The 123,938-nt window shown below is 38.0% G+C and overlaps 6 protein-coding genes across 7 annotated transcripts; 3 read left to right on the plus strand and 3 right to left on the minus strand.

Moving 5' to 3' along the window:
• Positions 1-3,458: 3,458 nt before the first annotated feature.
• LOC127617639 (protein kinase C eta type-like) lies at positions 3,459-29,779 on the minus strand. Of its 2 annotated transcripts, XM_052089650.1 has the most exons (14): positions 29,109-29,777; positions 16,082-16,145; positions 15,318-15,471; positions 14,390-14,424; positions 14,208-14,290; positions 13,741-13,870; positions 13,511-13,644; positions 12,986-13,126; positions 12,418-12,591; positions 10,529-10,683; positions 9,070-9,208; positions 8,525-8,713; positions 5,631-5,777; positions 3,459-4,440 (listed from the first exon to the last, which is right to left on the minus strand). In XM_052089650.1, exons 1-14 carry the CDS (start codon positions 29,457-29,459, stop codon positions 4,231-4,233), a joined length of 2,106 nt encoding a protein of 701 aa, XP_051945610.1. In that variant the 5' UTR covers positions 29,460-29,777; the 3' UTR covers positions 3,459-4,230. The 2 variants fall into 2 exon arrangements, with proteins under 2 accessions (XP_051945610.1, XP_051945609.1); XM_052089649.1 differs by having other exon boundaries at positions 13,511-13,870; positions 29,109-29,779.
• Positions 29,780-36,881: 7,102 nt separating this feature from the next.
• Positions 36,882-49,977, minus strand: LOC127617438 (probable sodium-coupled neutral amino acid transporter 6). Its single transcript, XM_052089404.1, has 16 exons — positions 49,733-49,977; positions 48,730-48,851; positions 48,567-48,640; positions 48,266-48,318; positions 48,028-48,067; positions 47,074-47,152; positions 43,765-43,847; positions 43,588-43,646; positions 43,453-43,512; positions 41,845-41,895; positions 41,609-41,688; positions 41,353-41,453; positions 39,251-39,375; positions 39,010-39,154; positions 37,971-38,065; positions 36,882-37,741 (listed from the first exon to the last, which is right to left on the minus strand). The coding sequence occupies exons 1-16, from the start codon at positions 49,817-49,819 to the stop codon at positions 37,658-37,660; spliced, it is 1,338 nt and encodes a 445-aa protein (XP_051945364.1). The 5' UTR covers positions 49,820-49,977; the 3' UTR covers positions 36,882-37,657.
• Positions 49,978-50,081: 104 nt separating this feature from the next.
• LOC127617448 (tRNA (guanine(37)-N1)-methyltransferase-like) lies at positions 50,082-54,232 on the plus strand. The gene is made up of 5 exons (XM_052089419.1): positions 50,082-50,109; positions 50,688-51,340; positions 52,352-52,476; positions 52,593-53,244; positions 54,131-54,232. The coding sequence occupies exons 1-4, from the start codon at positions 50,090-50,092 to the stop codon at positions 52,809-52,811; spliced, it is 1,017 nt and encodes a 338-aa protein (XP_051945379.1). The 5' UTR covers positions 50,082-50,089; the 3' UTR covers positions 52,812-53,244; positions 54,131-54,232.
• Positions 54,170-84,635, minus strand: LOC127617449 (CDK-activating kinase assembly factor MAT1-like). Its single transcript, XM_052089420.1, has 8 exons — positions 84,423-84,635; positions 79,383-79,535; positions 79,212-79,285; positions 78,980-79,083; positions 78,601-78,741; positions 76,713-76,844; positions 66,464-66,585; positions 54,170-54,733 (listed from the first exon to the last, which is right to left on the minus strand). The coding sequence occupies exons 1-8, from the start codon at positions 84,509-84,511 to the stop codon at positions 54,619-54,621; spliced, it is 930 nt and encodes a 309-aa protein (XP_051945380.1). The 5' UTR covers positions 84,512-84,635; the 3' UTR covers positions 54,170-54,618.
• Positions 84,636-85,285: 650 nt separating this feature from the next.
• Positions 85,286-96,141, plus strand: LOC127617870 (homeobox protein SIX4-like). The gene is made up of 3 exons (XM_052089988.1): positions 85,286-86,198; positions 92,361-93,001; positions 94,123-96,141. The coding sequence occupies exons 1-3, from the start codon at positions 85,408-85,410 to the stop codon at positions 94,659-94,661; spliced, it is 1,971 nt and encodes a 656-aa protein (XP_051945948.1). The 5' UTR covers positions 85,286-85,407; the 3' UTR covers positions 94,662-96,141.
• Positions 96,142-100,570: 4,429 nt separating this feature from the next.
• On the plus strand, positions 100,571-104,794 carry LOC127617953 (homeobox protein six1a-like). Its single transcript, XM_052090138.1, has 3 exons — positions 100,571-100,700; positions 102,468-103,386; positions 104,136-104,794. Exons 2-3 carry the CDS (start codon positions 102,827-102,829, stop codon positions 104,425-104,427), a joined length of 852 nt encoding a protein of 283 aa, XP_051946098.1. The 5' UTR covers positions 100,571-100,700; positions 102,468-102,826; the 3' UTR covers positions 104,428-104,794.
• Positions 104,795-123,938: the final 19,144 nt, after the last annotated feature.

Genomic DNA, 123,938 nt, shown 5'->3' on the forward strand with positions numbered 1-123,938 from the left:
CAAGGCCATTTAAGAGGCGTATTACACAGAGGTAATTTTATAACAGCTGGAATGAGCTGGGAGGACAGCAGTCTGTCGCCAGTGCACAAACTAACAATTAAATCTGGACCACACACTTCCATATCAGCAGGGTTGGGAGGGTTACTTTTTAAATGTATTCCACTACAGATTACAGAATACATGCTGTAAAATGTCATTTGTAACATATTTCGTTAGATTACTCAAGGTCAGTAACATATTCTAAATACTTTGGATTACTTCTTCAGCACTGGTAGATTTGTCACTTGTTTTGACTATAAAAACTCTGCCAGTAAGACAAAATACACATGTTAAAAATACATTCTCTGAAAAATCTAAATATCTTACGCAGTGTTGTTTCTAAAACAAGATCAATCAAATTGATCTTGTTTTAAAGATTATTTTATATTTTTACTGGAAAACAATGCAAAAATTATTAACAAGAATATGATTTTTGCCCTAATATCAAAGGTCTTATTAGAATTTTTTTTATTATGATCCAATGACAATTTTCTTGATAAAAATATGATCATGCCTGATAACATGTGCATGTAAGATGGCTAGAAATAGCATTTTAGCTTAGCATAAAGCTGACAATTTACACAAGGTTTATTTATATTTCTTCTGCTCCAAACTTACTTCAAAAATATTCTCTGTCTGCTTGTATGAATGTAACACATCATAAGAAAATGTTTCACCGCTGTTCAAAAGGTCGTATCATTTATATTTATGAATGTTTTCCATCTGAAAGGACTAAATATTAAATTAAACAAATGACAATAAAATGAAAAGTAATCTCTTCGGTAATCAAAATACTTTTTGAATGTAACTTTATTCTAATTACCAATTATTTAAATTGTAACTGTAGTGGAATACAGTTACTTATATTTTGTATTTTAAATACGTAATCCCGTTACATGTATTCCATTACTCCCCAACCCTGCATATCAGCTTGTTCAGTAAGTTTCTATTGACATGTATTCTAAACAGACACATCAGACACACCTAGTGTTGGGTGTAATCTGAATACCAAATAATTCAATTAATCAATGTCTTCTGAAGTGATCCAATTGTTTTTTTTTTTTTTTTTGGTAAGAACAGACCAAAATGTAATTCCAATCAAAATGTGATTTCAAGCTCAATTACACTTCCTATAGCGCCATCTACAGCTTTGCACATGCATCTAGCTCTAGGAAGTGTAATCAAGCTTGAAATCGTAATCGATTTTTTTTAAATAAAAAATATACGTAATCCTGTAATAATGTAAAGAAATGCAAGTGTTCTTTATTTTGAGGAACATGCAAGTAAATATTTTGCAGATTCTAACCCAAATCTCATAAAAATGACGTGACTGTGGCAATATTTTTGCAAAATGAAATTACGTAGTTTATGACACATCTTGCTGCAGTTTTGAGTTGAAATTTCCACTGAGGGGAGCTTAAAGCATGCCATGACACGCTATCGGAACATACGGGACGCATTTTGTTCGACACAGATTGGACACATGCTAAAATTGGCACTGTAAATTGATACCCCCAAAGAGATGCCGCCCATGGCATTCGCCTATGTTGCCTAATGGATTGACAGGGCCTGATTGTAACCACAAACTCAAAATCAACATTTTAAGCTTCACAACTAAGAAAAATAATCTGTCAAAATAAATGCAAAAAGAAAACCCCACCTCTGTTGCATTTCATATTCCATTTTACGATTAGTATCCTGCTGAACAAACTTCAAATTGGTTTCAGAGTTTAGTTTTATCTAATTATGGGTGAAATACGCTTAATGTAATTAATTAAATACATGTAATGTGTTTAATGCGTATAATTAATGGTAATATTAAAACATTTAATAATGCCCATAAAATTAAAACAGAAAAGATCAGATACCATTAGAAATGTATTTTATTCTACTACAATTCACACTTTTCAGTCCTCCTGCTGTGTCCAGGTGTAGCCTACTTCCCTAAAGTTAGATAAAAAAAATTGTAGGCCCCTAAGACAAACTCTCCTTGAGCTGACGTGTTGTTCTTTTCACATTATGTTTAGTATGGATAATTGGTGAATAGAGACTTCTCACCTCACTTGTGTTCTTTATTGTATTTTCTATTGTATATTGAGTTGTACAATTTCCATGGTCTAATTCATCCATCGTATTAGTTTAAATGTCCCTAATACATAGCATATTTGATTTTGTCTCGATATAATCAAAGTTTTCAGTTAGAAATGTATTTGTGTAGTAACGCAAGTCTTATAAAACTTTTACTTGTGTGTACTTACGTTATTGATGTTTCTGGATGAGAGTGGCAGAGCATGTGTGGCGATCTCTTTCGTAGGAGGAGTATTGAAGGAGTTCCCATCAATACTGGGCACTTATTAGCTGCTTTTCTTAATTATTCGGTCCTCCATTTAAGTCATCCATTTAAAAAATGTTTTTAATGAAATATATTAATATGTTGTCACAGTTATATTTTTGCCTACAAAACTAATTTCAAACATTTAAGCATTCACCTTCAAATCAAAAGGTTTTTAAGATCATGATAAACATTTCAGTCAAGTGACCCCAAACTTTTTGAATGGCATATACGTGAAAACTGATGTGCAGTATCAAATACACAGAATGTATTCTAGTACTAACTGTAGAGAGCACATTATTATGAAGACAAAGACAAATCCCAGACATTTAGAGGCAATTTTGAAATCCCGGCTGGACACCTTTTTCAGGTCTTAAAAAGAGAACATGTCTGGGAAGAAAGGATGTATGTTCACCCTATGTTACATTATTTGTTTGCTTGTTTGTTTGTCATTGCATCACAAATGTCATGGACTCAGCTGGACTCCTAATGTCTTGAGTCCTAAAGGCTCGAGTCAGAGTCAAATCTGAATAAAAATGCATCCATTACAAGTGCATGTCCATTAAAAATGTACTTGTGACTCGGACACGAATTCAAATTTCTCGAATTCTTAGTCTCTTACATACTCATTACTATTTTCATTAGTATATTTATTTTCTACAAACCTCCTTGGGGGACTTTGATCGTTTTTCATCACCCCTCAGTCCCAAAGTCATTTCTATGGTTTCTTTTGGTCAACCGTTGCGGGCCCCCTCTCACCCTGGGTTCTAGGGCAGCTGCCCACCCTCCCCTCCCTCTAGTTATGCTCCTGGCAGTATTGTACATTGAAAGGTTTGATAGGGGCTGCACACAATGTCTCTCTTGCTCTCTTTCCAATTTGGCCCTTATAGACATTGTGAAAATACTGCGCAAAAAGTAATTACTGGAAATCGGTGACCAGTATGTACTGACATGGAAACAAACACCAACAGATATTTTGCCCTGCCTGGACTGAGAAATTCCAAATAAGCGAATGTAAAGAATTATGAGGATGAGACGAAAGAATTGCTGGCCTTATTTAAAAAAATTCAACGGGTCAGAGTCTCATCTGAGCGTATTAGCCTTTAACCCCTCAGCTCAGGAGAGAGGGCTTTTAATGAAGGCACAGTCACAGAAGGTCTTAATGCAGAGTCTGCAAATACTGCAACCTTAATCAACAATAAAACATCTACAGATACTTGGGGCAAAATCATGAATGAAATTATGGCCTGAAATATAATACCAAACAAACAGAGACAAAACAATAAATGTCCCAGAGTAACACAAATATGTGTACATAATTAAACATAACTAGAGTTTCCGTTCATACATTCTTAATTTTCCATGTTCAAGGACAGCAGAACAATGCTAATTGAAAAAGTGACACTGTTGCTCCAACTTTGGCTGTGTTAAACACAACAAGTGCAGAGAGATCAAATCAAGTCTTCTAAACCTTTGAAAATGAACATTTGGGGCAAACCAACAAGATCAGTGAGATTTAGAACAGAGCCGTTTATGATCAGCTCTCCAATGCTGCTGTACAAAGCACTACTGTTTAAGGACATAATTGTAAACTGGTGTATTCTGGGGTAGAGTGCATGTAAAGTCTTCCATGGAGATCTCACTGCATCCTTCATGATGCTCCTGATCCAAAGATAAATTAACCTACAATTACACTGTCATGTTAAAGCAGTACCATTGGCCTTAACAGTCTTACAGTTTAGGCACAGACCAAAAAGCTAGGTGAAAAAATATAGTTTTCTCTGACAAGACCACTGAAGGGGACTTCAAGTCTATTGCCAGTGCCTACATGTTCTTTTAGAACATCCAAATGTTTCCAATCACAATTCGTTTGGTTCCATGATATTGCAAGTTTCTTCACCTCTACCCTCTGTCTCAGAAACCACTTTCAAAAGTTCAGTAGAGGTGAAAGAGAAGTCACGGAACTCGTCCTGACTGATGGAGGGGATGAGGCAGTCATCAATGGGCGTAAGAGTGGGATCCTCTTGGGTGAAGTCTGGATCAAAGTTATTCACATCTTCTGCAGTTTTCTGTGAGAGAAACAAATACATACTTTTAGGTGCATTAAACCCTTAAACTTTGTGGGCAGCACCAGGAGTGTGTAATAAGCTAAGGCTTAAAATATAAAAGTTCCTATATGTGAACTTTTTACAGTGCTCTATCAGTTTTACCTTTGTTACATACAATTAAAAGATAAGGCTTGAGGACAACCCTGTGGTAATGATGCAGAAATATTAAAATTGGGGACTGAATCACAGGCTTTCAAAGAAAGGAAAAAACTAATGTACACTCACCGGCCACTTTATTAGGTACACCTGTACATCTTATTCATGCGATTATCTAATCAGCCAATCATGTGGCAGAAGTGTAATATATAAAATAATGCAGATATGTGTAAGGAGCTTCAGTTAATTTTGACATCAACCATCAGAATGGAGAAAATCTGTAATTTAGACAGTGGCATGATTGTTGGTGCCAGACAGACTGGTTTGAGTATCTCTGTTGATCTTCTGGGATTTTCAAGTGCAACAGACCCTAGAGTGTATAGAGAATGGTGAGAAAACCTAAAATCATGTGAAAAATGTTTGGTTCTGTGGAAGAAAACACCTTTTGAAGATAGAGGTCAATGGAGAATGACCAGACTGGTTCAAGCTGAAAGAAAGGCTACAGTAACTTAAATAACCCCTCTGTACTATTGTAGTGAGCAGAATAGCATCTCAGAATGCACAACATGTCGAACCTTGAGACGGATGGGCTACAACAGCAGAGGACCACGTTGGGTTCCATTTCTGTCAGCCAAGAACAGAAAACCAAGGCTGTAGTCCAAATAATGGACTATAAGTAGATATAATCATGCGATTATATCTACTTATAATCGCATGAATAAGTAGATGTACAGGTATACCAAATAAAGTTGACGTGAGTGTATGTTCATCAAAAGATTGTAAACATATTCAGTATTATTTATTAATTAATTTATTTATTTTTAATGTGAGGAGTTTTCTGTAAAATGAGACCAATATTTTGCTATTAGTCCAAGTGAGCTTTTAAATTTGGGTGTGAAAAACTGCAGGCAGCAGTTATATTTCATATTTCAAACTCTTATATGAAAAAATATAATTTTTTCAGGGATTAAAATGTGAATGTGAGGTTTAATGTAATGATTATTCACTTTAAAAGATGTTACTCACAATTCTAGGCTTTAAAAGATTTTACTCACAATTCTGGGCTTGAAAGGTGGATCCAGCTCCCGACGGTTAAGTTTGTCCCAGTCAATGCCAGTGAAAAATGGGTGACAAGTAATAGCACTCTCTCCGCCATCTGCAGCCACACAACCCAGACGCCGAGATGGATTCTTCATCAGAAACTGAGAAAAATAATAAAAAATGTGAGATCTCTTCCTACTGAGACAAATATGTCTGTACACGTCTGACAAACATGCATCTCCTATACCCCTATTTAAATAATAACATACAGTATAAGGGCATCACTGCAGCATGTTTATTATGTTTATTTTGAGTCCCACAGACACCCTACGCTAACTCCTACCCCTAAAGCTTACCTTCCCTTACAAAAATTAACCACTGTTTTATTACAGTAACCATAGTACCACCATGGTATTTTATAGTAAAATCAAAGTGACCACAAAAAAACTCTCTCAGATCCCCGACCTTCACTGTGACCAAATCACCATTATATTCATTTGTATGTATTCTTATTAGCAGGGGCGTACTGGGAAGACAAATCGGCCCTGGATTTTATATAAATACCGGCCCAAAAGTAGCGGATCCTGGCATAGGCGATATAGGCAGCTGCCTAGGGTGGCAACACTCTCTGGGGTGGCACGACAGGGTACCTGATAGATGTGGGTGAGATACTAAGTTTTCAATAAGAGATCAATATGTAAGTCCCTTTTTACTCTAAATCTACACTTACACATTCATACGTGAAAGTGAAACTACACAGTCACCAAATGTGACTTTCAGATTTAGAGTATAAAAAGGACTTAAATATTGACCTGTTTCTCATGTTGTTGTTGTTGATATTAAGGGGGGCTCCACGTCGGATCTCGCCTATGGCACCAAGTAAGCCAGAACCACCACTGGTGGGGGGGTGGGGGTTGTAGTTGCCCAAAAGTTGGCATATCACGGCTCCATTTTGCACCCCGTTCAGCCCTGTTTGACCCCGTTTCACGGCCAGCCCATCAGGAAAAGTCCCGGTTATCCCTATGGCCAGCCTGTCCCTGATTATAAGTATAAATTTTACTATTAAAGGTAATATTAAGAGAAACAGGATAGGAAAAAGTGGGACAAAAATGTGGAATTGAACCAGGGTCATCCGCACGAAAAAAGCGCATATCGTCATTACACCCCACACCACTTCCGCAGCAGTATGGGGTGCAGTTTGCCTTCAATTTCTGTGTTTCCACCAGATTATTAGTGTGCAAATAAATAAATGATTTAGTGGAAATGTATAATATTATACTTTGTATTATATTACACTGGAATTAGTTTAAAAAAATAGTTACCACAGATGCAATAAGGTTTCTAATACAGCTGCTGAGAGTGTGACAGTAAATTTGCCATCTTCTCTCTTCTGACTGTCTTATTCCAATGCTCTCTATTTTTATTTCTCCTTCATTTGGAAAGTTGTGGAAACGTAATAGAAGTAAAAAAGACAAATTTTCTTCTGATGTTGGAGCAAATGGGTAAGCAAAAAACATTGCTGTGCTCTCCCATTCACTCCCATTCACCGCTATCGAATTTCCGTGTTTTACTTCCGTGTTTACTTCTCATAGAAGTGCGAAAAGGGTCCATGGCTTTGTGTAGCTTAACTTGTATTTCAAAGCACTGGTAATGCTAAGGTCACTGGTTTGATTTCCAGCTAAAGCCGGTGCCACATCAGCCAATTTTTGCAGTGATTTTCAGGTTTGAGATTCATTAACATAATCGCTGGCCAGGCAGAGAGAGACGAAGCGTCCATCAGCGGGAGGTGTTAATCACGTGACCATTGGGACACCCTTCTGGCTTCAAAAACTGAAAAAACACATCCAGCTTGCTTGAAAGAATCATTCTGTCGCTGTGACCAATGAGCTTTTTCTTTTACTGAAGAAATGATATAACTGTTATACCTCTGACTGAAGAGAGCAACATCTCAGCAAAACAATCTGTATGGGTGACACCCTTGGCCAAAATCGGGTTTTTGGAGTCTGCTAGTGTGGCACCAGCTTAATGCATGTACTGATAAAAATGTAAAGTTGGAATAAACTAAGTCGGATATGATAGAAGTACAGTATCTACCAAATGCGTAAATGTAAACACTTACACAATACATAACATTTTTGCTATATGTTTATTGATTAAATTATTTACAAAAACCATTGATGGAAAATTCTGATGACCTTTTCATTTATTCACAAGTGTAAACTTCAGGTCACTCTCTGTAGCTATATGCAGACCTGAACCATGCTTAGAAGGTCCATTCCTCTACTGAAATCTGTTTATTACTGGTGTATCTACATCAGATACACAGCACTGCAATAGGACTGAGGTCTGCCACTCTATAAATAGAACTGTTTCAGCAACTCTATTGATCGACTCTTCGTTTGGTCAATGTCATGTTGGTTGGCCCAAATTTGAGATTTCAACACAGGCAGCCATCCTGACATTCAGCAGTAGAATTTCCTCGATACTATTGGGAATTTACTGGACCTTTAATAATTGCAAGTTGCTCTTAAGGGGGAAAAATCATCCCCAGCATTATTACAGCTCCTCCACCATGCCTCACAGTCAAACAAACACTATAGAGGAAGAACAGGGGTCTGTGTGCATGTGTACATTTGATGTGAAGGCTCATTATTTTTAGCTACAGTCATGTGAGAGATGTGGATTGTGGATCAAGGCTAAATATAGTGATGTAAGAGAGAGTGCAAAAGGGACAGAGAGAGAAAAGATGGTAGGTATTTACTGTTTGCTGATATTCTTTGTTGAATGCAAAGAACTAACATGTGCTTTCCTTCAATCATGAGGTATAAACAATCACTGTCTTATTCAAGACATTCTACTGTGTGCCTGTATAAAGCCAGGGCCCTTAAACGAATAATGAACAGCTCACCGCTTTGAGAATGTCAATAGCATTGATGCTGAGCCAGGATGCGTAGATGATCTCTTCGTTCAAGATGGACTCAAAAAGGTCATCCTCATTTTCTGCCTCAAAGGGGGCGTGGCCAGATAGCATCTCATACAGAAGCACACCGAGAGCCCACCAATCAACCGAAGGCCCATACAGCATCTCCTGAAGGATCTATACGTGCATATTAAATACACAAAATTACATTTACAACTCTGTCATACAAGATCTATACATGCATACACAAAATTACATTTAAAACATACACACAAAACAGCTACACACATTCTCACGCATATTTTACATATAGTTTTGTGTTCTAAAATACACATTTCAAGTCAAGTCATTTTTAGCGGTATAATAATGAATTTTTTTGAAAAATGCAATGCGAGTGTGTGTTCTAGATTTCTCATTTGTTTCATGTGTTCTAGAATTCTTTGATATGTGTTCTAATGTTTAAGCATATGTGGCGAGTTCGGTTATGTGACTGTTCTAGAATTCTATGATAAATGTCTGTATTTTGAAATCACCTCAGGAGCAATGTAATCTGGGGTTCCACAGAAGGTTCCCGTGACAACACCCTCAAACATTCCCTCCTTACACATGCCAAAGTCAGCCAGTTTACAATGACCATCCTTATCCAGCAGAACGTTATCCAACTTCAGATCCCTGTGACACAAACACGCATTGCTATATCCAGATTCAGATTACAACAGCATACATACACACAGGTCAATGACGTGATGCTCAGTTTTGGTCCTGATCTATTAAATTATTCAAAAGTACATTAAAAATGCAGCTCACACAAAATATTTATGTGAATAGAAAGTTTAAATTAATTTTGATATTTTTTACGAGGCTTAAAGTAAAAAATGTCTAAGTGGCATAACCGTCCAGAGACAGAAACTCGATAAAAAATTGTTTAGCAAAAAAAATGTGGTATAAGCATTTACTGAATAATCTTTTATTATTATTGCTTAAAACAATAAGCAGAGAAATACTTAAAAAAAATATATATATATATATATATATATATATATATTTGAATGCTGATAGGAATTCTGTTGTCATGTGACATAGAAACACCCATTTAGACCATCTTTGTGTGAAGTTTTTTTTTATGAAAAGACAATTTGCTCAGGTCAAATGACAATTTCTATGAAAATCTCTTATAGTTTGTGACTCAAACACACTTTCAAAAATATTTTTTACCTTGAAATATTTTTACACATATATAAATATATATATATATATATATTGATGGTGTGTACACTCATATATTCAATGGAAGTATTTTAATACCTTTTACCTGATAATTACACAATTTGAAATTTCAAATTGAAATTGTGAAAAGACATTAAATTATTTTATATATTTTATTATTATAATTATTATTTTTTTTTAGATATATTTTCTAGAAAATTCTGTAAATGTTTCATAAAAATCTATGAAACCATCATGGACACAAAGATAACATTTCCACAAACCTGAAACATGCATTTTAAAGTACATTTTTATACATTTATATTTGACTTAATGTCACACTTAATGTCACAAATTTAAATGCAAAGTCTGTTTACAGTAATTGCATGATCACTGTTATAAAATAATTTGTCAATTTACTGAATACATGAAAGCCAACTCTAGCATATTTTGCACTTGAGAAACATGAGATCATGATGACACAGGTGTCCCAGTTTAATAAAGGATTGTTTGAGCTTCGAGTGACTGTGTGGCTTGCAGATCAGCTCTGTGCTTCAGCATCGGCGCTGTTTGAAGCTGTTTGAGCATTTTTAGATTGCAGCTTTAAAAGGCTATAGAGTAAAGGGTTTGTATCAATGGAAATGCTGAGGTAAGGATCAGAGTCTGGTAGTTTTAATGAATCCCAGAGGACAGAAGCAGTGGTTCAAAAAGGCAAGTAAAAACACACATCAGCAAATTCAGAGACATTGAGAGAAAACTATTATGTTGGGTGTGTTTGTGTCTAACCTGTAGACAATTCCCTTGCTGTGGAGGAATATTAGCGCAGATGAAATTTCTGCAGTGTAAAATCTTGCTCTGTTTTCCTCAAACTTCCTGGACTTCTGAATATGAAACATCAGATCACCTCCATTCACAAACTCCATCACAAAAAACAGACGCTCCTGTGAAAGAGCACAGAAGAAAATATATAAAGGTTGGTATACATCCATTTCAGATGTATTCCAGATTACTTTGCCCTAAATTGCTAATTAAAACAAAGCAATCTGTGGCTACTTGTTTTACATGTTAGTCAGATGTTTTTTCCTATTCAAGTGGTTGATTCTTGGCTGGAATATAGAAAGTGTACCAGATTTTATGCTGGCTTTGTGAAAATGCATTAAATCACATGTTTCTTTGATTATTTATTTTATCAGAAACCCATGGCACATTCACTAATGACCATACCATCACATTAACACACATGGACAGACACATACACACTGCAACAATCCCAAACACTGAAAGCCCTCTGAGATCATCGATTTGTACAGCCACTCTGCGGCCCTATCAGAAGTAATCTGGCCCCTAGAGGGTCACGAGTGCCCTTTGTATGTCGCTCAAGTGTGGATGGTTTATGAGATTGATTGTGTGTGTCAGGGCTGTGAAAGACCTACGACAAACTGGTTCATAAATTCTTCTTCTCATTACATACACACAAATGCACATGCATTTACACGGCAGCGAGACCTTGAGGGAGTTCCTGCATATACATTTTCACATGGATTTGCAGTAATAAATCTAGAGAGGTCATCATGTCAGATCTATTCTGCTTGACTGAACATGAAATCTAAGTCTTCAAATCCTTTTGAAACCTGTGTGAGTGAGTCAGGGTTTGCCTACATTGTGGGGGCCAAATATCTCCACAAGCATAGCAAAACAGTCATCATTAGAAAGACGGTTTAATAAACATACTATATAAATGAAAATATAAAAATGTCTAAAAATGAAAATATAAAAATGCAAAAAGATCTCTGTGAGAAATAGGGTTAAGGGACAGAAAGTATATTTAACCCTGTATAAAAACAAAAGAAGTCATTGAAATGTCCACACTATGATAGAAAAACAAACGTGTGTTGTTTAGTTCTCAGTACAAGTACTCTACATTTGTAGTTTTACATCACATTCAACACTAAAACCACTGATCTTAAAATAAGATTACAGATGCTACAGTGTATGTGTGCATCAATTGAGTGTCTATGATTGTAAAAGCTTTAAAGACTATTTTAGACAAGCAATTCTACAGGCTTTAAGTGAAACTCACGCAAGCAGATTACAGATAACCAATAACCTCTCATGACAGAGAGAGAGAGACAGTACTCATACATGGAAATTGCAGTGTAAACATTTCCCCAATTAACATGTATTGATGTAGCTCAACCTGTGCTTGATTCTCTAGTGCCCTCTACTGAAGGTTCTGCAAACCCCTGGTTTTGCTTCAAGATTCAGATTTTTCATTAAACATCGAGTGGTAACCCCACATCAAAACTATTATCTAACAAAAGTAATAAAAATGTCCTTAAAATTTAAATATCATTGTGGCATATTTGTGGAGAAAGTCAGGCAAACCATACTCAGATAGATAAGCATTTTATTCTCCATTTTAAAAGTTGGTAAGCCTGTTTGTTTTGTACTACTGTTCTTATATGGTTAGCAGCATTTCAACAGTTGTATTTAGCATTGTTTTTCCCTGCTGTCCGTGACCCTAATGAACAATCCTGTGATACATTTTTGACCCACCAGTTGAGTCCTACTACTCTAAACCAAAGTACATGTTTACATTCAGTGAACAGTTTGAGACTGGCCTCTCAAACAACAGTGCAGGTGTGTGTTTGTGTGTGCGTGTGTGTGTGTCTCACCGGTGTCTGGAAGCAGCAGTAGAGCTGAGTGAGGTAAGGATGAGAAGATGCAAGGGATAACACTCGTTTTTCTGTCATAGTGCACTCCACATCATCATCCTGAAGAATGATGTCTTTCTTCAATACCTTCACTGCAAACACCCGATCAGAACAGTTTAACCGGACCAGCATCACCTAGAAACACACAATAGAAACAGTGTGAAGGAGCATGCAGCATCGTTCCTTTATTTTGCACACTACTGGCTTGCTTATACCAAGGCAAAATTACGTCAGGATAAGATTTTATAATGAAACACGGTTTAAACTTTAAAATGTCCAAAAGCTTAAACATTTGCACTGCAATAAACTTTGTTTTTATTTTTATTTTACAGAGAGTAGGTCAATTTTCTGCCCACAAGAATATACTTAACGACCACTAAGATATTACATATTGGGTCACTTTGCATAACAGCAAGTCAATCTTGATTGTCAGAAAGTTGGTAAAAAATATATATATTTATATACCAACTTTTGTGTTATTTATTCACATTGGACCTGGTGAGAACAAGAATAATTCTCAAACACAGACCTTGCCGAAACTGCCTTTCCCCAACACCTGCAGGAGTGTGAAGTTAGAGATTCCCAGCATTCGACTCTGCTCTTGTTTAGATTCACCTTGATCTCCTCTCACACTCAATGTTCGGGAATGAAAGTCCAGACCTGCAGGACACTAAGAAGAGAGAAAGTCACCATTCACTTTCATTGAATGCGAAAAATGATAGAATAGTGACTAAGACTAACATACTGCCTAACATCTCCTTTTGTGTTCCATGGAAGAGAGGAAGCCATTCAAGTTTGCAAAAACATGAGTAAATGATGAAAGAATTTTAATTTTTGGGTGAACTAACCCTTTAATGTTTGTATTGAGTTTTGTACCATTTTCATTGTATGAAGCCAAGCTACATATAAATTTTTGCAATACAACTATACAGTGATTTGTGATGCCAATGAAGCACATTAAACTTAAACTGTAGCCTGAGAGTTACACCCTCACAAACAGAACATATTTTTTACTTTCTGAAACAGTATGTACAAATGAGAGCATATAATGTACCAGTGAGTTGCGTTTGGCCATTCCTCCTGGTTCGAGGCCCATTTCTGCCAGTTTATTGGCCAGTTCTACGTTGTTGACTCCACAGTTCGGTGCAACATTTCCCTTACAGCGTATATGGACATTCATCTTACAAACTACAAGCATAAAACCACAACACACAAAATGAGCATCACAAAACACTATCAATAAGAAGGATGGGTGGAAGGGGAGACAGAACGAGAGAAGTGTACTTTTGCAGTGTAGTCCCTGCCGTACGAGGCCCCACAGCAAAGAGCCACAGTGGTCACAGAAGGTAGGAACCTTATAATTGTGGATGTTGAACTTATGTGGAATGTTTATGCTGAAACCCTGATTTGTAGTCTGCAAAGGAATGGAACAAAACAGTGGGGGGGAGTGAAAAAGCAGTGAATAAAATTTTAGCAGTTCCGTTCCTGGCCAGCAGGAGGAGAAAGAGCATGCGTTCATCAGACGTAATTTCAACAATATAGCACAGGACTGAGACAGGCCTGACTTTGTTTAGCAATAGTTGCGGGGGCAAAATTGCTAAAAATGGCAATAAATAAACCTTTTCAGAAAATCCCCACACGGAAAAAATGTAACTTGTCTTGGACTACTTAAATATTATTTTAGGGTTAGGTGTATGTGTGTGTGTGTGTGTGTGTGTGTGTGTGTGTGTGTGTGTGTGTGTGTGTGTTACCTGTTCCTTTGCCGGTTTCTTCATGCGTGGACACACTGTAACCACAAACTGATGACATCGCTTGTGTACCACACAGGTGCACACTGTAATGCACACACAAAAACAGAGTTGTTTAGAATCTAGATCACAACCAGTTTAAATACAGATGATGAATTTTTAATTTAGAGATAGTGTCTTCTTACCTTGACATTGGTATCCTTGTTTCCCAAATACACCCCTAAACACATACACACACACACACACACAAAACATCATGTACAAGTTTACAGCCAGTCAATTACTCACTCACTCACCCACAACGAGCCATGAAACATGAGCAGAACAAATTTGTGTGTAATTGCATTTTTAAGTAAATTTGTTCAATTGAAATGAACGGGACCATTTAAGACTTAAATTTAAAACAATGTATATACATGTGTTCTGCTCCTGTTTTTATGAATAATGCCCATTGTGTTTGTGCACATAATTCCAAAAGAACTTTGTAAATACCGTTTTAAAAATGGGAAGTTGTAATATAATATGTACTTCAAATTAAAAGTTAATTGTAATTACTAAATGTTATATTATGTATTTCTACAAAAATTATCTAAAAACGTGTGAGATGTAGTTCATTTGTTGTCACATGGACAGCATTTTACATTAATTCCAGCTACCCTGGATTCGACTCTACAGTGCCTGACATTCTACATTGTTTTGGGTATTACCAATTACTAATTTGTCATTTAGCTAATGCTAATGTTAAAGCAACTTACAGTACACTTAGAGTTACTGGGAAAGTCCCCCAGTAGAAACCTGAGGTGAATTGTGGATAGCTAATGGATCAACCCACATTGGCTTTGAACCTATAAGCTTTCAGCTACTAGCCTAAGTTACCAGACCACTACACCACACCATTTCCATTGAGTGTTTGACAAACTTCACAGAGTAAACATGAAATAGCGATCATAGGAAATCAGCGATCGTGATTCTTTCAAATATCTCATTTTGTGTTCTGCAGAAGAAAGATCATATGGGTTTGGAACGACATGATAGTGAGTAATGACTGATGAATTGTATTTTTGGGTGAACTATATGTTTAAAAAGATGCATGTATGCAATAAAACACACTACCATATGAACTCTTTGCAATGGAAACAGAACGTCGGCTGTTTTAGGAAAGTCGACATGAACTTGTGTCCATTGACTTGGTGGATTTTCCTTCGTACTGCCTGCTGCCGCTTTCGATTGAATTCCTTATAGGGGCGTGTGCTTCCAGCAGAATCATCTAAACAAAAGAGGGGGAAGAGCACAATCTTTTTATATTATGATCATCTTACAATTTAGAGGAACAAGACAACATGCATATGTACACATGTCTATTCTCTGCAAGCCTAACCACAGGCCTTGAAAGGAAGCTTGTCTCACTCCCCCCTGCACAGTGGGTGTGCGATTCATACATAGCACAAAGATTCACAGATATGACACAAGGACAGATGTAAAAAAAAAAAATGACCAAAAGTGGCTTTGTGTGTGTTGGTGTAATATGAATATGCTGACAATTCCGATAACAGTTCAAAATTTATTAAAAATACACAAATGCACAGATATTTCAAAAGCAAAAGTGGATAAATTAGGATTACCAGTACTTCTTTTCACACCGTGAAAATGTAAATGTTGCAGATGTAAAAGTCAGAGATGGCATTTTTCATTCAGAGAACTTACATCTTTGGGGAGCAATTCTTTTAAAGTGTGTCAGCAGAATAAAATTTCTCAGAAAAAAAACTAATAATCAGAGGACTAGAAATACTGCATTCCAATACATTATGTTTGTTAAATGAAAGAGATACAGAGAAAGAAAGGGAGAGAGTTAGAGAGAGAATGTGATAGGGACTTACCATCTGTAAATGAACCTGTGAGAGTAACGAGGATGTAAACCTTACCCTCAGGTTCAAGGTCAACCTAAAACACACACAAAAACAGTAATAAATTGAGGAGAACAACTTTGGATTTCCATTCATTTGATACTGAGGACTAATTATCATAAAGTGATGAGTTCAAAGTTTAGACACCCCTACTCATTCATCAACACTATGAAATAATACAAATAGAAGTATGGGAAATACAAATTAAATCAATTTTATATTTTGCTTCTTCAAGGTAGCCAACCTAGCCTGGATTACAGTTCTTCACACTCTGGGGCATTTTCCCAAACAACTTCATAAAATAATCCTGGGAGGCTTTTTAAACAGTATTAATGGAATTCAGTACACTGTGCATATATAGGAATGTAATTCATGCTGGGCACTTGCTGGCTGTTTTTCCTTCATGATCCAGTACAACTTACCTATTTCATTTGTTTTTATAATAATAATAAAACTAATATCTTGCATTTAAGTACCAGCATTTTGATCAAATGGTTTTTAGGATTATGAGAAAGAAATTCAGTCAAGTGTGTCTAAACATTTGACTGGTACTGTATAACAAGACAAACAATGCGCACACACAATGAGGCCAATATCTTTGACAAATGCAAGTTGCAACCAATCATGCATCCACTTCTTTTGCTCACTAAACACTTTTACACTAATGAAAACATACTGTAACATACTGTAACAGCTTGACAGTAGAGCAAAAAGGAGAAAAGAGAGAATGGAAAAAAAGACCCAGAGATGGAAAGAGAGAGCGAGGGGTAACAGGGGGCGTTTATGAGACTGTGGTAAACTCTAGTTTATAGAAAACCATCTTTGTGGGCATGTGTAGGCCTGCATGTCATACTTAACTAAACCCTATTTGTATGTGTATGTGTGTGCGTGTCTGAGTGAATGAGTGTGAGAGAGTAAGAGAGGTGTGAGATATATATATATGAGAGAGAGAGAGAGAGAGAGAGAGCGCGAGAGAGAGCGAGAGAGAGCACGCGCGCGAGAGAGAGAGAGAGAGAGAGCGCGAGAGAGAAAGAGTTTTTGACTGGTTCATGGGCCAAAGTTATGTTGTGGAAAAATAAACAATTCATAGCATCTAGACAATACCTCACAAAAGGTTTGTTAAATGAACAAGTGAGAAGCAAGTCTATAGGAGGAATCCATCTGCAGGTATGCAGAAAAGCATCTAGCATGATCAGCCCCTGGTCCCCACACTTTTAGCCCAACCTCAACTGAACTTTGGCTGACATGAAAACACATGTGTTTCTGGCACATGCATTACGAGTAGTATAGCATCGATGTTGACTGGATAGATATGAATAGCACCAATGAGTCATTAATATCATACCAATTATAGCCAATAATAATGTAAAGGGGTTTAGACGGGCAAGGAGGAGGCGAGAACCGGCTTGACAATATAAATAATAGTTTAATGAAGAAATAATCCAAAAGACACAAACACACACATAGGATGGACTGCTGCCCTGTAAACATTTTCTCTCTGTCACACCACAGTCCGTAGTCAGCCTTTATCCCTCTCGGAGGCTTGATTAGCCTGATAAGGAACCGCATGTGTAAAATCAGGACCCGGCCCCGTCACATGCCCTGTCACATTCCTCCATTGTTCTCTCAGGCCTGAGAGCCCCCAGCATGACTGTACAGTACCCCCCAACAAAAAAAACTGTAAAATTTTAAAGAGAGGGTAAAGGCCAATGTGGAGCAGCAGTGGGAGAGAGAGAGAGAGAGAGAGAGAGAGAGAGAGAGAGAGTCAAAAGAAAAAAAAACACTTACTCGCCGGTTCACCGATACGTTGTAGCTTGGTCCTCGGCCACTCCTCCACCCTCTAATGGACGACAGCCGTGCCTCCCTGGGTGGATCGGAGGCAGTCCTCCAGCCCCTGTTGGACGGAATGCCCCGCCATGTTCTCGGGGAACAGAAGGGGTCTCCCTCGCCCCTGGCAGCGTTTATCCCGCTCCAGGTGTTCGGCAGTGAGCCCCTCCCCTCTCACGGTCTGCGGTCTCAGACCCCGCTGCGTTTCAGCGGCTGGTAGGGGACTCCTCCGCCCCTGGCAGCAGCCCTGACCACTCCAGGCAGTCGGTTAGGAGCCCCTTCTCCCCTCATGGTCGGCGGCCATTCCTCCATTTCCAGACGGCCGGGCTCCTCCGTCCTCCGGAAGATGGCCACGGCTGCTCCGTTGGGGTGGATGGTAGCGGCGAGAACTCTATTACGGCGTAACCCTCCTTCCAGGGTTTTCGGCACCAGTGTAAAAGGGTTTAAATGGGCAAGGAGGAGGCGAGAACCGGCTTGACAATATAAATAATAGTTTAATGAAGAAATAAAACAAAAGACACAAACACACACATAGGACGGACAGCTGCCCGTAAACCATCTCTCTCTGTCGCACCACAGTCCACAGTCGGCCTATATCCCTCTCTGAGGCTTGATTAGCCTGATAAGGGACCGGGCGCTTAAAATCACGACCCGGCCTCGCCCTCCACCCTGTCACAAATGATCACTTTGATGACTTGCACTAGCATTAAACAGATCAATCTTCAGCTGTATCAAACAGGATCACATCTAACTCAAAGGAACACTAATCTGAACCAGGGTAGGGATGCACCGATTCGATACCTGGATCAGTATCGACTTCAATACTGATGTTTTTAGACTGATTGGGTATCGGTCCGAAGAGCCCGATATAAATTCGATACATTGTGTTAGTCAGGGTCATTACTGTCAAGTTCAAAAAATGACATCAAAGACCATTAAAGTAGTCCATATGACTCATGCATTTTATTCAAAGCCCCTTGAAGACATGAGATAGCTTTGTAAACAGCAAAAGGCTGTGTAGTAAATATAAATATATTAGCACCAGCGTGTTAATGAATGTTGCAACTCTGTTGACATACATACATAACAAGTGCATGCTGGTGATAAGCTCGCTGCTATTTTCAGCTCTCAGAACAACGAGCAATATGTGAGTGCTACACACAAACAAAATCTCAGATGTAGTGTAGATACTCAATAGTTCACTTCGCTTATAACATGCACTGAGAATGGAAATGGAGGAGCATTTCACCAGCTTTTGAATTAGAAGCAAATTAAACTATTGTGATACAGCCCACAAACAAGACACTTACAGAACTTCCTGGAGTGTTTCGACCTTCAAAATAAAAGCCAGAGGGTTTTAAAGTTAACAATGAATGACTGAAATATATTATTATTGTATTATAAAATTCTATAAGTCAATAATAAAAAAAATATTAATAATAATAACAATAATATTAATAATAATAATAATAATGTATTATTATTATTATTATTATTATTATTTGTTTACAAATTATAATCATATTTATTATCGAGTTGACTGGTTAACAATAAAGTTTTTCTTAATAGTCTTCACATTTACAGTATATTTAAATAAAGTGTAGTTTAAGGTTTGTTTCTTTGCATATAAAAGAGTTACCCCAATTAGTATCAGAGAATGAAGCATAGATATTCTAAACCAGAGGTGGGCAGAGTAGCCCCTTTTACTCAAGTAAAAGTACAATTATTTAAAAAATAATAATTACTCCAGTAAGTAAAAGCAATAATGTAAAAAATTACTTGAGTAAGAGTTTTCAGATACACAGGACATGATAAATTCCAAAGTGCCTCTCCTATATTTATTTTCTCTCGATGGTGGAGGAAGGACTGGCATACTCCTTTCCTCCTGATGGTGTTGGGAGGACTGACCTACACTATTCCGATGTTGTGAAGGTGATGAAGGCTGGGCGGACACTTCATTGGGGTTGTCTAGTAGGCTCCTACTTTCATCACCATTTCACAGACTGGGCCCACAGTGTCTCCAGTAGGTTCAGCAGTGTGTTCTGGCATCCTAGAACCACTCCCTCAGCATCTGCCTAGCCTACTCACTTGGGAGACAAATTGGGGTCCATCTCTTGAGCCAGAGCCATTGATTACTCCACTCTGCCACACCCAATGATGTCTTTATGGTCTGGCATAGGGCTGGTCCACTGATCCCCATGTCCCTCAACAGCCTTACAATGGATGTTGCCTCAATACCCTGACACCCTACCTCCACTGGGCAGATCTTTGCTCTCAAGCCACACTGTTCTGCCTCTGCTGCCAGCTCGGTGTATCGCAACTTCTTCCTCTCAAATGCTTCTTGCACGGCATCCTCCTAAGGGACTGTGAGCTCCACAAAGTAGACTGTGTGCAAAGAGTTGGACCACAGCACCAGATCTGGCCTCAAGTTAGCAATGGCTATTTCTGATGGGACCATTAGCCCACATCCATTAGCATTTGCCAGTCCAGGGATGCCTTGAGCTGTCCAACGCTGTCCTTGGTGGGATCTTCCACAGTGGCGGCTGCTGGTCTTTCAAAGAGGGGAAGCTCATTTTCGGCCTACATTATAAACTTATTTACCCTATTTTTTGCACTAAATCAGTCTTAGGTGTTGATCTGCCCTGCTGTTTAATTCTAATTTTTTCCTCGTAAGGAAGACTTTCAAATGGCTTCGCCAAAATCAGGTCGACAATATTAGCACCGTCTGCCATCGTGCGCAGTTTCACCCGTACGACGCTAGCCTAGCCTACTGTATGAATGAATGAACGAACGAACGAACGAACGAACGAACGAACGAACGCTCTAAAACAAAATATATTAAACTTGGTAAAACTGAAACAAGGAATGTGGTGTATAATTGTGTGAAATGTATTATGCAAATTGACTAGCAATTTCGCCAAACAAATATAAAGAAATAGGTTGCAGCAGTTTGTCTTTCGACTACACTTGAGAAATCCGCGATGGGACTGAGCGCGAAATAGCTTCAGTGACTTCTTATAGTACAGATTCGCTGTCAATCAAAAGGAGATGCAGTCTTTCGACAGATCCTCCAATCATCACGCGGAAGCCCGGAGTCCGGGCCAGCCCATTCCTCATTCACCCCCAGAGACGCTGAGTGTCCGTGGGTGGGACATAATCGCAGCATTTATCCAATGACCGTCTATTTTCGGAGCACTGAAAAAAACTGTTCAGAGCAGCCCCACTGAAGTCAATGGATGCTCGGCTTCAACAGGGAAATGCACTGACGCTACGGCAATGTATGAGAAGTAAATCGAGTCAGTCGACCTGCTATATGTAATGTAGCTGATTCTGAACGAACTCGTCTTCGAGATGAACGTGTTCTAACGCATTTTTAGTCAATACATTGTTTACACAATAGTACATATTTGACCATTATTTTTTTGACATTATAGGGGAAGCTGAGCTTCCCTTGCAGTCTTAAAGAAATCCCCACTGATCTTCCACTGTTTTTGTTCCCCTTCCTGGACAAATGTTACTGGTTGAGCTGGATTGGTTCTCCTGGTTGTCAATGCATTGATGGCTGTTCTCTTGGTTACCAGAGTCGCAGCCAAGCACTTGATTGTGTCTCCAGGTGTACCGTCCTTGAGAGAGGCTCAATTTGCACCCAGTAAAAATTCGCTTTATTGTTACTGGTGATGAACAAAGGGGGCATAATGGATCTTCGTCCAAACATTGGTTGAGATTTTTGAGGGGTAGGCATCGTTGGTTGCACAAATGAGCAAACATATCCTGCTTGTCTCCATCTCCCACAAGTCCTTCCAGCTGATCTTCTGTTTTTCCACACTCTCCTATTTCATCCACTGGCCCTGTTTGGCTTGCGACACAGATTTGGCACACCTTACTGGCTCCTCCTGTTGGTGGACTTCAGCCACGACCAACTTCCTCCACTCTAATGTGGATGCCTTGTTCCAGTAAGGTCGTCTTTCACCAAGCCCAAAGCCTCCTCTTCCCTGTTGGACCTGGCCCACAATGTCACCATGGTGGAAAGCAGATATTGCCTGCTGTGCCGCCTTCTTGGCAGTCCACCTCCCTCCTCTTGTTAGACAGAATGCTAGCCTTAATCATCATATACTTTCACTGCATGTTTTCCCCCTCCATATTCTGAAAGGAAATGGTGGCTGAGACTGTCACTCCCTAACAATCTGTCTAACATATTTTGGGTTCCACAGAAAACAGAAAGCTTCACGGGGTTGGAAGAACAACTTCAAAACTTGTTCTGCCAACTGTGTTGTGGACAGATTAAAGAACAGTATATTTATGGAGTCTGTTACTGATTCTTTATGGTGGGGTGTCTGACAGACAACGGACTTCATTAATATTCTGTTGCAGAAGATAAAAACAGTTGGATGCAGTGAACTCTGTGCAGGGATGGGGAGTAACAGAATATGTGTAACAGGATTACGTAATTAAAATAAAACATTTAAATAACTGTATTCCACTACAGTTACAATTTAAATAATTGATAATAAAAATACAGTTACATTCAAAATGTATTTTGATTACTGAAGTAATTACATTGCATTTTATTGTCATTTGTTTCATTTAATATTTAGTCCTTTCAGATGGAATACATTCATACATCTAAATGATGCATTCCAAAGTGCAATTGAACAGTGGTGAAACATTTTCTTATGATGTTACATTCATATGAGCAGACAGAGAAGTAAGTTTGAAGTAAGTTTGGAGTGGAAGAATTAGAAATAAACCTTGAATTTGTAATGTAAATTGTCAAATATAAATGCTTTTTCAAGCCATTTTACATGCACGTAACCAGGCACGATCATATTTCTTTATCAAGAAAATTTACGTTGGATCATAATTTCTTTTTTCTACAACCTTTGATATTAGGGCAACAATCATATTCTTTATAATACATTTTTGTTTTCCTGTAAAAATATACAGAACTAGATCAATTTGATTGACACTGCATAAGATATTTAGGTTTTTCAGAGAATGTATTTTTAACATGTGTATTTTGTCTTACTGTACTTGCAGAGTTTTATAATCAAAACAATTATTTGTATTTATCAGTTCACCTATTGTATGGCTGGACTTAAGAGTCCATATATCCCTAAGAAACATATCCACTAATATGTTTAGTTGTGATATTCTATAAATTTTTGCCTCGGTTCTTGCAGAATAACAAAATGTGCAAATAATCGTAAAATCAGTTAAACACAATTTGTTTCTCAGACAGTACTCTAAATGTCAAAAACTCACACCACGGCATCCCTTGCCTTTGCCTTAAATACTTTTGTATGCTAGTTTCATTGACTGAGAAAGTAAAACATAACAGAAACTGTTGGATTCCTAGAAGCAGTTCCCAAATACAGTAAGTAACAAGCTTAAACAGACAGACACACACACACACACACACACACACACACACACACACACACACACACACACACACACACACACACACACACACAGAGGAACTCAGTATTGTTTTGAACTACAACTTTCACTACATACCATCTGTCCCAAAAGCCTCAGGCTCTACACACATTTAGGAGACTGAAACTTGGCACAAAACACCCAGAGCTCAAACAGAATAAAGGCAGTATCAGTAATTAGCAGTTATGTGATCTGTAGCTGCAGAAACAATGAAATTGTGACCACGTATATCCACAGTATATCTCCACTTAAAATCATATAAAACTTGTGAGATTAAATGAAATGTTACACTTTTTTATGTTTACACATTAATTGTCCATGTCAATGTTTGGCCTTTAATGTTACAGTAAAAGAGATGCTATTGTGCAATGATTTTTTAAATTTAAATCAGCACAAATGACTGACATGGCCAAGTTAGTGTGACTATGATGTAAATATGGGGGGGTTGAACGTGTGTCACAATATAAAAAATGGCCCTTTAAAAAATAGGCTTTAGGAGCCTATTTTATCGGACCAGCATGTTTTCTTGACAGGTTGCATGAGAATCACCAACCAGTTTTATCCCAGATAGTTCTGTTTTTATGTTGGAGTTTACCCCGGTGGATGAGAGGGTCGCCTCCCTACACCTACGGGTTGTGCACCAAACAGCAGTTCAGAGTATTCGGCCTTCTTGGAGACCCTGAATGGAGTCCTGAATAGGGCCCCAGTAGGGGACTCCATAGTGATGCTGGGTGACTTCAACGCACACGTGGGAAATGACAGGGACACCTGGAAAGGTGTGATTGGGAGGAACGGCCTCCCCGATCTGAACTCAAGTGGATGTTTGTTATTAGACTTCTGTGCTAGATATGGATTATCTATAGCAAACACCATGTTCGAACATAAGGATGCTCATAAGTGTACATGGTACCAGAGCACCCTAGGCCGAAGGTCGATGATCGATTTTGTAATCGTGTCGTCGGATCTGAGGCCATATGTTTTGGACACTCAGGTGAAGAGAGGGGCAGAGCTGTCAACCGATCACCATCTGGCGGAGCTTTTCAGGCATCCCTGCGGAGGTAGGGGACATTGAACCATAGTGGCCAATGTTCAAAGCTTCCATTGCCGAAGCCGCGGTGGAGAGCTGCAGCCTCAAGGTTTTAGGTGCCGCAAGGGGTGGTAACCCTCGAACACCGTGGTGGACACTGGTGGTCAGGGAAGCCGTCCGACTGAAGAAAGAGGCCTTCCGGGATTTCTTGTCCCGGAGGTTTCCGGAGGCAGTTCCAAGGTACTGACAGGCCCGAAGGGCTGCGGCCTCGGCCGTGAGGGAGGCAAAGCAGTGGGTGTGGGAATAGTTCAGAGAAGCCATGGAGAAGGACTTTCGGTCCGCACCAAAGTGCTTCTGGAAAACCGTCCGCCACCTTAGGAGGGGGAAACGGGGAACCATCCAAGCTGTATACAGCAAAGATGGGATGCTGTTGACCTCAACCGAGGACGTTATTGGGCGGTGGAAGGAACACTTTGAAGAACTCCTAAATCCCAACACACCCTCTATGCTAGAGGCAGAGCCGGAGGCTGATGGGGGAACAGATTCTATTTCCCTGGGGGAGGTCACTGGGGTAGTCAAACAACTCCGCAGTGGCAAAGCCCCGGGGATTGATGAGATCTGACCAGAAATGCTGAAAGCTTTGGATGTGGAGGGGGTGTCATGGATGACACGCCTCTTCAACATTGCGTGGAAATCTGGGACAGTGCCTAAGGAGTGGCAGAACGGGATGGTGGTTACCCTCTTCAAAAAGGGGATCAGAGAGTGTGTGCCAACTACAGGGGTATCACACTTCTCAGCCTCCCTGGTAAAGTTTGCTCCAAGGTGCTGGAGAGGAGGGTTCGACCGATTGTCGAACCTCGGATTGAAGAGGAACAATGCGGTTTTCGTCCTGGCCGTGGAACGACGGACCAGATCTTTACACTCGAAAGGATTCTGGAGGGGGCCTGGGAGTATGCCCATCCGGTCTACATGTGTTTTGTGGATCTGGAGAAGGCATATGACCGGATCCCCCGGGAGAGACTGTGGGAGGTGCTGCGGGAGTACGGGGTGGGGGGGTCCCTTCTTAGGGCGATCCAATCCCTGTACGTCCAAAGCGAGAGCTGTGTCCGGGTCCTCGGCATGAAGTCAAGTTCATTCCATGTGGGGGTTGGTCTCCGCCGAGGCATAGTCGGGGTGGGGAAGGTGTGCAGTTCGGTGGGCTGGGGATCTCATCGCTGCTTTTTGCAGATGATGTTGTCTTCATGTCATCATCGGTCCGTGACCTTCAGCTCTCACTGGATCGCTTTGTAGTTGAGTGTGAAGCAGCTTGGATGAGGATTAGCACCTCTAAATCTGAGGCTATGGTTCTCAGCAGGAAACCGATGGAGTGCGTACTCCAGGTAGGGAAGGAGGTATTGCCCCAAGTGAAGGAGTTCAAGTACCTCGGGGTCTTGTTCACGAGTGAGGGGACAATGGAGCGGGAGGTTGGCCGGAGAATCGGGGCAGCGGGGGCGGTATTGCACTCGCTCTTTCGCACCGTTGTCACGAAAAGAGAGCTGAGCCGAAAGGGAAAGCTCTCGATCTACAGGTCAATTTTTGTTCCTACCCTCACCTATGTTCATGAAGGCTGGGTCATGACCGAAAGAACTAGGTCGCGAGTACATGCGGCCGAAATGGGCTTCCTCAGAAGGGTGGTGGGCTTCTCCCTTAGAGATAGGGTGAGGAGCTCAGTCATCCGTTAGGAGCTCGGAGTGGAGCCGCTGCTCCTTTGCGTTGAAAGGAGTCAGTTGAGGTGGTTTGGGCATCTGGTAAGGATGCCCCCTGGCCGCCTCCCTAGGGAGGTGTTTCAGGCACGTCCAGCTGGGAGGAGGCCTCGGGGAAGACCCAGGATTAGGTGGAGAGATTACATCTCCACACTGGCCTGGGAACGTCTCGGGGTCCCCCAGTCAGAGCTGGTTAATGTGGCTAGGGAAGTTTGGGGCCCCCTGCTGGACCAGCTGCCCCCACGACCCGACTTCAGATAAGCGGTTGAAGATGGATGGAGTTCTGTTTTTGAAACTCCTTTCTCGCATGCCCTGACTTATCGTCATTATAAATAATGACTTATTTAAATACATCAACAACATTTGAATTTAAAATGCAATTGATGTGACATTTCAAGCATTGTGACATGCTACACTGTCTCTACATCTATTTTTAACAAAATCTTTCTGTGTATTGTGTAATTAATAAACATGCAGCTTCTATGAATGTATATTAATATTTGTATTTTTTCAAACTGCATTTGTCATACAGCAAGACTATTTAAGTAAGCTTGAAGATTATTAAAAATGGTGAAAAACAGACGTCATAAACGGTTACCAATTACAGGATCTAAAATATAAACTTTCCCTTATATGCATATACACCTATAATTTTTAACAAGAAATCTTGATATTTTTTGACAACTACACAGTTGTTCAATGGATGGACAAATGTTTATCTGTATCAGGATGACTGGCCACCCTGAAACTAAATGTTTTGGGGAAAGGAGAACTAATGCACTAATGCAAAACACGAAGGTTACGAGAAGACGTTCACTACTTCTGCTGAAGACAAGCTCATTGCCAAATGAGAACGTATGCTTGTTTGGCCTGTTTACTAAGCTGCTGGCCCGAGTGCTCCAATGCTGCACAGCTGTCCTAGTCACTGTGTCTCTGCAGCAATGTACAGTTAGCTTGCTGACACTAGCTAAAAGGGCAGTGAGCTTCTCTGTGTAGACATGGAAAATGTGTTCAGACCACAGAAGATGCTGAAGCCACCGAGCAAGATGTTTCAGCCAGTCTTAGCTGCCACCAACCTACAAACAAACCCTGAGAAGTGATAATTCAAACTCACTGTCCAAGCAGTCTTGACTGATTTGCATTAAGCCCTAACTTCCTGTGTTTAACCACTGATTGTGCATCAGCTTTGTTATGTATAGCGCTGCAGTCAAAGGCCTGAACAGTAAGCAATGCACAACGGACCTGTGAGTGCATGTGTGAAACCACATGGTTAAGATGATCACACTCATAATCTCACTGCAGTTCTTCTGGTCACACAGGGGAAAGACACAACAGCACAAAACAGAATAGAAAAAGGAGACAAAATATACAACAGAACACAATACAACAGAATAAAAACAGAAGAACACAATACAACAGGTTAAAATGAACCTAAGGAAACCAACACAATGCACGGTACAGTAAGAGAAAAGAAAATAGGCTGCAACAGAACAGGACACAATACAGGGAACACAGCAAGAACTCTATCTGCAAAAGAACTCTCTTTAATCTTGAATAATTGGGTACATAACAATAGCATCAAACAGGCAATCCCTATTCTGCCAACTCCTTGGTCACAAACACCATTTTAAGAAGTGTTTGCAATGAGTTTAGTTTACTGACAGTTTATGGCCATGCACTATGAAAGTTAGGTGAGTTGTCTTCCATATGAACCTTAGTGTATATCAGTTATGCACAAACATAAAACAATAGAGAAGTGTGTATGGTAGTTTAAAGGGATAGTTCACCCAAAAAAATTATCTTATTTACTCATCCTCTTGCCATTCCAGACGTGTATGACTTTCTTTCCTCTGCAGAACACAACGATTTTTAGAAGAATATTTCAGCTCTGTAGGTCAATGCAAGTGAATCAGAGCCGAAATTCTGACACTCCAAAAAGCACATATAGGCATCAATAAAGTAATCCATATGACTCCAGTGTTTATCTTCAGAAGGGAAATGATAGGTGTGGTTAGACAAATACTTTTTTGCAAGAAATTCCTCTCCCTGTCCAGTAGGGCGTGATATTCATGAAGAATGTGAATCGCCAAAAACACAAGAAGATTGTGAAATGTAAAGTGGAGATTGATTGCCCAGTGAGGAGAATTTATAGTAAAAAGGGACTTAAATATTGATTTGTTTTTCACCCATATCATATCAGTTTTGAAGACATTGATTTAACCACTGGAGTCTTATGGATTACTTTTATTCTGACGTATGGGATTTTTGGAGATTCAAAATTTTGGCACCCATTCACTTGCATTGAATGGACCAAAACAGCTGAGACATTCTAAAAATCTTAATTTGAGTTCTGCAGAAGAAAGAAAGTCATACACATCTGGGATGGCATACGGGTGAGTAAATGATGAGAGAATTTTCATTTTGGGGTCAATTATTTTTTAAGAATCATTAGAAAAATTATATTCTGGTTCATACTGCACATACACATATATCAACATATATGGCCGTATCCACCATAGCCATTGAGGTGTAAATGTCTCGTCCAATGTTCGGTCTAACACTCAATCAATATGCGTTTTCAATTACAGATTCTTAAACTTTTAAATGTGGTCTCCCCAGTCCTGGATATATTGAGATCATTGAGTATCCTGCACAGTACAACAAACACAGAGCCCTTGATAGCCAACAGATGCTAAATAACATCCTATTTAACATAGTAAGTCCACAGCTCCCTTCTGCTTCTAAAAAGGACCATAATTCCATCTACAACTGTGCACTGTCTGCCATCCCTGCTTAAAAATGAGAAAGCTTAAATCAGCCTAAGCTGGTTGGTGGACTTAGCTCAATGGTTTGCAACCTTTTTGACTCCAAGACACTAGGTTTCCACAGCCTTAAGAGAAAACATGCCACTTCTGATATGTGATCAAGTGTGTGAGAGATAAAGAAAAGGGGCAACATTTCTCACCCATCCTTCAAAGGACTCCTCTGTGTTTGTACTTTTCATCAGATCATCAAACTGGATGGTGCAGTTGGCCACGAAGTCGTCGTACCCGATCGGTGCGTCATGAAAAACAGCTAACTCTACGAGCTTTCCGTCGTTCACATTAACGGAGAACTCCTCGTTATAAGTGGGCATGTTAGTTTTCTGCTTAGTGTTTGTCTGTCCGATCTTATACTCGTCCACTTTCACTACGATGTACGGGTCCAGAGTCTGGCTCGCCTTGTTGAACATCACGGCGAGGCGCATCGAGGTGGTCGTGGGCTTCAGGTCCACCGCCTCGCCGATGCGCAACTTCAGATAACCGTTAAACTTCATCGTATCTTTAAAGTCGAGCCAAACAAAACTAAGCCTGACTAACTTAATTAGTATAGGACATTGTAACGGAGAAAAACCAAATGCGCAAATTCACACCAGCTACAAAGCGTCTGCATCTATGCATTAAACCCACTGAATAAACAAAATGTGTTACTAGAAAAACGAGTGTTGCGCTTCGCTGCCGTTCGCAGGTGCTCTCTCTCTCTCTCTCTTCACACACACACGGATGTCTGGACAACTGAGCCGCACTGGTTTGCCTTTCAGCACTCCTCTCTGTGCAAAAATAAAAATAATATAGCAGAAGTTATAGGCAGTCGTGATGGACGGGTCTTTAAAAGTGCCGTTTTTAAACACCTGCTTTGAGGAACAACTGAAGCGAGTGCACAGAAAGGGGAAGTGAAGGTGTTTGCGCCTGATTACACGTCTGTCTCCCTTAAGGGATTCAATTATAATAATAAAGGGCCATTTTGCTCTTTGAAAAGCTTCCTGGTTTGTCAGTAAAGTCAGATAAGAGATTGGCTCTGCCAAGTTCACCTTATTCACGTATTTATGATCCGTTCTTTGTTGAAGTTTGGACTTTAGCATGGTTAAGAGTAGGTTTCAGCATTTCTGATTCTGCCAGAATACTTAAGTCTGATTAATTCCCAGGGGGTTACAGAAATTACATTTGAGTTTATCCAGCTATTCTTTTCTTCTAACTAAATCACATGTGCACCATCTGGAAAGTAAATATGAGTATACTGAGTTGAATGAAAAGCACACCTGTTGTAGTGTAAATATGGGGAAACACCGCCACCTTCCGGCAGACGTTATTTATTATATTTCTTCTCACGTTTGCAAATACAGTTAAACTACGTATCTATTATTAATATTATGTATACAACTTTTATTTTTTATAATAACGATATGTATTAAAGTTGTACATGAATATATATTATGCATATTGGCAGGGTTGGGGAGTAATGGAATATATGTAATGGGATTACAAAATATAAATAAATGTATTCCACAGATACAATTTAAATAATTAGTATTTAGAATACAGTTACATTCAAAAAGTATTTTGATTACTGAAGAGATTACTTTTCATTTTATTGTCATTTCTTTAATTGAATATTTAGTCCATTCAGATGGAAACATTCATACAAATAAATGATGCAATCCAAAGTGCATTTGAACAGTGGTGAAACATTTTCTTATGATGTTACATTCATACGAGCAGACAGAGAAGTATGTTTCAAGTAAGTTTGGAGCAGAAGAATTAGAAATAAACCTTGTGTAAATTGTCAACATAACGCTAAGCTAAAATGCTATTTCTAGCCATTTTTCAAGCACATGTTACCAGACACAATCATATATTTTTATCAAGAACATTCATGTTGGATAATAATTTCTATTTTTCTAGTAAGACTTTTTAATATTAGGGCAAAAATCGTATTCTTGATAATAATTTTTGCATTGTTTTCCTGTAAAAATATACAAAAATCTCTAAAACTAGATCAATTTGATTGATCTTGTTTTAGAAACAACACTGCATAAGATATTTAGGTTTTTCAGAGAATGTATTTTTAACATGTGTATTTCGTCTTACTGTACTGGCAAAGTTTTATAGTCAAAACAATTGAAAAATCTACCAGTGCTGAAGAAGTAATCCAAGTATTTAGAATACGTTACTGACTTTGAGTCTAACAGAATATTTTACAGATGAATTTTTACAGCATGTATTCTGTAATCTGTAGTGGAATACATTTCAATAGCAACCCTCCCAACCCTGCTTATGGGCAATATCAGTAAAATGTTTGTGGACACACTTAACTGAATTTACTTCATTTCTCATGATCTTAAACATGTTTTAATCATTTAACGCTTAAAATGAATTTTGTAGATATTTTAATAGAATTAATTAACAAAATGTTATTGATCCCTTAAACGCATACCTCAGGTTTTTAGTGACCCTGGACCTCTTTCCACCCCCTGTACCATTTTTTGTTGTGCAACACCTCTTTTGTATTCCTCAATATTTTTCTTATAAATATTGTAACACAAAAAAAAAATTTGTTTTGCAAAATTTGAGTTTTTTTTTTTTTTTTTGCACTTCCATAAGTAATATGTTTATGATAATTTCATATCTATATAAGTTTACTATCACGTGGTATGGATTTATATGTTTATTACAAGAGAAATGAGTATTATATTCATACAAATAAATACAATATCACATTGATATTTTGTGGAACCATGGGGAATTATCAGTATCCCATATGCATGTACTCATAATGTATAAGTGCCTTATGTGTATCTTATGTGTAGCTGATGCATTATGTGTAGCTCAATATGTGTTTGACAGCCAGTTGCATCTCATGAAATTTCAGTGTGAAAGTAATGAATCCTGTTCTGAATTTGTGTTGATTTGTTACATTATTTCTTTAATATATGAAAAAAAGCACAAAGACACATATTATATACTATATACACCGATCAGCCACAACATTAAAACCACCTGCCTAATATTGTGAAGGTCCCCCCGTGCCACCAAAACAGTGCCAACCAGCTTCTCAGAATAGCATTCTGAGATATTCTTCTCACCACAATTGTACAGAGCAGTTATATGAGTTACTGTAGACTTTGTCAGTTCAAACCAGTCTGGCCATTCTCTGTTGATCTCTCTCATCAACCAGGCATTTCTGTCCACATAACTGCTGCTCACTGGATGTTTTTTGTTTTTGGCTCCATTCTGAGTAAATTGACTTGTGTGTGAAAAATCCAGGAGATCAGCAGTTATGTGACATGATTGTTGGCACCAACAATCATGCCACACTCCAAATCACTGAGATCACATTTTCTCCTCATACCGATGGTTGATGTGAACATTAACTGAAGCACCTGACAGAAATGCCTTGTTGATGAGAGAGGTAAACAGAGAATGTCCAGACTGGATCGAACTTACAAAGTCAACGGTAACTCAGATAACAACTCTGTACAATTGAATGCAATTCTGAGATGCGGATTGGCACTAATTTGGCTGCACGAGGGGGGCCTACACAATATTAGGAAGGTTGTTTTAATGTTGCGGCTGATCAGTGTATACTACATATACACTCACCTAAAGGATTATTAGGAACACCTGTTCAATTTCTCATTAATGCAATTATCTAATCAACCAATCACATGGCAGTTGCTTCAATGCATTTAGGGGTGTGGTCCTGGTCAAGACAATCTCCTGAACTCCAAACTGAATGTCAGAATGGGAAAGAAAGGTGATTTAAGCAATTTTGAGCGTGGCATGGTTGTTGGTGCCAGACGGGCCGGTCTGAGTATTTCACAATCTGCTCAGTTACTGGGATTTTCACGCAAAACCATTTATAGGGTTTACAAAGAATGGTGTGAAAAGGGAAAAACATCCAGTATGCGGCAGTCCTGTGGGCGAAATTGCCTTGTTGATGCTAGAGGTCAGAGGAGAATGGGCCGACTGATTCAAGCTGATAGAAGAGCAACTTTGCCTGAAATAACCACTCGTTACAACCGAGGTATGCAGCAAAAGCATTTGTGAAGCCACAACACGCACAACCTTGAGGCGGATGGGCTACAACAGCAGAAGACCCCACCGGGTACCACTCATCTCCACTACAAATAGGAAAAAGAGGCTACAATTTGCAAGAGCTCACCAAAATTGGACAGTTGAAGACTGGAAAAATGTTGCCTGGTCTGATGAGTCTCGATTTCTGAATTAGAATTTGGCGTAAACAGAATGAGAACATGGATCCATCATGCCTTGTTACCACTGTGCAGGCTGGTGGTGGTGGTGTAATGGTGTGGGGGATGTTTTCTTGGCACACTTTAGGCCCCTTAGTGCCAATTGGGCATCGTTTAAATGCCACGGCCTACCTGAGCATTGTTTCTGACCATTTCCATCCCTTTATGGCCACCATGTACCCATCCTCTGATGGCTACTTCCAGCAGGATAATGCACCATGTCACAAAGCTCGAATCATTTCAAATTGGTTTCTTGAACATGACAATGAGTTCACTGTACTAAAATGGCCCCCACAGTCACCAGATCTCAACCCAATAGAGCATCTTTGGGATGTGGTGGAACGGGAGCTTCGTGCCCTGGATGTGCATCCCACAAATCTCCATCAACTGCAAGATGCTATCCTATCAATATGGGCCAACATTTCTAAAGAATGCTTTCAGCACCTTGTTGAATCAATTCCACGTAGAATTAAGGCAGTTTTGAAGGTGAAAGGGGGTCAAACACAGTATTAGTATGGTGTTCCTAATAATCCTTTAGGTGAGTGTATAGGCCTATATATAAAATGGTGGATAGGCCTACATCTTAAAATAGTTTAACATTTTAGGTCACTACATAATTTACATACTTTTATTTGTCTAATTTTATAGTTTTGATGACTTGACTATGATTCTAAAATATTGAAAATAATCGTGAAGAATAGGTGTGTCTGAGCTTTTGAGTGGTAGACTGGAATGGTCTAAGTATTTGTGGAGCTGATGCACAAAGCTAGAGTTGTAGGCAAGGTCCTGGGCTCTGACTGAGTCTGCCCAGTCAGTCTATAAAGCCATTGGATGAAAGGCTCATTGGTGTCAGAAATGACCTTAGACCTCTCTCTATCTCTTTCCCAGCTGGTGTAAATTAAAAGGGGAGACTCCATACACGCTTGTCTGTCTGGTGTCAGTATTCTGTGAGCAAGGAAGTTAGGGATCAATCAAAGATAACTTTTATGGTGATGTGGTGATGAAGTGGTGAGATTTCACCTTTCCTCACTGTTAATACTGATGTAAATCCATAAATAGCCAGCAGGGGTGCACTCATGCTCAGTTTTATTGCAGTTGGTACAATCATGCATAATCCAACATGATTATTCTCACAAAACACCAAATATGGAATGTGGAAAAGGCTATCACAGGATAGCCATTTTTAATGTCAGAAGTAGACACCCTATGCAATGTGTATAAATAAAAAGAAACATTTCAAAATTATAGGCCTGTACCTTACATAAATAAAACATAAATTTTCTTGGACAGCTTTGCAGTGTTACCCATTAGTAGTAGCAGCTGAGCTCCCCCTCATCTGTCTCTCTATAGAGTTTTTGAGCTATGAAAATGTATTAAAATCTTTATTTTAGCACAAAATCACCTGTAATAGTTTTCATGATTTATACCCCTCATGAGTATTCATTAACAAACTGTGTTTTTCACCAGCTGCACCGTGTGGGAGAGTTTAAGTTCAGGCCACTATACATACAGGGCTTGCTTCCTTTAATAGGAAGTAAAACTGTTCAGTCAAGAGTTTTTATTGAAATCTGGCAGTTCATGAGTACGCATTCATAACAGAGCAAATGTATAACTGCATACTCTGCAATGCGTGCGTGTAGTGAGTCTCTGGTGCTTTTGTGCCTACTACAGTTGAACTATACCAGAACACATGCAAAAACCCTGCAAAGTATAAAAAAAGCCTCAAAATCGCAGTTTTGTTCAGCTCTTTCCCCCAGCTCTCATATACTGAGTTTCATACATACACTGTAGCAGGGAGTCAAACACACACATACTTAGTGAACTCTTGCTATGCCATGTCAGGGTGTGTGCCCTGTCGGGATGGGGGTGAGGTATTTATGGGTGAAAGGCCATTAGTGTGTGTGTGTGTGTGTGTGTGTGTGTGTGTGTGTGTGTGTGTGTACTGGCTGGTATAACTCAAGTGTTTGGGAATTGCAACAGCTGCAGCAGGAGGGTGAAAAGAAGAAAAACAAAATTCAGAGAGAGAGAGTGAATGATGGAGTAAATGTCTGAGGAGACGAGCAACAAAAAAGTGACAGGGAGAGAGAGCAGAGAGGACAGAACAGAAGTGTTTGCGAGCAGAGGGGAAAGTGTGTGACATGGGGCACGGTAAGTGTGTGTGTTACTGTAAAATTAACTCCAGATGTGATGTGGTCTCCGCTCTGACCAAGCAGAATTAAATGTTTTAGAGGGCACATAGAGAGAGGCAGGAATCTGAGAGAACAATCATGTGTCACTTCAGAACTGAGGGAGAGTGTGTGCTTGTGAAAGTGTGTGTGTTGCAGCAGTTACTCTTAACAGAGTCTTCAGAATGATTTATTGAATGCCTATGACACAGGAGCACTGTTACTGATAGACCATGAAAATCAATTCTGGAGGAAAGTTCAGGAAAAAGCCAGATGCTAGCTTAAAAGGACCAATCAGCATGAATTGAAATCAGATAGACATACAACATAATCGCTTCCTGGAGGGAGAGCTAACATTCAGCAAAGATTTCTGCAAGTAAAAGAGTGTATGAATATGAACTGTGGTCTAAAAGTAAAGCAATAAATGCAGGGCTGAAAGCAGGCCAGAGAGAGCATAAATGTTGTTTTAAAAAGCTGTTCCGTCATTCAATTTCATCCAAGTTTTCCCAATTTGCCAAAATCCAAAAAATTGTATCTTCATTACCATATAGCAAATTAATAAATGTGTTATTTAGATATTCGTATTTTTGTCCTGTTTTTACAGTAAAATATTTCTATACTACAGTAACGAGAATCCTTGGGAAATAAAAACAAAGTCCAGATATATTAAGGTTATGCAAATTTTGGGGAAAACAAGTTTAATTGTTATGAAAAAAAAATGGGGGAAAAATTAAAAGGCCTAAAATAGTCTTCATTTTCTATCATTTTGGGGTACAAATTTGACCTAAATTTGATGTTTGTGAGATTCATCGGAAAACAGTACTGTGTGCTACTGTACATCAACCACTAGATGCCAGTATACAATGGTTTCACCATGTATTTGGTGACGTCACTTATTGTACTTATGTTTCCGCTTTATGTAAAAGCAAGTAGGTGCCTGCTTCATGATCTCACACAAAGCATGCATTTGCCAGGTCAGTCCTGCGGGAAAAAAATATCTGGAAACTTGTCTCAAATGCTGAGGAAATTCTTAAAGAAATGTTGCTTTAAAAACAAGTGCATATACCCAACTACCACATCTCACCATATATGTGAGTATGTTATGTACTGCCTTACTTTGGGCGGTCTCTCAAGCTAATGCAGCATATTAGAAACAGCATGAGAGAGCAAAGGCCAAAGACTACACACACACACACACACACACACACACACACACACACACACACACACACACACACACACACACACACACACACACACACACCCCATTTGTTTTCCATTATCAGACTTACAGAGAAACCTCTGTCTAAATCAATGAAGAAAAATCATCCCAACCATCAATCTTACTTGAACACACACAGCCACACAAACCAGCAAAAACACACACTAAAGCTCAGATCTGTTAGACTGGACAAGAACTGCAGACTCTTCTATTCCGATGCCACAATACATTATGTATTACATGAGTCAATCAGAAACCAGTTTTAATTGTTACTTCCATTTATTTATTTCAACATAATATCAAATATATATCAAATTCCCTTTATTCTCCTCTTGGACAGATAAGATAAATCATTGTAGCAATGTAAAAAAATTACTGTTCTATATGTTTCAATGAGGAATTAAACTTGCATTCAATGTGTAAATCACAGAAAACCTTTGGGATGTTACAGATAAATCCTAAAAGCTTTGAAAGATCTTCATCAATGGAATCCACATCAACACATTCTGATTTGACTTTTAAAGGCAGTGGCATAATCATTAAACCAGAGTTTGTCATTAAGGCAAACGGATGTTCCAATACATTAACAAACATCTGTGTAAATTGAAGGGAGCTTAATTTACCCCAAACCACATATTTAGCTATTGAAATAAATCAGCAGCACAACTCCTTAATTAATTGGTCTCAATGGTTTTTTTCCAAGCCACACAGCAGCTTTCTTGTCTGATTGAGAGCTTGACCAAGAGTTCGTCAGTCATTCATTTTTGATTATTATGAATTTCAGTGCTGTACTGGATATCTACACATCATGCATTTGATTGGGCCTGTCTATTGCATTGTTTGTTATTCAAGTGTTATAACAGAGTTATAAGTGCTTTATAAGCATGTCATAACTGCACGGTTGTCTCATCTCAAAACTATTTCCATTTTAAATAATATTTGGTATAGTAAATAAGAGTCTGACTGGTGTATAACCTGTAAAATAAGGTTTCTCTTCAAGGCAGGAGGTATTGAGCTTACAACTCATGCAACTGGTCCCACAATAATGAAGTTAAAGGTCAGGGACCTTGAACCCAGGAGACAATGATGACACATAGACTCAGCACACCAACAATTAGACCGATCACCAACAGAGACACAGCCTAGAGATAAAGAGTGTGTGTTAAGAGTATGATTATAGAATTAAAAACTGAAGCAAGCAACAAAATAATCAACATATGTGTAAAAGACTTTGTTATTAAATACAAAAACCATAAAAGTCCTAGGACATATAAGAATTCACTGCAATTCCATAAACCTAGTGTAAAGTAAGCTGTGTATGTAGTATTCAGTGTGTGTGGTATGGAATGGATTAGAATAGAGTTTAGATACCCCAACTGAGTTCAGTGATCTGATTGGCTCAGAGCTGATTTTCAAAAAGAACATTCCCGGATACACAAACAACAAACATGTGGATGTCGTAGCACCTGAAAATAGAGAACAGTTATGTTTTCTGAGCCATTTTTGCCCTGACTTAACCAACTAATTTCAAGGTGATCTTTGGTGGATGTATTAAGTTAGTTCCCCTTAAAGTTCACTTAGGTGCCCTAGCAGAATAATCACATATGTAGTTCATCACATTAAGTATGGACATTTTCTTCTTACGTCTGACAACCAGCATGTCAATCAGAAAATCTATTGGGTCATCATTTAATACTCAACAAAACTTTGTTTTTAGTTTTGCTTTAATATTGTGCTTTTGCATTATCTTTCAAATAAATGCCACTTGGCATTATATTTTGTTATATAATGTAAAGACATTCACACATATTTAATTGTGACTTAAGTGTCCAAACATTTTTAGAGGCCACTGTATCTTAAAAGAATATTCCAGGTTCAATACAAGTTATGCTCAATCGACAGCATGTGTCATAATACTGATTGCCACAAAAATGAATTTCATTTGTCCCTCCTTTTCTTAAAAAAAAGAAAGAATGTGTTACAGTGAGGGACTAACAAGATACTCACTTTTGAAAAGTTTATCAACAAGACAAATCAATGTGTGTAAACATGATTTTAGTATGATTAAAATCACTTACTAGCACTAGTTATTAAAAAAAAAATTGTAACAACTTTACAGCTCAAATAATACAGGAGTTTAAATTAATTTAAGAATTAATGTGTGCTTCTATAAAATTCTCAGCTTCACATTTCTGTCTTTGGCCCCCATTTTAAGTGCCTCAATGTAACCTTGATTTTTGCTTTCTTTTAAGAAAAGGAGGGATGACTCAAAATGCATTTTTGTGGTAATCAATATTATGCCACAAATGCTGTCGATTGATCTTAACTTGTACTGAACTTCAAATTTTTCTTTAACTGCTGCACAATTAAAGAATAAAACGCATACAAGTACATGCGCGCACACACTCACCAACAACACCGAAGACGTTCCTAATGTCAGGGACGAAAATGGCGAGCAGCAGCACAAGAGTGAGGATGAAAAGACAGGAAAGAGAATGAGAGAGCCAGGAGAACTCCCTCTCTCCCCTGCATAACATCAACAATGCCTTACGTGCCTGAGAAAGACAGAGAATAATTTGAGCTGGGCGCTGGCACATGTATATTTTCTGAATGTCTTATTTGAATCGTTCAAATCCTGGTGTTTGACTCACAGGGAAGTGAATGAGCGGCACAGTGAGCAGGACAGCTAATAAGATCGCAAGACGCACTGACATCACCAAAACATCACGTGGTAGGTAGGTATCATATCCTAGCAGCAGTTCAGAATCTACATGTGCTGTGGAAAAAGGATGTTTGATCAGATCTATCCACTGATCATAGCCTTTTACAGATTAAAGTAGCTCTAAGAGTAGAGAATCTATTCCAGGGGTGCTCACTCAACCTCCTGGAGTTCTATCTTTCTGCTGAGTTTAGATCAAACTCTAATCAAACACACCTGAAGCAACTAATCAAGGTCTTGTTCAGAATGAAATGTAGGTCATCCAATTATTTTTGCATAATTTGCATAAATAATGCATTCCTCAGAAACAGTAGGATGGTAAGTACAGTTGAAGTCAGACGTTTACATAAACCTTAGCCAAATACATTTAAACTCAGTTTTTCACAACTCCTGACATTTAATCATAGAAATCATTCCCTGTCTTAGGTCATTTAGGATCACTACTTTATTTTAAGAATGTGCAATGTCAGAATAATAGTAGGGGGAATAATTTATTTCAGCTTTTATTTATTTCATCACATTCCCAGTGGGTCAGAAGTTTACATACACCTTTGTTAGTATTTGTTAGCATTGCCTTGAAATTGTTTAACTTCGGTCAAACGTTTTGGGTAGCCTTCCACAAGCTTCTCACAATAAGCTGTAGGAACTTTGGCCCATTCTTCCAGACAGAACTGGTGTAACTGAGCCAGGTTTGTAGGCACATGGTTTTTCAGTTCTGCCCCCAAATTTTCTATCGCATTGAGGTCAGAGCTTTGTGAAGACCACTCCAATTTGACTTTGCTATCCTTAAGCCATTTTGTCACAACTTTGGAGGTATGCTTGGGTCATTATTCATTTGGAAGACCCATTTATGACCTAGCTTTAACTTTCTGGCTGATCTCTTGAATGGTTGCTTCAATATATCCACATACTTTTCTTTCCTCATGATGCCATCTATTTTGTGAAGTGCACTAGTCACTCCTGCAGCAAAGCACCCCCACAATATGATGCTGCCACCCCCATGCGTCACGGTTGAGATGGTGTTCTTCGGCTTGCAAGCCTCACTCTTTTTCCTCCAAACATAATGATGGTCATTATAGCCAAACAGGTCAATCTTTGTTTCATCAGACCACAGGACATTTCTCCAAAAAGTAAGATCTTTGTCCCCATGTGCACTTGCAAACTGTAGTCTGGCTTTTATGGTTCTTTGGAGCAGTGGCTTCTTCCTTGCTGAGCAGACTTTCAGGTTATGTCGATATAGGAATCGTCTACCTGTTTCCTCCAGCGTCTTTACAAGGTCCTTTGTTGTTGTTCTGGGATTGATTAGCACTTTTCACACCAAACTACGTTCATCTCTAGGAGACAGAATGCGTCTCCTTCTTGAGCGATGATGGCTGCGTGGTCCCATGGTGTTTACTATTGTTATGCATACTATTGTTTATACAGATGAACGTGGTGCCTTCAGGCATTTGGAAATTGCTCCCAAGGATGAACCAGATTGTGGAGGTCTGAGGACTTTTTCTGAGGACTTCTTTTGATTTCCCCATGATGTCAAGCAAAGAGGCACTGAGTTTGAAGATAGGCCTTAAAATACATCCACAGCAACACCTCCAATTGCCTACAGGCTTGACATTATTTCCTCAAATTTTTCAAGCTGCTTAAAGGCACAGTTAACTTGGTGTATGTAAACATCTGACCCACTGGAATTGTGATATTGTCAATTAAAAGTGAAGCAATCTGTCTGTAAACAATTGTTGGAAAAAATTACTCATGTCATGCACAAAGTAGATGTCCTAAATGACTTGCCAAAACTATAGTTTGCTAATATGAAATGGAGTGGTTAAAAATTTAGTTTTGATGACTTCAAAGAAAGTGTATGTAAACTTCTGAATTCAACTGTATAATGTGCATGCTATTCTGAACATAAGAGTTTTGGGATTCACTTAAAATTACAAGCAGGTGTTTTGGAGAAACGGCAGAAACTAAACTGAAGCAAGCAGGATTGAGCAGCCCTAATATATGATTTGGGGTAAGATTTCTGTGAAACGTTCCTACCATAGAATGTGAGATAGCCAAAAATTGCAGAGATCAAGTAAACCACGAAACTAAGAAAGATGCTGACATTTGTCACATTCTGCATTCTCTGCTTAGTGGGTCTGAAATACACACACACACACATACACACACACACACACACACACACACACACACACACACACACACACACACACACACACACACAGAGTAAGGTAGCAAAAAACTATATTTAATGTGGCAGATGTACAGAAACGATAGTGTTGATTGAACTGACCTGTGTAACTCACAATAAATGGGTAAAACTGCAGTATGGCAGAGGAAGGAGAAAGCCATTGTAGGGATGGCATAAGCACTCTGTAATGCACACATACACAGTCATTTCTCACTCTCCAGGGGTGTGTACCGTTATGCTATAAAATTACAACTAATATTTGTGTTTCTAATAGTCCTGCAAGGTGGTCTTGAAAGCAAAACATATTTCTTCTTTCTCAGTAAAACCCACACACTCACCTTATTAGAGATCACAAACAGCTGTGGGGTGCACTCAGAGGTATTTAAGATCTGGGGATAGACAAATAAAATGCCTAAATTAATTGATGTAAAGGTGAATTGGCAAAAAATCAGGATGGAAAAGAATGAAAAGTCGCTCTCCAATTCCGATATTTAGATCACTATAACTACAAGATGAACATTGGCACACTTTCGCCACACATTTTAAGAAAATAAAGGCAATACATTTTAAAATGGGTCAAAGGTCACTTCCAGCATTAAGACGGAGCTATTTCCTGTCTATGGAGGGCTGGATCACATCTACCTTGACAGAGTAGCTAAGTGTGCCTGTATTTGTCAAAGATTAATGGCTATATTGGCCACTAACATGTAGTTTGTTGTGATGAAGAAATTATGTCAGAGTTCCTTTCAAAGCAAGTCACTGAGAAGTGCAGCTCCTATCTTGTTGAAATGGGAAAGACTGAAATCTCCTAAATGGTCAGCATTACCATCAAATAACGTATTTCAAATCAGCAGTAAAATGTGACAACATTGCAATAAACTGTGCTTCTTTAGCTCAGATCACGCAGAAAATGCACAATCTCGAGCTAACTGACATGCAATTTGTCTATCAAAAAGGACGATTGGCTGTTATACCTGTAAGACAAGAATTCCTTTTTTTACACCCAACCTTTTGGCCATTCAATTCCAAAAACCCTCCTGTGAGTAGCAGGAAATGTCTTGATGAGAAAGGTCAATGGAGAATGGCCAGACTGGTTCGAGCCAACAGAAAAGCTACGGTAACTCAGATAACCACTCTGTACAATTGTAGTGAGCCGAATAGCATCTCAGAATCGACAACATGTCAAAACTTGAGGTGGATGGACTACAACAGCAGAAGACCACACCAAGTTCCACTTCTGTCAGTCAAGACCAGAAAGCGGAGGCTGCAAACAGCACAGGCTCACCAAAACTGGACAGTTGAAGAATGGAAAAATGCTGCATGGTCTGATGAATCTTGATTTCTGCTGAGGCACATAGCTGGAGGTGTCAGAATTTGGCACCAACAGCATGAATCCATGGACCCAACCAGCCTTGTGTCAACATTCTTTGGGCCCGTTAATACCAATCGATCATTGCTTGAATGCTATAGCCTATTTGAGTATTGTTGCAGACCATGTGCATCCCTTCACGGCCACAATTTACCCATCTAATCATGGCTACTTCCCGCATGATAATGCACCATGTCACAAAGCAAAAGTCATCTCAAACTAGTCTCATGAACATGACAATTAATTCACTGTTCTTCAGTTGCCTTCCCAATCACAGGATCTGAATCCAATAGAACACCTTTGGGATGCGGTAGGACAGAAGATTTGGAGCATGAATATGCAGCTGACAAATCTGCAGAAATGGCATGATGCAATCATGTCAACATGGACCAGAATCTCAAAGCAATGTTTCCAATTTCTTGTGCAATCCCAGCCACGAAGAATTTGGGCAAAGGGAGGCCCTACACAGCATAAGTATAGTGTTCCTATTAAAGTTCTCAGTGTGTTTAGATCTGGGTTGTTTAGCCATGTGTTCTGGTGTTTGGGGCTCTGTGAGGGTGTGTGTGTGGGCATTTACCAGGTTCATGGTGGAGTTAATTGGAAGAGGGCAAGGAATAGACCATTTTTTCATCACCACCTGTGAGACAGAACAGAACATCGGCATGGGTGTGGGATAAAGAAAAAAGACAGAAAGAAAGGCAGAACAACTTACCACTATGGTAAAGAATAACATGAAGAAGAAAGCGAGAGTGCTGGTGTATCCCAGGAAACCTGAAACAAAGATAGAAAACAATGTTCACAAATATCACACAGATACTCACTTTCTCAAACTCTGAGAATAACACAGTTGCTAACACATTAAAAAAAAAAAACATCTGAAAATAGTCACCTATCTTTGGAAGTAGAGCCAATGGCAACACCACAAATACAGTGACTAAAATTAGTAGTGTAGCCCCATCCTCATACCACTTTCTACAGAGAAAGAAGAGAGAAAGACATTGGAAGATGTAGATTGACAAAATGACAAGTAGAGGTGTACTCCTTTTTATACAGAACAGATTTCCTAATCTGTTCATGTATTTGCATTTCCAAGAACCTGGAATCAAATTTGACATTTTTTGGCTTTTAGCCCATGTCTAGAGAGCAACATTGCCCACAAAGATTCTTGGTTCTGAAGTATTTGTCCCATTCATTTTATCAAAAGGGATTTTAAAAAAACTTTCATAAAAGCCATGAACCAAAACAATCAGCTACAAGGTGAAACACAAAAGCATAAACGTTAGTGTTGAGCGGAGGAGGGCGGGGCCGGAACAACACACGCCGGTCCCCAATCAGCCAGATGGGGGAGCATGAGGGATAAAGGTGCGACAGTTCGGTGATGACAGTTCAAGAGAGAGAGAGAGAGAGAGAGAGAGAGAGAGAGAATGACAGGCAGCTGCTCTGTGCGTTCATGTTTGTGTGTTTTTCGTTCAGTTTATTATTAAAACTATTATTTATATTTTCAAGCCGGTTCTCGCCTCCACCTTTCCCTTAACCCTCTTTACAGTTAGTTTGAAGCAACAACAAAAATAAAATATCTTTGAAAGTCAGATGAAAAGACAAAAGGTTCTTAAAGAACAAAAATATTTTGATGGAGATATGAGTTTTTTTGTCCATAAAATACATGTCAGTGTAGTCCAACACTTTCAAGTTCCAAAAGGAAATAAAGGCAGCATAAAGGTAATCCACTCAGCTCTTCAACTCTTACGAAATATGATTGGTTTTGGGTGAGAAAAGATTTCTTTCACTATAAATCTTGACATCTGCAATCTCCTTGACACAATCATGATTTGACCTCACACTGAACACATCCACAGATTGCCGCCACTCTTTGATTGGTGGATTCTTTGCTGGATCATGTGTAGTTCTTCACCAGGAATTACAATATTTAACCTAAGAGCTCACAAGAAATCTTTCTTTCGAGGTTTATAAGTTATTGTTAAGTCAATTTGCCTATGGAGAACATTATTTTTGTTTAGATTCCTTCCGATCTGCTCTTTAAGACTTCAATTTGGCCATAAATGTGTGTACACCTAAAAATTTAATTGTTTTAGCAAAAATACACATTTATTTTACATCTTACTTTTCCAGGAAAACAGCCTAATGAGCTTATCCATTTTTTGTTTAAGAAAATCCTCTCTAGCATGAGAATGTGTCAGTCCCTGCTACAGATATTCCTCCCTGATTCACTCTCAATTTCTAAGTCAATTTGAATCACCACCTCCTTTCCTCTTTTAATAATAACAGAGAGAGCAATAGAGAAAGAACTAGGTGACTGGATCTTTAACAGGTTTGTGTGTGTGTGTGTGTGTGTGTACTGTAATCTAGAGTTGGTCCCCTGTCGTTCTCTTTCATAAACAGGGAGGTACTAGACAGCCTGGCTGGACCACTAGTAAAAATGAAGATAAATTACTCTACTGAAAGAAAAATGTTTTTTTACAGTAAATGTCTAAACTTTCAAGCGTTTATACTGTGGTAGGGCTCTGTTTTTTCCTCCTCCCAGAGAGGCAGAGTTGTGAGGTTTGTGTGTGTCTGGTCACAGTAATTGTGCTGCTGAAGGGGATCTTGGGCAGACACGACTCTCATTGGGCAGAACGTGTGTGAGATTTACACGAGTGGACCTGTAATGCAAACCAGCTGTGAGAGGATTGGGCACAGTTGAACCACAGCTCAGCACAGCAGCTAATAAAATAATGACCGTTACATTCTTTAGACTAGAATAGTTTCTCTTTTCTCTCTTTAGGAAAGTGGCTTTAAGTCAGAGAAGTGAGAAAAAGGGTGTCTTTCTGCCAGTAAGTGAATGACTCTCTCTCTTACTGACTACTTGCTGGCAAATTTAACACATACTGCATTAATATGTAATGCCTTTCTCCTCCATGTTTGCTGTACGAGAGTGACTTGGGTCTTAAAAGGAAAAGTCATCAAGATTTTCAATGAAACATTACCTTACCCCCCCCTCAACAAAACCTAAAATATGTCTTCAGAAGACTTGGAATATGATGCCCAAGCCACATGAACTACTTTTATGGTACTTTTGGGTCCTTTTTTAAGTTTTAAAGAGAGCCATTATTCACTACCACGGTCTTAAAAAGGCATAAAAAAAAAGCACCTCCTCATTCTGAAGATTTCCTCATAAGAAAGAAAATCATACAGGTTTGGAATAGCATGAGAGTAGTAAATTATAATTTTCATTTCCGGTGAACTATTCATTTAAATGAATATTCTGGATTCAATACAAGTTAAGCTCACTCGACAGGATTTGTGGCATACTTTTGATTACCACAAAATTTTATTTTGACTTAATTTTGAGCCAATTTTTGAACATTAAAATACTCACTTTTTCAAAGGTATAGCCACAAGATGTAACAATATGTGTATAAACATGATTTTGGTGTGATAAAATCACTTGCTAACCTTTTCTTTGTAAAGTTATAGACAATTTTACAACTTTGTTGCCATGACCCTAATGTGATGTAAAAATTACAATTCAAACAACTTTAAAGCTCAAATAATATGCAAGTTTTAAAAGTTGGAATTAATGTGAGTGCTTTTATAGAAGCTTACAATTTCTGCCTTGGCCGAAATTGGCCCCATTTACTTCCAATTTATGTGCCTCACTGTAAGCTCGATTTTTGCTTTTTTTAAAGAAAAGGAGGGATGAGTTTAAATGAATTTTTGTGGTAATCATCATAACACAAATGCTGTCAGTTGAGCTTAACTTGTATTGAACCCAGAATATTCCTTTAAGATCTATACTACTTAAGAAAGACTTAACCAGTTCTGAAAAGTTAGACATTCTTGCACTACATAAAGACACATCACATATTTTCCATTTTGCAGTTTTTGTCTTAACCAACTACAAACATCACTAGTAATGTGCATGAGCACATATTGCTGGTTGCACGATTTCTATTTTTGTTATGCTGCGATGGGAAGCCCCTTGAAGAAAAATCTTATAGTAATTTAATCCTGCTTAGCAAAGTTATGTATTAAACATGAAACGTGTTCTGATCGACTGTGATTTTGTTGCGTCATACAGAATATCGCTTTTAAGTGATGACAGAAACGTTGGATCGCACCTAGTAAGGACAAAATGTTTTGTCACAAAATGTTAGGACAAAATGTTAGGATGTGGTAAGGCCAACATGTATTATTTTACCCAGATGCCTCTGTGTTCATGAAGCCGGTGATGGCGGCAGGCAGTTCCGACTTAAAGATAAACATGTAGGTGGACATGGCTAAAGAAACAGAGAAAAATAGTTAGGTGTTGTGTCAGACTATAAACCTAATGACAAAAAAACACACACAAATCCACTCCGAAAAAACAAGAGACAAAATGCCATAGCAAATTTGAACCCAGAGCAGTGCTGAGGTTACTGTACGTACTCTGAACCAATACTAATATGCTAACAGCCATGAGATAATGACACAACCAATATAATCACACAACCACATAAGTACATAGATAATTAAAACATAGCTGATGCCATGATTACATTGCAATCTGATAGCAGCCAATAACCACACATAGTTGCACACTACATAACTGACATACTTACACAAGATATAGAGTCTAAAAGTATGATGGATTTATTGTTAAGTCAGAAGTGGATTAATGTCAAAACTTTGAAACTGCTACTGAACACACAACATAACACAAAATACTCACTACTGTTCACACAGCCATCAGTGTGTAGAGTAAGACAGACAGCAAAAGAAGAGAGATTTTATTTGTAACAAATTTTTACTATAGCCATTGTTTGCAGCTTATGCTTTGGCAATAAAACAGTTATATACCTTACTAATAAAGCACACTCAAACTGAGAGAGAGATGAGACTGCATAAGGCCGTGTAATAAGAGTGGGTAACTGTACTGAACTTTCATTTATCACTCCTAAATGAGCCTGTGTGTCTCTCCTACATACTGTATGTGCATTTACTGTATAATCAGACGATAGAAAGAATTAACAGAACAGAAGATAACAAAATTAATAATGTTTTATTAATATCAATGGTGAAATCAAGAGCAGAGTTTAAAGGTGATCTAATATGGTTTTCACTATATCAATAACTACATGTGAAAGTTGAAAACATGCACATGTGAAAACCTCACCTCCAATATTCTGAATCAGAATAGTACAGGCCACCATAATCTGCACAAAACAAATAAATGAAAAATGTATTCTCCTTCAACTGTGAATTTTAAGAGTTTTCTTTTTATCAAAATGACAAATTCCATTTTATAATTCTAACTAAATGTAATCCTCAGATACAGACATAATCTGATATATAAACTGTTGATATGCATTTTCCTTTAACACTGGGCACAATAGATTTGTGCGATAACTGACCTTGCCAGGTCTCCTGAAGGCTATCTCTCCAAGAGCTTCATATGAGCTGATGCCTAACACACACACACACACACACACACACACACACACACACACACACACACACACACACACAATGATCAGAGTTTGCAAATATTCTGCATTTCTTATGTAAATTAGCCACATTTCCACAGTCAGTCAGCAGAGATTCTTCAACAAATGTACAATTGGGCAAAGATTTAAGAAAGAGTATCCAAAGTAAACAGAAATGACTAGGGTAAGGAAGAGGCCAAAAAACAAACAAAAAACGGGTTGATGTTACCTGTTTTGTCACAGAGGAGCAGCAGGAGATGAACAGAATAAGCAGCCAAACTGGAGACCACCAGTAACAGAATACTGTGGAAAAACACCCGCAGGGATCAGGAAACACAATCTGTGTGAAATATTTGCTACAGGCTTAAGTGTGCATGTGTGTTTGTGTATACCTGAACCCAATGATGCCAGTATTTGCCATGGCATATGAAAGTCCCAGGATGCCACTGCCCATGATGGCATTCATCAGATTAAAGGCAGACGAGGCAAAGGACGCGCCTCTAACTTGAACATCCTGTGGGGCAGATAAACGTTCAGTCTAGAAATGAATCAGATATTAGACATGACAGCACAGCTTGTTGAGCACATTGGACCATACTGACTGCATGTTTATACCAATGGTATACGTGTGAGAAATGTAGGCTCAGAGGTGCAAAAAACATATATGCAATGTATGCAATGCATAGGGGTGCCATTTAAAGGGGGGCACTGGTGGCACACAAGGGGGAAGGCAAAAATGCTTAATGGGGGATGCCCTCCCACCTCCTAAGGCAAAAGGGGCTGCCCAAAGTAGGTATCGCACACATGAAAATGGGTAGTTGCACTCCTGAGTAGGCGATATAATAATAAATATGCGTCTAATCGACTCTGATTTCAACACGTGTGGGGTGGAACACGACTATTAATTTTAAGTAATATAAAGTTGCCAATTCAATATTTATTCTGTTTAATTTAGGCTAAACATATCCTGTACTAGACTACGCAAAAGATAAAGCATGCCAAACAATTGCCCCTGTTGACTGTTCACACACTGAGTCTGAAAGCACAGAGGAAAGCAAAACCTTTGCAAAGACACAATAAAATGACCTAAGATCAGCATCATGTGATGGATGATGTGGAAGTGACAAGAAATGCCTGAGGCAGCAGATCACACATACAGATACATACATTATATATATGCATGTATGTATGCATGTTTGTGCATGTAAATACGCTTGATCTCAATAAAGTACTTTGTAAACATTGTTTTTAAAAGTTTATTATGGTGATCGTGATTTTGTTGATGACTGGCTGCCATGTCTCTGCTCTAATTTATTTCATTTATATCGGTACAATTTTATTTTTCCGTGTATAGTTTTGTATACACGCTGGCAATAAATAAATAAAAAAGTGTACCTGCGCTAACAGCGGTGTGCTCTCTTCTCCGATGGGCTCATACTCGCTCTCAACCTGCACGGTACGGTTTGCGCCTTTTTTCCCCATTTTCCACCTTTTACTGTCTCTTAACTCAACTCAGTGAAAAACGGCCCGCCTCTGGCTCTTAAACTCTACCGGACCGTCAGTAAATGTGTCCGGTATCGTCCCACTCTCATATTCACCGGCTTCAGTGAATCTCCACAAACACAAACGCAAACATCTCCATTCACGTGATTAAACACATATGGTCATGTGTCATAGATGCGTCACAGATCGCGCCAATCACATCTCACAATCCAACGTCCGCTAGTGGTGATGACGTAAAAGCGCGAACGTATGGCAGCGGGCTGGAGAAAGTGAGCAGTCAAATTAAATTTTATTTACTCACAGTTAATGTGTTTATAATATGAAACTGACATATATGTTTTAAGTTGTGCTGCATAATAAATTTTTAAAACCATATAATGCTTAGGCGTCCATAGCCTGTCGTTTATTATGATGTGTCTTCTGCTAAATGTTATGAAATTGTGTTTTCGTCTAAATAGTTTTGAGTGTGTCTGGTGTGGTTCATGTTTTGCCTGCCCTGTGGGGATCAAATGACTTTACAAGGATGGTAAATCCCGAAACACCTACATTGTCGGGAACTGCTTCCTCACGAGGAAAGCTGCTTAATAAAATTACTAAATGTCCTGAATGAACATCTCTAATGCAAAAAGGTTTTCTGTGAGGATTATGTAGGGATAGGTGTAGGGTTCAGTAAAATACACTAAAAGTCAAAGGAATGCCCTCACCATGATAGAACAACAAATGTGCATTTAAAAAAAATAAAGAAAATCCGTGCAAAGCCAACCAAAATAAATTTTCTGTTGTTCTCGTGTCATAACACACTGTACTGTACTGTAAAGGGCTTGACTCATTTCTCTTTCTTATTCAGAGCTTGCAGACTTCTGTTCCTGCTGCAGAAAAATCAAAGATGTATCTCTCTCGGTTTAATTTGTGGTATTCAGAATTTCAACAAGATTGTGAAAAATTCCTTCCAGTTCTCTACTGTGGTCCAATGTCAAAAAGGTGGCATGAGTGATCAACTCCAGATATCAACTGATCTGGGGCTCTTCAAGCCCCCTTTTACAGTCCGTGGGATGACCAAACTGGACCGAAACGCTTTCAGCCAGACAGTCAGTGTTCCTGCCATATGGATACCAACCAGTGTTCTCAACAAAGTGGTGAAGAGTTTGAAGAAAGTGGCACTACAGAGGCCAGGACTCAAGCGGGTTGTGGAAGAAGATGGCAATAAAGATGGAAAAGATTGCAGTAATGGGGAACATCGACTGCTGTTATTGGATCCAAACAGCATAACATCATCCGATTCGTTTGGCAGTGAGGAGGCAAAAGCTTTGAAAGCATTTGGGGTTCCTCAAGAGATCCAGAGATACAAACTGAAACTCACCTATGAGAACCTTAAGAGTGAAGAGATTCTGCGAGCCGTACTTCCTGAGGGACAGGACGTGACATCAGGATTTAGCAGAGTGGGCCACATTGCCCACATGAACCTTAGAGACCACCAACTTCCCTACAGAAAATTGATTGGTGGGAGAGATATATAATAAATGGGTGAATAAATCACTATTGGTTTAGTTCCCCCAAAAATGAAAATTCTCTCATCATTTACTCACCCTCATGCAATCCCAGATGCGTGACTTTCTTTATTCTGCAGAACACAAAACAAAGATTTTATGAAGAATATCTCAGCTCTGTAGTTCCAAATAATGCAAGTGAATGGTGGCCAGAACTTTGAAGCCCCAAAAAACAAATTAAGGCAGCATAAATGTAATCCATGTGACTACAGTGGTTAAATCTATGTCTTCAGAAGCAATATAATATGTCTGTGTGAGAAAAGATATTTAAATACTTTTTTACTATAATGTCCACCTTCACGTCCACCTTCTTTTTCTTTTTAGTTTTTTGGCAATTCACATTCTTTGTGCATATCGCCACCTACTGTTCGTGGCTGGTCCAAGGTGGAGATTTAGAATAAAAAAGGGACTTAAATGTTGATCTGTTTCTCACCCAAAATGATTGGATCACTTTGGAATACATGGATCAAACATAGTGTTTATGTTTCCTTTATGTGGTTTTTGAGCTTCAAATTTCTGGCCACCATTCACTTGCATAGTAAGGACCTACAGAGCTGAAATATTCTTCTAAAACTCGTTGTTCTGCAGAAGAAAGTCATACACATCTGGGATGGCACGAGGGTGAGTTAATGAGAAGAGAATAAAACATTTTGGGTGAATTATCTGTTAAATGTCCGATAACCGATATGCAGAACAGTTTTATATATATATATATATATATATATATATATATATATATATATATATATTATAATCATTATTGTTTAATTTCAGCTTTTGAAATGTTGTGTGCAGTTCTTCATAGATCCAACATGTCATTTATTGGAAGACTCAATATTTAAGAATGGATTAAATAGAAAGTGTTCATACATATATATATATATATATATACACACACACACACATACACATACATTCACACATCTCAAACTGATTATCTCTAGTTTATGATATTCTGTTTTAGGTCAGGTAATCATAGATAAGAACCCTGGCATTTCCTGCGTGGTAAACAAGACCAACACCATTGACTACACTTACAGGAACTTCCAGATGGAGGTTTTGGCAGGAGAGAGTAACATGGTAGCAAAGGTGAGCTCACCTGACATATGGAGTCCGCATAAACATCCGTGATCAATAATTCTGTACCGGTACACTTCAATCTGTAATCTTAATTTATAATTAGACATACCTTGCCTTTCTTTCAGGTACGTGAGAACGGCATGTTTTACGAGTTTAATTTCTCGCGAGTGTACTGGAACCCTCGACTCAGCACAGAACACAAGCGCATTGTTACTCTCCTTCAACACGCCGATACAGTAGTCGACGTTTTTGCCGGGGTCGGTCCATTTGCAATCCCAGCAGCGCGTCGAGGTTGTGAGGTCCTGGCTAATGACTTGAACCCTGAGTCCTTCCGCTGGCTCTAGCACAATACTAAGCTCAACAAGGTCCAGCAAATGGTAACATGCTTTAACATGGATGGACGGGACTTCATCCGGGGTCCAGTGCGAGAGTGTCTGCCCACTCTAATGAAGAGATCACAAAAAATTCATATGGTAATGAATCTCCCTGCACTTGCTCTAGAGTTCCTCGATGCTTTCAAGGGTCTATTGGACCCAAAGCCAGATCAGGGACACTCCTTCCAGGACAAGCTGCCTTGGGTGCATTGCTATGGGTTCTCAAAGGAGGATGATCCCCAGAAGGATGTAGTGGAGCGGGCAGAGGCGAGTTTAAAGGTTTCCCTGCACGGACAGTGTTCTGTGCACATGGTGAGAAATGTGGCACCTAATAAGGAGATGATGTGTGTGAGTTTTATTCTGCCAAGAAGAGTCCTGTACAGCAAGTTCACCCATGATAGAGGTAAGAGACATACCTTGAATTGCCATTTTACAATAGTAAATGGGATAGAAAGTTCTGTCATGATTTACCCTGCATGGTTGTTACAAACAAGTTTGACTTTCCTTCATGGAGCACAAAAATTAGATGTTAGACAGAATGTTGGCCTCAGTCATTATTTACTTTCACATGGAAAAACAAAAGTGCAGTGAAAGTGAATGGTGACCACGGCAGTAACTAGTGGGGTGAAAGGTGGTAACGACTCCTCCCACTTAAACTTCCCATGCCCCGTTTCTTGCACTCTCATTGGCTGTATGTCAACGCTGCTGTTGTATTCAGTCAAAACATATTTCACACTGCACGATTTGGAATCGCAGACAGGTCCAGATATTTAACATTCTAGATATCTCGCTGACATCGCGACAAGTCAGCGTTTCTCTTAACTCACGTCTTTGATAATTCATACATTGCGATCATCGTTCACGGGAGCGAGCTCCGATTTGCCTACGATTTCAGGCTTTTGTCGACGATCTCCACAAAACTGTCGGCGAATGAAAATCGGGCTTAAAACGTTGTAGTGTAAGCTCGGCATTAGGGGGCCCAGATTACCTTGCTACGGCCCTGATGGTGACCGAGGCTCACATCCTGCCTAACATCTTGTTTTATACAGGTTTGGAAAAACATGTGTAAAGGATGACAGGATTACAAAATGTTTGGGTGAATTGTTCCTTTAAGAAACATACTGAGCATACACACTCAAACATGTCACACATTGAACAAATGTAATACATTGAGAAGACTACACATCATGAACAAGGTGAAAGCCACATGGCAAGTAATTTCTTTGAAGGCATAACTGGGAACAACTCTATTTTTGCTTTATTGTTGTTTTTTCTCTCTCCCTCCATAGACTGCTCAGAGGAACTGTGTCCAAAGAAACAGAAGTGTGAAGATCTAACAGACTAAAGAATCTTAAACTATCAGTGTTAAATTCACTGTTGAATAAGTTCCGTAATATTGAAGTCTGTTTAATTTTTTTTCTAATAAATTATAATTCCATCAGGATTGCTGTTGTGTTGCTATATTTTTGTGAATCACAAATGATCACCCCACCAACACTGACAAAAAGAAAAAGCTTTTCCTCATTTAACCGAAACATTACAAAAATAACCAAAATATCTGTACATATTTTTCTTTAACATATTAAAACTTGTTTATATCACACTTCAACATAAACCCCAGTGGTCGGTATATTCTGAACTCAGCCTGCTGAATGAGTCTTCAAAAGGAATCTTTCCCATGATCCTTGTGCAGGCAAACATTTTCAGCCTCTCTCTTTTCTTATGTGTGAGAGCCTTTTGCTGGACATGGATAGGAGTAGAACTCCCTGTTGTTTTGTCATGAGGGAAACAGGCCACTAAAAGCATCCTGGATGGCACGATGGCAAGCCAGTCCTGATGTATAACCACCAGCCTGGTCCTGTGCAGATGCTGTACGCACATGATTCAGATACCTGCACAGAGAGAAAAGACAATACAGAATAGTTTTAACAGCTTTTCACTGGTTTCTTGGTTATTCGTACAGAGCAAGGGTGTCGAACTAATTTTGGGTAGCAGGTCTGATTGGACAAAGCGACATTGCTTGGGGGCCAAGTTTACATTTATAAATTATATATACTGTGTATATATATATATATATATATATATATATATATATATATATATATATATATATATATATATATTCAATTCAGACTGCAATCTCATAACTTAGGTAAAATATAAATTCTTTAGTGATGCTGGTAGTTCAGTGGTGGAGCAAAAGAAAACTGGAGCAGGAAAATATGCTGAAAAGATGCTGTTTTCATAGCTAACACTGGGGTAACAAGATAAAAAAAAAAAAAATGTATCCACCAGCCACAGTGGCTGTGAATGCCCAATTTCACCAGCCACTTTGATTATTTTTTTTTTACCAGCTCCTTTGGTTATTCACAAAGGTATAGAATACTACCACTTCTGAAGCTGTAGTGAATTATATCATCACACATGACAATTCATTAATTTCGCTGCATGTCATTTGCTATGTATGGTTATGTATCCAGCTACAAATGTTTATTAAGCAATTTTTCATTCACAATGCATGTAAACGTGGTGTCCTCCGTGGAAATCAAGCAAACTAAACTAAGAGCACCTCCTGAGATGTCTGAAATCATTTACAGCATTATCATGGACGACATTGTTCTTGCAGTTGCAAACAATTTTCAGATGACAAACAGCAGAAACAGTGAGCACTCTGCATGCACATGTTCCATGAGAAGCGCTGCGCTTATAGGCCTCTGAATACACAACGAATCAGATACTTGCATCAACGGCTTTATTCTTCTGTCTGTTCTTCAAAACATAATCAAGTGGATATGACTACTTGGCGGGCCGGATCCGGCCCCTGGGCCATTTGTTTGACACCCCTGCTCTAGAGTAAGCAGCTCTGTTTTACTGCATTAATCAGTCCGTGGATTTTAAAGTGGCAAATAAATATATACAGTACTGTGAAAAAGGTTTAGGCACTTGTGAAAACTGTTGCATAGTGTGGATGTCTTCAAAATAAATGCCATAAATAGTTTTCATATATCAATTAACATCATACAAGGTGCAGTAAACATAAAACAAGCTAAATCAATATTTGATGTGACTTTGCCTTCAAAAGAGCACCGATTCTCCTATACACCTGGATACAGTTTTTCTTGGTTGTTGGCAGATAGTATACTCCAAGCATCTTGGAGAATTTCCCACAGTTCTCCTATCTATTTAGGCTGTCTCCATTTCTTCCATCTCCTTCATGTAATCCCAGACTCGATGTTCAGTGGGGGGCTCTATTGGGTCATGCCATTTGTTGCAGGGTTCCCTGTTCTACATTTCTGTTCTATTATATTTGCAAAAAGACTGTTTGGGATCTATCTATATCTATCTATACAAACACACACATAAATATGTATGTGTGTATATACACTGGCCCCAAACCAGTTTGAAGTTTGGGCTCTTTGCATTTAATAATTCATATATCAATGTTTTTAGATACAAATATATAATTTCTTAATCCATGTTTTATTCAAAGCTGACAACTGTCAAGTTAACCACAATCCACAAGGAGAAGCATTACTTAATATCAATGCCTAGCACTCCCGAAGTGTTAAAATAAAATTCTCAAGCAGAAGGGTCCAAAGTGGCCATTCATTAAGTGAGAACTGAGAATTATATGTAAACTACTGCCATGGAGAGAGGAGGGATAAGATGGAAAGATAGAGAGAAGACTGGAAAGAGGGTCAGGTATCATCGGAAACACTTAAACTCTTCTCAGCTGCACACACTTTCTAAACAAACATAGATTACCGAAGCGCTCGACATGAGCTAATGCACACAGAATGCTGCTTCAGTTCTGAATCATTAATACACAAACCACACACACACACACAATATTCCATAGTTGACTCACTGTAATATACAGTATATTCTTTTCTGTTCTTTCCATTTTAGTTTTGCCTAAAGTACTTTAGACTTCATATATTCTTTCATTCAAATAAATGAATGAATAAATAATAAATATATAGATTTGGAGGTTTGCTTTTTTTCTGGTCACAAAGTGTATGAAGATTCAATAAATAAATGTATTTTTATTGAATATAGATGGAGAAACATCATTTATGTAAAATAAATAACAACAGAAGGTTGTTTTAAATAAAATGTTTTTTTTTTCTGAAAAAGGTGGCAAGGGAACACACACCCCACACCTGGTTTCTAGTGATATTGTGTAGATTACGGGGCAATAGTTATAGAGCACAAATTGTCAACGTATGCAAATACTTTTGTGACCGCAAGATGCTTCCTCAGAATAACTATTTCAGAAAATGTCAACCATTTCCTGTTAATTTCAAACAAATTTGGAATTTTATTACATCTCAATTCTTAAAATAAACTAATCTCTATTATGACTGGATCAGTCAAGGTCAGCCCACTTTTCTCATTGAACATTTCTCTTTACAAATCTATCCAAAACAATGTGTTTTATAGGGGCCTATAGGGGGGATTTTTACCCCAAATAATATCCTTTCACTTACTGTACAGTTATTGAAAATGTATTGATTTGATCATGATCAAAATTGAAAATGATAAGTTACTATTTTGTTTCAAAATACATTTGATAATTTCCAGTTTATTCATTAGCTACATAAATTTAAAACAGTAAAAAATGTATCAGATATTAGATCAAATGAACTTAAAATCAAACTTTACACACAATGAGCTCATGGATCAGGACAATTTTGCAGTGCATCGTGATAAACTTGTGTTTAGGAAAGTACTGTGGTAAGATTTGATGCTATTTAGTGTTTTGGGAGAAAGTAAAAATCAAAGAAGCCTTTTACCCCACGGGTATTTTATCCAAGCCTCATTGTATATTTATTGTATAAAAAAAGTAATGGGATGCCAAATTGTGCCATATCAGGAATGTTCCTCATAGCAAAGTGGAAGGATAAAGCATTAAAAAGAAAGAAAAGATTTGGAAGGTAATTTGAAGGTAATTGATGTGAGGGTCTGAACTATAAATTGTTTCTGCTGATGGTCTAGCTCTATTTATATAATTCTGGAGATGGACATTTTGTTGATACTGCTCAAATGGATGATCTTGGAGTTGAAATTGTGGCATGAACTGAACTGTGCTTAACGTTAAAATGTGTCATTCTGTCATTGCTGACACACATTAGTGATGATTGTGTGTGCGCTCTCTGCATCTGCTCTGTCAGTGTGGATCTTTTATACCAGCCTTTACAGTCTAAGTGTCCATGGGCATTCGAGAGAGTATAAGAAAGACTTTCCAAGAGTGCAAGATTCAGCTCATAATGTTCCCTTGGTAAGCAGTAGACATGTGTACACATGGACAGCTGCTAAACAATCTGTCATTTTAACAGGGTCAGTGTCTAGCTGTCAGTCTCTCTCTCTCTCTCTCTCTCTCTCTCTCTCTCTCTCTCTCTCTCTCTCTCTCTCTCTCTCTCTCTCTCTCTCTCTCTCTCTCTCTACACACACACACACACACACACACACACACACACACACACACACACACACATTACAAAAGCAGATCAGGTTGCCTGCTCTGCCATGTCAAAAACATAGAGTGCTGTGAAAAATTATCCTGATTTCTTCTATTTTCGTGTATGTTTTATACTAAATTGTTTTAGATCTTCAAACAAGATATAGCATAAAAACAAAGGCAACCTGAATAAACACAAATAGATTTTTCAAATATAGATATGTTTTTTTTATCGAGGCAAAAAGTTATCCACATCTATATCACCCATGTGAAAAACGAATTGCCACTTTAAAATTAATAGCTGGTTGTGCCACCTTTAGCAGCAACCAAATGCTTCAATAACTGGAGGTCAGTTCTTTCACAACACTGTGGTGGGATTTTGGTCCACACTTCTTTGCGGAACTGCTTCAGTTCAGCCACACTGGAGGGTTTTCGAGCATGAACTGACCGTTTAAGGTCCTGTAACAGCATCTCAATCGGGTTCAAGTCGGGACTTTGACTAGGCCACTCCAAAATTTTAATTTATTTTTTTTTTTTTTGCCATTCAGAGGTGGACTTACTCCACCTATAATTGGGTCACTGTCTTGCTTTGGATCATTGTCTTGCTGCATAATCCAGTTGTGCTTTTGCTTCAACTCACAGACTTATGACAGGACATTCTCCTTCAGGATTTTCTGGTAGAGAGCTGAATTCATGTTTCCATCAATTATTGCAAGTCATCCTGGCCCTGAAGCAGCAAAGCATCCCCACCCCATCACACTACCACCACCATGCTTGACCGTATACGTATGATGTTCTTTTTGTGCAATTCTGCGTTTGATTTACGCCAGATGTAACGGGACCCTTGTCTTCCAAACAGCTCCACTTTTGACACATCTATCAACAAAACATTCTTCCAAACGGTTTGAGGATCATCAAGGAGTGTTTCAGATAAATTCAGACAAGCCTTAATGTTCTTCTGGGTATGCAGTGGTCTCGCCACTCTTCTATGGATGCCATTTTTGGCCAGTGTCTTTCTGAAAGTGGAGTCATGAACAGTGACCTTTATTGATGCGAGAGAGCCTGCAGTTCCTTGGATGTTGTCCTTGGCTTTTTTGTGATTTCCTGGATGAGTAGTTGCTGTGCTCTTGGAGAGTTTTGAAAGATTTGCCACTTCTGGGAATGTTCACTACTGTGCCAAGTGTTCTCCATTTGGACATAATGGCTCTCACTGTGGTTCTTTGGAGCCCCAGAGCCTTAGAAATAGCTTTGTAACCCTTCCCAGACGGATGTATTTCAATCACCTTTTTCCTCATTATTTCTGGAATTTTTTTCGACCTTGGCATAGTGTGCTACTGGTTGAGACCTTTTAGCCCTACTTCATGCTGCTGAAAAAAATCATTTTAGGTGTTGATTTGATTTACAAGGGATGGCAATAATCAGATCTGGGTGTGTCTAGTCCAGCTGAAATCCATTATGAATGCAGTTTCGTAGATTTGGGGATTTAGTAACTAAGGATACAAAAAAAAATCCACACATACAAAGCTGGGAGTGCATGCGTTTATGTGTGAACATTATTTGCTCAAAGTGAAAGCCACACAGTCTGAAATGCAAAATTCACACAAATCTGTGGACTGAGAGAGAGAGAAGATGAACAAGTTCAGTCTGTCTTATCCATTTCCATCATGCACCCTGAGGGTACATTTTAAAAGTTCAATTCTCTCTTCCTACCAATTCCACATACAGAAATGGGGACTATTTGCAAGCCAAATTTACTTTTGATGGCCAGGCCAGAATCTTTGGTTTAAGCTTGTTTGCATATGAAAATTTCCAATCAGACACCTCAAAATTAAGTTTAAAAAAAAATTATTATGTCTCTTAAATACAGATAGAGAGAAGGAGAAAAAGAGTGGACCAACAATACATTACTGATTAATTTCAACAGTGCTTGACCTCTTTCAGATGCATTATGTGTGTACGTGCGCGTGTGCGTGTGTATATCCATTTCAGTCTGCACTAAACATCATCTCGTTTGAAATAATAATCTCTCTCTGTGTGTGTGTGGTATGAATTCTTTGCACACACAGTAGACATATCACAAATTATAAAATAGATACAGTAGTTCCGGTCTTGGATGCCTAATGGTCAAAACAGCATTAATTACTAAAATACAGTAAATAGTAACAGCTTTGTGTAGGTTGTAGATATTCCACTGCACCTTGTAGCTATCAAAACTATTTAGCCCTGACTATATTCACAATATAGCACTACCTTTTGCCTTTTACAATAATTTACCAGATTTATGTCAAAAAACACGAAGTTACCGACCCTTTCCACACAAACACACTCTCTTCTGACCGGATAATGCATTACTTCCTGCCTGGCACATGATGACTTCCTTTAAGGCAAAGTGCATTTGTCTAGAAATCATAGCCTAAACATTTCAATAGATGAAAGACAAGCCCTCAGCAACCACTCCAACATACCAAGCCCCCCTTATTATGTCCTTATGACAAAAGTTAAAAAAAAAAAAACAACTTAGAAAGAACGGACACTTAAAAGAGAAGAAATCTGAGGTGAAACAAAGAAATAAATGTCATCACTGTCATGATGATATTATAAGAGTGATCAAGCTTTTGTAGAATACACATGAAGTAAAAGCTGCTAATTCCTGTGTTCACTTTATCAGCTCCATTTTTGCTCTCTCAAATGTTTTATTTTTAATCTGAATAATTAATTTAAACCATTAGAATTGTGTTGTTTAAAAATGAATTATTCGAGATTTGAAAACACTGCATCTTTTTTGTTATTTTGACCAGTTGTTGTTTTCTGGAAATAAATGCTCTAAATTAAAAAAAAATCTTTAGAATTTGGGAGAAATGTAGTCAGTAATTTATACAATAAAACAAAACTGTTCAACACATACCTATAAATAGTAAATCCAGAGAAACTGATCATTTTGCAGTGGCCTCTTATATTTTTCCTGAGCTGTATAAAATAACATGTTTTCAATAAATGTATTTTTAACATTAAATGTATCCCCCAAAATATTTCAAATCATTCAAAAATACATCTGGCCATCAAAAATCAATTAATAGCCAAAGTCTTTCTCTCCTGCTGGCATACACACACTGTTTGGGCATGTTTGGACTAAACCTCAATATTTTTTCTTGTTTCTGGATTAACCATGCATGCATACTAGCAATTATATATTGTCGTCTAAAAGGTCTTCAGTGTGTCACATAAGGCTTCATCCACAACGTGCATTAGAGCTAAGAAATGTTTAATGCTGCAACTAAAAAGCTTTTGAGCAACAGATGTCATTCTGAAAATGTACTGTGATAAACCATTTAGACATTTGTTTCATGAAAAACAATTATCGGAATGAAGTTAACCAGTTATAAACTGGTTACAAACCTTTAAAATAAAATTCTCACTCCGGAACAACTGAAAAGGGATTCCTGTTTTCGGTTACGCTCTGCAATTTTTTTTGTTCTTTTTCATTTTTGTTCCTTAGAACAATTTCAGTCCCTGCTGACAAATAATGTTTGCCTTACCAAAATAGTTGTAGGTTAGACTATACATACATTGGGATCCAATAGTTTAGAATTTAGGATTTTGAAATACTTAAAACAAAATATTCAGATCTGCATTATTTCTTTGTCACTAATCAACTGTAAGCAAATTTGTGACAGTGAACATGTTAACTCCTTTGTAACTTTGTAAGAAAGGTCAGATTTCTTTGCTTCCACTGCAGCCCACAAAATGCTCTTTGATGCTCTTTTTGCTCTTTCTCAGATCATGAATCATTATGTTTTGCACAAAACTTGTGAAGTCCATGCCAACTACCAACCAGGTCTCATGAAAAGTCATAATTTACGAGTTGGCTGTTTCGTATGGTCATGCACGATGTTGTTTGCATAAACTCGTACGACTTCATCACGTTCAAATCCCCGGATGTGAAATGCGGAAGTGCGAGATCCACGCACGAGGCTTTAAGGAAATACTTATTCATATTATGCCCTAACGCAGTGTTTCCCAATCACTGTGCCAAGGCACGCTAGTGTGTTGTAAAAGATTGTCAGGTGTGCCATGGAAAATGATCAAATTCCACAAAATAAATAAATGTATGAAAAAAAATTAGAATTTCAGGGATCCAAACTCCTCACCTTTCAGAGAAATTCGCAGTTTTGAAACGATAATGGGTCACTTTTGTGATTGTGAAGCGCAATGATTAATGTGCAAAAGTGAGTGATATTTATACGCGTTAAGAGTCTTTCACATGACTCACGTCAGCGCTGCAGAATACATTAACGCCACTTTACACCAAAGTGTTTTTCACACACATGTTTTTGCTTCACCAATAATGTCTTTGAGAGTACTAAGCAACAAGAAATATTTAAAAACTGTCCAAATTTGTGAAGAGACATTGAATGTCTCATAATTTCTTTTAATTTAATATTACCTTATCGTTTCTGAATATCAGAGACATTGGTTATTGAACTAATTTAAATTCACCAAGAAAATGCTTAGACCTAAATATAAACTAGTTATTTTATTATTTTCTGCTATTAAAGTTTTTTTTTCTCTCTTCCGAATACATGTTTTCAATGTTTATTGTGCACACCTTCTGCTTTTTTACGTTGCACTCTCATAAAATCGCCCCTCTGTGACGCTTTCGGCAACTCGTCATGTGGAGGGCAAAGCGGCATTTGGCGCTGTTTTTAGCCTCCAGAACCAAATTAAAACTGCCACGAGAAGTTGTCTGTCCGAGGCAAAGACGCAAAATCTAATGACAATTACCTCAGCTTCAGTCTCCCTTGATGCATTTGATTACGCACAGGCGAGCACCCAGTTTAAGTCGATGCGGACAAGGAGGAAGGTTTGAGTTGTCAATTGAGTTCTGTTCAGTTCCTTTTTTACATCTTTTGTTCATATTTTGATCATATTTGTTTTTTGTAATATTGTTCAGTTCCTTTTTTACATCTTTTGTTCATATTTTGATCATATTTGTTTTTTGTAATATTGTTCATTGTACCATTGTTCATATGTCGTGTTTTAGTAGCCTCTGCGGTCACTGCGGGGAAAAAAACATTCATCTGCTTCATGTGGTGTATCTGTTGTTCATCGGTTTTCTTCATAAATAAATGCATAATCGGTTATATGCTTGGCCTGTAAATTCATGATTAAAAAAGTAAATTTGAACAAAAATAAAAGCTATTAAATGTCTTATTTTCATTAAAATATGAAAATTAAAATGACTGGTAATAATAGATTACGACTGAATTTTTACGGCCCTGTCCATCAAAATGCCGGACGATGAGAAAGTCTAATGCAAGCACTGTATGTGACACGCTAAACACGCTACTAACATGGACAGAAAACATGGACAAGTTCCTGAAAAGAAATATATTGACGATGGTTCGCCTATGTGGGATAGTGGTGTGCCGTAGAATTATTCAGTCATAAAAAGTGTGACAAGACAAAAAAGTATGGGAAACTCTGCCGAAACACCTCTTCTAAACTTAACCAATCAGTACAGTGTGTAAATATGATAGGAAGTTGTTGTGTGTGACAGAAGCAAGTAATTGTAGCGTATTAGATGGAAACAATGTCCAGCTACATCATTGGCTGTAGTGAAAGTCGTAGGAATTCAAATGAGTGCAGTCGCACAATAGCATACGAATAAGTTGTAATACTCCTGATGATTTCACTGTGAGAGTGTGTTGGACATGCCAAAAACAAAAAAAATCCAAAATCATGTTAATTTTTCAATTACAATTTTCACTGAAGTTATGTTGTAATTTGTAATGAAAACATACCCAAGAGGTGTCTTGTCCAAAGCAAATGCCTCTAACTAATTTCCATATCCATTGCACTGTAGACACATCTCTAAACTCACCAGACATCACTCAACACTAACTGAATATGTATGTGCACTAAAAATGTTTGATGGTAAGAATAATGTGCTTAATTGTTCGAAAGTGTTTGATGGTATTAGGCTCAGTACAGCCTTACAGACACTGAAGGGTGAAGGAACAGAGGGGTCACAAGTGATAGTTCACCCAAAAATGAAAATTCGGTCTTCCTTAACTCAACCTCATGTTGAAACCTGTATGACATTGTAATTCTGTGGCACACAAAAGAAGCTGTTAGTCAGCCTCCCAGTCACCATATCACTATTGTATAGACAGAAAACAAATGTAAGAAAACTGAATGGTGACTGAGGCTGCCATGCCTTAGTATTCTGCCATACATCTCATTTGTGTTCCACAGAAAAAGGAAAGTCATACAGGTTAGAGAGGAAAGTTGAACTCAATCGCCTCCTTTCAAGACATACACAGCTGTCTTTAATAAAAACGCGATCTGTATTTATACAGGTAGAGAACAAGGACAGAGAGAGAAAGAGAGAGAAAGAGAGAGGGGGGGGGGGGCTTCACCCCAGGGGTGAGGAAGTGAATACATACATGACCCTGCAAAAACACAAACCATTCCAACATAAATCTCCACTAACTCACTGTCAAAACATACCAAGACAAAAAGAGAAAATAAGATCAGTCTCTCTGTCAACCTCACACAAACACACACACAAACACTAATCCACATTTTGCTCCTGAGTTCAAAAGACTGAAGCTGGTCAAATTCTTTGATCAAAAAACAGAGGAAAGAAAAAAACGAATTCAGAATGAAGGAGAAAAAGAAACAAAGAGAGAGTGATCCACCCTGTCCTCTCTTTTCATAACCTCATTCTTTTTCTTCTCCTGTCCACTGCTTTTCAACTCAAAACCACATCACAAGATCCTCTGCTGGGACAAGACTGTGTGTGTGTGTGTCTTGTAACTATGAAGAACCTCAAGCTGAAGAAGTAACTAAAGGCATTGCAAAAATGTCAGCAGACTTCCTGTTTACCCTGGGAGCAATGCACCATGGGAGATGTGGTTTATTTGTCTGAATAGGAGGTAATTTATCTCTGTCAGACACACATACTCTCACTGACAGAAAGAGAGAGCGGTTAAAAAAAACCTAAGCAATACCCAAAAACTATATGCAATTCCTCCAAAACTGAATTTTAGTACATGTAGTATTTTCACAAATGCTCATTATTTTAACTGCAAACTGTCAAAAGGTTAGCTATCAAAAGCCCTATAATCTTTAACTATCAAAGTCCTTCGGTTAACACACTTTCTGCAGTAATTCACTAGTATTATATTTCACATAGTTTGAGATCCTATCCATAGTATTTGGACACTGTTTTTGTCCAGTTCAAATATAATTTTCTATTTATGCTTTATTATCTCTCAATCTTTAAGGGTTAGGTCACCCAAAAATGAAAATCCTCTCATGATTTACTTACCTTTAAGCCATTCCAGATGTGTATGACTTCCCTTCTTCAGCAGAACCGAAGTGTAGATCTTTATAAGCAGATTTCAGCTCAGTTTGTCCAAACAAAGCTTGCAAATGGATGCCATCAGGCTGCTAGCTGTTTGACGGACCAAAAGGCATATTTAGGCATCATAAAAGTAATCCACACGACTACAGTCGATCAATGAATGCCTTCTGAAGCAAATCGATAGGTTTGTGTAAAAAATAAATCAAGAATTAAAACTTGAATAACTGTACAAAAATTGCTTCCTGCCAGTTGACGCATCAGTGATGCAAGCGCAATGGCGTGTTCACGCGAGAAGTCGGAAGCATGTGCTATGTATGCAACAGCAGATTAAACATAATGCGAGAGTTAGTTTATTTCAAACAACAATACAGCGCTGGGTGGAAGCAATGATTTAAAATTAAAAATGTTTTAATTATCAATTTGTTTCTTATACCAAACTTGGTTTGCTACAGAAGGCATTAACTGATCGACTGGAGTCATGTGGATTACTTTTAAGCTGCCTAAATATGCCTTTTGGACCGTCAAACAGCTAGCAGCCTGATGGCATCCATTAACATGCATTGTATGGACAAACTGAGATGAAATGGGCTAATAAAAATCTTCACTTCAGTTCTGCTGAAGAAGGAACGTTATACACATCTGGGATGGCTTAAAGGTAATTAAATCATGAGAGGATTTTCATTTTTGGGTGAACAAACCCTTTATGTTGAAAATATGTTACTGTGTGTTTGCATAGAGTAGGTACCCCATATTAACTAAACGATTCTCATCAATGTTTTAGGTGATTCTTACCCAAGACGACCCAACAGATCCAGTTTTGGAATGGGCGGCCCGTACGTGTCAACTTTCTCTGGCTGATAGACATACAACACTTCCTCCACACGAGTCACAGGAGCCAAAGACACTGTCTGACCCTATATGAGAGATTGAAAGAGAGAGAGAGAGAGTATGTGAACTCATTTCCCTACTACTGGCACATTTATGCTGTCCGAAATCGCATCCATTCACTGCATTTGATAAACGACACACTTCTCGGCCAGAAAAACATTACATTCCTTAGGTATGCCGGTGAATAATACAAATAGATTCCAGGCATACATCATCCAGGAATGTGGGAATGTAATGTCCTATGACCAAAATATAAGATGTAATAACAACAACTGTGAAAATAATCTACTCTGGTTTTGTTATACAAGCACCATTTAAGCACAAGGAACAACTCTCTTGGTGTAAACTGTACATCACTTACAGCTGAAAAGAGCCGCCCGACTTTTAACTATATTTTTTAAATCTAGTGTTTGAATGCAAGGTCTCCTCAGCTCCCATGGTGTAGTAAAGTGTCCAGTGGATGTGCACTTCAGAATCTTGTCAGAAATAGGTAATTCGAGTGTTTCTCACTTACTGTTAAATGAATATGGATGATTCAGGCATACTTCATTCATTGGCATAATTGTTTTGGCATACTATATAAGGGAAGTATGCACGTTCGGTCGCAGCTTTAGTTTTAATTTAAATTCCCAAATTAAAACTAAATTAAAACTTTAATTTAAATTTAGATTTCAATTTTTTTTTATGGTTTTCTTTTATGTTACTGTCATAATTTAATCCTTTTTGTTAAAATTTTTATTGGTTATTTTGAATGTTACTTTTTATTAGAACAGCTCATTTTTTATTTTAGTTAAGTTTATACTATTTTTTGTTTCCTTTATTAATACAAATTTACTCCATACTAGTTTTATTTGACTTATTTTGCACTGCTTTGGCAATACACATTTTTAAAGGTTTTTGGTCATGTCAATAAAGTACACTAAACCGAAACTGAAATTGAGAGAGAGAGAGAGAGAGAGAGAGAGAGAGAGAGAGAGAGAGGGGGGTTTATCTGTTCTGCAGTCTACTTATCTGTTACACTGGAAATAAAAGTTAAGGGGAAAAGACTTTCAATTTTCATAACGATGTATTTGTAAATTTAAGACAACTGACAATTTGCTTTGTGTGAGTGAATGTAAATTTGAGGTGGGCGTATATTTAACATGAACTCCTTGTCAATTCAAACAGAACAGTTAATGCAGATGACCTCATTTAAACAACATGAACAGACATTCAGTCTGAGATCAGGTCACACATAAATGCTTGAGCGCCAACACACACACCCCTCCACAGATCCAGATCCAAGCAGGGGATCTAAAGATGTATGACAACATTCGCTGCCAACACACAGGCAACACACAAGAGGGAGACTGAACTTGCTGGAGACAGACAGAAACCGCGGCATGAAGGGAGTGCGAGAGAGTGTGTGTATGTGTGCAGAGGGAATTTCCATGGGAGAGCTTCTCTTTACTTTGGCCTGACACCACTGCATGCATTTGAACTGCAACACAACTGCAAAGTAAAATAAAGGTAGACAAAACCGTGAGAGCAAACAGAAGAGGAACAATAGAGATCCAAGCAAACATGATGAAAATTAGCATGAAGAGGATGTTTTTATAATGTGTTAGTTGACTGGGCAATAAAACATTCCTGAATGAGGGCAACTTTAACACATACAAAACGTGTCCAAAATTAACTTTCTGCCACGTTGGCTAATGGCAGCTGAATTGAGAACATTTATGGGCCATTGATATTTTTTGCTAGCATTGAAACTGTATTTTGCACTGTTTTCATTCAGAATAGCTGTTTGTCCCAATGACAATGGGAGTTAACAGTTTTCTCCCTTCATATTTGTGGAAAACAGTGCAAGTCATTGTGTCACCCGCAACGTCACAAGATGAGTCAGTCTCTATCTCTCCATGAAACCGCAATTATCACAAAAAAATAAGACCGTTTGTGATTTTGTGGCTTAATACAAGGAATATTTCACATGTTTGAAGCAAGACAGGACAGATGTTTTCTTTAGCATACTGTTTGTACTTCTGTAAATTGAAATGCTTAATTTGTTACAATTCAATTACAATTTAAATCATGTAATATTGCTCTAATACATTTCTAGCCAACTGGCATGTAAGTTTTATTTACTTGCCAAAGCCATATTTTACTCTCATTTGGTGCTTGCCAAATTAAACAATTATTACATTTATTTTGCATGATTGGATATAGCCATTTGTTTAATCTTAAACTGCACGTGAGTGAATCTCACAGCAACATGTCCAGGTCCCATTTCACCCCAAAATTAAAAGGAAAAAAAATACGTAATTATATTTTGCATAAAGAAAAGCCTATCTTAGGACCATTAAGATTGGCACTGTGAAATTTTCATGAAAATAAAGATAATTTTCCTCACATATTCTCTAAAGTAAATGGTTTACCTTTCAGATTAGATTCTAAAGAATAAGAATAGATTCTTATTCCCAGGGCTCAATGCTAAGGATTTTTTGCTCTCTTGCTTGTTGTCTTCTTGATTATTGTTAATAGTGCAGAACTGGCCTGATCGGGCAAGAAACTGGCCGAAATTTCTCTTACACTGGCCATCAGGCATTCCTTAATGTCGAGCTTTGCATTACTGTACTACTGTACTACAGTTTACTGAACTACTACTATTGAACTGTACTACTGCAATACAAAGATTTGTTTATTTAAATCAGCATTAATTAAGGCAGTACATCAAATACTACCTGTGTTAACTAATGTAATACTTGCAACCTGGTCTCGTAGTGAAAACGTGACTATTTACATTTTTGCAAAACTTGTTAAGTGTCTCCGGGTACAATTCCGTGCAGATTCCAGGTGAAACTATTTTTCCAGGTCTCAATATTTTAAAACACTATTGGTTAGGTTCAGGCAAAAATTTTATGTTAGGGAGGTATATTTTAAAAATGGCCATCAAAGATTCACCTTAAAAACTTGTCTGAATACAACACCATTTTACTCGCTTTTGGCACCCCTGCTGGACATTTCACAGGAAACCTGCAGCCAAATGTAAATTTGTGTATATTACTAGATTTAATTTCCCTTATGTAAAATATATTTTCTTATATGACATATTTAATATGAGGGGACCATGCCATCTGTTGCATGGCTCCCTGTTCTTCTATTCGCAAAAAAAAATTTGGGAGTCTAAAAGGTATATTTCCTATTGCCACAATAAAACTGAAAATATAAATAACCATCTTATGACAAAAGTTTTTGTGAAGCATCTTATGTGCTTAAGACTTTTGTACATGCATACAAAAACCATCCCTTCAGATATTATCCTGTCAACAGCCAGATACCAGTGGAAAACTCTTCAGGACTCCACTATACCCAAACACACACCAACCACAAAACAACACTACCCCATCTTTACACGTCTAAACCAGTTGAAAAATGAACATCTGCTCTTGCCATTAATTTGAGGTGTTGTGTGCGAGTGTATTCTTGTGTACAGAGAAATGCTGCTGATTCTGTGTATGTTGAGTGACCATAAATACATATTCACTCCCCAGCGCCCCGAAAACAGAGCTGCCGACTCGATCCATCTTCATTACAGTTCGGGGGTGAAGAGGGAATGAAATCCCTGAGCTGAAACCCCCCACTGGTTCTCTGTGCATTCAGAATTTTACTCCGAGCAGTAACACACTGTTTAACGGGCCTTGTGTTCAAATCAATCATATATCTGCTGCAGTTCGACATTCAGAACCATCCACTGCTATAAACTCACCCCTACCCGAGTAGTGAATCAGCCTTTCTGTTTAACATTAACACATAGTAAACATCTTTTTTACAATGTGGAGTTGAATTTTACATTTGTAAAATAAACCTTATTCCCTGGTTCTGCATTTAAGACTTCTGCCTTGGGAGGCATACTACTTTTCTACTGTCAAAGGACAGTTATGTCTCTTTGATTTAAATAAAAAAAAAAAAAGGAATTCTTCATTCATTTATTTATTTATTTAGAATTTTGTAGATCTGAGAATTATCCTAACCACACCAACTATTATTGGATATTATTACTAAGGTCTGCATGTCTTCTTGTCAACCTACAAGTATCAACCAGAGTGCATGAATTGACTGGGAAAATTCTGTTATAATCTATACCATCTCAAAGTTGATTTTGGGAAATGGGCCAAAAAAAGGTCCCAAAACAGTTAAAGATTCTTAAAAGGGGCCGTATTCTTTATTTTGGTAAAACAAAATATGAAATCCACTTATAATGTTAGGTTTCACAATTTCTCATAATTTTGTTTTAAATGACCATTTCCACCTCTCTGACCATTAAACAGAATTAAACAGGCATTTGTTGCAACTATACCTTAAGAATTCTGTCTGAAAATTATCTCTGTTATGATGTTTAAAGAGTGCAACAGTCTGTTTCTGGAAGAAAAAAAAATGGAGGTGCGGAATGTTACAACAATGCTCTACACGAATGCATTTTGCGGTTGCGCACCATATCAGTGTTTACATCAGCTTGATTTTTTGGCCTGTGTGGGTCCCCTAGTGGCCTGGCACCCTGGGCACACGCCCATAAAACCTATTGGATGATCCGCCCCCGCTGCAAACGAACATTCCAGCGACTGCCTACTACTCCCCATGACACACTGTGAATGACGCAATCGAGTCTGTCTTCCTACACTCTCAAACTACTTATATATTTGTACATATCTGAATATTTTGCAATAAACTTAAAATGTACTGTCTCTATACTTAGAAACAACTTAAAATCAATTTGATATTCACTACAATTAAAAAAGTTTGGGTTGCTTAACTGAAATGTTTCTCATGATCTTAGAAACCTTTTGATCTGAAGGTGTACGCTTAAATGTTTTAAATTAGTTTTGTAGAGAAAAATATAATTGTGCCACCATATTAATTTAATTACAAAACAAAAATTTTATAAACATTTTATATAAAATTTGAAATGGATGACTTGTACCAAATAATAAAGACAAGCAGCCAATAAGTGCCCAACATAGATGGGAACTCTTTCAATTCTGAGGTGATACCTCAAGGGTGATACCTCAAGAAGTTGGTTGAGAAAATGCAAAAAATACATTTCTGAAAATTCTAGGCAAAGGGTGACTACTTTGAAGATGCTATAGTGAAGATAACAGTTTTGATTAGATAGATTTTTTTTTAGTCAGAAAATAATTTCTATAGTTCCATTTCTGTTAATCCACAGTTTTGATGACTTTACTATTATTCTAAAATGTGAAAATAATAATAATAAAATATTGAGTAAGTGACCGGTAGTGTATTTCCATTTTTTTTTCCGTCCGATTTTCAAATCAATTTTTGCTTTAAATCAAAGCTTGTAATACACTTCAGAGCTGGTTAAATTGGTTAATGGCTTAGAAAGCACTGTTGCGCTCTATTCAGGGTAGGTCAAGTTGCTGAATACTTTTGTCTATAGCATAGTCTGGTCCACTTTGGAGCTTATTTTGACCAAGAACTGCCCACTTAAATGGAAGAAAAGGGCTGAATGGCAATGTGGAATGATCAATTACAGTTTGCATATTTAGAGGGGAGGAAATTTATTTTGAATATGCAAATATATATGTTAAGGAGCTCATGGTTTTAACATCACTACCATGAAGACTTCATAACAAGCTGTTTTTGCAGCTTAGTTTCAATATCCCAATAACCCATTTAAAGGATTTAACTTTTATTTGTTTAGCATTTTATGCTTTTGGCAGATGCTTTACCAAAATCAATTTTAAGAGCAATCAAGGTTTACATTTTCTCAGTATGTGTGTTTCCAGGGAATCAAAGCCAAAATCATGGTGTTGCTAGGGCAATGCTCTACAAGTTTTGCTTCAAGGACACTTGTGTTATATTGTGATAATTAGGAGCAGAATCTGCAAAACTGAAGGAAAGACAGGTCTGTCCCTAACTTTTTAAGATTCTTTTACAGATTCCAGAGGTTTCTGACAATAAAGACTGTCCATCGAGACTTTTTTCTTCACTAAAGCTGTTGTCCACCAAAAAAACACCATAAGAAGCTATTTCTTTTTTAAATCAAGAGGAATGTGAGAGAATGCAAAGGTTTTTGTTTCACATGGGCATTATTTAGGAGAGAGCGTCAGGTCTCTGACTATGCAAGTCTTTAGGACGCTCCAAGTTCAACAAATATAAACCATCTAATAGCACTTCTGACCTTCACACACACACACACACACACATACACCTCAGATCAGCACGTTTTGAAATGATCACACACTCACACTGCTCCCCTTTATTCAGGCAAAAGAGAAAAACCTTCCCACAAACGCGCAAAGATATTAACACTACCAAAACAAAACAAAAATACGCTTGCACATACAAGAATAAAAACAAATGAACTTACATGGCTTGTCTTATGCCCAGCAAATACTCGTCAGTCACTCCATATACAATGAAGTGGCCCTGAATTTACAGTGTAACACTAGTGAACATACACACACTTACACATAAGTTCAGTAGGGATAAAGTGAGCTTTGTGGGCCCTTCAGCTGGTATTAAATGAGCTGAAGTAACAAGTGTGAGAGCCAGTGTCCTCTCCATGCCCTGTAACACACTCGCAATCATTATTTTCACCTCAAAGCTTCTAATGGCTCTCTCCACATATGCAGAGTATGTATCTGCCTGCAAAAAGTCACATCACACACACTGCTGAACTGCACTGCTCAGAAACATCCAGTGTGTATGGATGTTAAATATAACCTTATGATTCTGGCTCCTGCCTTGCAGTGTAAAGCCATGTAAAGCTGACAAACACTTTTTCCTCAGTATTACCACTGTGCCAAAATTCATGCCAACACACACACACACACACCACTAATTTTTCCATGCCAACCTAAAGACAAATTTGAGCAATCATATGCACCTCCACACAACACACACACACACACACACACACATTTACTTGACTATCAAAAAAAGAACAGCACAGACTTCAATTGTTTTTAAAGCTAATTGTAATTACTATAGACTAACCCTTACCGAAACAATATACTACCTCTAAAAGAAAGCGGTCTGGATTTTTTAAATGTAAACATTTATGACCAAACTCCCCAAAGGGTGGTTTGGTCGTATTTAACCAAATTCTGGGGACAAATCTGTGTTTAAGTATTTCCAAGAGCACCCCCCTTCACAAACCCACAAAATCCCACAAACCGCTTTACACACTGTCCTTTTTTCCATTTATACTCTCAAATGGCGGTTTTCCATGTGTATTGCTCTCCGCCTCCACTTTCTCTTTTGCATGCACATTCATGACATGTTGATTCAGGCCTGTGTCCTTCGCAGTGACCACTGAAGTGATTTTTTTTTTTTTAAAGAACAAACCTGTTTTACCTGCTCTACAAGACTAAATGTTATAAACGCTCACACTCACATGTCATACACAAACACTGGCTAATACAAAACATGTTGGTGTGTCTGTGTAAGCGAGGGCTTACACACATATTGTGCTGAATATCACCATGGTAAACAGATCCAATGTGCAGATAAATAACAAGCATATAAACAGATAATAGGCAATCATGATATATAATAAAATGTTTATAAAGTCATAATTACAGAGAGTTCATACAGTATGACGTCACTTGTGTCATATGTTGAGACATAATAATATTAGAAATTATATTTTACTAATATATATATATATATATATATATATATATATATATATATATATATATATATATATAGCCATGGCCAAAAGTATTATGAGTGACATACATTTTGTGTTTTGCAAAGTTTGCTGCTTCAGTGTTTGTAGATAATTTTTTTCACATGTTTCTATGTTATACTGGAAAACAATGATAAGCATTTCATGAGTTTTAAAGTATTTTATTGGCAGAAACACTCAATTTATGCAAAGAGTCAATATTTACAGTGTTGACCCTTGTTCTTTATAACATCTGCAATTCACTCTAGCATTATCAGCTTCTGGGCCAAATCCTGACTGATGGCAATCCATTCTTGACTTATTAGTGCTCGGATTTGATCACAATTTGTGGGCTTCTGTTTGTCCACTCGCCATTTGAGGATTGTCCACAGGTTCTCTATGGGATTAAGATCCGGGGAGTTGCCTGGCCACGGATCCAAAATTTAAATGTAATGATCTCCGAGCCACTTCATTATCACTCTTGTTTTGTGACATGGTGCTCCATCATGCTGGATCACCGGATGCATGGATCATCACCAAATTGCTTCTGGATTGTTGGGAGAAGTTGCTCTTGCAGGACGTTTTGATACCATTCTTTATTCATGGCAGTGTTTCTGGGCAGAATTGTGAGAGAGCTCACTCCCTTGGATGAAAAGCAACCCCACACGTGGATGGTCTCAGGATGCTTCACTTTTAGAACGACACAGGACCCATGGTAGCGCTCACCTTTTCTTCTCCAGACTATCGATTTTCCAGATGTACCAAACAGTCGGAAGGGGGCTTCATCAGAGTAAATATCTTCGCACAAGTCTTCTGCTGTCCAATCCTTGTACTTCCTGCAGAAGTTCAGTCTGTCCTTGATGTTTTTCTTGGAGAGAAGTGGCTTCTTTGCTGCCCTTCTCCACCAGGCCATTGTCCAAAGTCTTCGCCTCACGATGCGTGCAGATTCACTCACAACAACCTGCTGCCAATATTGAGCAAGCTCTACACTGATGGTGAGATTACATCGCTGACTCCTCAGGAGGCGGCGGTCCTGGCGCTTGCTGGACATTCTGGGAAGTCCTGAAACCTTCTTCATTGCAGTTGAACCTCTCTCCTTGAAGTTCTTGATGATCCGGCAAATGGATCTTTCAGGTGCAATATTCTTTGCTGCAATTTCCTTGCATGTGAAACCATTTTGATGCAAAGCGATAATGGCTGCACGTCTTTCTTTTGAGGTTTTGCTAACAAGAACACAATGATTGGAAGAACTTCTTCCCTCCTTTTATAGCAATCAGTCTGCTCTTATAATCCAATCAGTAAGATAAGAGTGATTTCACCTGACTAGTACTTGTTCATACTTTCCCAGGTGCTGCTGATATGATTAGTGAAATTATGTTAGCTGGTCATTATGTAACAGGACCAAAAAACAGTGAAATTTGGATTTTTTTGATAAAGTTTATTTTTTAGGCCAATGAAGCTTTTTGCAATTATTTAAAATGCATCTGATCACTCTGCACAATAATCTACAAACAATGTGAATCAACACCACAACAACTGAAGCAGAAAAATGTACTTAAAAATTTATTTAAATGTATTTAAACATTTATGTCACTGCCAATACTTTTGGCCACGGCTATATATATATATATATATTTGGGATGACCCGATACCATTTTTTTGAGAATGAGTACCGTTTATACTGTTTATTTAAATTTTATCATAAAATTGTGTTTAAATGAATTCATTAAAACTTTAAATCAAATGAAAATATAACAATTAATTTCAACATAATATAGTATTATTTTTTTAATCAAATTAAGTGATTATATACAGAACCAAAAAGCACAATCCAAAATACAACATTGGAGTTATATTTTGTAAAATAAAGTGCTGCATAAGCATAACAGAGCATCACAGATGTTAGATGCTGCTTAAGTATAATACAATTACTACTGATTTATTAGCAGTAGTAATAGTATTACAGTGAATATTACATAACTGTACAGTAGTGATATATTTCTGTCATACTTTTTTCCTATGAATTTACCTTTAATTTTGACAAAGCTTTTATTTTAAGCGTTTCTGTGTTGTTTTGACCAAGGAGCTCAGACATAATGAAGGTCTAACTCTGGAAAAGCCAGTCACTACGTGACTCAAGGCTGCTTTTTAAATAAACATATACATTCTGTATGTGCTTCGCGCTACAACTAGAATTTGCACTCTGTTTATTGTCAACTGCTACAAAAAGTGTGCAATTCTCATGACAGTGTTTTCCCTGTATAAGCCAAGGAGGAGCCTTAATAGGGATGAGCAGCCGGCATCATCACACCACTGTCTCCACACATTCTCAAGTGCTCACGTTTGATTTACATGCAAACTATATATTTACCTAATTAAATTACAGCTTTTGCAGTTAAATAATCTCACTAGGACATTATTATTGTTATTGCTAATATATGTCAGCTGTTATGTGTGTTTGTACATGTGTTGTTCGCTTACTATCAGTATTCCAGTAGAGAAGATGTTTGATGGTTTGACGTTCTGTTTCTGTTTTTCTATCTGGGTCCCCAGTTGGGCGGCTCGATCTTTATGTTGGGCCAAGAGCACAGCCGCAGGTAATTGGGAACTCTCCTGCACAAACGCACACACACACACATAACATTCAGATCAGTAAAGGCTTTTAAACATTGACCTTTTTTTTGGTCTTTTTGCAACTTTTATCGATACTGAGGTGCAATAGAGAGAGAGAGAGAAAGAGAGAAACAAGAAATTATAGGGAAAATAGGAAGACCAGGATCAGAAGCTTGATTTCAAAATGTGTTGCACTACAGATCAGTGTGTCATAGACTTTTTCCAGCGACACGGTGCGGGTACGGGTTCCTGGGCCGGTGTGAATTCTTGAACTGTTCCACACATTTCCACCATAGAAATGGCAGTTCCGGGGCGGAAAATCTGGTTCCACACCAGCCCCAAAAACTTGCTGGACTCCAAGCAGAAACCGACTACATCAAGGTGCAGGATAATTTTTTGTCACCAGGTAAATCTTTCCAAACAACAACAGTAGCTATCTTCTACAGCAAGAGTACTTCTACTAAACTACTAAATTTCGCAAGAAATTATGCACGACTGCTTCAATCGGACGACTGACCCAATCATAAACAAACTGAAAGAAAATCCAACCAGCCAGCTAACTAACCGGGGCATTGAATTCAGCCAGTAACACTCGAGACAAACACCAAATCACCAGTATCCTCTGTAGCTAGGGTTTCCACCCATCCCGTAAAATATGGGATCATCCCGTGTTTAAAGATGAAAAGCAGCGTCCCGTATTTTAAGCAGGTCATATGGCGCCATGGCAAAATCTTTCAAGATCTCACAACTTAAAGGAATAGTTGACAGAAATATTCAAACTCATGCCATCCCAAACTTGTAAAACTTTTGAAGATATTTTGAAGAATGTCTCAGCTAAAAAAAAAAAGTTTAAGTCAACGTGGTCCAAAACTTTCAAGCTCCAAAAAGTACATAACAGCATTAAAAAAAAAGACTTGAGGGGTTTAATCCATGTTTTCTGAAGTGATACAATCACATTGGGTTAGAAACAGACCAAAATGTAAGGTCATTTTTTAACTATAAATCTTGACATCCAAGATGCATTCATGAGAGAAGCTCGTTCATACAATATCTCGCACTTCATCATATGCAGAGCAGAGCACGGTACACAAACCAGACAAAGTGTTGACAGCTGCATGGTTTTCACAGCCAGTTGGGCTATTATGGAAATGCAGATGAGATTTAAAATGATAGAATGATGGATTGAGTTTTTTTGGGGGTGATCATTTTAAAATGTACCACAGTTGCCAAAAGGCTGATCGAAACATTAGAAAATGAAAATGCAACATCTTATTGATATATAATGATATCAGGATGGAGTACCTGACAAGGAGTGCAGCATCAAAGAATCACCTTCTTGACACGTGTTCCAATTGGGCTGGATATCAAGATTTATAGTGAATAACGACTTTAATTTTGCTCTGTTTCTCACCCAAAGCAATCGTATCACTTCAGAAGATGTGGAATACACCACTCAAATCAGATGAATTACTGGTATGCTACTTTTATGTGCTTTTTGGAGAGTTAAAGTTTTGTTTTCAAGTGTTTTTGTATTCATTGTATAGAAAAACACCTCATACATTCTTCAAAATATCTTTGTATTCTGCAGATAAAAGAAAGTCAGGCAGATTTAGAACAGCATGAGTAAATGATGAAAGAATTACCATTTTGGGGAAATTATCCCTTTAATGAAGGAAGGCCATGAGATATCAAGCCATGGACCAAACCAACACATAGGGTCCAGTGTGTGTTTATGTGTAGGTGTGTGTGTTTGCACCAGCTCATCCAGAAGGGCCTGTTTGTTTTTTCTCTTGGCCTGAAGTTGTCTCTGTTCATCTTGCAGGGTCTCCAGCCTCCTCTGCTCTGAATACTGTTGCTCCTGTAACAACAGCTCCTCCAACTCCTCCTGCTCACGGGTCTAATAGAGACAGAGAGAGATTACTGATCATTCACCTACAAACTGAAGAAAAAACAGACAACATCTGAGTTGTGTTCTTATTGAAGATAACTCTATCACCTACATGAGAAAGAGTATAGAATAGAATAGAATAGAATAGAACAGAATAGAACAGAAGGCCTGAACACAATGGTGAACACAAATCTATTACTGCTTAAATCATTCATCTGTCAAATCAGAACCACACAGATATACACACCAGTTTGGCTTTGTTTTTCTGTATAATGTCTCGGTTGTCTCGCTGATACTGCTCCATCATCTGTTTGGTCTTTTCAGGCTCCAAGTTATTAGTCAAGTTAAACACTGGACACACACAAAGGAACACACATCTGAATACTTATACAGAATTTAAGACACTAAAAGAACATTTTAAAAGATTAATTAAAACAACTATAAATATGAATTAATACATTATTTAATATGACTCTCACCAATTTCCTCCACCTGCTCCAGGTAGTCATTATATTCTTTCAAAGTGGAGAAATCGAATTCTCTCTTATTATAACTGAAAGGAGGAGGAAACAAAGAGACACATTTTAAACCTTGTAATTAGGTTTAAAGATCGCCTTGTTGGATGCATACACACTTTCATTTTCACATACATCTTAAGAACCTTCTTGCGGATCTCCACCTCTTTATCGATTGCTGGATCTTCAAAGAGCTGCACACGAAAATTACTCTTTCTGAGAGGTGTGTCACACTGCACACAGTTACCTGAGCCACGGACAAAGAGCATTTCCACACAGCTCTCACACCTGCAACAAACACACACACACACACACACACACACACACACACACACACACACACACACAATTACTCCACTGGCAGAAGTTCTGCTCAGAGAGAGAGTCAAAATAAATAGTAATGAAATGTGAAATCTGCTGGAAACCCTGTCAGAATTGATTCCGCACAAACACACATTTCTATCATCTCACTGCTTTCATAGGGTGAAATTTGGCCTCAAAAACTTTCCAAACAGAGTCATAAGTTAGACTAATGTATAAAACATTAAATTCGCATTAAAGGCTGACAAAATACTGTGCAAGCATGTGTGTTTGAAACCAATGTTTTATCTAGCCTGGGATTTATGCATACAGTTTGTGCTGAGTTTCAAGATTTTCTTAAGAATACAATAAACACCCTTTTCTTTTCCACCGAGCAGTTTTACAGCCTTGCTGTAGCACCCCTCAGATCATCACCAGCCCTCCACCTGGACGTCTAATGGTTAGACGGAGACCTGGAGAGGACTTAAAGCCACAGTGACTCAAAAACTTGCTTCCTCCGGCTCTGACAATGTTACCCAGCAGGATACACACCCACGTCGACAAGGTGTGGATGGAGGAGCACTGTCATGGCTAGCCACATCTCCAGACCTGAACCCCACTGAAAACCTCTAGAATGTGATCAAGAGGATGATGGATGCCACTAGCCATCAAACAAAGCAGAGCTGCTTGAATTTTTGTGCCAGGAGAGGCATAAAGCCACCCAACAGCAATGTGAAAGACTGGTAGTGAGCAACTAGAGCAACTTTCTCGAAATTGTGCAAATAACTTTTTGAAGGCATCGATAAGAACTGTTTGAAAATGACAAAGCAATCAGTAACATTTTGCATTGCATGCCATTATTTTCCAACAAAGCTATTGTTTTGAAAAGAAAACGTGCAATGTAAAGTAAACTGCTAAATATAAAAGTTATCATAGGACTAGGGTTCAGTTTATAAAATATGCCTCTTCTCTGTGCAGCTGAAAACAACTCACTTCACAACTCGCTTTTGACACCCTCCATGGACATTTCACCTGGAATATGGAGCTCACATTGGAGATGGGACCATACGCCCAGCTACTCACAGCTTTGGCCACAGGGGGCAGTGTTTCTAATTTAATTAAAGGGCACCTATTATGGAATTTTGAAAATTACCTTTCATGTAGTGTGTAACATAGATTTAAGTGAACAAAAACATCCTGCAAAGTTTTATATATGAAAGTTCACCGTAAAAAAAGTTATTGTCTCTCAAAAGTAGGAGTCGACTCTGAGTCAATGTAATGAATCTTTTTTCAATGAGTCATTCTCCTTTTCGTTGTGACGTCAAGATGAAAAATTATCAAATTGTCCGCGCCAACTCATTGCGCGCGCAGACACCAGGGAAAACATCTTGTCGATAACAAAACGCTGTTCTGAAGTGCATATCAAAAGCGACCTTTTTTTCACTGCCCAGGGACGAGCATGTGAAGAATCAGTGGCTAGAGTTTATATTTACAACTATACCACACAAGTATAGCCCGAACCTTGTGCTGTGTTTGCGTCATTTTAATGACGATTGCTTTATGAACATGAATGCTTTCAAATGTGGATTCGCGAGCCAGTTCAGTACCAAGTTTATTTGGATCAGCTTCCTAATTGTTGCTTTTATGTGTTTTTTTAGCATGCTTCATAAGCATTTGTGTGTGTTGTGTAAGTTACGCTCAGCACAGCTTCTAGGACTCCAATGTCAATTTTTTGTGAAATGTTTGTCGATGTTATTGGAGTTGTCATAAAGAATAGAGCAATAACTTGTTGGCTAATGCAGTGCTTTATCAATATGTTTATGCGTTGGGCTAACGCAAACAATAACTGATTGGGTGTTTACCACCGAACTTTGGGCTATGATCGCTAACATAAATCAACTCAACTTCCTTCTCTGATTTTGATTTGTTTAACTACAAAGCGGTGATGGGCATTCCGTTTCCGACAATCTCTGCACAGAGTATACCAATCACAACTGACTGGGTCATCTGACCAATCACCACAGATTAGCGTCACGCAAAGGAGGGGTTTGGAAAAATGAGTCGTTGAACGAATCATTTGGGAGTCGGTGAGCAAATCAGGTAAACATAAATGCATATTATAAGACAACAAAAGTGTTTTTTGTCATTGCATGCATGTAAAACTGTTGTTGGGGACTCCCAAAACAATATTAGGAACATTTTAAATGCCATAATAGGTGCCCTTAAAGCACAGGCAGATTTAACTAAGATCTGTCTGTACATTTACAGTCACATCACATTTTTTTCTAAGGGGTGGCTTTCAAAGATCTCAAAGTGGGAACAATGTTGTGCTGTTTCATGGGTCAGATAAATTAAATTCCACTTATCTCTATCCTATGACACAAACAGACATAAATTGACCTAAAAAGTCCTACAAAACATAGACTCTCAAGTGAACAGATGCTAAACATTTCATACTTGTTCCTCCACCCCAATCTGTGTTTGTCAGCATGTTGCACAAAGAGGTTACTACACTCCACTAACTCAGCACAACTCACTCCATCACACACACAAAATCAGCAAATGTTGATGAAAAACATGTTTTTAGGTTACAAACTGGTAATCACAAGGGTATTATGCTATAAATGTAATTCAATTCACTTAAAAAACATACTAAACTGAGTTTTTAGAAAATGTAAAAATGCATAATGTTTTTGTGAGGGTTAGGTTTAGGGGTAGGGTTAGGTTTAGGGTTAGGGGATATAATCTATAGTTCGTATAGTATAAAAATCATTATGTCTATGGGGATTCCTCATAATGATAGCTGCACCAACGTGTGTGCGTGTTTGTGTTTTGTTGGACTGTCTCCAGCAGTGTGTCATCAGTGTGTAATATATTAATTCAGTCTAAGGACCAGGTCAGCAGTTGTTATGTTCTCTGCAGGTCAAGGGCATCCAGAGCACATGACATAAGAAACAAATAACTTATGAGCTACACTCACACACACACACTACACACTCTTTTTGCATGTTTCCAAGTCTGATAAAAATAGAATATCTTCCAAAATACAAATTTCTGTCAATAACACTTTTTAATTTATTTTTTAAATGGTCAAACTGCACTCAAGCATCAAATGAATGAGTCCTCATGTTTGCCAGTGCTAATCCTTGCAAAATTGACCATGGTCAAATTTTCTATTAAAATCCCATAATTATTGGTTATTGCTACTAAAAATAAGATTCCTTGGAATCAGCAAGAACTGACATAAAAAGAAAATTAAAAGCTAAAAGCGTGTACTGTTTGAAGGCGATCACATAATAATTGTCATGGTTTTAAAGTAGCAAAACCACTGTGGTATATATTGTATTATGGCTGAAACTATGGTGACCATGGTAAGATTTTGTAAATGGGAGACTGTGTAGTTGTTCACAGATCCCAAATTAGTACAAACACAACACTACAATGTCAGTGACGCAAGGAGAAAACCGGTGGACGTTCTGTATGGCATATTAGGATTGTACAGTACACACACACAAAAACAGATCTCTATTAGAGATTGCTAATGTGACGTCATCGTGATGTATTACCAGTGGTGAACGCAAAGCATTTTGGGAATCCGCGGCACAAACAGAAGGCGCCAGACTTGATTGCATGGAGGGAAGAACGCAGTGTTCAAGATGCAGTCTACCTGCTGTGTTATAAACTGCAATAGTCGTTCTCACGATAGAAGTGGCATAAAGCTTAAGAACGGAAAATCCTTTTATCGTTTTCCAGCGTGGAAAAATAATAGTACAAGCCATGTTTCAGAGGTGACAAAAAGGCGACGAATGGCATGGATAGCAGCAGTAAGGAGGCCCAAGATTTCCTTCGATAACACTCCACCACACATGATGGTGTGTTCAAAGCATTTTCACAAAGTTAAATTACAGAGAGTAATTGTAAATGTTATGGGCAAATAACCAGCGTGTTTTGTTTGATTTAACCAGACCATTAGATTTGACGTTAGGCCAATGTTAACTGTTAACTAGCATGAAATGGCTAGAAAATGAGCTTAAGTTAGCAATGTACTAAAGCGTAACGTTAATCAGTTTTAAATGTTGTACATCTAGGCTACATAGCAATTTATTTGGTGACTGTGTTTGCAGGGAAACCTGCCCATGAAATGTTGGAGTGTGATCCTGTCTGGGCCTGGGATTTGTGGTGCCTTGTGAGGGGGAGGATAAGACTTTGCTGGATAAAATTGTGGTTGTGTGCTGTGCTTTGACCAATATGTGTCCAAGTATTGTTGTGAAGCCGTCGTGTTAGAATTATACACCATGCTCACATCTATTATGTAAATATGTTTTTGTTTTAAGATTTTGTAATGTCACTTCTCACATGTAATGATTTTTAGCCATCTCTGTAAATAAAATACACAAAGACTGAATGAAATTCTGCCTCCTTTATCTGTATTAAGGAAGAATTGTTCAAAATCAGTTTGGATTGCAATACACAATTACATAATGGTAGTAACAACCAACTTAATTTCAGTTTCTTTACATATTTAACATGTAAATACATTTAGATGAAGACATTTATAAAGAGTCCATAGAAAAGATAACTGGAAATGTATGAGGTAGGTCGTGGGTTATAAGTCACAGACATGTGCAAGCATCGCATTGCCATAACTCTTCTCTGGCTGGTGCGCTGCTGAATCCCACGCAAAGAGAGTAATACAGCTCATGTTTACTGCCCTCAGAGCTTGAAATACTGACATGACAGCACATTTACAAACCACATCACGCGCAAATAATATACAATTTTGTCCTATGAAGATATATACAGCCCCACCAACAGGTCTGTGAAGGTTTACATTGATATCTGTACAGGTTGCAAGGAGAGAAAACAGTTACTCACAGCGTGTGCCCACACACATTGACCATCAGCTTCAGAGATGGATTTCTGTATTTCGTCGTTTTGCACCTTGGGCATCCCTGGTCATCCATTATTAATATTATTTGTTAGAAATATTTGAGTGCGCCTTCAAAGGAATAAACAGTTATCAAAACAGCGCTCGTTTGTTTCTCAGTGCACATCGGGGTTACATTCAATGTCCTCCTAGAGGAAACAAACACGTGTCACATAAACGTTCCTACCAAAGCGCTCTGCTGGGGTTTGAGCACTTTCCAGTGCGGATAGATGGATGGATGGATGAATGGATGGATGGATAGATAGATAGATAGATAGATAGATAGATAGATAGATAGATAGATAGATAGATAGATAGATAGATAGATAGATAGATAGATAGATAGATAGATAGATAGATAGATAGATAGATTTTAAAATTGAGAAATGAAATTCGAAATATTTCCAATTTTATTAATTTTGTTTTTTAATTACAAAATGGATATGATGGAACTGCGTAAATCATGAAAATAAGCTAAAATATTTTTTGGGAGTGAACACCGTTTTAAACTGGTATAAACTGAACTGAGGGGTAGGGCATGTCAATTGTGTTTTCTGTGTCGTTTGAAGTGTCTGTATGAGCAGTTTGAAGCTCTTGAGCTCAAAGTAAACAGAGCTCCAAACAAAAGGCTCGATGTCCCACCTAGCGCAGGTGAGTCGCGGGAGCGCGTCACGGTTGAGTGACAGTCGAATTTTAAGAGGCTTGCCTTTAAGCTGTATTCACTCCACCCCTTTCGAATCTTCGTTTGGCCAATCACTATCACCCCCACAAACTCTCTAGTTGCGAAGAAGTCACGCTAGAGCGAAAGTCAAAAGTTATCCACTTACAAAGACATCCGATATCACTCGCATGGCGCACGGGTAACCTGATCGGCTTGGGCAAAAACGAGGCGGGGTGATAGACTAAAGGAATCTAAAGTGAATACTAAAAACTATGTCTGTTTCCTCTAGTGAAGTGACAGTGGCAAGAGACATCAAAAAGGAAAATGTAAATTACACGGAGCCTCTCGAGAGCTCCAAGGGGAGTCTGGAGCACGTCAAACTCCTGACTCTGGTCACTCCGGTGGGCACCGGAATGCTCGTGGGGCAGCAGCAGCACACCTCTCCGCCGGAGCGAAAGATGCACATTATGGACTCTTTGTCTGTGCATACTTCTCCCACAGCAGCCGCCACTTCTTTGGCTTTCTCGCCGGAGCAGGTTGCTTGCGTTTGCGAGGCGCTTCAGCAGGGAGGCAACGTGGATCGGCTCGCCCGATTTCTGTGGTCTCTCCCGCAGAGCGACTTATTGTGCGGTAACGAGAGTATCCTCCGCGCTCAGGCGCTGGTGGCCTTCCACCAGGCGCGCTACCAGGAGCTTTACAGCATCTTGGAGAGCCACAGCTTCAGCCCTTCGTGCCACTCTGCCCTCCAGGATTTATGGTACAAAGCTCGGTACACAGAGGCGGAGAAGGCCCGCGGAAGACCGCTGGGCGCGGTGGATAAATATCGCCTGCGACGGAAGTATCCCCTGCCCCGGACCATCTGGGATGGAGAGGAGACGGTGTATTGCTTCAAAGAGCGCTCCAGAAACGCGCTGAAGGACCTCTATGAGCAGAACCGGTACCCTTCCCCAGCCGAGAAGAGGAATCTGGCCAAGATCACAGGACTTTCTCTGACACAGGTCAGCAACTGGTTCAAAAATAGGAGGCAGAGAGACAGACACCCCTCCGAGTCGCAATCCAAAGGGTGAGTTAAATTTGGAACCAACCAGGTTCACAAATAGGCCTAGAATAACACTCATGTTAATTTTGTTCAACGAAAAGGAAGAATGAAGGAATTAATTAATTCCTGAATTAATGAATGAATGTGGAGAACCAGTCAAGACTAAGTTTATGAAGTTTTATTGACAAGACTGTTGCGATACTATGCAGTTGAACAAAATATTTGAGCGATATCCAAATACCACTCGTGGCATTTCGTTTTTTTAAAACAAGGTGTCTCCTTTTCATGTGCGTCAAGCTGATCTGTGTGAATGCGGTATGCTAATTTCCACATTTGACAGATATCATGAATAACAGAATCCCAGTAGTTTCAGGTTGGCTACTTGCCCCTGAAGTTTAGAAACTGTGAGCTTCTTTCTACTATCTTTGCTCTGAGGACCTGGTATTTCTGGTTGGTTGTCATTTTAAAGTTTGTCTTAACTGTTATCATGTATTTGGATAAGTGTTGGGTACATTTAAAAGCATAATTGTTGTATGCTTAAAGATCATTCTTTACATATGAAAAGCATGTGTTAATGGATTTTTTTAAAGGCAACTTCTAAAGGCCATATTTCCAAACGTGTGCATGTGTATCGCGTGAGTCACGATATCTCGTGCGTGTGTATGCGCGCGCGGGTATGTGTGTGTTTATTTTGAGTGAGTACTCGGGATGCATTGACGCGCACGGTTGCCCCATCATATAAATCACTCTAAACTAGTTTCTTTCTTTTTACCCAGAGGGAATAGGAAAACCTTCGATTCAGCACTCAATTTGAACGCATGCCCTCGAATGCGCTCGCGCACTGGGAATTCAGCATGCACTTTTTTTTTTCGATCTCTCTCTCTCTTTTGTGAACAAAGCTCAAGCGCACCTGGCGGAGGTGACCTCCCTCAAACACACATACAAACAAAACTTTTTTTCCATTCACACGTTGCTCCAAAGCATTTTTTATCATGACTGTTGTTGTCATCATTCTTATTTTGCCATATAGGATTCCAGTAGGCTATTCTATCACCCACGAATCACGTAGGTAGGCTAATAAACTTACTGCTGCACTCTGTGGCAAACATTTCAATAGAAGACAAACGCACTAAATCATGTCTCAGAGCACATATAGGTTACATATCAGTGAAAAAATGACTAGTAAGATTTACTAAATTTTAATTCTAAGTCAACTGAATGGTATTAAATGCTGTACAATCTACATTACTTTATAACATAATAGAGACTAAAGTGAGTAAATTTGACTCAAGTCAATACAGTAACATTTACCTTCAACTCATGGTACTTAATGTTTGTAGAAATGTAATGAACATTTTACAAGAACATTTCACATTTGAAACTTTGCTCAAAACAAACATGTTTAATTATGTACCACACAGGGCCATAGCAAGGCAATCTAGGCCACCTGATTTACTGATTTGTATATTACTGTATTCTGGGCCCATTTCCAATTAAAACTTAGAGTTTAGAATTTGTTGTGGGACCCCACTGGACCTTTGGGCCCCTAAAATCATTACCACCTTTCACCCCACTAGCATGGCCCTGGTGCCACATGACATACAGAAGCCATCCACAGTGAAGCTTAATGCATGTAGTCTATTTGAAAACATCAACTTGCATTACAGGCAAATTAATAAAGTTAAAGTGCTGCGCATGCAGATCTCAACACTTGGTGCACAAATACGTGCAGTAACAATCAACAGATATTTTCTTTGATCATGAACAGGTAATTTTGAGTAGAAAAAATTACTTCAGACTTCCCAAAACAAGAAGTTACCAAACGTAACAACAAAACCAACAATAAAACAGTGTAATCAGCTTGCAAACAGTGAAACCATGCAAGCTCATTAATTGTTCAAGCCCAGTGCATGGTGGGAACACCAGCTTCGAAAAGTTAATTTTACTTAACTTATTTTAATTACCTGTGAAATGCACTAAAGTATGAGAATGAAAATGACAAGGTTTCTTCCTTAGGATTGGTATATAATGATGCATTTTAAAGATAACAAACAATCATAAATAATATTTAGAAGCTAGAACAGTAATTTGTATCTGTATGAATTTATTACAAATGTACAATTTACTTAATATTTTCAAGTTCTTATCTTATCTTATTCAATGTAGAAAGCACTTATCTTTTCTGCAATAATTACTTTTTTAATATACCAAATATTTTTTTAGGGTACATTTACCTTTAAAAGAGGGCATGCTGGGCTTTTCAGTGATACCAAATGTTTAGGGTGTCAAGTCAAGCTCTTTATTATAATTTTATTATAAAAAATATTTCTATCTTCATGTTGTAGCAACAAATTAAATAAAGAACAAAAATGACAATAACAGTATTAAAGAGTGCATAAAAAGAAGAATAAAAAGTATATAAGGTTACAATTCTAAGTATTCTGTTCCTGTATGTTTAAAGGTATAGAAATACTATAAGGTATAATAATAATAATATAATAATAAAAAGAAGAAGAAGAAGAAGAAACTTCAATGACAATGCAGTGACGAGTTTATGAGTGTGGCAGTTAATATCAAGATAACAATAAGATAATATAATACCATAGGGTATCTGTAAATAGGAAGAAATAACCAGACTAAGAATCAGCAGCATGATGGAACCAGTTTTTGGGAACTTGAACCAGAATTACAACTGCTAATAACTGATAAGTGACAAAAGATGACATTCTCAATCAGTCCCCAACCGTGCGCATGACCAACCTCATTATTTATTCTCATTTATTTAACAGCCAATAGCTAGTCCCGAAGCATAATCAGCAACCGTCTTAATTAACCATGTGTTATGTACATGTTGTGAAGATACATAATATTGTAATGTGTTACGTATACACCAAAGGGGGCGTTCACACAGAACGTGTTTTGCGTACAAAAGCAGCTGGACGGAGCGCAACGGAATGGAAGGTGTCTCGAAACGCGTTTTTAAAAGTTAAACTATTCTGGCACGTGAGAATTGTTAAAGCCTTGTCGGAGTCGCACAGCTGCTGCAGTCATTCATTAAACGCGCCCTTTCTTTCTCAACTCCAATATATGTTTGAACAGCTGAAGTTACTGTGAAATGTCGTTTTCGGAGGACAGCTAATGCTCATCAGTGGAAGAATAACGCTGTACCGGACTGTTTGTTGACTAAAACATCAGCTAAATTTACCTCTCGTCACTTGTTGCCTATCCCCATTTGGCGAAGTACCCTTTGGAAATAAAGTTGACCATTTGCGAAGTCACGCTGTGATTGCTGGGTTGTGTCGCTACAGGACTTTTTGCGCCAAATGGTGTGTGTGTCTGAGTGTGTGCGCGCGCTGCCGTACGAGAAAGACAGAGCCAGTAGCATAGACAGGATTTGTTAAGGATTACTGCTGACACAAATTAAGTATGTGATCTAAGTGGTCCCGCGATGTTTAGTGGACACTCACCTCTCCATTTGTCTCTGCGCGCCATGTTCCCAGTGACCTTCCACGCTTATGTACATTTTAGAAAAGGAGAGAAATGTCTGTTTAAACTGAAGTCAAATAAAAAATAAATATGCTTCATTGCAACTAAATTACTAGTTTTAAATAACTAGTTTGATTCAAGTCAAAATATTATTAAACATCACTGAATTAACCTGAATACATTAAGTTACACAAACAAAACAAATGTTAAGGGTTAGATCAAGTACACATTTCTCCTTAAAGAGATACTTCACCCAAAAATGAAAATTCTGTCATCATTTACTCATCCTCATGCCATCCCATATGTGTATGACTGTCTTTCCTCTGCTGAACACAAAGATTTTTAGAAGAATACTTCAGCTCAGTATAGGTCCATACAATACAAGTGATGACCAGATTTTTGAAGATCCAAAAAGCAAATAAAGGCAGCATAAAAGTAATCCATACAACTCCAGTGATTAAATGAATATCTTCAAAAGTGATATGATAGGTGTGGGTGAGAAAAATATCAATATTTACAGTTGAAGTCAGAAGTTTACATACACCTTAACCAAATACATTTAAACTCAGCTTTTCATAATTCCTGGCATTTAATCATAGAAAACATTCCCTGTCTCAGGTCAGTTAGGATCACTACATTTTAAGAATGTGAAATGTCAGAACAATAGTAGATAGAATGATTTATTTCAGATTTTATTCCTTATATCACATTCCCAGTGGGTCAAAAGTTTACATACACTTTGTTAGTATTTGGTAGCATTGCCTTTAAATGGTTTAACTTGGTCAAACATTTTGGGTAGCCTTCCACAAGCTTACAATGAGTTGCTGGAATTTTGGCCCATTCCTCCAGACAGAACTGGTGTACCCGAGTCAGGTTGGTAGGCCTCCTTGTTCGCACATGCTTTTTTCAGTTCTGCCCCCAAATTTTCTATCGAATTGAGGTCAGGGCTTTGTGATGGCCACTCCAATACCTTGACTTTGTTGTCATTAAGCCATTTTTCCACAACTTTGGAGGTATGCTTGGGGTCATTGTCCATTTGGAAGACCCATTTGCGACAGAGCTTTAACTTCATGGCTGATGTCTTGAGATGCTGCTTCAATATATACACATAATTTTCCTTCCTCATGATGCCATCTATTTTGAGAAGTGCACCAGTCCCTTCTGCAGCAAAGCACCCCCACAATATGATGCTTCCACCCCCATGCTTCACGTTTGGGATGGTGTTCTTTGGCTTGCAAATATTCCTCCAAATATAACAATGGTCATTATCGCCAAACAGTTCAATTTTTGTTTCATCAGGCCAGAGGACATTTCTCCAAAAAGTAAGATCTTTGTTCCCATGTGCACTTGCAAACTGTAGTCTGGCTTTTTTAATGGCAGTTTTGGAGCTGTGACTTCTTTCTTGATGAGCAGCCATTCAGTTTATGTCGATATAGAACTCGTTTTACTGTGGATATAGATATTTGTCTACCTGTTTCCTCCAGCATCTTCACAAGGTCCTTTGCTGTTTTTCTGGGATTGATTTGCACTTTTCACACCAAACTATGTTCATCTCTAGGAGACAGAATGCATCTTCTTCCTGAGTGGTTTGATGGCTGCGTGGTCCCAAGGTGTTTATACTTTTGAACTATTGTTTGTACAGATGAAGGTGGTACCTTCAGGCATTTGGAAATTGCTCCCAAGGATAAACTAGACTTGTGGAGGTCCACAATTTTTTGTCTGAGGTTTTGGCTGATTTCTTTTGATTTTCCCATTATGTCAGGCAAAGAGGAACTTAGTTTGAAGGTAGGCCTTAAAATACATCCACATTCAGTACACCTCCTATCAGAAGCTAATTGGCTAATTGTCTGAAGGCTTGACATACTTTACTGTCATTTTCCAAGCTGCTTAAAGGCACAGTTAACTTAGTGTATGTAAACTTTTGACCCACTGGAATTGTGATATAGTCAATCAAAAGGGAAACAATCTGTCTGTGAACAATTGTTGGAAAAATTACTTGTGTTGTGCACAAAGTAGATGTCCTAAACAACTTGCCAAAACTATAGTTTGCTAATATAAAATCTGTGAAGTTGTTGAAAAATTAGTTTTAATGACTTATATGTAAACTTCTGACTTCAACTGTAAGTCCTTTTTTACTATAAATATATTCTGGCCACCATTTAATTGCATTGCATGGACCTACAGAGCTGAGCTATTCTTCTTTAAATCTTTGTCTGTGTTCAGCAGAAGTTAGAAAGTCATACACCCTGTCTACACTGGACACGTTGACACAAACGTTCTAAACCGTTTATTTGTTTTGTCAGCAGAAGTAATGCAAGAGCATGCAGCACAAAATGGAATGGGACACCCGTTTACTGTCATACAGCAACGGACCACAATGGACACTTCATGTGTAGACAGCATCATTGATTATAATGGGTTCTATTGGTTTTTTATGCGTAGTACCACCCGTGTCTGGTGTAGAATGGGTGATACACATCTGGATTGATGAGAGAATTTTCATTTTTGTGTGAACTGTCCCTTTAAGATATGAATTGCAGTACCATGTTTAACAGTGAAAAAACTAATCTACACAGGGTATAAATGACAACTATCAACATGTTTACAATTAGAAGAAATAGCATGAATACGAAAGATTCTCTGTGTTGAGGAACTCTCTCTTTCAATTTCAAATTCAGTTTTTTTTTCCCTCTTTCTCAGTGAGTCTGATGGAAATCACAGTACAGAGGATGAGAGTAGTAAAGGTCAGGTGTCTTTGTCTCCATGCCCTATGTCTATCTGCGGTGATGGCACCATGGTTAATGCAGCTGTGCCTCTCTGCTCTGGAGCTCTGGATGCCGGAGTCATGGTCCAGCAGATTGGAGACAGCAGGAACTCTGTCTCACCACCTTCCGTCATATTTAATGGTGTCTCTGTCAATGCGCCCACCTCTGTTTTCCACAACGGCACCCCCACCTTCCTGTCCTCCACTGGACATGTCCTCTTCAGTGGCATGAACTTGGGACTCCAGCCCCTGGCTTGCAGGTCTGCGGTGGATGTAGAGCTGGATGGCACAGTAAAGGATAAAGGGGTAACTGTGTCATCAGGGGCAACAGACCCTGCATTGGAATACACCTCGTTTCACTGCAGTGTGAATGGGACAGAGGTGGAGGTGAAAGCAGTAGCTGGCTCGCCATTTAGTGATTCCACCTCTAGTGGATCCCTACAGTTTGATGGTTACAGCTTGGCGACAATACCAGGAGTGCTTCCTGATGGCAACAGAACCTCACTGCTTAGCAACAAGGTGGCACTTCCTCCTTTGCAACTTCCATCATCTTCTTCACCCTCAACAGTAACACAAGGTGGGTCAACATCTTCAAACATCATCAAAGAGAAGATAAATCCATTGTACAGGATTCCACTGAACAGAATACTGAATGTAAATGCTTAATGACCACACTGACATTTGTTTTGTCAGGTAACACTGTAAAAAGTTGTAAACTTTTGTTGCCTTAAGGAGTAACAAAATTTACCTTAAGGAGTTAATTCTACCTGATCTAACCCTTATAATTAGTTTTGTTTGTGTAACCTAATGTATTCAGGTAAATTCAGTGATCCATGGGTTATTATGTGGTTCATTAACTCACCATTAATTAATTATGATTAAATCATCATTATCTACTTAAAAAGAGCAACTTTGATGCAATACCTGCCAAATAGTTAGCCATTTTACCTCACATTATAAATGCTTAATAACAATTATTCAACATTAGTAGCATATGAAAATATGTCTTAATGTAAAGTGGACAGATGTCAAGCATTTAAAAAGTTGCAAAAATTAGAAACCAACAGTATGCATAAAGTACAGTTGGGTATAATGGTCATCAGGAATTATTATATGGTATAAACTGTGAATGACCACGAAGACCTGAAAAGTGTTTTTGCAGAGGACTAATTAATTAACTAGGACTAGGTAAGTAGGGACACCTCTCAGGGTAGCGCCATTCTTTTGACATCAACATGACAAGGAAAGTGATGTCTAAAGTGTGTCAAGACCGTACAGTAATTAATTTAAAAACAGAATGGACTATAGCAAATTACATAATCCCTCCTTATTTTCACAATAATAGTCTATTTTGGCCGCATTGTGACAGAAACCATGAAGTAGGGCATTTAATGTTTTTGTTTAATGTAATTAAGAATAAGTGCAGTTAATAAGCATTTTTAGCATGTAAGTTTAAAAAATACTATTTACAAGTTTTGCATGAAAGTTGTTGTTTTATTAATTTTGTTATAACTGCATATCAATGGTTTATAATGCATTTGTAAAAAAATTGTAACAATTGCATGTTGCCACTTTTTACAGTGCATCATAACAACAATCAGTCTGAATGGTTTTGAATAAGTTTGTCTGTTGTCCAGTGTGTGTTTGTGTGCTGAAAGCATTTGAGAGCTTTATCTTCTCTCTCCTGTGATTTCCAAGCTGCTGTGTCATTGAGTAGTGTCGGTGGCAACACTGCTTCTCCTACATCTCTATACCACCTCCAAGTGGAGGAGCAGGACAGGCTGCGGCTGACCACTATGGAGCCTAGTGCAGTGCTCTACAGCCTGGCTACCGCACACACACTATCCGCTGTCAAGAAGGAACCTCTGGAGAGTGCTGATGAATATTTTTACCACCCCACACTTCACCTGGAGCAGACTGGCCATATGGGTTTCACAGACACCCCTGAGCCCACGCACAGCTCCCCCACCTCACTTAACACTACCATGACAACTACCCAGCAAGAGTACACCACTCTCACAGTGAGTGCCCCCTTGCTTGCCCAAACTGACCTAACCGGTGAGTTCAGAGGTTTTGACGCCCAAGTGACCTCAAACCTAAATGGTGACTTCCTGTGTGCAGATTCAGAGGAGGGGAAGGTTACAGGCGAGATGGTAAGAGAAATGGAGGAAGAAGAGGAAAAGCAACTGACTAAACTAAAAACAGTGCATATAGAGGAAGAGATGGCTGACCTTTGAACTTACTGGAAATTATTTCTGATGATTGTTTTTTAAATTATTTATTTTTTTTAGTTTTTAGTTTTGCGCCTCTAAATATTTTGTTTTTAATATACGTGTTAAATTATTTTAGTATCTGTCATCCACATGGCTTGATATTGCACTCCTGTTTGGTTTGGGTTATTACGCAAAGTCATATTCATCGTTTTTAGGTGTTTGTTTTTCTCTCTCTCTCTATCTTTCTCTCTTTTTCTCTCAGCAATTGAGTATAATGCAATAACACCTTTACATATTCTTTCCATGACTTCTTCTTCGCTCTTTTCCCTTTCTTTTTTTTAGAAATGTGTTTACAACTTTCAAGCTCCAGATACAAATTCTAGCATCAAAGCCAAACAGTTTTCATTTTCGTTCTGTCTCTCCCTCTATCTCTCTATCTCTCTCTGTGGGAAGTGTGGACGCTTGTGTATTTTATGGGAGTCACCTGCTAGTTTCTGCCATTAAGAGCTGAGTTAAACAAACAGGTGGATTTCTGGTTATGTGACATCCATGTTCTACAATCCCGCAGTGTCATCTGGGTCGAACCTAAAAGGTCACCTTCCCTAATCCACATACACATAGTCATGCACAGACACACTTTATTTCCATGCAGATTAAATACTTAACAAATTTGTGTTAGACATAACATTGCCTGCAGCTACATGAATAATATGCATATTAGGAAGCCATTACTGACACAAGTTGTATGCTGATGCTAATGATGAACAGTTATCGGTATAAATATTGTGGTTTCAATATGTTATACAGCTGTCATGAACAGTTTTAGAGTATTATGTGTACACATTATCTTGTATCATCTGCTTAGCATTAGTGGTTTTGTTTGCGATGCAAACTGTTTCAGGACAACAATATGAATAACTTAAAGCTTCACCAGGTCAGTCAGAGGAGTGAAGGGAATAGTTTTTCCCAAAGCATTTGAATAATTCACCATCTGTGTTTTGCAGAGATCCAGCAATCCAAAGGCTGACACAAGCCGACCATGTAAACAACAAAAAATGTGCTGCAAAACTGAATGTCATGTAAAAGTAAAAGCCAGCAATAAGACAAATGCAGCTATTAGTCTACATATACATCCAAAAAGATTTATATGATCGTGTTCCTATGTGCGTAAGTCTGTTAGAATGCGGAAGTGTGCAAGTGAATGAGTTTTTGGTTTCGAGTTTGTGCCTTCCCGCTTCCTGAGGCTCGACGTTTGATTGGACGTCTTTTTTCTTTTTCTTTTCTTTTTTTTACAGTATTTTATTCTACAACAACAGCTATGCAGTTATCCTGGCAATAACAGCTGACTTTTAGAAATGAGGGATAATAGCAATGCTATTTTACCTTTGTAAACTCAAAGAGGGATTATCAGAAATGAAAGGCACAATGGTGTGAAAAATAAACCAATGCAAATTTGTAAATGTATGATCAAAATGTAAAACAGCCTTGTGAATATTATTTTAGCATGAACAAAAAATGTTTAGAAGTTTAAGACATTATGATGTATTTTTCTAAAAATAAATAAATAAATAAAAAAGTACAAAAAGTGTTCCATTAAATGATTATATTCAATAAATATATCCTCATCTAAGTTATTTCATTCATGATTTTGAGGGTTTTAGAAACTCTCGAAATGGATGCTGGAACTCCAGATTTTAATATTATGTCTACAATTGACGTTAAAAATTGTGACCGACAGGAAGCATGCAAATAAACAGATTTAAGTATAGCCGGGGAGGGGAGACCTGATTCAGAATGGCCAGGCCGGGTGCTGGAAAATCAGCAGTGATCGTTTGCACATGCCTGGTGGTCTGGAGCTTGTTAGCAAGCAGCTCTTGTCTCAGACTCCTAAATTCAAATAAACAGGAGAGTGATTTCTGGAGGCCCTGTCGTCTCCTGTTAGAGGGGGTCCAGAAAGAGGTAGAGAAATTGACATACAGACAGAGAAATTCACTCTTATTTGTAAATAAGTGTTATAGGTGGCACTGAGCTGCAGCGGTGTCTCTCAAACACATCAGACAGTTTTAAGGGCACTAAACCTGTAGACAGCCAAACATTTTCTGACCCCAAAACCTTTATCTGATTTGAACACTTCATGAACATTTGATTGACACTCTGAGGGAACTGGCTGAGTAACAGGCTGAGTTTGGCTGTTTCGGATGCCAAAATAACATCTAAAAGATTGAATTTGTCTTTGTGAATATTCTAGCATCTCAGCAATAATGTTAGGACACTTCCATTGTTGTAGTTCATGGCTCCTCTCACAGAGGAGGGGAAATCAGAACAGGACAACAAAGAACGAGAGGGAGAGTAATAATTGGAACAGATTGTATGAGGAAAGGAAATAGGAGCATTGTCACCTGTTCCCAAACAGCCTAGGTGACCCCATTGCCATGATAGATGGTATCAGATAACACCAGCTTGAACAATGAATGCGGTGAAAGAGAAAACTGAAGAGACCTAGTGTTTTTGTGTGTTGATAGAGTTTAGAATGAACTGATTGTAATTTGGCAGAACTCTTATGCTGCAGGATGTGTGATGGTTTTATGTCATATTTTCACATTAACCATGCAAATGAAAATTAGATTATGATTGAAACCAGACATATATGTCAAACATCCGTCACACTGTTGAAAACTATGTTAACTATGAAAACAGTAAGCGAGAACTTGCAATAAAAAATATGAACCTCTCAAACTGAGCCTTTTAAAAACGATGACCTCTCACCGCAAACCAGGGGGGTTAACCCTGAATGGCATACTGAGAACTGGATTTGTAACCTGAACCTCTCCCCATACCCCCACTAATGAGAGGTGAAAGGGCACAGAGAGCTCCATGCCATTCCTCAGCTGTGTTTCATACCTGTGTGTGAGAGAGAGAATAATGAATACGAACCAGACCTGCTGTGTTATTTTGTGTGAATGTGTAAATGTACATAAATCAAGTGCCAGATATACATGCTGACAGGATTGTGCGAAGACCTGACTGTCTTTAAAAGTGAGAGTGTATTTTGAAGAAATTGTTAAATATGTGTGAAGTCCTTCTTGCACTGTTTAGATGCTGTTTCGATGTTTACATGTATATGACAGTACACTGGATCAGAGGTTGAAGAACCATTTAAAAAGTGAACTAAAACTAGTCTAAACAAATCCTTAATTATTATATAGACATTCTTAGTTCATATGCTAAACAAATATATAATGTTGTCATCAAACTAATTTGAATAACATTTTGCCTTCTGAGATAAGAAGCTTTCATCATCTTTTCTAAAATAAATGTAAAAAAAAAAAATGCATTTGTAGCTTGCTTATATATTGCTTTTGATTGATTGGATCAAAGTTTATTGAATGGATAATTTAGTTTACTAAAACGTGTTTCTGCAAAAAGCAAAAATGTTGCTGGTCTGGTACAACTGAAAAAAGTTTTCTTTTAGGAGTAGCGTTTGGGCTAGTCTTTGGTAATTAGTCAAATAAATAGCTTGGTAAATCTGTGTGCAACTGAATGGGATGGGTTGTCAAAAATGAAGAGAATGAGCATAAGAATTTCAGTGAAGCACACATACACATAGGGGTTAATCTATGCCCCCTGGTGAAATTGGGCCACAGAGGGAGAGACCTACAGCAAACATTCTTACATTGCTTCTTTCTTTAGCCCCCACACACAATTTTGTAAGAAGGAAAAACAGACATTATTATTGAATTAATAAAAAATATATATTGCTTCTTGTTGTTGTAAAGCTTCTGAGCTGAAACCTAATCTGCATTTTGATCAAGGTCACACTTGAAGTGCATTACTTCATAAAAAGTGAAGCACGAACTTCAAGACAAAAACAAGTGACTTAGGTTATGAATAAAATACATATATTAAATACTGTTTCAAATGATTTAAAAACAGACCTATTTAACAGAGCAGATGGCATTTCATATAAGATTCCTCTGTCCATTTGTGTCATACACAAACATGTTTTCACTGATTGGCGCCCTCTTCCTGTAGTACAAAATTATGACAGTTTGTGAATGCGGAGATCCCAAAGTTAGGAATTGGATTTCATATAAAATAATTGTTTGTAAGCCTATTTAAACATACAAGGCTGAATAATAAACCAATGCCTACTACACGCTTGATTACTCTAAGTCTAATTCATTTAAAAAGGATGATGTTTCATCAACAACCAAATATGTTTATTTTAATTATGTTAATTTTAATTCGTTCACCTACTTTCAGCATCCAATAGGTTGTTGAGAATGTTTAAATCTTCTAAAGCACAACTCCAGGAATCGCAACACGAGCCTGAATGAGCAGAAAGTTACATCCTTTCCAATTCCACAGCGTTTGTTTTCTTTTTCAACCCATTTCAATGATCTCAGTTCAGAATAATTTACACGAATGAATAATAAGATTGGGACATGCGAAGCTTTCTGTATATAATGACAAATTATGCCAAAATGTGGTCCTACACATTACGACTTTATTGCATCTAATTGCATGTCCTTTTCATTAAAAACAGTTACGCCCTGCAGTCCTTCCATTCCGAAACAAATGAAGCTAAATAATCTACTTAAAAATCGCACACAAAGATGCATTCAACCCGATCTCATGAAAATTCGTACATCATTTACGAGTTGGCTATTTCGTATGGCCTTGCACGATGCTGTTCGCATAAAAATGCATCATATTTGGAAAATTTAGTTAATTTTTAATTCGAATATGTGTGTGTGTGTGTGTGTGTGTGTGTGTGTATGTGTGTGTGTGTGTGTGTGTGTGTGTGTGTATGTGTGAGCGTGTATTTATCACTTTGTGGGGACCAAATGTCCACATAAGGATAGTAAAACCCGAAATTTTTGACCTTGTGGGGACATTTTGTCGGTCCCCATGAGGAAAACAGCTTATAAATCATACTAAATTATGTTTTTTGAAAATTAAAAAATGCTGAAAGTTTTCTGTGAGGTTTGGGTTTAGGGGTAGGGTTAGGTTTAGGGGATAGAATATAAAGTTTGTACAGTATAAAAACCATTATGTCTATGGAAACTCCACATAAAACATGGAAACACTACGTGTGTGTGTGTGTGTGTGTGTGTGTGTGTGTGTGTGTGTGTGTGTGTGTGTGATATATACAGTATAGTAGGCAACAGCATATATCTTTATTTTGTAAATAGCTGCAATAACACCTAATTAGCGGTAGATTGTACTCAATACATGCTTTTTTATTTAGGCTATGCCACAGAAAATCTCTCTCTCTCTCTATCTCTCTCTCTCTCTCTCTCTCTCTCTCTCTCTATCTCTCTCTCTCTCTCTCTCTCTCACACACACACACACACACACACACACACACAAGAAAAACAGTTTACACCTTCACAGTGGTGGCACACATGCTGTTGAACATGAAATATAGTGACATTTATGTTGTGTTTATTTGGATGGTGTGTGTGTGTGTGTGTGTGTGTATGTGTGTAATATATACAGTATAGTAGGCAACAGCATATATCTTTATTTTGTAAATAGCTGCAATAACACCTAATTAGCGGTAGATTGTACCCAATACATGCTTTTTTATTTAGGTCATGCCACAGAAAATCTATCTCTCTCTCTCTCTCACACACACACACACACAAGAAAAACAGTTTACACCTTCAGTGTTGGCACAAATGCCATCTACATGAACATGAAATATAGTGACATTTATGTCGTGTGTATTTGGATGTGCGCGCGCGCGTGTGTGTGTGTGTGTGTGTGTGTGTGTGTGTGCTCGACCTGTATCTTCACAGTAGGGCTCTTTGGTGTCCTCGCACTATGAGTGTGAGCACGCTTCTGTTGGTCCACAAGAACATCTTGAAATGATCATGATCTGAGAGCGGGCACGTCGCCTTGGCTGGGGACTGGTAAATGATCTGTGTGAGATGGAGTGAGTGCACATAGTGCTGGACATACTTCTGTAACCTTAGCAGTTATCGGCCCCGTCTACTGCTCAAGAGTCAGGACCGAGGAGACGGGTGTACGCAACAGTGCACAAATGGGTGGTTAGAAGTACTTTATTTTTTATCTTTGTTTATTTTTTAATTTTTTTTAGAATTGTGATTCGTTTTTAATTAATTAGGTCACACTTCACATTACAATATTTGCATTTCATTGCCTTTACATAAGTAATTATAATACTGTATTTACAGTATTTTGTAAATAATTGTATGTTTGTAATTACAAAGTGTTATTTAAAAGAACATAGCAATTAATTATAGCTATTTGTAGTTCGTATTCTATATTCCACATAGTCCATATTCATATTTAACTCTTTACAGTACTTTTTCGAATTGCCCGATAAACACACAACATAAATTAGGCAACACGAGCAAAGAGAAGCGCCGTCAAATTATCAACATGTTTTGATTGGCGATCAATACACATCTATTGAGTATGCCAAAATTGTTCTAAAATAAAATGTAATGAAATCTGCTCGTTGAGTAGCCTATATCGTTTCTATTTAATTGCATTAATAAACCATTAAGAGAGGCAGACAAAATCCCCTTGTTAGATTGAACAGGACTGATTGTTTTTCCAGTTGTTCAGGGGCCAATTAAAGATTACACAGATATTAATTAGCATTAGGCATATTTAGAGTCCTAAGCCATCACAGTGTCATCCAGACTGATAAAAGAAAATAAGGGTAATATTTTTCCAAAAAGTAAAACAACCTCAGGCGGGCCCAGCTGGAAGTCCCGGTGTCTTGTTACAGATGTCTTGAGAGATAAAGAGCTGTGACCAGAGACTAAGAGCTCGTCAAGCTCGCAAGTTATTCGCTAATGGATTGGTTTAGTGTTTCAGACCCACCTTACAAACCACACGGTTTCACACGAACCATATTTTCCAAAGAGGAGTATTTTAATGTGCACAAAAAAATTATGGTAAATTATACAATAAATGAATAAAAACAACAAGGGTAAATAGCCTAAATTTAAACAAACTGTTAGCATTTAACAATCACATCAGCAGACTCTTTGTCCAAACAATAATGTTAAATAAATTATTAATAAAACAGAAAAATATGTTTCATTTATTTATATTTTAGTAGACTATTTATGTGAAACGATTATAAAGATTCCTTCGGCTAATCAGTAAAATAGCCTAATGGAGCTATGATTATTATTTCTAAAGGCACTTATTCTTACACTGTCAGAAATAAGACATCATAATTATACTGCAATAATAACTTTAATGCAATTATTGGCATATGTGGAATGTTATAGCCTAGATTATTGCTTGTATTATTAATGACCAAAAATGTAAATAATAATTTATTAGCAGATCTTCATAATTCATTTTTGGTTTTCGTGACTGAATAATAGCAAGTCCATGTCCAGAATGGCAGGCTATAATCTTTCTAGAGCTGAAGCGAAATTTCCCGGCTCCTGAAAACTCCACAATTAACAAGGTGTGAAAATGTCACCAAATTAGGCGCCTTGCGCCCATTATAGAACAAAGTGGCCCCGTTTAATGGGGATAAAAATAAATAATAGAAAATAATATGGAATAGCTTTAAAATAGGCCCTAACTTAGATGAGTAGTGCGAACCAATTATTATTAATAGACCTGTGATCTCTGGAGGAACAGGAGGCTATTTAGATACTGGGTACAAGGCGGTGGAGGTGCTCGTGAGGGATCTGTAAATTTAATAATTGATTACTGGCCTATCAACGGGAGTGTGAGTAAGTATGTGTGTGTGTGTGTGTGTGTGTGTGTGTGTGTGTGTGTGTGTGTGTGTGTGTGTGTGTGTGTGTGTGTCAATGTCTCTAATTTCAGGCCTTGACGTCCGCTCTCCGGGGAGGAAACGGAACGGATCTGTAGATGCATTTCTGCTCAGCTGACCGGTTCTAGCATAGACCGGGACGAGCTAATCACGGAACGACGCTCTGCTGGGTTTCTGTCATATATCAACACGGACAAGCCACATCCAAATCTAACGTGTTCACCGGGGAGGGTGACAGTGGACCCACACAACTGGACAACAGGCGGTTATTAATATTGGACCTGCATCTACGGGTCCAGGAATTTGATCTAGGTAAAGGGGAACTCTGAACGTGGCACTTATTTAGAGAGGGAACCTACCGAGCATTGGGTTAGGGGACTTACATGGTGTATTGGAACTGGATCGACACGCCATGTCAATCTTGCCCTCTTTCGGATTCACGCAGGAGCAAGTCGCATGCGTCTGCGAGGTGCTGCAGCAGGGTGGGAACTTGGAGAGGCTCGGACGTTTCCTCTGGTCCCTGCCAGCCTGTGACCACCTCCACAAGAACGAATCCGTGCTCAAAGCGAAAGCCGTTGTGGCCTTTCACCGGGGAAATTTCCGCGAGCTCTATAAAATCTTGGAGAGCCACCAGTTCTCCGCGCACAACCACCCTAAGCTGCAGCAGCTGTGGCTGAAGGCGCACTACGTGGAGGCGGAAAAGTTGCGTGGCCGCCCGCTCGGCGCTGTGGGCAAATACCGTGTGCGCAGGAAATTCCCTTTGCCCCGTACAATCTGGGACGGTGAGGAGACCAGTTACTGCTTTAAAGAAAAGTCTCGGGGTGTGCTACGTGAGTGGTACACGCACAATCCGTATCCATCTCCACGAGAAAAGAGGGAGCTGGCGGAGGCAACGGGACTGACCACCACACAGGTCAGCAACTGGTTTAAAAACAGGAGGCAGAGAGACCGTGCAGCCGAGGCAAAAGAGAGGTGAGATCTCGATTAAAATGTCGCTGTCAAACACAAATACAGGTTAGCGTTTTTAGGTTAAGTGAAGTGCAGGAACTGAAGTTTTCCCAAATAGCATCCATCCTTTACCGTTTGCAAATGTATATATATATCCTAATAATACAGGCCAGATGATAGATAGATAGATAGATAGATAGATAGATAGATAGATAGATAGATAGATAGATAGATAGATAGATAGATAGATAGATAGATAGATAGATAGATAGATAGCTAGCCACATGTCAGCCACATTGTTTGATTCGATGTTAATATTGTATTTAATATTTTTTTTAATTTCATTTTCAAATTACATTCAAGATGAAAGATCATCTAGATTTTCTTTCTTTTGCGATGAGCAAGCAATTATATGTTCATGTTTGCATACAGGCGAAAGTGATCTTTTGTGGTAGGTAACAGAAAATCGGGAGAATGCAAGAAAGAATTTGAATAACCACAATCCTTTATTACATTATCACATCCTTCATTATCATTCCTCAAGTAAAGACAAAGGATAGTGGCAAAGCAAGAAAGGTTTATTTTTCTTATTGACATTTGTCGTGATACATGATCTTTTTTTGTTTTATTCATTTATTTATTTGTTAAAGTGATAATAATTTTTAGGTTAAACTGTTTTAAACAATTAAACTTTAACATCATGATAAAGTTAATACTTTCTTAAACAATTAGGTTCTACTCATTCATAATAACAGGTGATATTCATCCAACAGAGAGAACACGGAAAACAACGGCGTTGGCGGTAATAAGCAGAACCAGCGGTCTCCGCACGACGGAGGAAAATCGCTCATGTCCAGCTCGGAGGACGAGTTCTCTCCGCCGCAGAGCCCCGAGCACAACACTGTGCTTCTGCTGCAGGGAAACATGAACAATACCGGGGCTTCCACGTACCCAATGCCCGGCCTCGGTGCACAGCATTCGGTACACAGTATGCAAGGACACCACCACATCCAGGATTCGCTGTTGGGATCTCTGGCATCCAGCCTAGTGGATTTAGGATCTTAGGATGTGTCGTTCACAGGACTGGAATACGTTATAAACAACATTACGGTATTACTGCATAGCATATACTTATGACGCAGAGGACGTTTGCTAAAATAAACAATTCTGTTGCAAAATGCATTGAAAAGGAAGAAAATCAAAAGAGTTTGGGGAATTATAAGTTTACTGGATAAGTGCGTAAAATGGTAAAACCAGAAAGGCTGACATTTAAGAATACTCATAGTACTGATTGGTGCGTAAACGTTAAACAGCCTAGCCTAACTTTTAATAATTTATGATGTTGTAATCAATGATTATTTATTATACAACTTTCTCTGTATTACACAGCACGAAGAGCAGAGATTTTCCCCATAAGAAAATCACTAAAATATCTTCAACTTCAACATGATTGTGCTTTTCTTTTTAATTCTTTAAAAATCAGTCAAGTAAAATGTATGAAGTCACTACGATTCATTTATATTTCTAAAACAATGTGGTTCTCAAACACCTCGAGAGTTTATTTTAACATAAACTGTCAAACTCATCATCATCATCTTCATCATCGTCACGTTTTGAACGTTTGTCTTTGACTTGGACCAAAACAAATAAATAATCCAACCAACCAACCAAAAACAAAACAAAAAAACCGGATAGGCCTAACAACCAAAACAAACCCACTTCCGGAAAAGTACAATACATTTAAAACAAAAGCTCAAATATATGTAAATAATAATAATAATAATAGTAATAATAATAATAATAATAATGAAATAGGCCTTTGTCAATCCATGTCATTCGTCCAAACCGGAAGAGGGCTTGAGCGCGTGAAAAATGAGAACGTCTGAAACGTCAAAAAGAAAAATTGGCCCTTATGTAGAGGGGCAGAGAGACGGCCAAGAGGCGCCAGGCTGCAGGGCCAATTTTAACAGTAAAAAAAAAAAAAAAAAAACGGCACTGAGGAATTTGTAACTCTTAAGTCTGATTAAGATTTAATAATTACATTGACTGTCTGTACAAAAATGTCAGTTTTTGAGGTTAGTGAAAAAAAGAGAGAAATCGTTAAAAGAGAATCTTGGTTGTTTTCTCTGTTTGTTAGTTTTGGGCTACCGAAAACTGACACGGGATCCTCCAGCTAAACCACTACAAAATACTGTGTTTCTTGCTTTCACTCGTGTTAAGTCAACACAATTTTTAACAACTGTTATCTTGGGCTTAAATACAATTTAACTTTTTCATTAAGACCACAAGATAACAAATTATAAGACAAGAAACAAAAACGTTAAATTGGTTTCATTGCAACGATTAGGAGAGAGAGAAAGATGAATGAAGACATTTCCAGTTACGCAGCTCCGCATAAGAAAAGGAACGTTTCTTAAAATTCCGCCGCGATCAGCTCGAACTCTCATGAGGTACTCCTCATCACAACTCCTCTTACCTCGAGCCTTGTGTCATGGTAAATACATCTGAACGGTGTGCGCAGAGGGTTTGAGGGCTCTAATTAAAACAATTATCCGGGTATAGCAGTGCTTGATTGCAGGAATTGGATGGACACCCAAAAACCTCCATCCTCAGGGTGGTGCATACGGTCTGTCTGTCTGTCTGTCTAATTTTCAATATTCAAGAACCCATTCAATTCTTCAGTGAACAATACGGCAAAGCTGGGCATGAACGTCAGTTGTGAGTTTTAAACAACTGGTAAATGATATAATTTGGACGCATAGACATTCGTACATTAGCTTTGTTCATGTTGGTATAGTTAAAAAAAAAAAAATTGACAGAGAAATACAGGAATTCCAATAATAATTTCGATGAAATAAAACGCATGGGGTTGTTTTTTCGTTGTCTTGGTGACGTTGCCAGTTCCGGTGACCGGTGACTAAGTACAGTACACTCAGTTACTCATAATCTGCGCTCTTAGTCTTTCTTGCCCTGGACATCGCTTTTGTTTTTAATTTTTTAATAAATTTTTTTTTTTTAAACCCTTGTCATGCTGTAAACAACACACTCTTATTAATGCAAAATATTAATAAGCATGTCCTTGACACCTCGGCAGGGAACTCGCACTTACTTCCGCATTACTCATCCGGGCATTTGCAGGTGATGAAATCGTACGAAATAATACGAAATAGCTAACTCGTAAAGTATGTACGAATTTTCATGAAATCGGGTTGAAATAAATGAATATGTGACTATGTTAGAGTATTGACCAGATTATTATTTAGCTGCATTACTGACCTCTCCAGAGTTGCAGGAAAAATGCCACGGAATACATGTAAACCTGTTACAGTCAGTCCAACACTCTAGGATTTGGTCGTCAGGCAGCTTTACAGGTTCACCTGCACAGGTAGCCACTCATCCAGAACTCTCAAGGAAACTGAGCCATATGATGGTTTTTTGGAAAGGGGCACCACTGAATGAGCTTTTTAAGCTGTAGCCAGAAGAGAGGGTTTCTGTTACCAATGATGCATGGACCTGACAACACTTCAACCAGACCCCCACTGAAGACATGTGTTTGTGTGAAACGGATATGGGTGATACATTTTGAAATACGCTTTTCTGAAGGTCACTGAAACTAAAGCAGACATTTCTCAGTGGTCTGCTTTACAGTGATCACACATATCTCAGAGAAAACTAATGCTGAGGGAAAATGTATGCATAGCAACTTATGTCTGTACTTTTTATATATGAAACCGGTCCAGGCATAACAATTATAAAACCATATTTGCATACAGCCAATGACATTAGCTCCAGTAAACATTAAAGTAATTCCACTAATGCCAGTTTCTCATAAAATATTTGTTTATTTTATTACATAAAATAAATGCTTCTTTGGAAATATTATGCCTAAAAAACAACAACAAAGTTTAATTAAAGTTGATCAAGTTTCACTCCCCAGAGAAGGAGAGAAAGAACAGTATAAAACTCTAGATGGCTCCATTAAAGAAAAACTCAGGAAATGAAAACAGAAATATGATAGCCTCCTGTTTTTCATATAGGCACTTGAAGCATTTTCCTTCAGGGGTGTATTTATTAGTTACAATCAGATTGGTGCATATTCCATAATTTTAGATAAACACTACTAGCACTCCCTCAACTCCTTTTTTAATACAGGCTGCCCTAGTGTTGTGCTGACATTCCAGTGGCAGTTTCAGTCACGGTGATCTAGAGTTACATTGATTATGAAAATCTGGTAAAGTCCATTGAACAGCGGGAGAAATGCAGTTTATGTTTTGGACAGACTACTGTACTCCTAAATGGTATCCCAGCATACATAACACATTTTTCCCTATTTCCTCTTTTTACTCTCTCTATTTTAGTCCCCTCACAACAACCTGTCCTTTCACTTTTGTGGAACTCTTTCTATCTGAATATTGAAGATTTTTAACTGACAAAAATGTATAGAAACCCATGGGATATGTGGCTAAATTCTAACCAACCAACACCTCAGTGGGCATACAAGTTTTGTGAGCACCTACATAATAGAATCTTATACATCCATTGTATAATAAACTAATCAAGACAGGCCTAATATGTGCACACATGTTGAAAGAAAAATTTATGAATGAAGAAGCTTCCAGCACATACAACCAGGAGAACATTTAAAAGCATCCAGATACAGACATATTTATTTAACACGTATGCAACGCTTGTAGGTTATTATTACCCGTACTCTTTGTTTTACTTATTCACTGACACATTGAATGATACTCATTATCTCATTAGTGTCGGCACAAGTTGGTAGGACCTTAATCATTGTAGTTGCAGTATGTTACTCACTGTAAAGCATAGTCTCTTCTGCTCTCTAGTGGTAATGTTAGGCATCACATAATGTCGTTTTCAGAGTTGCTGAAATCAGATCATATCTAGAAAATAAAGTATTTATAGCAATAATAATAATAATAATAATAATAATAATAATATATATATATATATATATATATATATATATATATATATATATATATATATATATATTGTGTGTGTGTGTGTACAATATACAAAGCCAAATCAAAATCTGAACATTAAAAGAAAAATCCCAGAGACAGAGAGAGAACCTTGTTAATGAGGAAATTGTGCCTTTAGCGTCTGTATTTATTTGTGTCAGTGTTTAAAGGGTAAATCTTAGATGTTGAGATATGGTAACACAAAGACTTGACCAGGCAAGGCTCCAGCTCTAAGGTGTGCCACAGAACCCTCTGGGTGGGCTATACAGTTGTAACCATGGGTGGGGATGTGGTTGGCTGCCAAAGTGGGCCAAGCTCATGATTGGGTGTGCCAGGCCGACCCAGGCTCCCCTGTCGAGCCGGGCCTGGAATGGACATTAATACAGCTATTTAAGATGCCTATTTTATGATACTAAGAGCAGGTGTTTAGCAGTCTCATAAATATATTCAGTATGAGACATGATATGCAAATGGCATGGCTTTAATGCTCTGTCAGGGAACAGATGCCTTATGAAACTATACAGCTATCTTGGGAGCTGGAATAGCAAAAATAATTTATATCCAAAATAGTTTCTGACAAATAATACCTGTGAGAATACCTTCTTTGAATGCAGATTTCCAGAGTTCTGATCATGGTTAATCAGACTTTTGAAACAATGTGTTATCAAACCAAAGTCAAAGCACAACAGAGAGCATTAGTTTTTAATTTGTTAAATATTTAACAGTAGCATATATATATATACACGTCATCAAATATTACTGAATAGGACTACATTGAGAAGGATAATGGCTTTGGTAAGAAAGGGTTTAACGTGGTCACTCAAAGCTCACTCGTTAACATCAATAGGCTAATATAAGTATAAGGATGATGTATTTATTTATTTATTTAATCCCTTTTATCACAATTTGGAATGCCCAATTTCCACTATTTAGTAGTTCCTCGTGATGGAGCGATTACTCACCTCAATCCAGGTGGTGGAGGACAAGTCTCAGTTGCCTCCGCTTCTGAGCTCGTCAGTTCGCGCGTCTTATCACATGGCTCATTTTTATGAAGATATTTTTGGTGCAAAACAACTGAGCGCCTGTGACAGTGGAATTTGTAGTTGTAGAGATTAGCCACAATTGTATAATCAGTAAATTTGAAGTCACAGAAAACAATGTTTTAAGAGTTTTAAGATATTTTTTTCTCTCCCACTAACACAACACAAGTTACACCATCTCAAATTCTTCATTGCAGATGCACAAATCCTTTTCTATGAATCACAAATTAAGAAACTTGTACGCTCACATTTTTGCTACAGTTGTTGCAGTGAATATGGTGTAAAACACATTCACACACCCGCATCAAAAAAATTTGAAGTCATGGACAAATTTTGCTCATCCGCAAATCAGTAGGCCTATGTGAATTCATCCAATGACAGTTGCACACTTATAGAATATTTTCTCACAAATGTTTTATTTTTTCTTGAATATTTTTCTAGCACAAACACAAGTACAACGTAGCAGCAGATTCAAGCAGTTGTAGTTATATACTTGTGTTTTCTGATTGTCCAAAATTCTCTGATCTCTGTTACAGTGCCCGCCGCTGCATCTACAGAGGCGCACTCACTTTTGCTCCATATTTTACACAGATATGACTCGAGTCTCAAACACTGTTTTTCATGTACAAAAGGTAGAGCGCCTCTGTATGAGCAGCGTGTACACTGGTCAGAGATCAGAGAATTTTGGACAATCAGAAAAGCTAGATTGGGCCTCACCATTGGCGGAACATTGCACCCGAACGAATAAAAAATAACTTCAATAAGCATCTTCCCGAGCTGGCAGTGGCAAATATCAATAAAGGTAGAATTTCACTTTTTCTGAAGTCACTCACCATTATACATTTGTTTATAGTTTAAATATACACGCTGGTCACTTTGGTCAAGGCAGCCGTGATTTAAATCCGAGTGCGCGCATATTGCAGTAATAAGGGTAATTTGCGGAAAGAACATAACATTTTCGTCATTACAGTGGAAACAACATAAAATGATCCGTCATTTCGGGGCATACAGATAAGTGTAAGACATCATTAGAGACTATAAAGGGTCTACTTTTATTTGTGTACACTCACAGTAACAACAACACCTTGTGCTTTTGTAAAATAAAGAAAATAAAAAGGGTGAGCTGTAAGCAGTCCCAACATATATCTGAAACACGTCACAAAAGTGAACTGAAACTCAGCGAATACTTATCACACAAACATGAAACATATGTCTAAAGAAAGCTTAAAATGTCTACTTTTAAATAAAAGAATTCATATTTAAAACAAATATTCTCCTGCAATGTAATATGTTTGAAACTAAGCGATGTACAGTTTTTACTGGCTCAGCAAATTATCTCTAATGTGATCCCACCCACCAGCAGAGCGCGCCATTCATACGCTAATGTGTTGAGACAATCGATGCAAATGGTAAACGCCCCCGACTGTGCCTTAAAAACAAGTTCGTTCATTTGTCTGCACGTTTGAAAGACAGCACGATACACAGGCGATGAAACTCCTGGATAGTGACAAAGAGTTACAATTTTTCTCAGAAGAAGAGCGGGACTCCGATGAATGTTTGTATTTTGAAGTGAGACTTGATCCAGACGAGGATACAATTTTGGACGAGTAAGTCATTAAGTTTTAATTAGTTGACATGCTATTTTATATAAACATGTACATATTTTACTAGTGGGACTGTTTCTAGACTTGCCAGTCAGGATTCAGAGTATTTACATTTGAAATATGTCCTAATAGGCAAGTTTTAGTTACATTTAAATGCTGTTTTGGCTAAAGCAGGTATTTAAATTGTATGCTGTATGATATAAATATGATATGTAATATGATATAAAAAATAATATGAATGTTTAGATTATATTTTATCTAGTGTTTATGCTGCCTCATTATCATCAACAAAGCTTGTGCTTGCAAATATTTGTTCAGGTTAAATGAGAAAAATGCACTTTAAATATGCCCATATTAGAAAATCAGCATATTATAATGATTTCTGAAGGATCATGAGACACTGAAGACTGCAGTAATGATGCTGAAATTCAGCTTTGATCACAAATGCATGTTACAATATGTTCAAATAGAAAACTGTTTTAAATTGTAAAAATAGTTCAAAATATCACTGTTTTTACTGTATTTTGGATCAAATAAATGCAGTCTTGGTGAGCAGAAGAGACTTCTTTTAAATGGTAGTGTCTAAAATTAAGTAAAGTCTATATGTAAAGAAAATATATAGTCAGATTACTTCTTTTAACTTAAAACTTGATTTTGATCATTAAGTCTCATCACATTCATTCTCTTTCTGTCACATTCCTCATTGATAGGCCCAGGGGAGGGGTCTTTTGTCTCCTCAGGTGTAAATTACAATCCACATTCATGATAGTTCACGCCTCCTTGCATATTACCTTTCTAACACTAAAAGTGTCTTACAAAAGTTAAATTAGTATATTGTTTTGTATGAATGAGTGCTCAGGATAGTTTTCACATCATTTTGTAGCAAAAACTATGACTTAAAATTTAAATAAAATAAAGAAAATACATAAATTTTATTTTCTCAAAAATACAAACATGTACCCACATCTTGCTCACATATTATTGTAGCCCAGTTTGTGCTGAATACAGTGTTATCAGTCTTTAGCCATTAATGTGTTTTTAAGCAACTGAAAAAAGCACAAATGTCATGGCATGTCAAAACTTCTCCAGGGCCCAAAACACCCTCAGACCCCAGAAAGTTAAAGAACAACAGCACTTTCGGCATGCTGTTGTACTCATGCCCAATCCATCAGAATGCACAACATTGTCTACTGTGGCTTCAGCACCTGTGGACATTTTTGACACACTGATACACACCTAATAAAATTAGCTTCTCATATAAGGTTTTTGTCTTATTAGTTAAAAATTACATATTTGCATTTGTATCTACTGTGACATGTCATAGCACATGTTACATAATACTTATCACACCATCTAAATGTGCATTTAAATAGCATTAGGCTGAGTTGCAGTATTCTCATTATCAATCATTAATGTGCTTAAGGTGTCACTGGTGTCTTGAAAGGCACCTATAAATAAAATGCATTAGTATTATTAATAATTATTATAAATTATTACAGGAATAAGCTGGAGCAGAGGCTGCGGCAGAATGACACCAGGGATTTCTGCAGAGGCAAGAGGACCATCACTGGTTACAAGCTTTCTGGACAGTAAAAAATAAAAACAAGGAAAGGAAAGGAAAACTTGATAATATACACACACACACACATATATATATATATATATATATATATATATATATATATATATATATATATATATATATATCTTGCATCAAAACATGAACAAAACCTGCATGTGTGAATTATTCCTGAAATAATCACACATGCAAAAAAAAATAACTGCAAAGTAACTGCAACGTTGGCACCCCTCCTAGGAGCACAGTGTAGGGTATTACATATATAATTTAGAGATTTAGACGGGATCAGTTCAAATGCCCACATTCTCACACCATAATATGTAGGGTATTTTGCACGCATTCTACCACCATTATATGGAGGGAATAAAAGAAATGCGACATTTAGAAGTGAATATAAATTGATCTCATTCACACACCATTGTATGTAAGGATATTTGGTATGCTAAATTTAGAAGGGAATTTAGGGTCTCGAAATATGTGAGCTATGGACTAGATTAAACTCTCCTTATTGTACCTTATTAAGTATTGAAATGTATAACGGAATTAGTTGCGTTCGACAACCATTATACATTAGATAAATGACAAATAACTTGATTATTTGTCTTAAAAGATTCTCCACCATTGAAATCGTAATACAACATCTAGTTGCATCAGCTCACAATTTCTACTGTAAGGAATTAGCTTTAATAAGGGAATTATGATAAATTCACTTATTGGAGTGATATTATTCTCATGGCTTATTGATAATAATATCACATGTATTTAGGTACCGCTTTGAAGCGAAATCTTTTAGAAACAGGGATGAGATTATTTATTAATATATACCACAGTCACGTCTTCTTTGAACACAGACAAACTTTATTACAATTCTAAACATAAATCTAATCTAACACATAAATACATGAAACAGGTTGGTGAGTAGTGACAGAATGTGAAATAACTGATCAGTAATGTGAAAATGAACTTTACAGAGTCTGTTGACAATACCTTAGGAACCGTTATCCTTCTTTGAGTCTACATCGATTTGCAATTGGATTACCCAAATTATTTAATTAATACACCAGCACTTTGAGCACAATATTGGAGATGTACTTGCTTGTCTTTATGGTGTTTCCTTGCATTCTTTGTGTTGCTTGGTTCTTTGCGCTTGGTCGAAAGTTCGTTTCGTCGAAGTTTTTGACTTCTGTATAATCAAGTTTATTGTCTGTATGAATGATGATTTTAGCTGTGAAGTGAGGCCTTCTCATGGGTTTGTGAACCGTAGAGAGTGATGAGCTTTCTCGGGTCATCGATTTCCAAGCTCCCTTGGACCACACATGGCATGGACCTGGTTCCAACGAGATCCCGAGAAGAGTCAGAGCGAAGTCTGACAAGACAAGAGAGCGTGTTCTTCCTGTTTGGAAATATTTGAACTGAAATTGGCCGCATCCCCAAAGGTGTCCTGCGCCAATCAGAAGTGACTTTTCAGAGTCACATGGTCGACGTGCAGCGCCCTGATGATCTTCTCAGCTGTCCTCACTATCCTCTGCATGGCTTTGCGGTCCGAAACGGTGCAAGTCCCAAACCAGGCAGTGATGCAGCTGCTCAGGATGCTCTCAATAGTCCCTCTATAGAATGTAGTGAGGATGGGGGATGGGAGATGTGCTTTCCTCAGCCTTCGAAGAAAGTAGAGACGCTGCTGGGTTTTCTTGGTAATAGAGCTGGTGTTGAGGGACCAGGTGAGGTTCTCCGCCAGATGAACACCAAGGAATTTGGTGCTCTTGACGATCTCCACAGAGGAGCCATCGATGTTGAGCGGAGAGTGGTCTCTGTGCTCTCCTAAAGTCAACAACCATCTCTTTTGTTTTGTCGACATTCAGAGACAGGTTGTTGGCTCTACACCAGTCCGTTAGCAGCTGCACCTCCTCTCTGTATGCTGACTCGTCGTTCTTGCTGATGAGACCCACCACGGTTGTGTCATCGGCGAAAACTGTACAGTCTTAATAATCTTTCAGGATTTATAATTCGAAGTTTATTAAGGTACATGTGAATGGCAATGAGAGATCCTTGGCAGAAAAGTAAAAGGTATTATATGTAATATGTAAATGCAATGTTATTTAATTCAGTAAACTTTTTTATAAAATTATTTACATATTAATAAACACCAACACATCACAAACTCTTAATAAACGCGTTTTCGTCACTATAGAAAGACTCGCTATCTTCTGAACTCAACAGGAGTCAGAAAGCAAGTCTTTCTGTTCTTTCCACAAATTACCCTTATTACTGCAATATGCGCGCACTCTGGCTGGCTTGATCGATGTGACATATAAACGAATGTATAGCTGTGGGTGATTTCAGAAAAAGTAAGAATAAACCTAGCTTTATTGATATTTGTCACTGCCAGCTCGGGAAGATGCTCATTTAAGTTATTTTTTTCCCCCTTACTCGTTCGGGCGCCATGTTCCACCAACAGTGAGTCCCAAACTACCTTTTCTGATTGTCCAAAATTCTCTGATCTCCGAACAGTGTCCGCCGCTGCCTCTACAGAGGCGCTCTCACTTTTGCTCCATATTTTACACAGATATATGGTGCACAAGGGAGAGTGCATGAAAAACAGTGTTTGAGACTCCTAGCAGCAGATTCAAGAAGTTGTAGTTATGTACTTGTGTTTGTGCTATAAAAATATCCAAGAAAAAATACAATATTTGTGAGAAAATATTCTACAAGTATGCAACTCTCATTGGATGAATTCACATACTGATTTGCGGATGAGCAAAATTTTTCCATGACGGGTGTGTGGATGTGTTTTGCACCATATTCACTGCAACAACTGTAGCAAAAATGTGAGCATACAGGTTTCTTAATTTGTGATTCGTAGAAAAGGATTTGTGCACCTGCACATTCTGGAGAGACCACTGGAACAGGAGATGTTGTTGCGTTGCAGCCAGGAGAGACCACTGAGACAGGAAATGTTGATGTGGAAAGGGCTGGAGGAACCTTTGCGACAGGAGATGTTGGGGCGGGGTAGACTTGAGAAGCAACTGGGACAGAAGATGTTGGTGTGGAGCATGCTGCAGAGACCACTGGGATAAGAGGTGGAGATGCTGGTGTGGAACAGGCTGGAGAGACCTCTGCAACAGGAGATGTTGATGTGTTGCAGTCAGGAGAGATCACTGAGACAGGAGATGTTGATGTGGAAAGGACTAGAGAGACCACTGGGACAGAATATGTTGAATTTAGAGTCACATGCTTTCAGGACAGAACCTCCATAGCTAGAAAGTTAAGCAGTATACATTTAATGAACCTGTGAACTTATAAAGCTGAGTTGGGGAGGGCAATATAATTATGGCATGTGTAACAACAGCCTTGCCGAAATTATACTGCCCCCTGGTAACTGTTCCCTTGGAAGATAGAGTCTCATGATTTTCAGGACACAACCTCTATAGCTAGAAAGATTAGCACCATAAGAGTAATGAAGCTGTGAACTTGTAAAGCTGAATTAGGGAGGGCAATATTATTACCGCAGGTGTACCAATGGCCCTGCTGAAATTATACTGCCCCCTTGTAAACAGTTTCCTTTGAAGGCAGAGTCACATTCTTTTCAGGACACAACCTCCATAGCTAAAAATGTCAGAACCATTAATATTATGTATCTGTGAACTTGTAAAGCTGAGTTGGTTAGGGCAATATAATTACGGCAGGTGTACCAACGGCCCTGCTGAAATTATACTGCCCCCTGGTAAACAGTTCCCTTTGAATGTAGAATGTCAAGTTTTTCAGGACACAACCTCCATAGCTAGAACTGTGAACTTGTAAAGCTGAATTAGTGAGGTCAATAGAATTATGGCAGGTTTAACATTGGCCCTGCTGAAATTACATTCCCCTATACTCCCCTTTGGTAAACCCATACTATTGAAGATACAGTCAAATACTGTATGAGATCAAGAGGGAAATACATTTTCACAGTGGTGATTTCTCAGGGCCAGCAAAGCCTTCTCTGCTGGGCTAACATGCTAAATAAATAAATATTTTTCATCCTTTCATTCTCAATCACCTTTTTGTCTATGTATTTTGAATCGCTTTCCACTCTTCATTAATCTACAAACAAACAGAGAAAAGGAAAAAGTTTATCCAGTCAGAATTTATTCCTTGATGCTTACAAGCAAAGTGTGACAACTGTTTCACAAATCACATGCACGAATGGCATGCTCATTAGCAGAAGCAGTGTGTGAGTCTGAGCTCCACCCTCTCAGGCCTTCAGAATTTCTACAGAATCACTCAACAGTGCAAATGAATGAGCAACTAAAGTTAGATTGTCAGATTCATCAGCCAATCAGATTGATTGATTTATTCTTGGTGGGTGTGATCTTTAGGATATGTCCCAGTCGAGGCCTTCTAGCTGGCCTTGAGTGACGCAATCAAGCTTTAAGGGATGTACGTAATTCAAGAGTGAAAAGCACTTGAATTATGAATTAGTAGGAAGTTGAATTATGAACAACTAGGAAAAGTGCAATCTTGAAGTCTTGTAGGTTCGTGCAGAAATTCTCAACTCCGATTTCGCAGGGGCATGATGTCGCAACATGTTGACACTAAGGGAGATATACAAAGTAAGTGATAAACATTCACTTTATAAAGTAATATCAATAAATGAGTCAAATAAACATAATATTAAAGCTTGTTTAACAAACGCCTGCAGAAACAGGTGTATAAAACATGGAATAATCTCTTTTGATAATCATACACCTGAAGTACAAATGCTAGCGCTGCAGCATTGTTTATCAGTTGGGTTCCTAGGAGACATCTCTAATTAGATTAAAATCTCTGCTAAGCTAACGGGAGCATTGCAGTTCCGAATATCGGGGAATATGTATTTATGGTCGGAGATATCATGTAGGAATATCTCACATCCAGCTTGAATGGAACGCAGCATAACTGTGTACCCTGAAAAAACTAAATTTATTGCAAGCAACATTTAAATCGCAAATATTATTAGATAGATTTTTCCAGGTATTATAGACCTCCTTGATATGATTTTTGAATGTCTGTTCGGGAGACGTTCATTTAAAAAAACAGTTAATTTTAGGCTTGCTTGAGCATTATGTGTCATTTCAAGTTCTGGCTTTTGTGCGTGGATGTGTTTTTAAAATGTCAATTGGTTTTACTAGTTAGATGCGACAAAATGTATGATGCCCAAAGGTATGGGGTGTCTTATTCATTGTGAAACTGTGTTTTCTTAATGGCATGAATCACACTGAAGGCCTAGATTTAAATGCACGGCCCATCATTGCATTTTAGGCAGGTGTAATTGCCGAAATTATTTTCCCTGCTGTTAAATCCATCCTATTGAAGCTACAGTCAAATACTTTTGAGGTCAAAGCCTCCATAAGGAGATATGTTGCCAGCATAAATGTTATGTCTCTGTGGCCTTGTTATCCTGAGATTGGGAGGGGAATACTTTTTCGGCAAGTGTAATAAGGGCATTGCCGAAATTAAATTCCCCTTTGGTAAACCTATCCTATTTGAAGACACAGTCAAATACTCATTAGGGCACAGCCTACATAACCAGAAATGCAACCAGCTAAAATGTTATGTCTCTGCATCCTTGTAATCCTGAGATTGGGAGGGGAATACATTTTCCCAGCACATACTGAAGTAATGTGACTTTGTATAAAAACTCTGGCATCAACTCAACAATCTTTATCTCTTTAAATAACATGGCAGCAGTTTTTGAGTCAACAGCTGACCTCGAGACAGATGTATTTTCAAGTTATACAAGCTGTAAAATTGACAAAATGAAGAAAAACATGACCTTGTTTTTTGGGCCGTAAGGTGTTGGAAAATTAACTGAATAATAATAATAATTAGAATAACATTCTGATGTATCTGATTTATTAAGAGTAAATAATAAAGCTATTTTAAAACTGAGGTGAGTTTAATAATTGGTTTATTTCTGTTTTTTGTTGTTGTTGTTGTTGTTTTATGTAAAGATATGCCATCTACAGGCCTATTGTTACACTGCAAACATTGAATTGCCTCATATATTCCCTTACATTTTGTCTGATATACGTAAACTCTTATGAAACCTTTTGTCTTTCTGTGTATCTTTCCATATACACAGATTTTTTTTTTAAATGTTTGTATTCTTTATATATGATATGCATATGGTCAGTAAGTGCAATGGGAAAAGGGAATAAAATGAATTAATAAATAATGTCAACAGCACAAACGTCACACCATCACAGACTTGGATCGTTAAACTCAAGTTTAATTCAGTGGGACATTAAAACAGCTTTGCTTTGGCAAAAGGTAAAATCAAAGAGAAATTAGTACACTTTCCTTCATTCCTAACGCTGTCGAAGCCTCGGTTCTGTTTCTGTCTAAACTGAATCGATCTGCTAAATGTGTGAATCCTTCATGCAAGCTAATTTAAATTCTACTTATTGATGTATGCTTGCACAACAATTACATGTTCATTTTATGCTTTCTTGGTGCTAGATATGTGTAAAAAAAAGTCACTTGTGAACGGCTATAGTAAATAAGACATACTGGCAGGGAATTAAAATTCGGCACAACACTTGTTACAGCAAAGAGACCACTCTATTAAAAGTTGTAAATGATTTAATATTAGCTGTTGACTCTGGGCTGTCTGTCATTTTAATCATGTTAGATCTCAGTGCAGCATTCGACACAATCACTCAATTCTTTTAGACCGTTTGGAGTGTTATGTTGGCATTCTAGGGACCGGACTAAAATTGTTTGATTAATCAACATCTTATGGAGTTTGTGTTCCTTGCCACAGTCGCTTTCAGCTTGCTCACTGGGGTTATTAATACAGTTATTATTTAATTAATTATTTTTAAACACGATAAACAATCGTATTTTATCTAATTACACAATGATGATTCATCGACATTATAGACATTAGTTTTATCGTCTGTTAATGCCTGATCTTCTGTAAAGCTGCTTTGAAACTATGTGTGTTGTGAAAGATGCTATACAAATAAAATTGACTTGACATGACTTATACTTCCAGGCTGGACTATTGTAACACTCTTCATGCAGGACTCTGTCAGTGGCAACTGTCCCGCCTGCAGCTTCTACAGAATGCTGCAGTCAGGCTACTTACTGGCATTAAAAAGAGAGCTTATTACCCCTGTGTTATCATCTCTTCACTGGCTGCCGGTTCATAACAGTGAAAGAATATGAAAGTGAAAGTGAAAGTTGAGATTTATTGTATAAAAAAAGGTCTTAAATATGGATCTGTTTTTCCTCCCCATCTGATATATCGCTTCAGAAGATACTGATATAACAACTGTAGTAGTATGGATTACCTTTATGCTGCTTTTTTGTACTATTCTGAGCTTCAAAGTTCTGGTCACCATGCACTTTGATTGTATGGACCTACAGAGATGATTTATTCTTCAAAAAATATTTGTTTTTGTTTTGGAGAAGAACGAAGAAGCATCTGCGATCACATGAGGGTGAGTAAATAATTAGATCATTTTTATTTTGGGGTGAACTGTATCTTTAACTCTATACGTCTACAAGGACACACCATCTTTTTATGGACTTAAAGCTATAGTATTGTTGAGGGATTTTCCTTTCGCTATTGTTTTTATATTGCTTTGAGCCTTATCCTATTTGCTTAGACACGAGACAAACTCATGCAAGAAAGTCTGAGTGTTGTAATACCCTTTTAATGCTTAAATTAAATAAATCATCAGAAAGTTGAAGGTGGAATGGCTTAATGCCTGGGCTGGTTGGAATTTCAGAATAAGCTATTCGAGTTATGCTCTTTATAACTTTTAAGTGGACTTGCTAAATAAAGAGAAATTAGTTATGGATGACCATATTTCGACTGTTGAGTCTCGTGGACCGTAAACAGCTCTTTAAGTAACTCGAGTTTATTGAGAAGCTGTCAAGTTCCGAGACATTCAATCTTTTCAGATCGAGAATACTGCAGGCTAATTAGCTGCTGACTATCGTTTATCAATAACTTACTCTCGCGCTCTCTCTTGATTGCTCTTGTCTGACATTATTTTTCTGCTGCAATTTTTCTGACTGCAAGTGAAAACCATTTGTTAAAACAATATGTACTTACCTCCAATTATTGTCGTTTTCTCGATAGTTGCCCTGAATTTATATTAATTTGAGTGTTCCTTTTTGAGGTAACGAGGCCTCGCCCGAAAGGCAGTGTTGTATCTTACCAAACTCACAGACTGATAAAATAACAGACATAAACTCACATTTATGCTGCTCATTCATTAATAGCTAAAACTTTCATTTGAGAACTTCAAGATAATGTTGTGTAAAGGCGAAGGAAAAACCTAATTGTTGGTGTACTTTATGACTCTTTAGTTTATCCAGTTCGATTATTTGGCAGCCAGTTGTTTTATTCATCACATCTTGTTGGAGATTCGTCATATCATAGCCAAATTTCCTCACAGGGGAAATTAATAGATGTAAAAAGGCAGGCTTTCTATGTGATGTAAGTGTTACAAAAACGAATACTACACACAACGCAGTGCTACAGGAATTTGTTAATTATGGTTGTATAATAATTAGGTTGCTGTCCAAGGTACTGAACAACGGCTCTTTCAGTGCAGTTCTATATGATTGACTTGTTTTGGACAATTACAATCATTTTGGAGATATAGGTCACAACCAGTGTGTGTAGACGTCCAAGTATAGACCATAGATAATATTAAGCTATATTCTATATCCTATAAATGACCTATACGTCGAGCCAAAACACGTGAACATTTGACTCAAATGTATTTTTTATTTTTTTAATCACATAGGCTACTCATAATAACCACCTCTACTATTAAATGTCTGTTTCACCAGAGTTTTACTGTGTTTCACCTACATTAGCAAATAATTTATAAGAGGCAGTGATGAATTCCAAAATTTTAAGTCGGTTTGGATAAAAGCGGCTGCTATTAGTGATGAAATATAATGTGTAGAAACAAATTTGGAACAATCGAACAATATATTTTGTATACAGTTTAACAATGTAAAATCATATTCATCACTGGATAGGGCAGTGGTGTGGTGTCGCGCAACACCACATTTGACCACCAGAGGACGCATTAAAAAAAACATGTAAAATGCTTTATGGTCCAATTGTGAACATTGAATAAAACTATAAATACTTATTGAGACTCATTCTTCAGATTAATCAGGTAAATATGATCTTATAAAAAGAAACCAATATGTTTCCAGTAGATTTGTAAAGGGTATGTTTTGAGATTGTTTGCTGGAAGGATAACTGGCATTGGCACTGGTAAATGTGACTACAGAAACAACTTACAGTTGACAAACATGCAGCTTTTCCAGTCACAGCTGTCTACAAACTGGCATACTCGAACTCGCACAAACTGCCCAGTGCTTGGTGCTGAACAATAGTATTCACAGAGGCATTAACAGGGTTTAGCAACCACCCACACGTCACCCGAAGTTTTACATTTATGCTACCAGTGCATCCATCTCCAAACCATTTACCATTTTTGTTAATCAAAACGCTGTTCAAAATTGTGTATTATTTGGGCTAATTTGAGCATTTCTCTTTAGGCTATTTGCAACATTTGACTAGTTGAACTAAAGAAACGTTTCAGTAACAGTTGCTTTATGCGTATTCATTCAATCCAGGACATGAAACTGACATTGCAGTTTAAGGTAATATGAAATATATAGTTGGCCTATATTTTTGTTATTTTTAATTAGACAACTAATTTTCCAAAAAGCACTTTGAGCTACAAAGTTACACGAAAGTGCTTTATTACTAATTATCATTTCTATCATTATCTCTGGACAGTGAATTGAAAAATACGATTTTACAGTTTATAAAAAAACGACCTAAAATCACACGCTTTTTCATTGGACTAATGAAAAAAGTTTGGATTTCTGTACCTTCAGCATCTCCTGCTTGAGTTTTCATGCTGAGGCTTTGGGTAGGGGAGGGCGGGTGCTTCTTTGTTAGCTCGGCGCTCTCCAACTCGTCATTAGTGCTGATTACCGTTGACTAGTTTGACAACCTTATTGACTGCTAAAAAGACTTTTTCATCGTCCCACCCTACACTCCCCAGAGCTCAAAAGAAACGGAAATTTTCCACAATTCTGTCTCCAGTGTTTAAATAAAGACGTGCTCCTTTCCCCTCCCTTGCTTTGCCTTCTATTTTTCTCTTTTTTTCTAGGAAGGAACACTCGGTTTGGCCCAGCCTTTGTTTGGACTGAAAGAAGACTGAAAAAAACAGCTTGTGCTTTTTATTGGGAGCGTTAATGAATGGCGCGGGTTAAACCCAGGTGCGCACCCTGAACTCTTCAGGCAGTTGGGAGACAGAGACGCTGTGTGTTTGCGCGTGCTCCTTCACTCATTTACGAAACAAACACTTTAAGTAGAATATATGCACGTGTTATTCTTCTAAATCTGAAGAAACTTTTGAATAATATTTATAAAGCTTGATGGTTAAGTGCATTGTGACCTTTATTCTTTGTCTGTTTTCTGCCACTTGACAAATATGGAAAAAATAAATCAGGAATTTAAAATGATTGATTAAACCATTAATATGCTTAAGACGTTCCATATATTTATAGCTATATTTATAAATGTATAAAATATAAATTAGCCTTTTTGTATTATTTATAAGCTATTTACAGTTGATTGACGAAAATCAGACAGATTTTCTGGACAGGATGCATCAATGTTACAAAAAGATAAGCTACGTTTAAAAGATAATTATTGTCATTATTTGCACAACAAATATTATAAAGTGTACTAAACAAATTTTGTGGATCTAGAATACATTGTAGTAAAATAAGTACAATAAAATAATGTATTTTCAGCTAATCTTACCAGTGCCAAACCAAATTTTATCAGGGGTTTACACGCGAGAAAAGCTGTATAAAGATTAAGGAAACACCGGACCGCAGCTCGGCTTGTGTTGACATCCAGGAGAGCATCTCGGCCTTTCGCTGACCTCGTGCTGTCAGAACGCATTACACCACGAGAAGCATTTTAGCCAATTGCTGCTCGAGTGTGAGAATCGAGACACAGAGAGGCATTAAAACATGCAACATATTTGATCTCAGTCTGTTTCAAAACTGTTCTGGAATATACACCGTTCTGCAGCATCTGACATTCACATTTTGAACTGCAGATGTGCTGGTACGTGTAGACACTGGCACTGCGCCATGTCAAATATAAACCTGAAATAACATGTTGCACATATAGATCAATTCGAATTGAGTTAGTCTCGTTTGTACAAAATAAAAAGTGTAGCCTGCCATAAATAAAATACCGTTCTGAATCTGCGCTCATTGCTTAGGTCAACAGTGATTTTATTCTTTCTCATCATGTTTAGGCTATCCTTTTTGCAGAACTTTC

The sequence above is a fragment of the Xyrauchen texanus genome, chromosome 24, assembly GCF_025860055.1.
Source record: "Xyrauchen texanus isolate HMW12.3.18 chromosome 24, RBS_HiC_50CHRs, whole genome shotgun sequence".
Lineage (NCBI taxonomy): Eukaryota > Metazoa > Chordata > Actinopteri > Cypriniformes > Catostomidae > Xyrauchen > Xyrauchen texanus.

Bases quoted from the DNA above. Each gene is read 5' to 3' on its own strand.
- LOC127617870 (XM_052089988.1), top strand. From the start codon at position 85,408: ATGTCTGTTTCCTCTAGTGAAGTGACAGTGGCAAGAGACATCAAAAAG. The intron at 86,199-92,360 runs GTGAGTTAAATT...CCTCTTTCTCAG, and splicing joins TCCGAGTCGCAATCCAAAGG to TGAGTCTGATGGAAATCACA. The intron at 93,002-94,122 runs GTGGGTCAACAT...GTGATTTCCAAG, and splicing joins ACCCTCAACAGTAACACAAG to CTGCTGTGTCATTGAGTAGT.
- LOC127617449 (XM_052089420.1), bottom strand. From the start codon at position 84,511: ATGGATGACCAGGGATGCCCAAGGTGCAAAACGACGAAATACAGAAAT. The intron at 78,742-78,979 runs GTGTGTATATCT...TGTCTCTATTAG, and splicing joins AGAAAAACAAAGCCAAACTG to ACCCGTGAGCAGGAGGAGTT. The intron at 54,734-66,463 runs GTAAGAATCACC...CTCTCTGTGCAG, and splicing joins GATCTGTTGGGTCGTCTTGG to GTATCTGAATCATGTGCGTA.
- LOC127617448 (XM_052089419.1), top strand. From the start codon at position 50,090: ATGGCAGCGGGCTGGAGAAA. The intron at 51,341-52,351 runs GTGGGAGAGATA...ATTCTGTTTTAG, and splicing joins TCCCTACAGAAAATTGATTG to GTCAGGTAATCATAGATAAG. The intron at 52,477-52,592 runs GTGAGCTCACCT...CCTTTCTTTCAG, and splicing joins AGAGTAACATGGTAGCAAAG to GTACGTGAGAACGGCATGTT.
- LOC127617438 (XM_052089404.1), bottom strand. From the start codon at position 49,819: ATGGGGAAAAAAGGCGCAAACCGTACCGTGCAGGTTGAGAGCGAGTAT. The intron at 43,647-43,764 runs GTGACTATTTTC...TCTTTGTTTCAG, and splicing joins GGCTCTACTTCCAAAGATAG to GTTTCCTGGGATACACCAGC. The intron at 43,513-43,587 runs GTAAGTTGTTCT...TCTGTCTCACAG, and splicing joins TGTTATTCTTTACCATAGTG to GTGGTGATGAAAAAATGGTC.
- LOC127617953 (XM_052090138.1), top strand. From the start codon at position 102,827: ATGTCAATCTTGCCCTCTTTCGGATTCACGCAGGAGCAAGTCGCATGC. The intron at 103,387-104,135 runs GTGAGATCTCGA...TTCATCCAACAG, and splicing joins GCAGCCGAGGCAAAAGAGAG to AGAGAACACGGAAAACAACG.
- LOC127617639 (XM_052089649.1), bottom strand. From the start codon at position 29,459: ATGAAGTTTAACGGTTATCTGAAGTTGCGCATCGGCGAGGCGGTGGAC. The intron at 14,291-14,389 runs GTAAGAAGACAC...TGTGCATTACAG, and splicing joins ACAAGGATACCAATGTCAAG to TGTGCACCTGTGTGGTACAC. The intron at 9,209-10,528 runs GTTAGACACAAA...TTTGTGTCACAG, and splicing joins AGCAAGGGAATTGTCTACAG to GGATCTGAAGTTGGATAACG.